This window comes from Spermophilus citellus, assembly GCF_964194105.1.
Source record: "Spermophilus citellus genome assembly, chromosome: 7".
NCBI lineage: Eukaryota > Metazoa > Chordata > Mammalia > Rodentia > Sciuridae > Spermophilus > Spermophilus citellus.
The window spans coordinates 162,961,948-163,081,666 of NC_138188.1; the positions used below are offsets into that span (position 1 = coordinate 162,961,948).

At 55.5% G+C, this 119,719-nt stretch overlaps 1 protein-coding gene across 7 annotated transcripts; it reads left to right on the plus strand.

Moving 5' to 3' along the window:
* The first annotated feature begins 1,598 nt into the window (after window positions 1–1,598).
* Window positions 1,599–85,643, plus strand: PDE9A (phosphodiesterase 9A). Of its 7 annotated transcripts, none has more exons than XM_081302665.1 (19): window positions 1,599–1,823; window positions 27,292–27,362; window positions 29,049–29,126; window positions 34,510–34,553; window positions 58,794–58,848; window positions 59,605–59,675; window positions 65,179–65,263; window positions 69,632–69,713; window positions 71,180–71,254; window positions 74,929–75,015; window positions 75,653–75,757; window positions 76,062–76,144; window positions 77,084–77,240; window positions 79,898–80,011; window positions 80,721–80,825; window positions 81,337–81,465; window positions 82,385–82,480; window positions 83,997–84,078; window positions 85,261–85,643. In XM_081302665.1, the coding sequence occupies exons 1-19, from the start codon at window positions 1,755–1,757 to the stop codon at window positions 85,272–85,274; spliced, it is 1,602 nt and encodes a 533-aa protein (XP_081158791.1). In that variant the 5' UTR covers window positions 1,599–1,754; the 3' UTR covers window positions 85,275–85,643. The 7 variants fall into 7 exon arrangements, with proteins under 7 accessions (XP_081158791.1, XP_081158792.1, XP_081158793.1 ...); XM_081302666.1 differs by having other exon boundaries at window positions 85,264–85,643; XM_081302667.1 differs by having other exon boundaries at window positions 84,003–84,078.
* The last annotated feature ends 34,076 nt before the right edge of the window (window positions 85,644–119,719 follow it).

A 119,719-nucleotide genomic window follows, 5' to 3' on the forward strand; every position in this document is an offset into this window, starting at 1 on the left:
AGGGCCTCTGGGCTGTCCCCTAGGCTCCCCCAAAGCACTCGTGAAGCTAACCTCTGGGATCAAACCCCCAGGAGGTGTGGGCAGGAGCTGCAGAACCAGTAAGGGCCAAAACCATCACCCTTCTCTGAGAGCCCCAGTCCCCAGGAGAGCAGGGAGGGGCACATGAAGTGATCAGAGGGCTAGACTGTCCAGGACTGAGGTGACCACTCCTTCACCTCAGGGGAGGAAGAGTCCCTGAGCTCCTGCTGATGTTCTCTCCTCCCCCGGCCAGTTCTCCAGATGGCCCTGGAACCTGGAAGAGTCTGTAAAGTTGGTGACTGTCCACCAGGTGGAGACCAGGATGGCCAAGGAAGGGCATTGCTGGCCTGGCTCCCCACAGGCCTGAGGGCAAGGAGGGCCTTGCATGCACTGGGTGCTCTCAGCAAGCGTACAGCCCAGTCAACAGATGGAAGCCGATGCTGGGAATCCACTTAGAAGAAACAATAAGCCATTCTCTGCCTCTCCTTCCAAAAGCAACACACCCTGGGAGCCACCAGCAGCCTGCTAGCCACTCCCCCAGCCCATTCTGGCTGGGAAAACCCCAGAGAATTGTGATCTGCAGGCCAAGGAGCTGCCCCCAATCCCTCTTTCTTCCCTCCTGTTTTTCCCACACTCCCTGCACAATTAACACAGAGTGGGGGACCAGCACAGCCTGGACCCAGCAGGCTACGCACGGCAATTTTGTTTCTGTCCTTTAAGCAGTCCTCCGGCTGAAACAAAATTGCATTTCAGCTCCAGGTGCAGCAGGGAAGAGGCTGGCCCTCCCCCAAGTGCCCACAACTTGGGAAAGGATGCAGATGAATGAAAAGGAACTTTTCCCACTTCCTATTCAAATTAAGTGAGGGTGGCAAGCTTGCCAGAGGGGGGAGCCTGGGGGAATTTTCTAAGTGGGCTGGGTTTGGGTAAAAACCCAGCCACGCTCAGGGCCTTGCTCACTGATTACTGAAGACTGAATGACCCCTGGGAGGCAAGGAGTGACATTTGCACAGAGGACAGGTAGACACCGGGATGTCAACTTGGCCCAGTCTCCAAGGTGGCTGGGATCAAAAGGAAGAGGGGGTGCCTTAATGTTGGGAGGGAGGTGAAGAGGATGAGGGGGGAGAGGAGAAAGGGGAAGAGAGTGGGATGAGACTGGAGAGAGGAGAGGGGGTGAGACGGGGAGAGGGCAGGGGGAGGAGAGGAGACTGGGGTGAGCAGCAGAAGCGGGGAGAGAGGGGAGAGGGAGGGACAGCAGGGTTGAGAGAGGGACCTGGAGAAAGGGAGGGGGCAGAGCGGGAGGAGGACGGAGAGATAAGGTGAGATGGGGGGGCAGGAGAGAAGGTGGGGAAGGGGGGCGTGGGGAGGGGGAGGAGCCAGGAGAGGAAGAAAGGGAGGCAGGAGGGAGGGAGAAAGTGGGGAGGGAGAGTGAGGGAGCAGCCTGCGCTGGAGCGGGGAGTGGAGAGGAAGGGAGGGGACGGGGTGACGGAGGAGAGGGGGAGAGAGAAGGGGCAGCGGGAGAGGGAGAGAGGGAGGGGGAGAGGGAGACGGAGGGGGAGACGGAGGGGGAGGGGCGGGCCGGGGCGGGCCGGGGGCGGAGCCGGCGGCGGCGGCTGGGCGGCGGGCGCTCGGGTTGGCTGCTCGCCCCCGGCCCGCCCCCGCCCCTCCCCCGCCCTCCCCGCGCGGCGGCCGCGTCGGGAAAGTACAGTAAAAAGTCCAAGTGCAGCGGCGGGCGCAGGATGGGGTCCGGCTCCTCCAGCTACCGGCCCAAGGCCATCTACCTGGACATCGATGGACGCATCCAGAAGGTAGGCCCCCTCCGCGCCCCCCGGCCCCGCGCCGCTGCGGCCTCGGTGTGCCGCTCCGCGGGGGCGGCGGGCGCAGGTGTCCCCGCGCGCTGGCTCCCGGGAGGGGGCCACTCTCGAGGGGGCATTTTTGCATCTCGTGGCTCTGGTCCCTTTTGAAAAATCGGATCGGGCAGAGCCCTGGCGTTCCCAGGCGGTGCGTGGAGCCCGCGGTTTCCGGCGGAACGGCCCGAGGGGCGCTCGAGCGGCGGTGACCTGCCGGCCGCGGGCGCGGAGCTCGGCAGTGTCCAGCTCTCCCGCCGCCTCCGGTCGCGCCGAGCAGGTGCGGGCCGGGCCGGTGGGGTGGGTGGGGTCCGCGGCCCCGCAGGTGGGCAGCTCTGACGGCCGAGGGGACTCCGGGCGGCTGTGTCTCCTGGGCCCTCGCTGGGGGTCGGGGCGGCCCGCGGTTAGCTCTGCGGTGCATCTGCCAATCCCTTGGTGGGAAGGACTCCTCCAGATGTCCATGGTTCCTTATCCACAGGAGTCACGTAAGAGAGGGGTTCGCCAAGGACCCCCTTTGTTCGTAGCCTCTCCCCTTCTAAGCCCCCTCCAGCGTCCAGGCCTCACAGACCCAGGACCTCTGCTTCTGATTGGAAGACAGGGACAATGGCGAGCTGGCTGGGGTGGGGGCGCTCTCGTGAGCTCCCCCTAAAGTCCCTGAGGAAAACACATTATGAGGAAATTGCTCCCAGATTTCGGCTGGACATCTCAGGGTGCCAGGGCAGCTGCCACCTTTCTGTTCAAGGAAACCCCACAGAGGAGCCAGGAGGCGATGCCCAGCAGGGTGTGGACCTCTGGGTTCTCAGACTGCCCTCAGCTAGCTTAGTCAGTAGAGTGTGGTCAACAAGTCACCTCACTCTCAGCTAACTGGGAGTGGGAGGCATCATCAAGGACAGGTGGTCAGCCCCTTACTTCATCCTTGTGGACAGTTGGTCAAGGGCAGAGGGACCAGGTCCTCTGACTTCCATGAATGGTGCCTGTGGACACACAGGGAAATAACAGCCTCCTTCATCCCAAAGGAAAGAAGGGCCCTGCCCAAAGGCTTCCCCAGGTGCATGTACACAGCTCACACACATGCATGTGTGTGGACGTGCAGACATGCCCACGGGCAGGTGTGTGCGCATTTTCCCTTCAAGTGAGGATTTATTGAGATCTGCCTCTTTCTGAAGTGCTGATGAGATGCTGTGAGCAGGTCAGCATGGCAGTCCTTCCTAAGAACTCCCCAGAGGTCCTAGAGCAGTAGGTGGGAAGTGGAGGAAGGCTCAGGAGGGATACAGGTGAGCCCTGGGGCGGCCAGGCTAGATGGGCACTGTGGGCAGGTAAGTTGTCCGAAGTGGACACATCTAAGGTGGGTGACTTCTAGGAAAGCTGCCCACAGGCCACCTCTGAGGGACAACCAGGCAGTAGGTGGAGAGGTGGTGGCCAGGGAGGGGACAGAGCTGTGATGGACAGCGAGTGCCTTGGCTCCTCTGGGTGGGCATCCTGGTCTGTGGTTTCCGCTTCGTACAGTGCAAGGAGAAGTAGGTGAGGGAATGTAAACAGTGCCTGGAACACTGCAGAACGGATCTGTCTGCCCCACAAACACCCTTCACCCTGCGTGGGGAGGACACTGGCCATGCTCTTTAAATCTGGTCATCCCTGTGGCCCTGCCAGTCAGTCACTGTTCTTGACCCTTCTCACCGTCCTCTGCTTTCTGTCATCTGCGTTGTCAGACACTTAGAGCTGGATCTGTGGCCTCGGCTGGGAGCCAGGCCACCCCTGGTTTCTGAGCCAGTACCAGCAAGTGAAGCCCGCTCACCCACCTTGCAGGCTGCACACCCAGCAGCACCCACGGGACCCTACCTGCTCACCTGAGAGCACTTCCTGTGATGCCTTTTCTTAGAGTCCCAGGTACTGGATGCTCCTGAAACTTCCCAGCATGCTCTCACTTCAGCCTGACCCACTCTGCCTCCCCTCCACAGGAAGTCCTGGAGCACGCCCATGTGGCTTCCAAGGAGAGGGCATGGGTGGGCAGAGAGGAGGGTCTGTGTTGTTTTCTGCCACAGTGGTCACCAGCCTGGTGACAGGGAAGCACAGCATGCCTGCATTCTCTCTGCTCTTTGTCCCTCTCGTCATCAATGCCACCCATTTCAGCCTTCCCTAGACAGTGCCGAGATGGAAGACGGGGAAGTCGTTCCAACACTGGCTTCGTGGGTACCGCCTGGCAAAGCTCAGGGTAGAGAGCCAAAGCTGTCTGGAGCAGGGTGCCCTCCCTGTGGAGGTCTTGCTGTGAGCATAATCCTGCTGGCATTCCCAGGACTCGGAGACTCGTGCAGCTATTGGCAGCTCCTCAGTGCTCTCTTTAATAGACGAAGAAAATTCCAGACACACGCAGGTGTCTTCCGCCCAGGCTTATCTGGCAGGGATCAGCAACAAGGCTGGAGGGACTCTGTGCTCCATCCCCAGGGACTTTCCCTTGAGAAGCTGGTTAATGCTCTCAAGCCCCTTTCGAAGGCTGTAGGGCCCCGGAGGACGCACTCCTGCCCTGGGCTCTTGTTGGCAGCACCTCCACTTACCCTCTCTGTGGTTAGGTTTTCTCAACAGTGAAATGGGGTAAGAGTGAGCTGCCATTGAAGGGATTAAATGGGACAGGGCAGATCACCTGGTCGATGAGCCACCTGTCTTTATTGACCATCTGTGTGCTGAGTGCAGGGTTCCATGTGACCATGATGGCACGGGGTTTGGTTAGCTCTGCTGGGTGACTGCCACCTTAGGACAGGCCCTTCTGACCTGAGCAAGGCGCTGGGCTTGGTTCCTTGGAGAGTACAAACAGTAAACAGTGGCAGCTGCTTCGGGTTCTCAGAAGGACACAGCAGAGCGCGTGGTGGGCAGAGCCCATGGCAGTACACGCATGTGGGCCTGATGGATTGCTTTCCTTTCTCTGTGAAGGTCTTCTTGGTGGGGAAGGAACCCTCCCAGAAGACCAGGCAGCCATTGGGATGTCCTGGGTTAGGACTGCCCAGTGGCCAGGGGCAGCCTCCCGTGGCCAGCATCACGTGCACACACCTGTCCCTGTCAACCAGTGTTCAGCTTGCTAGGGTGCACAGGTGGGCAGCAGGCAAGGCCTCCTCCCACCCCTGCATCCAGTCCCCAGGTGGGCTGTTGAAGGAGGGAGGCAGGAGCCCCAGGCCCAGAGTCAGGGGACTTTGGAGTCTGCCCTCTGGAAGCCCAAGCTCTGCGCATTTGCCAGGAGGTCTTGGATTTCTTTTCTCAGCTTCCCTCGCCCAGGCCCCCAGCCTTGGTATCTGCCCTTTTTTTCCTCATTTGTGGAGGAAGGCTCAGCCAACATACCGGGATGACAGGATAAAGTGGGTTTGTTGAGAGGTCACATCTGGGCAAGGCTGAGCCCCTGCAGCTTCCTTGCTGTGGTGACCCTGTTCTGGTGGCCCTCGGGGAAGATCCCCACTTTGGGTGTCCCAGCCCCACCCACCACTCTGAGCGGCTGTGGTTTTGCCCCAGCCTGCTCTGCAGCAGGAACCCGGGTCTCGAAGGGTGAAGAGTACTTGGTTTTGTAGGCTGTTGCTGCTCTGAAGCACAGAACCAAAGGACAGAAGCCAGAGACAGAGCAGGCTGGGAATCGGGTTGGGTACCCGAGGACTGTCCCCAGCTTCTGTAGCTGCCCCTGCCCCTGCCAGAGCCCAGGGCTCCCTCCACACTGGTTTTCCACCCAGCGTGGTCCAGGGGCCTTTGTGAGCCTGCCAGGCCTGGCCTGCCGTCTTCCCCCAGGGGTGTTCATCCTTTGCTCAGAACCCTGCCTGGGGAGCCCACAGACTCTGCCTGCCCTGCTGGGTGGTCTCTGGTCCTAGCCCAACCCAATCTGGCTCCTTGCTGCCTGCTTCTCCAGTGTTCCCTCCCTCTCATGCTCCATTTGGTCATCCTCACCATTCCCAGCACAGTCATTGTCCTCCTGTGACACGTTTGTAACTGTTGACAGGTGAGGAAATGGTAACCTAGCCCATCGAGCCCAGGGAGCTAGGCAAGGGGTCAGCCGCATCCCTTGGGTGTCCCAGCCTGAGGATGGAGGTGGGAGTGTGGGGTACGGAGCATTTGGATGTCCAGCCCTGTTTCCATCCTGACCCCTGGGATGACCCCTCTGTCTCCGCTGCAGTAAGAGCTGGGCTCTGAATCCTGCAGGAACATCTTGGCTTTGTTCCCCTTTCAAGAAGCCACCTGCGGCCAAGCGCCTGCCGGCCAGGGTGATCCCCCAGGTGCTGGGAGATGTGCCGTCCGTGTTCTCAGTGGGGCACTGTGCAGTCAGGGAGCACTGGATGCTTGTTATGGTCGGATCTGGAATGTCCCCAGAGGCTCGTGTGTTGAAGGCTTGGTCCCCATGCAGAGTGTCCAGAGGGGGGTTCTGGGGAAGTGAGTGGATGATCTTTGGAGGGATTCATAGCTGAATGGACTCCTGGGAGTGTAGAATGGGGGGCCTGGTTGGAGGGGGACGTTTCTTAGGAGTGTGCCTTTGGGGACTATGTCTTGTCCATGGCCTTTCCTCCCCAGCCCCTTTGTAGCTGCCAAGAGCTGAGCAGCTTTCCTCTGCCTGCCGTGTCCTTCCACCCTGTGCTGCCTCACCTCAGGCCCAGAGCAGTGGTGCCCACTAACCACGGATTGAAGCCTTTGAAACCTTGAGCCAGAATAAATCTTTCCTCTATTCAGTTGGTTTTTGTGGGTATGTTGTCACAGTGATGGAAGCTACTCAGAAACCCTCCTCCACCACAGCTGTGGGCTGAGGGCCTCTTAAGTCAGAAGCCTGGGAAGGGACGCCAAAGACCTGAATGGACATGATGGCAACGCGGATGACCGTTAGTGACCTGGGGGTCTCTCAGGCCATGTGCAATGCCACCCTGATGCACAGAAGGGCTGTTCTGCTCCTGGTGGTCATGAGAAGGGTGGGAGATGGGACAGGCTGCCTTGCTGGGTCTGGTTTTGCTCTTTGCCGGTAGAAGTGACCTCTCTGGTCACTTTCTCCTGAGGAAAGTGGACTGTGGTGACGTCCCTTTAGAGTGATCAAGCAGATGATGGTGAATCATGTCAAGTGTTTGGGTGGCATGGGCACCAGGGGAGGCCCAGGCAGCTCAGCACCTGATGCTTCTCAGAGACCCTGGAAGAAGCCATGGCAGGGCCCTTCTTGTCACCTTGTGACTCTCCCAATGCCACTGCAAGTCTGAACCAAAGGCAGCCACAGAGAGACAGTGCCCAGGGCCCCCAGACGCTGGGCCCCGCTGCCCAGGACCCTTCACCTCTAAGCTGGAGGTCTCCTGTTGGAGGTGGAACTGTTGTGTGCCGGGAGCCGAGGAGGCTGCCGGTCTCATGAGAGCACGTTGTGGTGAGGGAGTCTGAGCCCGAGCTGGCTCCCCAGGCCTGTCGGCAGTGAGGCTCCTGCTTTTCATCCTGCATCTGCACAGCCATGTTCTGAATCTGGGGACAGTGTTGTTGGAGCACACAGCTGGCCCTCGTCTGTGGCAGTGTGCAGACCGTGTGTGTCCACACTCCACAGAGTCCCTCTGCAGGCCACTGTGCCATGTCCTCAGCTGCCACATTGGTGGTGCCCTGCTGTCCATCTGGAGGAGGCTTCCCCATCGAGGGTGCAGTGTGCTGCCTTGTGGCCCCACCCTGTCTGCTGTCCCCTGCCCCCGCCACACAGTCCCAAAGCCGGCCACACAGCAGGCTCACAGAACCCTAGAAACTGGGTCTACAAACAGTTCAAAGAAGCACCAGAGTGCTTTACTCTTTTTGCTTTAGATTCTCTAATTCATTTCTTAAATCGTGATGAACTACACATGACAGAAAAATGTATGACTTTCACCATTTTTAAGTGCACCATTCAGGGACATTAAGCACATCTGCGTGTTTGTGTGGCCATCACCAATGTCTGTCTCCAGAGCCCTCTCCCGGCGGAAGCTCTGCCCAGCTCCTTTGCAGAGCTGGCCCACAGGGTGCTTCCCAGGCACAGTGGAGGGATCCTGGGTCTGCCGAAGCTTTGTGGACCTCGGTCGCCCCCACTCTTGTCTCCTGGGCTTGCAAGGGGCCAGCCAAGAGCAGTGAGTCCACGCAGGTAGAGTGGTGCCCCTCCTGGGGTGAGGATGGGGCCGCCAAGCGGGGGGCAGGTGCTTTCCAGAGGCAGCCCCACTGAGCCTCTGCTGCTTCTGTGACCTCACAGCTGGCGCACAGACCCTGGCAAGGCCCTCTGCCACCGAACCTGGTAGCTGTGTGGCATCTGCTGCTCCGCTTGCTCTCCGTGCCTCAGAACCTCCATCTGTGGGTGGAGGTCAGGGCCTGCCTGCTTCACAGGGTTTGGGAGATTGGGTGCTTTCATGTGTCCAAGTGCACGGACCCTTGGTGATTGTATAGACAGCATTATTTGTGTTACTTACTGGACTTATTGATCCATGTCATGGATTCAGGGCAGCCCGATCCCTATGCCTGGTTGGGAGAGATCCTCTGGCTCCAGGTTACAGAGTGGCCTCTGGCGCCCTACATCCCGCCAGCACTGCTGTGTGCTGGTATGCTTTGGAAACAAGGCCTGACCGAGAGCGTTCAGCTCAGGGACGCCTTTCCCAGGTCAGCTTCAGGCCCACCCTCCTTCCGCTGGTTCTCCTCACCGAAAAACATCCCTGGTGCCTCTCTTTGCTCCTCCCGATGTTTTGGAGGGAGGTGCTGCGGAGAGCCCAGGAGGCAGGGAGGGTGGACGGGGCACCATGGATCCATTTCTCTGGCAGTGGGCAGAGCTGGCAGCTGCAGGCTGAACAGCAGCTGTGCAGGCGAGATCACCTGGCCGTGGAAGGGACTGTATGCAAAGCGTCCGTTCCAGCCCTGGGCACTCGGCCTCCATTGCCACTTAGCTGCCCACCCACCACGTGCAGCCTCCGGAGCTGCCCATCCCCTGTGGGCCTCTGGGAACAGTCCAAACCCACACATGGAGTGGCTGGGGCTGGTGGGTCTGCCTGACTGCCCTGTCAGTGGACAGGGCGCCATGCGGAGAAGCTGCTCCTCCCTGCACGTGGCGGGCTCGGGGTGCCCAGGACAGGGTCTGAGTGGGACAGGGCCCTTCGCCCGCCGTGTTGAGTTATTTTTTGTAGGCAGACCAGTTAATGGAGCCTGGTGATTCAGACTGTCTCTCGCCTCATGGCTTCTCCTCTGCAGAATTTTTTTTTTTCAACTTTTATAGCCTTACAAATAACAGGAAAAGAGGCAGCACAGTTGACATTGTCATCAAGCCATCTTCAGTAATCTCTCCACCTGGAACTTATATTTGCAGGGACGGCTCCCGCCGGGCTCTGCGGCTGGGCAGGCTGTCTCCAGCACAGTGCCAGGGTGGCTGGCAGGCACGCAACGTCCAGAGCACTGGGGGACAGCCCTGGGGTGCCTCCTCAGGGCCGTGTCACAGAGGTCCCATGGGCAGGGAGGCTTTGGATGGCCATGTGTGGTCTGGAGTCTCGAGGCAGCTCCCTGGCAGGCCTGGTACTGCTCAGGCACCAACAGGAAAGCCAGAGCCCAGGACCTGCTCAGGCTCTGGTGCCACAGCTGGGGGCAGCCAAGTGCTGTTGGGGTCTTGGAGACCTACAGTGCCCACCTGGGCCCACAGGGTGCAGGGCCGTGGCCTGAGGCCTATTTCAGTGCTGTCTCGTGCCCATGTGAGGGTGGAGCCCACGCAGCAGGGGTGGGAGGCATGGAGCACCCTCTTGGCAAGAGCAGACTGTGGTGTTACAGGAGGCAGGTCCAAAGCAGAGGAGTGTGGCCCCAAGGCAGGGGCACAGGGCAGGGCTGCCTCCACCCTGCCAGAGGGCCAGCAGCATGGCCTGCTGAGCAGGGACTGTCCTGACAGGACAAGCACACCACCCAGCACACACATCACACCAGTGCACACATGAACACACACCTCACACCACACATGACATCAGTTCATACCACACACCTCACACCACACTTCACATCAGTACACACCACACACACTGCATCAACACACCACACGGCACACTCACGCCTCCTAGCACAAGACACACACTACAGACACACCACGTGCACTCACACAAACACACAAGCTGTTGACTGTGATGGGGTGGCGCAGAGCTGGCCACGCCGTGGGGGTTGCAGAGCGGAGGTGAAGGGCGTCTGCAGGGCACGGAGGCAGGCGCCCCTCCCCGCTCAGGGTCAGGCTGGGCCTCCTGGTGCCTAAGGGTTCATCCCTCTTCCTGTCGCTCCATGTGATGTCCCCGGCTCCTGGGATCAGGGGCTGTGGGCTGAGCCCAAGGCAGATGCAGGCTGATGTGTTCAACAGCTGTGGCGGCGCCCGCTCCCCCCTGCCCTGCGTGGTGAGGCGGGCCAGGCCCTCACCTGCTTGTCCCAGCACATCTCTGCCCAGCTCCCAGGTGGCTCGCTGAGGCAGGGCCTCCCCAGGCCTCTGCAGGCAGCTCCACTTGCATCTGCTCTCCTGCCCCCATATCCGTGGTCCCTGGGTGCCAGATTGTCCACGCCAGAGCCTTGGCTCCTTGGCGGCCGCTTGTCCCCAGTGTCATTACATGCAGCCACCAAGTCCCCAGCCAGTTTCTGATTCAGAGAAACTATGCCCGTGATGAGCCCCTGTGTCTCAGCTGGAGGGTCAGGGACCCTAGGAGGACACCTATGCCAGGGTTACCAGCACCCCGTGAGAGCGGATTCCTACTCTGAGACGATCGGTAAGGAACAGAAGACAAAGACAGAAGTTAGATTAAAAGGGGGGCAACTGATGGTCTCCCAGCCCTGAGAGGAGCTGGAACTGGACACCTGAACAAGGCCGCAGTCCTTTATCTAAGGAAGTACATCAGCTTTCAGTGTGGCGGGGACCTTGTGGTGGCAGGTGACGCCCATCTTGGCGGTGGTGTTTGATCCTGGGGCTGTGAGCTGAGGCAGGGCCAGCGTGACCTGGGCTTTCTCCAACCAGGAATCTCACCCAGGAGTTCCCAGAAAAGCAGCTCCCTGCCTTCATGGCTCAAGCAAGCCCATAATTTATACATGGCTCCCAACAGACACCTGGAGCCCAGGGGGTCCAGACACCAAGGGCCCCCTCAAGGAGACCCCAGCTCCCACCTGCCCACTGAGGGCCAGGAGTGGCTTCTGGAAGAAGCAGCCAGGGGTTTAGCGACTCCAGCCAGGGGCTCCAGCCCCAGGCATCAACTAAAAATAGTCCAGGAGGAATCCTTTTGCAGAGGGCAATGGGCCATGTTGCCCACGATTGCCACATTACAGGTGCCGTCTGACGTGGGCACATCAGTGGTATTGTGCCGTTCTCAGTGTGGCACGGGGATGTGCTGCCTGCAGGTGACAGCACGTCATGGGTGACTCCACCCCAAAAGTGCATCAGCACCAAGTGGAAGGCTGGACAAGCTCGGGCTGGGCAGGTGGTGGCAGGGCCATGCAGGAGGCCCCAGCCCTGCCGCCTGGGCAGCAGTCATCTGGCACAGGTCATGGGGAAAACCGCTTCCTTTTTCTGTGCAGCTTCACACAGAACAAACAAGGGGAGGAAGAAGGGGGGGGGATAGCTCTCTTCCAAATTCCCATGGAATGAAGCTTCCTCAGGGCTCCTGGGGCTGCACCCAGGGGCCCTGGAGCCCCCTGTCTCTTCCTCACAGCCCCACAGCCCCCATCTCCAGGTTCCCACATGGCCTGCCCACATTGTCCCCACATCCTGCCACTGACCTCTGTCCATCCCATCCCCATTGAATTGTGTCACCTGAGAAGCAGGTTGTGTGATCCTTGTCCTAGCTCCCCCTGTGAGTGCGAACCCTGGGGAAAGAGGTCTTTGCAGACATAGTCACCTGAGGACGAGGCCATCCTGAAGTAGGGTGGCCTTCCTCCTGTCCACTAGTGTCCCAGGAAGAGGGCAGCTGGCACAGGACCCAAGACAGACCAGAAAGAGGCTGTGTGAAGATGGAGGCAGGGGTGTGGGTAAGCCCCGGGGTGCCCTCAGCACCAGCAGCTGGGAAGAAGGGCGCTTCCCTGCAGCCTCAGAACCCACTGCCCAGCCTCCACTGAGCTCCCTGCAGCCCCTGGCCACTGCTGCCCAGGGTTCCCACAGGCCTAGGCAGGCTCTGACTGGCAGCTGGCCCTGCCTGCCCAGCTCTGCACCTGCCAGCTTTGTGCCCTAACACCCAAGCTATCCTTTGCCATCGGTTCCCTGTATCTGCTTCCCTGAGCCATGGCACCTACTCAAATGTCCACTCCCAGGAAGCCCCGTGTATGGACAGACCTGTCATTTCCTGCCACTCTGGCTTTGTCCACTGGCCCTGGAGCTGGGTCATGTCTCACCTCAGCCCTGCACCTGCCATGGGCAGTGGATGGATGGATTCTTAGCTCACCTCTGGGAAAGGGGTTCTCAGCCAGCGGGAGGAATTCTGCAGGGTGCATTTTCTGCTTATCCTGGGACAGGAGGCATGAGGGCTCCTACCTGGGACTGCACGTGGCCCCAGAGAGGAGCATACTGGGGACTCAGGCTCCGAGAGCTAGAGATGACTTTTCCAAAGAAGGGAGTGAGTCCAAGGTGGTGCCCTTCCTACCCAGGAGGGTCCCAGGACAGACAGAGTGTCTCCTTGGCCCCTTCCCAGGGTGAGGAATAGGGGACCAGCGGCTGGCCTCTGCCTGAACCCACCTCTGATATTCTGAGGAGGGGGCCATGGGGTTCAGTGGCCCAGAGTGTAGAGCAGGTTCCGGAAAGTGCCAAGGACTGACTGGAATTCAATGGTCTCAGCCTTCTGAGGACTTATTCACCTGGTGCCGGTCAGCCTGGGCTGCAGGAACAGGATCCACAGACCTAGGCCTTCACAAGAGACTTGGGGAACATTCCAAACCACAGCACATGCCAAGATGTTCACACCCTGGGCCCCAGGTGGGAGGAGGGTCTGCCCTCCCCACCTCCCAGGCTGGAGCCTCCCCTCCTCACCCCAGCCCACCTGTACCATTCCCATGTGCCACCTTGAAGCCTGGCTTGCAGGGGCTGCTGTCCAGGGCCCCAGAACCTCCCCTGTCCTCGACCCTGGCCAGATGCCAAGGAGCCCGGAAAGGCGCTGATTAAGTTAAGCCAAAGAGCAGGGAGGAGAGAGGGAAGCCGCCTCCTGGCTGGAGAGGCGGAAGGTAAAGTGGGTTGCACCAGACAAGGCTCCAGAAGTGCCCCCGGGGAGTGTTCCTTTGGGTTCTCACTCTGCAGTTTCCGTCCCCTGTGACCCTGCATTTATAACAATGGAGGTTGGCCTCAGCCATCAGGAGGGAAACTGCAGGAGCGAAGCAGCCAGAGAGTGACCAGTGAGGAGTGGATTGACCATGATGAATGAACGGGCTCCTGCAGCAGAGGCCTGGCGCGCAGGCGCGGACGGGAAATGGGCCCTGAAGTTGCACAGAGTCGGGCGGCCCTAACAGAGCCCTGGGGGTTGGACAGTCTGATAGCTGTCCTTGTCACTGGGGGAGGACGTGCCCACAAGTGCCAGAACCCTCCGCCCCGTCCTGCCCTGACCCAGGCTCACCACAGCTCTCAGGGAAGGGCTGTGACAGTCTCCCTATAGCCCATCAGGGACCCGCCACCTCAGAAAAGATTCCCATCTGCTTAGAATGGAGGCTCCAGCTCTAGCCAGGTCCCTGTGGCTCCTGTAACATGGTCAGAGCAACACGGCTTAAAACAACAGACGTCTGGGCTGGGCTGTGGCTCGGTGGTACAGCATTGCCGAGCACGTGCGAGGCCCTGGGTTGGATCCTCACACCACATAATAATAAGTAAAGGTATCGTGTCCATCTACAACTAAAAATATTTTTAAAAGAAAGAAAGAAACAGAAGTTGATTCTGGGTGTCCCTGGGCCCACGTGGAGGCACAGCAGGGCTGCGCCCAGGACCTCCCCGCCCCTCCCAGCTCTGCGGCTGTGCCCCTCCAGCATCGCAGGCCAGCCCTCTCAGCGGTCTGCTCCGGCTGCACCTCTCCTTCTCTCCTTTATCCAATCTCCCTCCTCCTCCCTTGTAAAGGACACTTGTGATTGCATTTAGGGCTCACCTAAATAATCCAGGATTATCTCCTTTCAAAATCCTTCGTTTAGTTCCATCTGCAGAGACTTGAGCACATAGGGCACTGTCCACGGGGTGCAGGGTGGCCACGGGGATATCTTCAGGGGTGGGAGGTCTTTCAGCTGCTGCAGGCCGTTGGCCAGGTAGGTGTAAATCCCCTCCTGGCCCGGCTTCCACCTGGCTACCACCCGAGGCTGCAGCCTCACATGCTGCAGGCCCCTTGGGCTGCAGGGCAGAGCAGGCCTGAGGAGACCGGGCTGTGCTTTCTCCTCCAGCTTGCTTCCACCCTGTCCCTGTGTTCTGACCTCCTCGGGGCCTGCCTCTTCTGCACGTCCACCCCATTCCTGTGTGTATGGCTGGCACCACTGCCCTCCCTCACTGCCTCCTGTTAACCCTGCCGGGTTTCACTGAACTCACTCACGATGTGCTAAGCAAACCTGCCTCTTGATTTACACCACTGGGCGTGGACCTGGAGGGAGGTGTTGGGACTCCAGCCCCTTCCTCTCTCCCCTTCACATCCAGCCAGGAGGTGAGCAGCCTGCTCCACCCACACTCCACCAAGGCGTGCTGCCTCGGGGCCACTGACTGTGGACGACACCAGGAGCCAGCCTTCTTGTTCCTAGGTCCCTCATCTCAGGTGTGGGCAAGGTGGCTTGTTCAGTGGGTCATCTCATGGTGACCATCGAGCTCTGCCAGGGCAGCAAGGGTGGGACTCAGGGGCCTCCGTTAGATCTGCCTCAGACCGCCTCTCCCGTGACGCCAGGAGCTCTGGACACCTGCACTCTGGACACTCTGGACACTCTGGACACTGCACTCTGGACACTCTGGACCTGCACTCTGGACACTCTGGACACTCTGCCCACCTGCACTCTGCCCACCATCCATGCCTTCCCCTGGCCACCTCACGGTGGTTTGTCCCTGCAGGTGGCGTGCTCTTCAGCCTTTGCAATGAGTCAGCCCTCTGAGGACACGGGCATCGGCCCTCCCTCCCCTGTCGTGAGGCCTTACCAACTCTGTGAGTCTCACTACCTGCAAAGCCCCAGCATCGTAGATGTCCACCTTGAAGGGCGACTTTAGGGACCAAAGGAAGTGTGTTTCAACAAATAAATGGCAAGAAAAGGAAAGAGGACCCCATCTGTTCAGCCAGGACCCTAACAAGGCCCACGCGTCGCCCTGGGTGGGTGCTTCATTTCGTTTTGGGGGGTGTCTCCTGATCTTTCATCCCCTTTTCATACCATTGGCTTATGAAGAGCACGTGTGATTTTTGATCTCAAAGCACGGCTCCAAGGTGTGCGTGTAGACAGGTACATGTCACCCAACCTGAGACGTGAGGAGGGACGGTGGCTTCCTTCCTGGGTTCTGATCACATTGTGGGTATCTTAGACCAGGGGAGGAATGCTGGGATACACATGGTATAACATGCCGTCCAGAGTGAGCTTAAAAATCTCCCCTGGGGAGCACCAGACGGGAGCAAGAGGGGAAGGGTAGAGCTGAGCCGCGGGATCGGGCCAGGTTGTGCCACACCGTCCTTGTAATGTGGGTGTCTGAGTGCTTCCCAGAGGACCAGGACTGTCTTTTAAAGAAAGGGTCATGGACGCTTAGTAATAAGTGGAAAATTTCATAATTATTTTTATATTCTTTTTCAAACACGATGACCTGAAAAATATTTCCTACTTTGGAAATGAATGTGAGGCCTAATACAGATTTTATTTTACCAACCAAGAAAGTGTGATTGCCTGTGTTCAGTGTTAGCCCATTCTGAATGGGACGGTATCGTAAGTATTCTGGAAGCAAGAGGCAGAATCATGTATCATTACATGTAATTCATAATTAGTGGTAAGTTGGAGAATACATAGACGGATATGTCAGTGCAGATAGGCGAGATCGACGAGGGACGCATAGGTACCAGGAAGATGGATGGTAGCTGTGAACCTTTCTTAAGTGAACATGTACGTTTGTGGGGAAGGAATAAGAAAAACAGTAGGATGTACAATTTTGGTCCTAATCTCTTTTGAGCTTATTTTTTGTATTAAATGGTTTTAATTCTCAGATGCTGAAAAGAAAATGGAAAATTTGCCTTTAACCCCTCCAAAAATGGAAAATTTGAACCCTGGGTTGGAGTTTGGTGGTCCCTGAGGGTGGATCTGGCCAGTCCTCACTCCAGGCCTCCGTGTGGATCCAGGAGTCAGTCTGAACTGTGTGACTGCTCTGGGGACGGAGGAAACCTCACAGAAGTCCCCGGCAGCTTATGTAAAAACTTAGTAGCTCATAAAAGATATAAGAGATGAATCACAGCCTACGACAGGCAAACTAAAAGGAACTTGAGTTGGTTTCGTTTCCTTGAGGGGAGGAGGAACTAAATCAATATTCATTCTGAGTGCAGTCAAGAATATCCTAATCTGAGAACATGGAAATTCTCAAACAGAGGGTGCATATTCTGCTTCTGGGGAGGGACAATAGCAGAGGCCAGGAGGCCATTGCTGCTCCATCCAGACTGGTGCAGAGTCTGATCTCAGGTGCCAGGGTGTCCTACGCCTTGGGCTCAGAACCAGGTGAGTCCGGGTTTGCATCAGGATCCAGTGCCCAGGCCAGGCTGGGTTCTTCAGTCTCTCCAGTGCCCTTCGCTGTTAAGATGATGATATCCTTGAGCTGCTGGGTCCCCATGAGGACTTCTGAGGTGCGTGGCTTTGCTTCTGGCCTGATGGTGAGTCAGCCCTGGTTGTTTGGTGGCAGTGGTGGTAAGGGTAGCGTTGGCACAGTTGTCACAGGGCATAAACCACAGACCGCAAAACCCACCCTCACCGAATGCTCACAGGAGGACACTCTAGCACCCGCTCTCCCCGCTCACCACGATGGGAGCTGTGCTTTGAGATCAAAGATCACACGTGCTCTTCATAAGCCAATGGTATGAAAAGGGGATGAAAGATCAGGAGACACCCCCCAAAATGAAATGAAGCACCCACCCAGGGCGACGCGTGGGCCTTGTTAGGGTCCTGGCTGAACAGATGGGGGTCCTCTTTCCTTTTCTTGCCATTTATTTGTTGAAACACACTTCCTTTGGTCCCTAAAGTAGCAGAGGGGCTGGCCTGGGTCTGGTAACAGGACCTTCTCTCCCCAAGACTCCTGCCCTAAGGAAGAAGAGACCAGCACTAATGGGGTGAGGTCACAGATCAGGCTTTGGGTTTAGCTACTCCTGCGTGGCTGATCCTAGGGACCAGAGGCCTAGAGGCCAGCTAGAACAATCAGCCTCTTCCTGCAGCATTCCCAGTCGAGGTGGCCTCAATGCCCATGCCAAGAAGAAAACCCAGAAGAGCTGACCAGTCGAGGCTAGGCCTCCTCCCTGCCCTTGCTGGTGAGGTGGCCTCTGCAGGAGGAAGCGGGAGGAAGGTGACCCGCAAGTTTGCTGCCACTTTGCTGAGAACTTCCCATGTACCAGGCCCTCCATCTGCCAGGGTGGATCCTCCCAGCACTTCCGTAGGCCAGGTGGGATGACCCCACTTCACAGCTGAAGATTCAGAGCCTCAGAAAGGTTGAGAACTCTCCCCTGGGTCAGGCTGGCAAGGGGAGGGGCTGCAGCTCACGCCTGACCCCTCTTTACCTGCTCCTCTGCCCTCCCTGCACCTGGATCAGTGCACAGCCCAGGGCCATCCTGGAGGTGTGAGACAGCCAGAACAAGGATCTGGCCAGCCCTGGACCACTCAGTTGGGACAGCCAGCCAAGTACCCCCTGCGCAAGGTCAGAGGAAGATGCCCCTGGGCTGCTGTGCAAGTGCAGCAAGGCCCGAGTGCTGGCAGTGCGGCCCCTGACTCACTCAGTGGTAGGACGCTCGGGTCTCAGACCCGTCTGGGCCTTCCCACCCTGCAGACGGTGCTCAGTTGAGGTTCTGAGAGGCAGAAGTGCACTCAGAGAGAATGAACGAGCCTGAATTCCAAGCCCTGGCCCAGAGCCGCAGGGGCCAGCAGGAGCCCCTGCCTACCTAGAAAAGGCCTTGTCCTCCTGCTGGACTGGAGAGAGTGGAGCCACGCCCAGGCTCTCTGCAGCCCCCTCGGAGCCCTCAGGCACCACACCCTTCCTCATTCCAGGTATACGTGGGCTCAGTGGTCCCAGGATGGCTGTCGCTTTAGGAATGGAGGGTTCTGTGGAGTCCTGGCCCCTAGGCAGAGAGGCCTGGCTGCAGGGCTTTGGCTCAGGATTCAGTGCAACTGTTGGGAAGGAAGACTGATGGGGCAGCTTCTCTCGCTCTTCCTGCATGCCCTTGGGGTCATCAGGCACATGGGCCTCTCAAGCCCTTGGTTTTTGTGAAATCGCTCCACCTATACTCCTGACCAGGGCACAACCTCGGAACTTCTCCTCCCCATCCCAGGAGCCCGGCCTCCTCCTCTGATCGGATTCTTGTTCCTCCACCCTCGGCCCCTCTGCGTCTTCCCACCTCTCTGATTTTCCCCTGGCGCCTCCCTCTCACACCAGTCCCCCCGCACTCCCAGCTCTATGCTATTTAAGTTCTGATTCCCATCCTCTGGCTAACGGTCGTTTAATTTTCTCATGTGTTTGGCTTAATGCCGAAGAGTATTCTTTCCCAATAAAAACGGTAAAGACCTTTCATTTTCTCAGGAGGATCTTATGTAAATGCAGCAGTGCATTTCATAAGCTGGTTCTGTTTCCTGCGGCTCCCTTGGCTTGGGGAGCTCTGTGACTTTTTCCTTGGTTATAAAAGTCCTACATATTCATCATAGGAAATGAGAAAAATGGAGACTGATATCAGGAAGAGATTACAACATTACCCCAGCACCCGGAGGAAGCTGATGCTGCGGTCTCAGGACCGGGCCTGCTGGTGTTTCTCGTGCAGGTGTGCATGCATCTGTGCGTCTGTGCATGTGTGCACGTGTGTGTGTGTGACCTGCTCTTATTTGGCCTTATGTTGGAGCAGCTCCCAAAGCAGCATTGAACGGTCTTAAGAACATGATTCCACAGCCTCCATAATCTCGTGGAGACGTCCTAAACCATCACTGTCTCCTGCGTATGAAGACAGTGTCCCCCATTTCCCTGCGGTAGGCCAGGCACCATGCGCGGGGGCGGCCCTCGCTGTGCCTCTGCTGGTGCAGCGGCCGCACCCTGCAGGGTTCGGGCAGGAGCCTGACGTGACCTGCTTGCTGTGAAAACTAGAGCCGATTCCGAGGAGGCACCAGGCAGCACCTGGCACCTCACGGACACTCGTGCCACCACTCTGGTTCTTGCTGCTTCCCTAAGAGCAGTTCTGGAGATGGGGCTGCCGCCCCCAGGGTGCACATGTCACCCCCCGCCCTTCTCAGGGTCGTGTGGAGGCCCATTCCCAGTGTCCTCTTCACCACCAGGCGGCCGAGCTGTCCCTTGTTCACATAAACTTGTGGGCACACTGGGGCAGTAGGGAGAACGGGGAGCCCAGGGTGCCCGTGCTCCCGGGGAGTGTTGTAGGATGCAGGTCCAGAGCCCTCTTGTTGCCCTCCTTGGTTCTACACATGGTGACACCTGTGCGGGTTCTTCTCTTCACCTGCATAGTCACTAGACCTGTCCATCGCTCTGGGGGTCCCTTTTCCACCCACTCCCGCCAGACTCCTGGAGGACGTTCATCTCTGTGGCTGAGTTTTGGTCATTTCAAAACTGTTATACACATGGAATTTGCAGAATGTGACCTGTGGGGATGGGCGTAGTTCACTTAGCATCGTTCTCTCAAGACCCATGCACCTTTCCACGTGTCAGTGGCCCCATTTCCTTGCTAGGTAGTGTTCTGGGGCATGGAGGTGGCCGTTGGCCTAACGTTTCCCCACAGTAGGGTGCTGGGCCATTTCCAGTATTTGCTGCCCATGGCCAGCCCCCAGTATTTGCCTTCAGCTTCTCGGAGGCCGTGTGGCTGTTTTGGAATCAGTTCCCTTATTCTGGTTGGGTGGAAAACCTCTAGTGTCAACTTGACATTTATAATTAACCAGCACCCTCCAGGTACTCAGTGAATCCAAACGTGAGATTCCCAAAGGGCTGAGATCAATGGCCACTTCAAATCCAGCCAGAGAGCGGGCAGTGAAGGAAGGTGGCAGGATGGGGTGTCCAGCCAGCCTCACAGGGCCCGGTCCCTGTGAGGGACCTCTCCTGCCTTGGGCAGGGCTTTGAGGAGGAGGGATCCCTTCTTCCCTCTACCCTCCAGGAGCTCGGCATCAGATACCCCAGGCCCTGGCCCTCATCTGCAACAGCGGCCATTTAAAATCCTCGGAGGAGAGACCACAGAAGAATTGAAACGAGGGAATTTTGCTGGAGATTGGTTACTCCAAGTTCACAGAAGCTCCCTGAAAACTGTTGCTAAGGCAGTTGAATAAAAAACTGCACAGTTGGAGTAAGCAATAACCACGAGATGGTGAACGTAATTGTGTGTTTTACAACAGCCAACTCCAAAGCGTGACTTGCCCGACATGTTTTTAATGATTTGAGAGGTGACACGAGTTTTCAGGGATGTGGAAAGAAAACTCATACTGTCTGGTTCCCCAGCCTTGCAGGACCATCTCCTTGGTGAAGATGTGACAGTCCTCCCAGAGCACCCTGGCCATGGCTGCTCCCGCAGGGCTGGGTTGGGTGTTCTCACCCTTCCAGCCTGCCAGGCTGAACCCAAACCCTAACTGCCACATGCTGGTGTATCTGTCCAGGATTTGGAGCGTTTCCTCACGTAGAATCACCGGTGCCTGTGTAGGAAGCCACGGTTCCTGGTCGTCCTTGACTTTGTGCCAATCCAAACCTGACAGAGCAGCAAGAAATTCCCGAGGCAGCTGCAGGACTGTGCCTCCAACAGAACTAGGAAATGGAACTCCCTCCCGGGACAGGAGATGATCAGCTCAGAGCATGGAGAGCCAGGGGCTTGGCTGCCTCCATCTGCTCTGTGATTTCCAGCCCTTCTGCCCAGCTCCTAACTGCCCAGAAGAGGGAACAGTCTCCTGGCAGCCATTACCAACCCCATTTGCATTGAATAGAAGCCGCAGTGTCTAGGGTGAATAGGGCAGAGACAACAGAGTCCTTCTTATATCTCACACCCACATCCAAGGGCACTGTGCCAGGCGTCCTCAGCGTCCTGCCTGCCCCTGCACCCAGCATGAATGCCTACCTGAGCTGCCCTTCCTGGGAAGCAGGCTGGGCCCGCAGATGGCCTCCAAGGGTCCTGGGTCAGCCACCTTGAGAAAGGAACAGGGAGAAGCAGAAGGAAAGCGGCGGTGGAATTAAACCAGCTCTCCACAAATTTTTTTTAAAACCTTCCCACGTGTGTGAATATTCATGCAAATTTTACGTAGTAGGCGTAGGGGGCGGGCATCCTTGAACGCACACCTCCGAATTTCCGAACTGAGCTGGACAAATGGAACAGGACTCCTGATGTACAACCAGTGTCTCCCAGGAGCCATACCCGGCCTCCGTGTCTAGACACAGATGTGGCTGCCAGGACCACGTGGCAAGGGCCACACGAGCCCGGCAGGTGCTGGGCCTGCTACAGACCCAGATGCAGATGAGGTGCTGGAGCAAGGTCCAGAGATGGGGAGCGTTAAAAAGGTGGTGTGCACCAGCCCCTCTCCCGAGTGCCGGGCTCAGAGCCTGATGTGTGCTCCTCAAAACCTGGGCCTGTCACTGTCCTGCCAGCCCCGCTGCTGGGTCTGCTCCTGGGCTGAAGGACTGTAGCAGAGGAACCTCGCTGGGCTGGCCCACTCCAAGCCCCCAAAAGGCAGCTCAGCCTTAACTGCACCCTTCACATCCCTAAAACCAAGCTGAGCCATGAAGCTTAGGTCACCTGTGATCTTAGAGACCCCAACCAGCAGGAGGTTCAACCCTGGTAGTGGTGTGGACCCTAGGGTGCACCCTGGCCTCTTCCCGAGGTCCTCCCTGCAGGTGCACAGGGCTCTCATCTGCGCGGCTGCGTCTCGTCTGTCCTGTTTGCCATTCCGGGCATGTCATTCAGCCTCAATTGCACTCCACCACCAGCGCCTCCTTACTCTGTCTCCTCTACCCTCACGGCGCCCTTCCCAGTCCTTGCCGCACTGCATACTGAGATCACAGCTGCATTTACAGGGTGGGAGGCTGGCAAGAAGCCTTCGGAGGAACGCGGGAACCCTTTGTTCTGTGCTCTGGTTTTACAGTAAGACCGGAGCACCCGGAGCTGGAGTGTAGCCAGGATCCACCTCCCTTAGCTGCACGGATGGGAAACCTGGCCATCTGGGGCTTCTGCTTTGGGAGTGCAGATGCACCTAGTGGGCCTCGGAATGGGAACCCGAGAGGTCCCTTACTGTGTCCCCTTGCTCAGTCTTTGGATGGGGTGTGCAGAGACCAAAGGGAGCCCCAAACCACTCAGCATTCTGTCAGCAGAATGGCGTCCCCAGAAGAGGCCTCTGGACCCAGCCTCAAAGCCAGTTCAGTATCTCATTCCTTCTTCCTGTGACTCCGGCCAGAGGCCACCTGGAGGTCACTGCCCTGCTCAGGGTTCTGGTTGAGACACTCTGAATTGCAGGCAGCATCTCTCCTGTGCCAGTTGCAGGTGGCCTGAGCTCAGGTGCAGTGAGGTGGGCGCGGGTCATGGATGATCAGTTTCCCATGGCGGCCAGCCATCCACTTCCCTTCCTCTGCAGCCTCCCCGGCCCTCTGTGCCCTCGGCTCCTGCCCTGTCCCTCCCTGGGGGCTGCTCCTTCCTACTCTTCCCTCAGGTGGTCCCTTGTGAACATCCCAGCAAGGAGGCCCTGTGACACTGAGCTCGCCAGCTCCAACTCTCAGTAAGTCTCTTGGGGGAAGTGAGATTGGTCACCAGCTGGGTAGTGGTAGGTCAAGGGGACAGGGCAGGATCACCAGGAGCCACGGTGTCCTGTCCAGGGCTCTGGGGAGCAGGCTGGATGCCACTCAGTGAGACTCCATGTGCCATGGTGGTGCAGGCTGCCCACTGCAGTCCCCTGGCTCTTGCTCCTAAGTCTGCACTTGAAAGGAGAAACTCAGGGGATGCTTGTCACATAGGTCCCCCGTCCAGCCAACCTGACAGGGCCATGCCATGATAACCCACCCAGGGACTGGGCAGAGATGTAGTCCTGGGTCCCCCTTTGCCTTCCTGGCTCACAGGAGCCCTGCACACCCAAGAAACCCTGAGTTGGCCCAGAGCGCCCAGGTGCGCTCAGCCACAGCCACTCCTCTTGCCCTGGACTGACTGCCACAGGACCCTGGCTGCGAGCATGCCCCTGGGGGCCTCTCCTGCCTTCCCAAGGGCAAGGGGGCAACTTCTCCTGGACAAGCGCTGGGAACAGAGGAGCTGAGCCACACACCATTGCTCCCCAGCGCAGGAGATCAGCAGGTGGGAGTGGCCTCCCACTAAAATAGTCAGGTGGTGAAAGATCACCGTGGGCATTTGGCCACTTGGAGACTGCAAGACTTCGAGAGTCTTGCACCACTATCAGAGACTCCAGAGCCACCTGGGCAGTCAACATTCATGAAGTTGAATTTTGTATTCAACCCGGTGGGTTTTGAGTCACTTTTTTCTTTTGTCCTAGGGATTGAACCCAGGGGTGCTCTACCACCAAGCTGCATCCCGAGCCCTTAGTATTTTTTAATTTTGAGATAGGGTCTAAGTTGCTGAGGCTGGCCTTGAACTTGTGGTCCTCCTGCCTTGGCCTCCGAGTAGCTGGGATCGGAGGTGTGCACCACCCTGTCTGGCTGAGTAATTCTCTCACATGCCCCCTGCACTCTTGCTCCCCGCCCTGAGAGGCAGGTGATGCTAATACTGCAGTTGTTTACAGATTGGTGAACTGAGGCTCCTTGCCCCTAGGTGCAGGAGGAGACAGCAGGTGAAGGGGTGATGTTAAGGGCAGAACTTCAACCCCAAATCCACCACCTGACTCGGTTCCAGAGGGAGGCTGGGCTGAGTGAAGAGCATCCTCAGGCAGCCCCTGGGGCTCGGCAGACACCCTGCTGGGGGTGTGCCAGCTCCAGCCCTGGCCTGGGAAGCCATCCTCACCCACCCCTAGCTGGCTGGGCCTGGGCAGCTCTTGCATCTCTGTGTGCCTCAGTTTCCTGTGTCCCCACTTTCAAGTGGCGCTTGGCTTGTGGTTAATGCCCGGCGAGTACAGGATCCTCCCCTGCGGCATCCCAAGGCTCCCAGACACGGCAGTTCCCCGACTCACAGAGGGCTCAGCTGAACATGGAGAAGGATCAATATCCGGCCGAGAGCAGGGCTCTGTCTTCTCATTTATCTCCCCTCTCGTTCTAGCATCACAGCATGCCAATCAAACCACATGGAAGGTTCGGGGTGACTTGCCACGCTTGCTTATGACCTCCAGCACTGATATGCCCCCAAGCTGGATGGCTACACCAAATTCTTGGTGCCTCCACGTCTCCTCCTTACATTTCAGCTCATTAGCTCTGTGTGTGTGTGTGTGTGTGTGTGTGTGTGTGTGTGTGTGTGTGCTCTGTTTCTGGATGAAGGACAGAAGGTTTACAGAGCTGTTCAGCATGTGGCTGTGCATCCCTGTGCCTCCTGACACGCGGCCCTGGGGCCTTCTGGGGCCATGAGCGGTGGCGGGCAGGGGTCCCAGTTGGTAACAGCTGGTCGAGGCTGGGTGCTTCCCTGACACAGCCCCATCCTCCTCGGGGCTCCTGTGAGCTTCCTGCTCAGTCTCCCTTGGCCCTGCTGCAGGCTAATTCACAAGGACAAAAGATATGTAATGACCCCACGTCACAGATCTTCCCTTGGCTCCTTAATTGAATGAGGGGACTGGTAAGATGTCACGACCAGTTCCAGAGAGCCATGGAAACCAAACCCGTCCTGGAGTAGAGGAGGAGGAGGAGGGAGGTACCAGAGACAGGGATCCTTCTCCCCGGAGGCCGCCAGTGAAATCTTTCTTGCTTATTCCAAATTTCCTTGCAACCTCCCGCCTTTTGTCCAGAAGAGCCTCAAAGAAGCACCATTCTCAGTAACAGTGAGGCTGGGCTGGCGAGGTGGCGGGAGTATTGTGCAGAGGTGGCGGGCGTGTTGGGTGCCCCAGGGACGTCTTTTGAGTTTGGTTTGCTGGGAGACTTCATGATTAGACTTTTAAAAGCCTCCATTATACGCTGTCCTAGGCCAGGAAGCCAAGCTCAGAAAAATCAAGCCTCTTCCTTTGGATTTCACTTGTAGTCCTTTATCATAAATCTGTGTGGTTCCTGGGGCCCCACCTGGACCCGCTGTGTGGGAATCCCAGAGCTGGGCTCACCCAGAGCAGCAACACTGTTCTGAGTAATGGTAGACCCTATCCTATTGGGAGATGGTATTAAAACCATATCAATCCTTAAAATAGGCCGAGCGTAGCCAGCCCTCAGCAGCTGTTGACTGGACACCCTCTGAGTTGGCCTTGCTCTGCAGGACCGGTCTCCCTTCTCCAGAAGTCTTAGGCAAATATTCAAAAACAGAGGCTTCCTGCCCTCCTCTTCTGCAGTTTCCAGACTGGAGTCTGAGAGCCCACAAAGTAAATCGGCCCCAGGAGAACAAGCTGCTCAGAGAACCAAATGGGAAAACTAGAACCTGGCCCATCTTGGTGGGTAAGCAGCCAGGACTCCAAACTCAGCCCTGCTGGGCTCTGGCAGAAAGGCTGGGCGTGAATTGAGCCCATGCTGCAGACGGGCACGGTGGAACGAGGCCGGGTTTGGGGGCCGGTAAAGGCAGGCCTCCTCTGACAGTGAGGTTGGGGCACCTGCCGCTCATGAGGAGAAGGCAGGACCAAGAGCCAGGGGTTGGGGGACAGGGAGGGCTTAGCCAGGACACGGGCTACAGGGAACACACCCTAGAACCTCCCGTACCCTATGGGCATGAGGAGCCAGCACAGGCCTGGCAAGGCAAAGTGGCCATCAGGGGAGGGGACAGAGTTGAGGCCAGAGGACCAGGGTGACCAGGGCTGAGCTGGGCCAGCAGCCAGATTGGGCACCAGGGCTGACCAGCAGTACTGGTGGTGCAGCTCTGAGGGTGGACACAGGTGTGAGCAGATGTGCTCTTTGCCTTATTGCTGCTGGACTAGTGGCACTCAGGAAGTGTCACTGGCCATAGGAAGGCTGTTTAGGGAGGAAAGTCTGTTTTCCATCTCTCTCTGTTTCCAAGAAAAGGAAAAGCAAACTAAGCTAAATAATAATAATAATAATAATAATAATAATAATAATAATAATGTGACAGGCACCAAAAAATAACCATCTTCTCAGGCTTGCTCCTCACCCACCCCCAGGGGCTCATGCTGTTTAGCAAAAGACCAGGGACAGCAGTAGCCAGGGAACATGTTGAAGGAACACAGCCATTATGAGGAAATGGGGCCTGGTGTGGACTGTCCCTGGAGGAGTCACTCCCAGTACCCCCAGTGGATGCCAAGAGCTGGAGGGGTCACCTGTAGATACCTTTTTTTTCTGTACACACATATATAACTATGATAAAGTTTAATTTATAAATTAGGCACAGACAGATTAGCAACTAAAAAACACAGCAATTACTGCATCACATAAAACAAGGGTCACTTGCACACAAACACCGTGATGCCTCCATAGTCAGCCTGATAAGCAAGACAGCCAGGTGATAGCAGGCAGGTAGTGCATACTGTGTGGATACTCTGGACAGAGAGATGATACCTGTTGTAGGCAGGATGGAGCATGTAATCTAAAACTTATGAACTATTTATTCCTGGAATTTTCCATTTAATAATTGCAGACCCTGGTTGACCTCAGGTAACTGGAAGGTGACATCATGGATAAGGGAGGGCACTGTTGTACTTGAAATCCCCCCTCCCCAAGAGGGCTGCGCAGGACCAAAACTCAGTCTGGACCTGCTGGACAAGAAATACCAATGTACACTGGGGTTTTCTCCTCCCAGCCTAGCACAGGCGGTGTGTGCTGTAATCTTACATGCAATTCATGCTTTACACCAACTATTCCCAGCTGCTTTGTTGAGATTCTGATCCCCCCTCTTTGATTTAGTCATTCAGTCTCAGTCCCTTGGTTCCCCAGATCTGAAAAGGCAATCTTTTTAAAGTTAATGAGCTTAAATTTGCTTTTTTAATGTCAGAGACCCATGAGATAATTGGAGACTCGCTGGGATGCAGCAGCTCTAAGCCTCGCGGACACTGATTCTGTACCAGGCGAGGTCACTGGCCGCAGGCAGGGTCCCTTATCTTTCACACCCCAACAAAAGAACGAAGTTTCCACAACCTGTATGAATCACCCAAGTGAGGAGACATGCGTGGGACATCCCAGAGCCCAGCATCCAGGTTTTTCTTTTTAAAATAAGCCTCAGGTCAGAACAGAGAGGAAGCCCAGGGAATCTGACGTCGCCATGGAAACGGGCTGCCCGCCGTGCCTCACCACCCGGGCCTCTCTGTTTTGTAGGTGGTTTTCAGCAAGTACTGCAGCTCGAGCGACATCATGGACCTGTTCTGCATCGCCACAGGCCTGCCGCGGTGAGTGCTGCCAGGGGGCTGGGACGGGCAGCCCCCGCATGGCCGCTCCTCCAAGTCAGCCCACCAAGCCCCACAGAGGCCGGGCACCCCTCCGCCACCGCCCCAGCAGGTGCTGGCTGTGTCCACGTGGAGAGGAGTGCCACCGGACCAGATGAGGCACCAGTGCCCTCCCCAGGCTGGTTCCCCTTCCGGGAGAAGGAGGGCGGAGTGTGGGGGGTGTTCCCAGCCCCTTATCCTCCCAGGTGGCCTTTCTGTCCCAGGGGCCAACATTCAGCACAATGCTCCTCTTGAGGGGGAAAGAAGGTTCCTGCAAGAGAACAACCCTCCTCCTTCCTAGTCCCGCCCACACCCCCATCCCTGCGTGGAATTCAGACTTTCCTGCAGCAGTGGATTAAAAAGAGAACACAGGTCTGTGGTTGTCTAAATTGACCGTTGCAGGAAAGTCTGAATTCAGAACCGGTTCAGAAGGGTAAGCGGCAGCTCATCTCACTCCTGACAGTCCACACCACGTGGAGGGACATAGAGTCCTTGGGATTCCCTAGGAGTTATTTTCCTCAATCAAGTTCATACAACAAGCTAGTGAATTTCTAATTATGGGTTGACCATCTCTAATCCCAAAATCTGAAATCCTAATTCTCCAAAACCTAAACTGCTTTGAGTGCCACTGTGAGGCCACAGTGACACACAGGGACACTAGAAACACTGTACCGCAGTGTCTTCAGGCTGCCTATGGGGAAGCCCGTGTTCCTATTGAGACTTGGGTCCTGTCCCCAGCATAGCGCATTACGTAGACACAAGCTTCACGAAATCCGACCAAGTCCAAAATCCAAAATGCTGTGGTCTCCCGCGTTTAGTAAGAGATGCTCGGCCTGCACCCCACCTTTCTGATCATAAAGGGCCATCAGGAGTGGTGCTGGCATAGTAACCCTCCAGTTAGGGTCAGGGTCAAAGAAGAGGGGTCAGGAGGACAGTGGAAGCTTTCCGCAGACAGGTAAGGAGAGGGAGACTCGATGAGGTCATGGGCCTGAAATTGTGGCAGATGACCGTTCCTGGGAGCAAAAACAGCTCACCATTGGGGGTATCTTGGGGTACCGTGTACTAAGCACTGTGCTGAGAAATGTGTGCACGTCAGCATTCATCACAACTCTGGTATTCACGGCACCTCTGGCACCTTCATTGCCTGGGATTTTAAAATTCACAACTGGAGCAGAGAGCCTCAGTAACTTGGTGGTGGTAACACAGCTCTAAGAGGCCTCCAAAGATGGGAGGCTGGAGGAGACTCCCCGTAGCCATATTAGACTGGTGGGCGAGCTCTGTGCAGTTCAGATGGACCTGGAGTAGGAGGGTGAGCCCAAGCCCTCCTCTGCGGACCCGCAGGTCCGTGCAGACCACATGTCAGATCTTCGACCCGTGGTTTTCCAGTCCCTGTCTCTGTAAGTTAGAGGCACTCCCGTTCCTGTTCTCAATTATGTAGGACTCTCCGGCCCTCAGGTTGCACTCAGCCACCAGCTTCATCCGGGGTGGGTCAACGTGTCGAGGACCACCTGCAGCTCCTTGGCCCTCACCAGCTGCCCTTGGGTCGCCTGCCCCTCCTCTCCTTGTGTCCTGGTTCTTTCTGCATCTGTCCGTGGGGGCAGCGGGCAGGTGCGTGACTCTGGGGGAAAGGCTGACGTGGGTGTCTTTCAGGAACACCACCATCTCCCTCCTGACCACAGACGACGCCATGGTCTCCATCGACCCCACCATGCCGGCAAATTCAGAACGGTAAGGGGCGGCTCGGCTGGTCTGCAGCTCACTCCTGACCCGGCCGCACCACGTGAGCCGCGGTTTTAACTGACTGCCGCGGGGAAGCCTGAACTCTCTGCAGGGTGGGAGGGTGTGAGGGAGCAGGACGGGGGCGGGGTGGGGGGATTCTCTTGTTTTCTTGCATGAATCCGTGTTTCCTCCCCGACCGGAGCCTGTGAGGAGGTGTGTGCAGATCGGAAATGGCGGCTCATGTCAGCACTAAGTGGCAGTGACAGGCCCTGGGGTCCCTGCACTAACTCAGGAATGGCTCTAGGAAAGTCCTCAAGACCCTGAGCACTGACCTACTCGGGGCAATGCTGCAACGTTCTGGGCACAGAAGGGAGAGGTGGCTGGGGCCTAGAAAGTGAGGAACAGTCGCCTACCGTGCCTCTGTGAAAATCTGCAGAACGTGGCCCAAGGAGGACTCGGAGCAGGAACCCTCAAGCCAGTGACAGTTCCCTTCTCCAGGTAGCCTGGAAGTCCCCAGTCATCTGCACCTCATTTGCCACTGAGCAAGGCAAAGTCCACACCCTGCTCTCTCCAGGGGTGGGGTGAGTTGGTGAGTCGTTGGTGCAGGCTGCCCCCCAGGGCCGGCTCTGGGTCCCCTGCTCCTCACTGAGCAGCCTCCAAGGACTCATTACAGGTTACGGAGCCTGTTGGTCTGGTCATCAGCGTCTAGCCCAGTTGTCCATGGGCAGCTCTGAGCCCACACAGGAAGCACACACCAGGCAGGCCCTTGCACATCATAACAATGTCAAGACACTCAGGCTCCAGTGACAGGGTGGGCTGAGCTCTCCATCCGGGCCTCACTGGCCCCCGCAGGCACGTGGACCTGAGTGTCTGGCACCTGGTCAGCAAGGTCTCAGTGGACATGGCAGCACTGTCCCCGTCACCTCAAGGCCCCAGCCAGGCCTCCTCCGTCCAGCCATGCCCATCAGCTCTCCTGTCTGGAGGACAGTCTCTGGTCACTCCTCTTGCTTTGACTCTCAGCTTCAAGACTCCCCAGAGCCACCCACTAACGGACTCCCCAAAGACCCCAGCCGGGCACACACATCTGCGCTCCAGCCCACCTGCCCAGATCCCCTCCCAGGGGAGGGCTGCCGAGCGACCCATGACCCCGACACCCTGACCCCCTCAGGCCTGAAGTCACCTCAGTGGCAGGGGTCTCGCAGTGCAAGCCGACTGCAAACTGCTCTTTTCTCCTGCACTAAGTTCAAGCAGGTGTCTGCAGAGGCAGGTGGACTGCACAGGACATAGGGGCAGCACAACTGGGCCAGCCTGCCACCCTGGCCCTGGGGCCTCCTGAACCAGGAAAGCATCAGACACACCAGAAAAAAGCCCTCCAGAGCCTACACTCTGAACAAGTGCTCAGCTCGGCTCTGCTCATGGGATCTGGATAAATGCCTTTCTAATGCAGATGGAGACAGATGCTGCGGTGTGAGGACCCTGCCGTCACCTGGACACAGTCTCCTCCTGGTCTCCGCAGCCTCGGGCTGAGGCACCACCTCTGGCAGGGAGTCTGCTCAGGTGCCTGGTGTCCACACACCTGGATTCTTTGAGCTGCATGTTCACGGGGGCTTTTCACGAGATCTTCTCCAGATCCCCAGAGCTCCTGACCGACCTCCATCCCCATCAGGGGGGTGGTCCCGCTGCACTGTCCCTGCAGCTGAATGCCCCTTGGCCCTCTCTGTCTCCGTCCCCACCCCTAGACCGTGGTCTTCTGGTCCGCCCATCAGAGCACGCCCCTCCCCGAGGCCTTCCCCCAGAGTGTGTGGCCAGCTCCCAGCTCAGACCCCGGGTCTCATGGAGGGAGTGTCCTCTGCTCCCCATCAAGGACCCCCACTCCAGTCCTGCTTTCCAGAAAACTCAGCCCTCACCTGCTTGCTCCCAGCACAGAGTTCTTGGAGACCTGTGGAGTGCTGTCCAGACCTTGCATTGGGAACACTGGCCCCAGTCCACCTTCATGTCCTTGTCCCCAGCCCAGCGGGCCCCTCCCCTCTGCATACATCCCTGCACTTCCCCACCCTGTGCTCCCTCTGGGTTCCTCCCCCTCTGCCAGTCCAGAGCCCACCCTTCCTGTGGCTGGGAATCCAGCTGCTGGGATGTTGGGTTCACCCAGGGAGCCTGCGGAGCAGCGTGTGCCATCACCCCGCAGCCACAGGCCGGCTGCAGGACCCCAGGATGATTGCCTCCTGCTCTTGTTTGGAGCTGGCAAGAAAGCAGACTGATTCCCGAGCCACCCTGGATTCCTAACGACCAACAGAAACATAAAGACACATCCTTACTCCAGTTGGACAACCCCAGAGCTCTCCCCCCAGGGAGGGGCCCTGCGCCATCGGAGGAGTGCTCCCCCCCCAGCAGGAGCACCCTGGGTGCAGTGCTGTCCAGCTCACCCAGGGGTCCTCTTCCTCTCAGCCCCGCTCTGTTTCTGTCACTGCGGCCTCCGGCCCCTTGGCGAAGGAGAACAGACGCTGGCATCGCGTGCAGAGACATCAGGATGGGTGAGAGCTCATGGAGAGGGAGGGCAGAGCAGCCCACACAGAGAGAATGCAGGAGCTCCTGCTGGCTCTGGGGTCAGCCACCTGTGAGCAACATAGCTGTCTGCCACACACATGCAGGGTGGCCCAGTGGCCCTCCCACGGCTGGGGTAAATGCCTCTGGGTTCTGGGCTGGCTCCAGGCCTCCTCCTCCAGCTCACACACCACAGAAGCTCAAGGCCAGCTTATCCTCCAAAGAGGGAGTGGCTTCCCCTGTTGCTGGGGAAGGATGAGGATGAGACTTGACCCAGAACCAGGAGCTTCTCCAGCCCAGAGGCGCTGCAGCCGGCTCAAAGCATCTGTGAGAGGATCAGGGAACCAGCAGTCAAGATAATCCCCAGTGGCAAGAAACGCAGCCCTGGGAGCCTGGCCCCAGCGCCTGGGAGGTCCACAGCTGCCCGGAGTCTCCATGTCCAGGTCCACACCCACCTTCGCCTCTGCGACTGGCCCAAGCTGGTGGGGTGCTTGAGGAGGTCACATGGCCTTGGGCCAGAAGCCCCAGGGCACTGCAGCCACAGAGGGTCTGGACAAGCCTGCCGCACATCAGGGCCACGGGGCATCCTCAGCATCCTGCCCAGAGATGCCCCCTTCTGCTCTGTCCCAGCCCCACCAAAGTGCAATCACCCACCTCAGGCCCTGGGCTCTTCTCTCCTGGTCCGAGTCACTACCCCTGCCACCTCCAGCATTGATTTTAGGGGCCAAGAAGAAGGACAAGGAGGAAGGAAAAGCCTTTGCCCCCTCTCAGGGAGGGCAGAGGAAGCCCTTCCTGTATCCACTAGGACCCAGGCTCCCCTGACCACGTTGCCCATGCTGAGTGCCACTTATAGCAGAGAGCTGCAGGAGCAGAAAACGGGGAAGGGGAGAGGGGAGCAGAGGCTGCCACCCCTCTCCTCACGGCCCCTTCACTCCCATCCTCCAGCCCTGGGGCAGCCTCTCTCCTGCCTGAGCAGTACTGACCCAGGGACTCCACATGGGCCGGCCCTGGCCCCCAACTTGTCCCATGTGGCTATCAGTGAGGTCCCTAACCTCCCCAGGCTTCAAGCTCCGCCTGCCACTTGGACCTCTCTTCAAGCCCATGTGGGTTCTGCAAACCCTGCTTATCTGACCTGGGCCAGATAGCATTTAGGACACAGTCTCTGCCAAGGAAGGAGCCCCGCCTTTGGAGAGGCCTCCTGAGGCTGGGAGATGTGCAGGTGTGGACTCACCTCTGGAAGGGGACCCGCTCCTGAGAGGGCCGAGCTCTTGTGCCCACGCAGAGTGCTAGTACTTCAGGCTCCACGGGTGCTGAGACTGAAGGCTCGACACGCCACACAGGCATCAGGCCAGGTGCTGCTCACGCTGCAGTTTGGAGCCGTGACCCTCGTTTTCTGTGCTGTCCTCTTCCAGAAGTGAGGTGGCTCTATGTGACAGTGACCTGATGGACCCCTGCAGTCAATAACAGCTGCACGAGACGTCGAGTGTCACTGTGACACAGACCAGACGTGCAGCTCAGGCAATAGGCAGGGAGCCGAGATCGGGGTCCCTGGGAGGGCCTCCTGCTCACCGGACAGCAGCCTTCTTGTTTTCTGCTCCTCACATGGCACAGAGAGGGACTTCAGTTCCCTTTGTCTACTTAGGAGGACGGAAATGCCATCCATGGGGCTCCTTCCTCATGACCTCCCAGAGTCCCCACCTCCTGTCACTGTCACCTTGGGGTGAGGACTTCAACGTGGCCTGGGGGCTGGGTTGCCTGTGTTCAGACTGCTGGACGTGCGTGTGTCATCCTCCCCTGGTGGCAGGGTACTCGAAGCTCTGAGCCCTGCGTGGTAGCACCTGCCTATCAGCCTAGTCTGACGTGCAGTGTCAGTGCCTGGGGGGGGGGGGAGCCTCTAGGTCCCTGACGTCACCAGCACTGACTGCGTGGGCCCCACAGAGCAGGAAACGAATGAACAAGCAAGTGAGTGACGTGGCAGATGACACCTGCCAGTCCCGGGTCTGACGTTTCATCTAGACCCGTGGTGCCTCAGCTCTCTTGCCAGGCGAGGATTGCATAGTCTGATCTGTGCCGCTGGGCTGCTTGTCAAGGTCACGCCATCACATCCACCCGCTGTTCCCAGGCCCTTTCAGCCTCCTGCCATCAGGTTTAAATGCTGCTAAACAGCTGGGTAAAAATGGCCTCTCCCGGGGCTGGCTCCTTAGTGTGCTTTTCCAGTCCCTCCTGGCTGGAGTCTATTCTTTGCCTAGTGTCCACTGGCTCCAGGTCCTTTCCCAGCCCTTGGCTAAATGTCCCTGCAACGGTGACAGTACACTGTCATCTGTCACATGTACTGCCGATGTCATCTGCCCAGCCTCTCTGGGTCTCGTGATCACTGGGGTGACATCACCATGGAGCTGGTACGTTCACTCTTGTCCACGTGGGGTACCGTTGCTCAGAGATCCCGCTGTGCAGACAGGAGGGAGCCTGCCTGCCTCGACCAGGCGCTGGGGGGTTCAGGCAATGGCGTCCCAACTTGGAACTGCATCCCCCATCAGTAGTGGTTGCGATGTCCACGTCTGTTTCAATGACCAAAAATGAACATTATAAAGAAAGTTGATCACCTGAATATATACTTAAAATGTTCAGAATTTATCTGTATGTGGTGGTTGGAACAGCCAAAGAACCTAATTTTAAAAAACAGCGATGGGTCTGGGATGTAGCTCAGCGGTGGAGCACAAGGCCCTGGGTTCCTTTTTGAGCACACACAAAGCCCTAATCTACGGATCCCATGCTCTAGCGTGCTTATCTCTCATAGCAGATGAGCAGCGCCCTGGACGGCTTCTCAGTGTAACTGTCATCTCTTTTGCAGAACTCCCTACAAAGTGAGACCAGTGGCTGTCAAGCAACTGTCTGGTAAGGCCCTGCTATCATTTTTTAAATCAAAAGGAAAAAGAAAGTTGGAGATAAACTACTTAATTGTGTGCATGTGCCGTCTGATGCTGTCACAGAATCTGAGACCCTCTACTGCTGTGGAGACGGCCCATCCAAGTCCCTACCCTGACCCTGAGGACTCAGCAGGTGCCAAGTGACATTCCCCTGTATCTCCAGGAGCCTGGTGCCTGTCCCCCATTGTCCATGGGCAGCAAAGGCAGGCTTCCAACCCACAGGGCTTCTCAGGGTGCCTCAGCCAGTCAGCCGTTGGTATTTCGTCACAACTCCATTTCCTTTTAGGTTTTTAAATCACTTTTATTTATGTACTGGTGATGCGTAATAAAATGGCCCCATTTAAGTGCATAGTTTGATGAGTTTTTAAAACTTTGTATGTCCATGTCTCCCGTCACCAAAATCAGGCTGCAGAATGTGGACACCACCTGGAAAGGTTCTCTGTGCCCTGCCCCGATCATCTCAGTCGCCACCTGGCCTGTGTTTGGATGCCATCGTTAGGTTGGTCTTGGGAGCTTCAGATAAGAGGCACTTCTAAGAATCTGCCCTCTTTTTGGACTCCGCGTAGTTTTGAGACCCCTCCTGACTACAGTGTGCACAGACGCTTTTTTTGTTGCTGAGTAGTTTTCCATGCTGTGGGATGCGCCAAGCGTGTTTTCCCTTCGTTCGCGGATGGACGTTCACACTACTTCCTCCTGGGGGCTTTGGGAACAAAGCTGCCCTGGGCGCTCCAGGCAAGCCTTCCTGGGGCACTTGGTAAATGCCCACAAGCAGGCTTGCTGGGGTACGTGGAGCGGTGCCCTCTCCGTGAGCACCATCCACAGGGTCTTTCATAGTGTGGGGCCACTGCACGTCCTCCCAGTGCTGGGTGTCCCCAGGCTGTTTCTGTTCAGCTGCCTCAGAATTTATTGGCAGATGAAGGTTGAAATATGACCTTGTCGTCCTTCTCCTGTCTGTAGGTTTTAGTGAAATCCCCCCTCATCCGGACATCAGTGCCGTCATTAGTCGCCTGACCTGGGGGACATCCTGAGAAATGTGACATTGGGTGATTCTGTGGTACAAACACCGGAGCAAGCTCATTAAGATGCTGCAGCATGCCGGCCGTGGTGGCATGTGATCCCAGTGGCTCCCGTGGCTAAGGCAGGCGTTCAAAGCCAGCCTCAGCAAAAGCAAGGCACTAAGTAACTCAATTTAGAGACCCTGTCTCTAAATAAAATACAGAATAGGGCTGGGATGGGGCTTGGTGGTCGAGTGCCCCTGGGTTCAATCCCCGGTACCAAAAAAAAAAAAAAAAAAAGTGCCACAGCGTCATCAGGCCATGCAAGGCCTTGGGCCACCCTCGTACATGCAGCCACCTTGACCCAAACACTGCTGTGTGATGCAGGAATGTCATTTGTATCGTCTTCCTTTAAAAATTAATCTGTGTGACTAGCTATGATTTTATTGGCTTGTGGTTTCCAAGAGCCGGCTTTGGGTTGCTTTGGTCATCTCCATTTCTGTTGTATCGATCCTTCTCTTTCTTATTTACTTCCTTCTACGCTCTCCAGGTATTTTTCCCCCTAGCTTCTAAAGGTAGAAGCTCTATTGATTTTAGAACTATGTGATGAGAATGGCGGAAAGCTGAGGATTTCCCCGTGAGCAGGATCTCATAAACGTTCTGGTGTGGCGTCTCATTTTCAGTTTACCTGTGGTTTCTCCTCTGACCCACTGGTATTTAGAGGTGTATTGTTTGAACTTGGGGTACTTGAGTACTACCCAGGATCTTCCTATCGTGGATGTCCAAGTGAATCCCACTGTGGTAAGCGAACGCACTGCCCTGGTCCCGAGGTCATGCAGCTGTGGCCTGCCCTGGCGGCTCCTCCCTGAGCGCCTGGAGGAAGGCCCGCTCCACTGCTGGGCAGGACGTCCTGCGGGTCTGTGGGGCAGGTCGATGGAGGGATCCAGGTCCTCTGGGTCTCTGCTACCTTGGGGCAGACGGTCTGCGAGCACCAAGAGCAGATTCTGGGAATGCCCGACCCGGGCTGTGGAATCCTCTCCCTGTCCCCAGCACCTTCGGGTCTCTGCTCCGGGAGAGGAAGGGTCAGCCTCTGTATTCCAGTGGCCTTGCCCTTTGTCCCTGGTGCTCTCAGGCTGTGTGCTTTGCCACCTGTCCTGTGTCTCTGTGTGTAGGTTTGGAGTGACCTCCATGGGCAGCATCTTCCGTTCTGCATCTCAGCCTTGACCTTGACCTTGACCTTGACACCTCTAGACCCTTCACACTCAGTGTATCTTCGGGTATTTAAATCTACTATCTTGCTGCCTGTTTTCTGATTGTCCCATTCATTCTTCTCATGCTCTCCTCTTCTCCTGCTCCTCTGTGAGAGTGAGCAGGTTGAATCGAGGCCCCGCCCCTGGCCTGGAGCCGTTCTCGTGTTCTTCTTCACGTGGACTGCGCTCCCCGGCAGTGAGCTCACCACCAACTCTGCTTTCAGGTGTTCGGGTCTGCGTCCTCTCTTGGTGTGGATGCAGGTTTGTATGTGAGCCGTCCTCCTCCTCCTCCTGCACTCTGGGCTCCGGGCTCGGCCTCCTCGGGACACATGCCCAGCTCTCGCCGTCTGAGAAGCTGGGGTTTGGAGGTATCCCTGCCACACGAGGTTTTGTACCACAGCCTTGTCCTGTGACTGGCTGGCTTCTCGAGAGAGCGCTGGGGCCAGAGTCTCCACCTCGTGGTGCTTAACGTTTTCCCTGTCACTGGCGTCTGGGACTTTATTTGGATGGCTTTCATGTGGCTTTCTCTGGGTTTGCCCCCTAGGGTCACTGAAGAGTCTTGGGTTCACGGTTTTCATCAAGTGTGTGTTCTGCTCACTTCCTGCCTTCTCTGCTGGGACCCTCGTCCCCTGAGCAGGGGGCGGCCTGCCTGGCCCCACCTCAGGATGGTGCACCTTGTTCCAGGCTTTTTTCTGTTTGTTTTAATTTTCTCAGAATTTTTTTGTTTTGTCTTCAATCTCACTGATCCCCCTCTGGGGCATCTAATCCACTGCCAATCTGGGCTTTTCCTGCCCAGGACTTTGGTTGCTACTCCGTGGATTCTGACTTGAGGTCTTCCCTGTTCCTTGTCACACCCTCGTGTCTTTTAGATCTTCCACTGGGGTATGATTCTGTGTTAGTGTCATTGCTGGGCTCGCCCTCTGTCTACCTGAGGCTCCTTCCCTGGACTGACTCTCCTCCTGGGAACAGGACATAGTTTTCTGATTCTTGAGAACCCGGTGAATCCTGCTTGTGGTGAAAGCTGGGCTGTCTACCGTCTGGATTTTGTTTTCCCCCATTGAAGCCTGTTGGGCCGACAAGAGCTGGGGGATTGCCATCTATCTGCTGATGCCTTCGAGGCCTGTTTTTGAGCTTTGGGATGGCTCCAGGGGCTGTGCCTTTGTTCCCACTCCAGCTCTTTGGAGCATGGCCATTTAGGTGTGGTGGAGAAATGCCAGGGGCAGCTCATGTTGTCCTCAAAGGTCATTGTAAGGACTTACGCCCTCTATGAGTGACGCTATGAGAAGGTTTTGAGCCAAGAAATTACGTAACCAGATCTATATGCACTTAACAGACTTGACCTTCACATTATTTATCCACAGCGAGCACGTAGCACCGAAATTACAGTGTATAGGACAGGCCTTCCCCTGGGGAGCAGCAGTGTAGGGCATCTGTGTCCCGGACTCTCAGAGTGCTTGATGTGACCAGGCCACTCTGCGAGGACACCACCCTGCAGCCCCACGCTGCGTCTGTGGGACGGCACGTCTCCCTTTGGCCAGCTGAGTGCTGAGGTGCCAGCTCTCTTTACCTCCCGTCTCGAGGCCCCATGTGCACCTGTGTGGAGGCAGAAGCCCTCCCAGACTCCGCGTCTCAGGCAGGAGCCCCAGCGTCGCATCTCCTCGCCATGTTTGTTCTCGGGGTTTTGTTGCCCTTTGGTTTGAACCCAGGGGCACCTACCACTGAGCTCCATCCCAGCCCTTTATTTATTTATCCAGGGGTGCTAGGGACCCAGCCCTTTTACTTTGAGCCAGGGTCCTGCCGGCCTGCCCAGGCTGGCCTGGGACATCCTGCTGCCTTGGCTTCCCAGGGGCGGGGATCACTGGCGTGGGCATGTCCTGGCGTGTGCCATGTCCTGGCGTGTGCCTCGTCCTGGCATGTGCATGTCTGCCGTGCTCACTGAGGAGAAGGGAGGCAGGCAGCAGAGGGGGCAGCAGAGTGACCCTGAGGCCTAGGAGGCCTCTCCGTCAGTCCTATGGGAGGAGCAGGCCTGGGCTGGCTGGACAGCAGGCTCTGGGGTGCTCTGAGGAAGGGCAGAGTGCTTCCTGACTAGTGGAGGAGCATCTGAGTCCACCCCAAGCCCCGAAAGCCTCCACCTGAGGTGGAGCAGGCCCAGGGAGGAGGAAGCCCACCTGGGAATCCGCAGGGCTGCTGGACATGGTGCAGGCGAGGAGCACACGAGAGGGAGCCTGGTGCTGCCTTTCAGCTGGCATGTGGTGCTGGCAGCTGGCAGCTTGGGGACAGACAGGAAGAGAGCCAGAACTGCCAGGAGGCAGCAGCCAGAGAGGAGGGCCGGGTTGAGACACCAGACAGGAGTCGCCTGAGAAGCTTCTGACGCCAGGATCCGTCTGGTCCAGAGCAGAGGGACGGACAGCAAAGCCCAGCAGAATGAAGAAACGAGACAGGCCAGCCCGAGCGCGGAGGGAGACCAGGGGAGGTGGCAGCAGTGTTCAGATATTTACAAGAAAGGGGGAATTTTGAGTAGCTTTAGGGCAACCTGGTCCAACGGAAGACGGTGGGCTCTTCAAGGAAAAGGACTTATCGAAGCTGGAGCCCATCGTAAAAAGGACCAGCAGCCTGAGGGCTGAGCACCCCCACGGAGGTTCTGCCAAAGGCCTGGTGGCCATGTGCCTGTGAGTCACCTGTGCCTGCAGCAGCCCCCGAGAAGTTTGGGGAACACACTGAAGTATAAAGCACAAGGGCTGTGTTGACATCTGAGTGTCATGGTGTCTGCAGAGAAGGGACGTCTCTTCCAAACATGCCAAGAGGAGACGAAAAGCAGAAAACTCCTGTGGCGTCTCCAGGATTGCACTCTGCAAAGAGCGGGAGGGGGCCGCTCTTGAGGCCTCTGTCCAGGGCCTCCTTGAGAGTTCCCAGGCCCTCACAGGCTGAGCGGACGCTGAGTGGCCTGGGGGGCAGCATGCACTGCGGCCTTCAAGAAGCCAGGGGCTGCGTGAATTCCTGCAGGACAGCACAGGACTTTGCTCTCCAGAGATAAGCAGCCCTGGGGGAGCCCGTGCTGGCCCTGGGTCCGCCGTGTCCCTCGGGCCCAGCTCAGAGCTGGTACCACATTACTCGGCCCGAGAAGCCTCCCAGCCTCCAAAGGCGCCCTGCTTCCCCGGCACGGCCAACACCTCCCTTGGGGTCCGCACCCTTTCCTTGCTCACATTCCTGGTCAGACTGACACTCTCAGTTCTGGGGGTCCGGGGCCCCTTCTCTTCCTCTGTGTCCATATTCCAGGTTTTCTTAGGGGGACATGTGGACCCCCATGGCCTGGGCTTTCCTGAGACCAGCCAGGAAAGGGCACATGACGGGTACATTTGGAAAACACCTTTTCCTTTTGGAGCTCATTCTTGGTCATGACCTTCCACCTCCCTTCCATCTGGCCTTGCTTCCTGGAGCTTTGTGCCTTTGCCCAAGGTCCTGGCCACGCAGGCCTGAGTTGGGCCTGAGCAACCCCCTTTGTCCTTGAACCAAAAAGCCGCATTTACAGTGGCAATAAAGAGAGCCCCAGGAGAGGAAGCAGGGTTCTGGTTCTGGACTGGCCTGGCTGCCGAGGCCCAGCTCCACGCCGCCTGCACCAGCCCTCCCTGCAGTTCTGTCCTCAGCAGATCTGAGGGCCCTTCAGCGAGAGCCCCGGCTGGCCCTGCAGGGCTGTGCCAGGCAGAGATGCCCAGTGCTTGGCTGTTTTGCCACTAGGTTTTCAGGAATCAGTTAAGAGGAGAGCATCTCAGGAGCAGGCCTTTTAAGAGAAAAGGAGGGGCCAGCGCTGAGTCAGGCCCACCACAGGCCACAGAGGCTCTCAGGGGCCACAGCAGCCCCCTGTCTCCAGCCGAGAACAAACATGAGGACCTCCGTAAACACGACCCTTCTGTCTGCCAAGTGCGTCTTCTAGAGAAATGTCCTTTTACAGCAGCAGACACTCGCTATCCCAGCTGCTCGGGAGGCTGAGGCAGAGCCCCCTGAGTCCATGCGCTGGGGGCAGCCTGGGCAACAGTGATACTTTGTCTAAAACATGAAATAAAATTAGGAAAAATATTCCGCTTGTCTTGTCCTGGAAAATAATCCTGTGGCCAGACTACTTTTCCCTTTTGTGAATGAAATAAAATTCACAGAAACTACAAAACCACAGGGCACACTTCTATGCATCTTTTTACAGCAGGGCTCCTGATTCTTTTGAAAGCCTTTGAATCATCATTTTTATCTGATTTAAGCAGTTCAAACTCCAGTAGGGATGGGACTACAGCTGCGGCCTGTTGCCGTGTGCCTGCTGCTTGCCCTCAGCCTGCCCAGGGCTCTCGGGACAGATGCCCGACACAGGAACAATCACCGGCTGATTAACCGCCAGGACCTCAGCCCCTGCAGGAGGGGTCCACCCTGCCTGAAGCCCCTGAGCACCAGGCAGGCGATGCCAGCCCCGCAGTGTCCACCGTCTCACTGAGCCAAGGCCCTGCTCCTGCACTTGACCAGGGCGTGCCTGCTGGATGACAAGGCATGCTCCGCTTTCGAAAGCCACAGAGCTCGCCATGCCTCTGTGTTCCTTGGGAAGGCCAGTGCACTAACGGTGCTCTCGGGGAGCTGTAGCTGTCAGCCATTGAGTCATGCCCAACCTGGGGACAGAGCCTTCAGCTTCAGAGCCAGACACAGGCCTGTGGTGGGATGTGGGCTCTGTTTGTCCTCCATTTCCGTGACTGCCATCGACTCAGGACAAGGCCTCTTGTCACAACACCCTGCCCAGCCACCCGTCTCCAGACCCTGCATCTGGCCCAGTCAGTGGGGAGACCCCATGGAGCCCCCGAGGGCAGGGCAGGTGACCTCCAGACTCACATGTTCTGTTGTCACTGCTTTCAAAGGACAATGAAAGGCAAGCCACCAAGACACATCAAGATGCAGATGCCGACAGAGTACATGCCAGTACTCCTGTAAGTCACAGGTGACGGGCAGCCAGTGGGGAGGGACAGCTGGCAGGCTCCACATTGGATACTGCTCAGAATCCCAGCAGGGCTGGGCAGCCTGCCCCCAGCCACACACCTGTGCCTCTTCCTCAGGGAGAGGGCTCCTGCTGCTCTGCAGATGCCCGGATTTTAAGGTGGTCAAGACCCGGCAAAGGCATGCCAGGGGACCCATCTGATCTTACTGTGTGTGCTGCTGGCACCATTGGGCAGCGAGACTCACCAAGGCCTGCTCCCAACAGCTCAGGAAACAGACCTGGCTGTGGATGCCCAAAGGGAGGCTCGAGACCTCTGGGGCTCAAAACACTGTATGTGAAGGGGTCTGGGGGGCAGCAATGGAAGGCCAGAGCTGCCCCGCCTGGGCATTCGGCCAGGAGGGCCCCACAGGCTCTGCCACGGTCCATGTGAAGATCTCTGAGTGTAGAACACACCGAGCTTTGAAGACTTAGCATAAAAAAAGGGTAGAGATACGCCATGATTGTTGACTCTGGTTTCTTATTTCTTAGACAGGATCTGCATAACAGAGAAGCCACCTTTGCACATATTGAGTAGTTTTTAGTATATTCACTTTTTTCCATCACCTCTGAAAGAAGCCCTCCACCCATTAACAGTGATGCCCGTCACCTTAGCCCCAGCTCCCCCGCCCCCACTGCCGTCTCTGGATTTCCTCTTGTGCACATTCCGTCCAGCGCAAGCTGCAAGCTGGGCCCTCTGTGGCAGCTCCTCCCACGCCTGGTGTTTTCAAGGCTCATCGAGTAGTGCCTGCAGCGTCTTCCCTTCCCGTTTATGGCTGATGGATGCTTCGTAGCGGCTGTGTCACTTGGTCCTGGTCACTCTTCAGCTGATGGGCATTTGGGCTGTTTCCATTGGGAGCCATTGTGAACGACGCTGCTGTGGACATCAGTGAGCAGATCTTTGTGCGAACAGTACACGCTGAAAATGAAATGCTTTGAGATGTATCGGGTTAAGTAAGATATCAATTTTTTTCAAGTCTAGCCACAGAGAAGGGAAGGGCTGGAGGCTCACAGCTGGCATTCAAGAGGCTGTTGGTCCCATCCTGAGGTCCCTGAGCTGGGGAGACAGTCCCCATATCCCCCTGTGGCTCCCTCCTCCACCCGCGTCTCCTGCTGAGGACTTCCTCAGGACAAACCAGAAGTCTGGGCAGTGACTGCCCCCACACAGGTGTCCCCAGGGGGAGGAGCTGATGGACAAACACTTGGTCTCCCATCCCGAGGGGTACGGTTCTCTGATGTCATCTGTGCAGGTGCTCAGAGGAACCCTGGAGCCACGGGCTGTCACCTGTGCGTTCACTGCCTCCTGAGTCCCTTCCCTCCTGTCCCAGTGCCCACCCCTGCCAGGGCTTCCTGGGGGTGCCTCCAGATACACTCACTTCCCAGCTCCCTGTCTCCAGGTCGGCTTTTGAGGAAGCCAAAGTAGAGCTTAGACTTGGAAAGGGGATGGAAGAGCAAAGGGTGCCCCCAGAGGCTCGTTCATTCATCAGCTGGGTGGAACGGCCTCGGGAAAGCTACTTCACTGCTCGGAGCTTCAATCTCCCTTGCAAAATAGGAATCATAATACATTCCCTGTGTGTTCTTAAGAGGACAAATGAAGTAATTTATGCAAAATGCTTAGCAAGGGCCTGCCACTTGGTGAGTGCTAATAAGTGGTAGCTGTCATTTCAGGTGACCCAGGGGGCATTATTGAATGGCTAAAATCATGTCTCTCTGGAATTGCAGGATTTTAATAGGGAGGCGCTTGCTAGGGTCTCGACCAACACGTGCAGGGTGGGCTGTTTTCGCTTGAAAGTCAAGTTAAGGCTTGGATTTGAGCACAGATGTGTTGTTTATGAGAAATAATAATGTTTCTTCATAATGTTTTCTATATTTAGACCAATGTCGTTCCAAAGCTTTGAAGCCCGGAAGCTTTATAAGCATATACTTAGTCATCCATGCTTGCATGATTTTTAAAACAAATGGGGTGCAGTACACACAATGGAAACAGCCATTTCTGGAATTGTGTGTTTTCACTTCCCTTAGGGTGGTCTAGCCAGCAAAGACAGCACTCTCAGCACACTGCTGCCAAGATGTGGGTGGCACCCAGCAGCCAGGGTTCCTGGAATTGGTGTCTCAGTCTGGTGACAACGATGACATCCGAACTTCAAGCCACCCACAGTCCAGCTGTTCTCTCTGCCCCTGGTCATTCTTGAGGTCCAGGTGGGATGCCCACACGTGCATCCTATCCAGCTGAAGTGACATGCCCAGGTCCCAGGGTGATGCACGTAGCCACCACCCCAGACAAGACAGCACAACGCATCACCCTAGAAAGCTTCCCCGAACCTCCCCGAGTCAGCCCACATCACCCCAGACAGGTGGTTCTGCTGCTCTTGAACTTGCTCTTGAACCCTCCCATGGGTGCACTCTGGCGTTGGGGTCTGGAGTCTTTGCCTAGCATCATGGTGTTAATTCATCCATTCGAATTGCTCATTCTTGTGTGGATGGACCTTCCGGTCATGTCCATTTGAGTTCTACTGCCAGACTCACTTTACAAGCCTCACTGTGGATGCCCTTGAACTTGGGTGCTACCTAGGAGTGAGATTGCGGGTGCACAGGGCAAGGATGTGTCTAACCTCATAAGAAACTGCCAGACTGTTTCCCAAATGGCTGTACCACTTTATGTCCCACCAGCAGTAACTGAGTGAGGATGCTGTTCTGCAACCCCCAACACAGGATATCTCGGTTTTTTTAATTTAAAACTTCCAGTAGGGGGCTGGGCTGTAGCTCATTGGGAGCACTTGCCTAGCATGTGTGAGGCACTGGGTTCAATTCTCAGCACCACATATAAATAAATAGATAAAGTCCTATCGATGACTAATATATATATTAGCTGGGGACAGTTTGGCACATGCCTGTAATCCCAGTGGCTCTGAAGGCTGAGGCAGGAGGATCGCGAGTTCAAATCCAGCCTCAGCAACAGTGAGGTGCTAAGCAACTCAGTGAGAGCCTGTCTCTAAAATACAAAATAGGGCTGGGGATGTGGCTTAGTAGTCAAGTGCCCCTGAGTTCAATCCCCCATACCAAAAAAAAAAAAAAAAAAAAGCAACAATCTTTCAGTAGGTGCAAGATTAATACCTTGTTGCATTTTAATTTGCTTTCCCCAAATGACTTAATGATTTTGAGCATGATTTTTTAGGGTTATTGGCCATTCGGAGGTCTTATTTGTGAAGTGTCTGTTGTAAATACTTGGCTCCTTTTTTGTAACACTTTTCATCACTGGTTTGTGGAAGCTCTGGTTAGATTCGTTTGTCAGACATACATAAATAGCACCTATTTTTCCTAGTTTCTGACTTGCCTTTTCTGTGTTCTTAATGAGGTCACTGGATAAGCAGAGGATTTTAATTGGTTGATGTCTATCATGTTTTTCTTTTATGCTTAGAAGCTGCAACTTCTCTCAAACCACTTTTTCTACCCCAAGAACATTTTTAGAAGACTTAGAGTTATAGGCTGTTGTATTTTACTCCGTAATCACTTCAAGTCACTTGAATGTGTTGTGAATAAGGGTCTCATTCCTTCTCCCCCGGGTATATCCCGTGTTAGCACACCACTTGCTAAGAGATTTCCCTGTCCTGTTGAATACCTCCGGCACCTTTGTGAAAAATGGTGGTCTCTCCTGGGTGGGTCTCTTTGGGGACCCTGTGTCCCGTCTCCTCCATCCACCAGTTCCACGTTGGCTCCATCTCTGGGCTGCTGTAAGTCTAGTACATTTGTCTCTCTTTTCTGTTGCTTTTGGTTAAATGGACCCTTTTCTGTTCACTCTGAAGTCAGAACACTCTCATCGACTTCTGGGGGAGTGAGGGCGCTCTGTGGCTTTGCCACCCATGGCCTGCAGCGTGCCTGGGTTTGGGGTGACAGCATCCTAGAGACCCCCAGTTCATGAACACAGTACCACCTCCCTCGTCTGGTCTTATTTCGCTTCTCCCAGCTTTCTGATTTTAGAATAGTTGTCTTGTATATCCTTCGTTAAAGTTATTCCCAAGAATTATCTGCTTTCTGGTTTTATTGTAGGTGGGATCTTGTCAATTTTCCACTATTGCTGCCAGATTATGAAAGTAGAATAGATGTGCATATTCACATAGTCTGTGATCTCTGCCTGATTTCTGTGAGCTTTAGTGGTGTTCTAGAGATTCCTGGGTTTCCCATGGAGACAACCTTATCTTCTGGAAACAAGGCAGTTGTAATCATTGCATTCCAATCTTCGTGGTGTGTGTTTCTTGTTTGACTGTGGCTCCTGCCCCAACGCCAGTGACTCGGGGCCGTGGGAGCAGACACCTGCCTACTGCCTTCCTGGGGCTGCACTTGTCCTCCACCCTGACGGACAGCGTTGACCTCCGGTTCTCTCGACGACGGAGAGTGTTCCTCGACTCCGGTTCTCTGCACGTGCTCAGATGCTGAGGACGTGTCCTTCCGCCCTGGTTGACTAGTGGTCTTTGTCATTGCAGGTGTTGGACTCTGCTGTACGTTCTTTCTGCGTCCACTGGGATGGTCACTGGTTTTCTCCTTCATTCTATTGATGCAGTGAGTTGATCATATGGTTTGATTTTCAGATATTAAAACCCTCCGCTTTCCCGGGGTACACACACCTATATTGGCAGGAACTACCCCAGGGAAACCCTGGGGGGGGTGCAGCCCTCTTCCCCTTGGTCCACGCTTGCTTACCCTGCCTGCCTCATCTCTTGGGGATTTGGCCATGTCTGTGTTTAAGGGGGTATGGGTTTGTAACCCCATTTCGATATTGGAGATATGGGGCCTCATAAGACGCTGGCGTGGTGTCCTTCTCTACTTCCTAAAAGAGCTCATGGAATCCTGGTACTGCTTCTCCCGCGTCCCTTGGCAGGTCGTCAGGGCTACTGTGTCCTTAGGCGTTTTTGTCCCCCTCAGGTGTCACCCTTTGGCTGTGCCTGGGCTGTCCCGGGTGTTGATGAGCAGTTTTCCGTATTCCATTCCCTTCCTTGGGTTGGCTTTCCGGCCACACCTTCTAGCTCTGATTTTAGTTGCTCGTTCCAGCACTAAAATGCACATCTGTGAATTTATGTAAATTGATAGACTTCATTTTTTAGATTTACAGTGAGAGTTCAGGGCGTTCCCACAGTTTGCCTCCCCACAGGGGACTCAGTGCCGGGCACCAGTATCTGCAGTTGAGCGACATAGGTCACAGTCACTGGGCAGCAATGATACCCTGGCCCACAGAGTCCACAGTCCATGAAGGGCTCACATTGTATGTCCTCTGGGCTTGGGCAAATGCCCAGCACCACGTGTCCTTCGCAGCATCAGAGAGAAAGCCGTGCTGCCGGGAACTGCCCCGTGCTGCCCAGAACTGACCCGTGCTGCCCTGTGCCCCCTTCCTCCGGCCTCCCTGCTGCCTCCAAGTGCAGCCTTCTCCAGATCATCACGCAGTCGGAACCACACGGGATGCAGCCTTTGGTGGGCTTTCCCCCTTCCTGCTATGCGCTTAAGGACTTTCTAGGCTTTTTTGTGGCTTTTTGGTGTCAAGTAGCATCCCACTGTCTGTGTGTGTCACAGGTTATCTGGTCACCTCGTGCAGGGCGTCTCGGTGCTCCCAGGTTTTGTCCCTTTAAGAATCAAGCCGCTGTTCACATTTGGGTGACCTTTTTCAGTTCCTTGAACCCCAGCGGGCATCAGTGCTGGAGCCTGTGGCCAGGGCAGGGCTTTTGGCTTCATAGGACGCTGCCAGACTGACTTCCAAAGGGGCCGCCAGGCGCTGGCTTCCACACAAGGAGCCAGAGTCCCCGAGGCTGCACACCGACCCCTGATGTGCCTCAGTGGTCTGGGTTTTGGCCGTTCTAACAGGTGCCAGGTAAAATCGCCTGTGGTTTCCATTTGCCACCTCTGGATTCTCTTCGTTGGCGGTGTCTGTTCAGACCCGTCGCCCACTTGAGCCGGCGACTGGAGTTCATGTTGTGCCATCTCACATAATACGGACATGGCAGAGGGGGTCCCGCGCCCTCTCCCCCCAGTCGCTGACCCCATAGTCTGAGTCCACCCACACCTAAGTCCCGGAGGACGTATCACAAGTCTGCTTTAGTCTTTTGAATAAGTCATGGAAAGAGATACTTTTTAACCCCTCCCTGTGAGTTCGCCATTTCCGGTGCTTTATTTCTTCCTGTCCGTCTGGCTCCCAGGCGCAAGGCCGGCCCCCCAGCGTCGCCCGTTCCTTTTCTCCCAGCATTTCTCAACGATCTGCTGTGACAGGGCCGCAGTGTCGGCTCTGCCTTGCTCTGCAGGACTGCTTCCCGGTGTCTGGCTTCCTGATGTGTGCAGTCGGTGCCTTTCTTGGCCTCCTTGTCCCTGGGGAGCGGGCAGCTGTCCCTGTCCCTGTTCCCATCAGGGCGGGTCTCTTCCCACGGGTCTGCCTTCTCCCACTTACCTCGGGGCCCCAGCTGGTCAACTGTGCTGTCCTGCACCTGGTCCCTCTCCCTTCCCTCTGGGTGTTTGCCGAGTGGCCGTGGTCTACAAATCTGTGTTTTCCCAAACTTGTGAATTTCCTGGCTTGTTTATTTGACATGTCCGGCAGCCTTCCCTCTGCCCTTTCCCTCTGCGGCTCCACCACAGGCACTTAGAAGTCTGCTGTCACCACTGTCACTGTGGCTCTGTCACTGTGGCTCTGTCACTGTGGCTCTGGTTTTGTGGGGGGTTTTGTTTTGTTTTTATTAACTTTTTTCCTCTCTGCTCTTCGGATTTGGCGATTTCCACTGCTCTGTCCTCTACTTCTCCGATTCCTCTGCTGACTCCAAACTGCTGTCAGCACATCTGTGGATTTTTCATTTCAGATATTCTGTTTTAAAATCCTAAAACATTTTGCCGGATTCTTATTCATAGGTTTCTCTCGGTAACGTCATCTGTTTAGTTTATTACATCTTCTGTCTGGGTCTGTGGGCACATTTATAACTGCTGCATTAAACTCTCTGCCTGCTAATTTCAACCTCGGGGTCGTCTGGAGTTTCTGTCGGGTGACTTTCTGGTGACCGCGGGTCACGTTTTCCATTTCTTTGCGTGTTTGTTGTGTTGTACACCAACGTTATGAGTAGCCCTAGAGAGACGAGATTTTGTCCTCTTTCTCTGAAGGATGTTGGTTTTGTTCGAGGCTCATTAATTTTTTGACTGCTCATCTTGAGCTTGTGGGGGCTGGTCTTATCCTCTTTGGGGGAGATCTCTAAAATGACACTTCTGGGGTTCCACTAGTTGAGCCCCTCTAACAGGACTGCACTAACTGTGATTTTTGTCACCATACAGTGGCAGCAGCTGAAATCTCTGAGCTCCTTGCCTGGGCAGCTCAGGGTTTGGCCCTCCCAGCTTCCTCCTTTGGAGATTCCCCCCTCGGACAACCTACAACTCCCCTCCGACTCCTCAGCCCACCAGCCTGCAGCTTCCTGCTTGAGTTCCACGGCTGACAGGCCGCCCTTGGCTGCCGCGCCAGGCTTCACCTGTGCACGTGCAGTTGCTTGTGCGCTTAGTGGGTGGCCAGCTGCCTCCGTCATTGTTATGCCAGTGATCAGTGGCTACTTTTTAGAATTTCTCATGCTGTAGATGTCACAACCGTGTGCAGTCTGTTCAGGGGCACAGGTGTCGAGTGGCCTCTGGTTTGCATGGCAGACTCAGTCCTTCGTACGTTTTGGGAAACGGCCTGTCATTTGCACGGCAATTGATTCATTTATTGGGTTAGTTATCCCGACAGAATGCTTCCTGAACTAGTCCTGTAGGGTCATCTGACAGGAGGTCAAAGCCCCAGACGCAGGAGGTGAGCTGAGTTGATTCCTTTGGCCTCACAGCAATTAAACTTTCCCACAGTGTGACAGCTGATAGTGGCACACGTGGGCCCTCGTCAGGGGCAGAGTCCCACCTGCATGGATGGCCGGCTGCTGGGCACCAAAGTCAGAGTCCTCTGGAAAAGGCTCCAGGGCATGTTAGACCCACATCTTCTGCCTCAGAAGGTCATCGCACTGTGGGCCACAGAGAAAGGGGCCCTGTGTCCCCTGAAGAGGAGGACGGTGCACAGATAGAGCCCTGGCCCAGCTCTGCAGCCCAGAGGGGAGCAGGACAGTTGTGACTTGGCCTTCTCTGAATGTCCTGCAGCCACTGCAGGGGACGAGAACGTCTAACTGAGTCAACACACACAGACCACCTAAAACGGCCATTGGTACAGAGGGCTGGGCAGAGAGCTCAGGCTGCAGTGGGTAAGTCAGTGACGGGGAATTCGTGCTGGCTCTACCCAGCCCCTGAGCTGCCTGGGACTGCCCCTCAGAAGTGGAGGGGGCTTGGGAGAAACTGCCCCCACGCAGCCTGAAATCAGACGAGGCTGTGCAGAACACGAAAGTCCCCTCTCCAAGAACACAAGGAGACACTGGCCCAGCGCTGGCCTGAGGCCAGGGAGTCTGAACAACAGGCAGCTGCAGGTGAATCTCACGGGAATCTCACGGGAACCTCATGGAGGGGCGTCCTGGCCGAGGGGCCTTCTGCCTGCCTCCTTGTCTCTGTGTGGCTGCAATATGGACCACCTGAGGTCGTCCTTGGGCTGCTGACCAACCTGGTGACTTCTCAGCAGGACAGACCGGACGGAGGCCTGTGCCTTTAAGAAGCAGGCAAGGTCACTGTTGATCGTATAACTTTATTGTGCTCCCGGGCTGTAAAGGAAGCGTCCTCCTCCTCGCTCTGAATGTCCATTTTATGACACCCATAAACAGTGAGCTGCCCATGACTGTCCCCGCACTCCAACGTCCTCGCCCCGCTGGCTCGAGGGCAGCTGCAGGGCCGGGAGAGAGCAGTCGTGGACGGGAGGTGAGTCCAGCCCCTCTTGGCTCCCAGGAAGAGGGTGACACCCCCAGCCCCACCCGCGGGAGGCCACCAGCCATCCTTGGTAGTGCCCTGGTTCTTGGGCTGGACAAGAGCGGAAATAGGTGACCCCTCTGCAGGGACTCTGAAGAGCTAGTCTCTTTGGGGCCAGGTACATGGGGTTTTTCCCTAATGCAAATTGTAGGACACCCTTTCTGAAGGGGCCGTGGGTTTTCTGCATCACTCCTGTCTTTTTGCTGCTGTGGGAAGCATGTTGAGCTTGGATCACGAGGGGCATGTTGGTGTCCACTCTGCTGCTCCAGGTGGAGACAGCGGGTGAAGCCTGGTGCCTGTGTCATCTCCGCAGCGTGTAGACTTGAGCCCGGTGGGTCAAGCCACGGTCGCCAGCCGCCTGAAGACGGGCATGGGCGTGCAGGGCGCCGGGCAGCAGCCACAGGCCGTGGAGTGCTGTTCTCGCCCTGCTGCGGGGCCAAAGGCTCGCAGGTGGTGCCCACGCTGGCGTCCCAGGTCTCCAGCCCTCAGGCCCAGGCTGGGGTCAGTGCATCCCCAGAGCCGGGTTTGCTTCCGCTTGTCCAGGGCAGGAGGTAAATGTCCAAACAGCTTGGGCGAGCAGAGCACAGAACAACTGAGGTGGCTGTCCCTGTCCTCAGTGGCACAGGACAGAAAGGTGAGCCACCGTCAGCTGGCCGGCCCACCAGGGAGCACCTCCGGCCACGGTCTCTGGTGGGAAGGGCGGGCTTTCCCGTTGATCCCTCAGAGCAGACCCGTGGGTCATTCTGCGCTGGGCAGACTCAGGATGGCAAACAATTCCTGGAAGAAGTGGGTGAGGCAGGGCAGGTTCCTTGAAACCCAGGAGGCCAAGGCGGAGTCAGACACTCCGTGGGCATTGCAGGGGGCAGGGCAGATTCTGCCAGTCACGCCACTGGGGAAGCGCCGTGGGCAGAGTGCCCTTCCCGCCACCCCCACAGGTTGAATCCTGTCCAGGAACCTCAGCTGACAGCCCCAAGAGACCCCTCCTCAGAGTGGCCAGGGACTCAGGTGGCTCCACCTGCCTTGGTCCTTTTCTGTGCCCAGGTGCTGGGCTGAGTGGCAGCGTCCTCAAGCCAGGACACCAACTCGCCATCCCCAAGGTTGCCCTGAACTAACTCAGCTCTCCTGTAGCACGGGGAGCCCTGCTGCCACTGCCCTCCCGGGGGGCACTCCTCACAGGAGGGGACAGGTGGGCTCAGACATAAGCAGAAGGGAGGCCAGACTCGTGAGGCTGTGCACGAGCCTCCCTCAGCCTGTGCCGTGATGGATCGTCTGGAAGGTCACATCTCACCCTTGTTACAGTCACTGGTGCCTAGAGGTCCATCCTGGAAGTCCAAGGACACCCCGACTCCAGGGCACATTCAGACTATACGCTACCTGATCTCCTGGGAAGGTTTCCTTTGGAAGCATGAGTCACCAAGAGCATCAGCTTGCTCTTCCTTGGTGTTTATCTGCCTGACCAGTGCCAGATAAGGCTGACTCCCTGACCCCAGGCTCTTTTTTCTTCTCTCCCCATTTACTTAAAATCCTTGAGATTGAGGGGCTGGGGATGTGGCTCAAGCGGTAGCGTGATCGCCTGGCGTGCGTGCGGCCCGGGTTTGATCCTCAGCACCACATACCAACAAAGATGTTGTGTCCGCCGAGAACTAAAAAATAAATATTAAAAATTCTCTCTCTCTCTCTCTCTCTCTCTCTCCCTCTCTCCCTCTCTCTTAAAAAAAAAAAAAATCCTTGAGATTGAGAGGAACTCCAAAGACCAGTCTTTCCTAGCTGCGAATTACCAAAATCTCTGGCTTTTGCTGATTATTCTGAAACCTGCTAAGAAATTCTCAAAGCCAAGTCACTTGAATATGCTTTGATTTAAAAAAAAGGAAAAATCAGTACACATCATGCAGCATTTAGGAAACAGCACTAGGTATCATACACAATAGCAAATTTTGCTGGCAGGGTGTAGTTTTGCCAAGAAGGTAGCAAATGACTAACAATTGCAATTGAAAACTGCTGCCCCCATCTTCAGGGGTTTCGGGCTCCTGAGGGTTCCCAGGTGCTAGAGAGGGAAAGAGCACTTTCAGGACATTGCAGGCAGGATCTGGGCCTCTCAGCCCCCCACCCCCATCATCCCAAGGACCACAGCACACCAGGGTGGGTGGCACAAGCAAGAGGGGATGTGGTGGAGAACTGTGACTGTCAGCAAGCCTTAGAGAGACGGCCGTCAGGACGGCACGGCGGGGAAGGTCACGTTGCTTCCCGTGGACCAGGGCCTGTCCTGAGCACGTCACACGCGTCCAGTCACAGCTCATTTGTAAGTTCTGAAATCCACCGGGAGGAAATAGTGGCCACTGCAGGAATTCCAGCGACTGGGGGAGGGAGGCACCCACTTCCGGACCAGGCTCTGTTTATGGATGTGTGGGTGGTTGGTCTTTGTGCACACCAGCATTTTCCCCCTCCTTTCTCCTGGAAAAAGATGCAGATTTTGCAGTCTGGAAAGAGCCCAGGGAGCTCATTGTGCTGAGCTGCGGTGGCCTCTGGGGGGTGTTCCCACTGGCTTTATTTCTGGGCCCTTGCAGAGAACCAGAACATTAACACTTCCCCCAGCGCTGAGCTGGGGAGGAAGGCGCCAGAGGAAGGGCACGATGCATGATGACACTTGAGCTGGAAGTTGGAATCGGGCATCAGAAAGATGGAACACGGAAGGTCCCACCTCCAGAGTCCTAGGGGAAGCCCCTTCTATTCTGAGGCCTTGTGTGGAGGTAGTTGCAGGTTTGCATGTGGCCAGGAGAACAAATGTGGAGACAGCCCATCTGTCTTTGCCCAGTTTCCTCTGGGGTAACATCGGGCACAGCTGTGGCTCGGTGACACCAACTCTGGACACTGACAGTTCAGACATAGGTGGCTCCCTCCTCTCAGGACCCCTCCGGCTTCACACTGAGGCCACACCACTTCCTTTCTATGCCCCACCTGCTCCTTAACCCCGGCAGCCACTGATCACGGATCCTGATTGTGTCATTCCAAGAATGCCCTGTGAGTCCAGTCCTGCGGGGGATCTCTGGGGACGGGCTGGGTCCCCCACCATGATCCTCACGGGCATGCCAGCCGCTATTTCTGTATTGATAGTTCATTTCTTTTTATGGCTGAGCCGTGTTCTATGGGTGGACCACAGTTCACTTAGCCTTTCACCCTTGAAGAGCCTCTGGCTTCTGTCCAGTTGGGGCTATTATAAATCTAGCTGCTGGGAACGTTGTGTCCAGGTGTTAATGTGAACATAAATTTTTATCTCTGCAACCGCAGGAGTGAATTGTGAGGTCATAGGGTGGTTGCCTGCTTGGCTTTTTAAGAAGCTACCCAACTTTTCTGGGGCAGCCGCAGCACGCTCCTGCCCAGCAGCAGAGCATGAGTGGCCCCCGCCCTCTGGGTCTTCCTCGCCTCGGGGGCTGGTGCTGGTTTTGTCTTACCATTTTGATGAGCCTGCTGTGGCAGCGCGCTGCAGTTTCAGTGTGCATTTCCTCGTGGCGCAGGACGCTCGGCATCTTCTCACGCTCCTGTCTTCCATCCGTCGACACTGACACACTCGCTGCCTCTTGCCCGTTTGCAAATTGAGTTGTTTTGTTTTCCACTGTTGAGTTTGACAGTGGACGTGTTTCTGTAGTCAGGTCTTCTTGTCAGGTGTGTGGGTGTTAGTAACTTTTCATCATCTGACAAACACCTGGAAACAGCTGAAGGAGGAAAGGTTGGCTTTGGTTCGTGGTTTCAGGGTCCGTGGTTGGCCGGCTCCCTTGGTGCCTGGCACACCCCATCATGGTGGAAGGAGGGCGGGTGGAGGGCAGAGCCACTCGCCCCGTGATGCTGGGAGCAGCTCTCAGTCAGCTATGGATCCTTCCGGAGCTAATGAATGAGGCCAAGCCTTCAGGAGCCACTCACTCCAAGCCCCGCCTCCAAACCCAGCTTCACTGGGGACCAAGGCTTCGACCTGTCTTGGGGGGTCACTTCACATCCAGACCGTAACAGGTGCTTTGAAATGTTTCCTTCCATATCCATAGCAGACTGTAGCTTGCCTTTTCATCCTCTTAACCACCTGTCTCAGAATGAAAATCCGTGTTCTGATGAAGTCCAGTTTATCAACGTTTCCTTTTATGGCTGGTGCTTTTGGTATCACACCTAGGAACCTGCCTCTCGCAATATTGTAAAGATTTTCTCCTGTGGATGTCCCTGAACGTTTTATCATGGTTTTCTATTTTGCAGCCCTGGTCCATTCGCACTGATTTTTATGTAAAACTGTGAAGTTTCTGCCTGCGGATGTCCGTTCCTCCAGCCCCTTTGGTTTGCACGGCTGTCCCTCCTTCCTGGGAGTGCCTGTCACCTTACTAACCAGTCACTCCTGTGTGATGCCATTGAGGGCTCTCTGCTGTCTTCTGTTCTCCTTGTGTCTGTCTGTCCGCCTCCTTCCTCCACGACTGCAGTCTTGACTACTTTAGCTTAACGAAGTCTTGAAATCAAATAGACTGATGCCCCCCCCCTTATCTTCTCTTTCACAATTGCTCCAGTTCTTCTGTCTTTCTATGTAAATGTTGGAACAATCTTGTCTATTTCTGCAAAAAGAATCTTGCCGAGATCTTGGTCGGAATCTTGTTAAAGCTGTATTGAGTCGGCATCTGTGCCGTGGGGTCTCCCAGCCGTTAACGGACCAGGCCTTGTGTGTTGGTGACTTCTTTGATTTCTTCTCTTGTGCTTTGTTGGATTCACACCTCAGCCATGTCTTCCTTTGGGGGGATGATAAATGGTATTGCGTGTTTTTCCTCAGGGTCTGCATGGTCCTTGTAGTGTGTAAGTAGAGTGGGACTTGTGTACCTTTGATCCTGGGACCTGGCTGACTTCACTTGCTGGTCCTCAGAGGGTCTGGCAGAGATTCCTTGGCATGTGCCGTATAGACGGTCATGTGCTTGTCACGCAGGGGCAGCGTTTCTTCTCTCTGGTTCATGAGTTTTGTTTTCGAGTCTTGCCTGATGGCTCTGGTGGACCCTCCAGCGCTGTGTGGAACAACGGTGGGGTGAGCCCTGGGCCCTGCCACCCTCAGAGGCAGGCCACCTGCCCCACCCCACGTCACGCCAGCTGAGTAGGGTGTGGTTGAGGCCTCTTTACCAACTTAAGGAAGTCCCTCTCCGACCCTAGTTCTCTGAGAGTCATAACCATGGGTGGAACATGGTGGAAGACGGTTTATGAGTTAACTGGTGTCCCTGTGCCATCTTTCCCCTCCAGCCTTTCTGTGGTGACACACTCACTGGTGTTCCAACGCTGAGCCAGGCTTGCACACCTGCGCTGATTGCCCCTGAGCCCTTTTGTAGTGCTGAGTCACGTTTTCTAAAATGTCACCATTTTTGTCGTTTTGTCCTTATGTCCTTGTGTCCGTGTGTCCACGAGGAATTGGTTTGAAGTTGTCTTTTGGCTGTTGTCGGTCTTTGTGGATTTGGAATCAGGCTAATACTAGCTTCATAAGATGAATCTGGAAGTGTTCCCTCCTCTTTTTTTTTTTTTCCTGGAACAGATTGTTTAGAATTGTGTTAATTCTTTAAACATTTGGTAGAATTCACCAGTGAAATCTCTGGGCCTGGAAATTTCTTTTTTAGGAGCTTTTTAATTATGAATCCGATTCCATTAATAGTTGCAGGCTGCTCAGATTACCTTTCCTCTTGGCTGAGTTGTACTGGTGCCTTTTGGGGAGCCGGCCCACTCTGTCTGTGGGGGTTTGTGGGGCTCCCCTACAGTCCTCGCCGTGTCGGGGCCGGTCGTAAGGCCCCTCTGTCCCTCGCTGTCCGACTTGTGAGGATTTTGCCCATTTGTTGATCTTCCGGGTGAACCCAGGCTCTGGCTCATGGCCGTGAGCTTCACTTGCTCTTCTCTCTGTGGGATCTCAGGGGTCTTGGATACCGGGTGGAGGCTTCCCGGGCTCTCAGGTCCCCTCCCCGCACTGCCCCGGTGTGTCCCACGGCAAAGGCTTGATGGTTGTGTTTTGTTTTCGTCGAGTTCCCCTGAGACTTCCTCTTTGACCCACGGATCAGTTAGAGTGTGTTTAGTTTCTGTTTGGAGATTGTCCTCTTATCTTGATGCTCCTGGGGTCAGAGAGTCCACTCTGAACAGTTTCGGTTCTCTTAAATTTGTGGAGCTTGTCCTCACGGCCTGGATCCTGGCCCACCCTGGCATGTGCCCTGCCGACACCTGACAAGAACGGTGGCTGGGGAGGGTCCATGAGTGCCCGTCGTTGGATGGACTTCCTAATCTATCTTGACTTGGACATGGTTGATCTTAACGGCTGTGACCTGTTGCTGTTCCTGTCATAAGTGATACAGATCCATGCTCAGCTCACCCCGGGGGCGGTGGATCTCTGTGTGATCCTTGCTGAGGGCGCTACTCTTCTTCCCTGGCAGGTGTGGGACTTTTTGAAGGCCAAGTCCTTGGACCGGCCAGCAGCCCAACCTGTGGCTCTAGAAGTGATTCCTGGATGGGGTTTTTAACTCTTGTAATTTCAAGACACTTTTTCCTCTTCTCTTTTAGTCATGGAATGCTAAATCTGGAGAGACCCGGGCTATCTCACCCACCCACGTATGGGCACCCATTCTGGGGTTGGGAGACACAGATGGAAGTAAAGATCTTGATACCGAGAGGTCTGGGATGCCCAGAGGGCACAACCATGCAGGCCAGGGAGCATGTGGAGAGAGGGCCAGCAGCTTCACTGGGTCCTGGCACTATCCAAACAGGTTTCCTGAGGAGCATTTGCACTGTGAGTGTAAACTCCGTGCCAGAAGGTCACACTGTAACTGAGAGACAGTTATTGTGACATAGGTCTGCACAGTCCTCTCAGGGTGTGGGATCATAAAATTGAGAGTCTACTGCAGGCAGGTGAAGCAATGGAGTCTCAAGAGGTGAATTTAAGTTGATCGGTTTTAATTTTTTTCTTTTTGTGAAATTAACATGTTCATTATACAAAATGTAAAAGATATAGGGAAGCAAAAATAAGAATGAACTTTGTAACAACTCCTACAACCGAAGGGTAACCACTGTTGTTACTTTGGAATGTATCCTCCCCAGTATATTTTGAAAAATAGGATCATTCTGTATTACCACGGTAATTTTTAAGACTCCAATAATAGGAACATTTTCCAAGATCTTCCCTTCCATTCATGTCATGATTACAGAATCCCATTTGATGGACATATAAGTCCTTCTGGTTTTCACTGTTTAAATAACACTGGGATGTGTACACTCATGATTACTTCCTACATATGAGACGCTGGGTCACAGCACAGGAACCCCATTGCCAAATTGGGGTATTAAGTCTTGTTCGTTTGGAGCGGTTTTGTTTTCTCTTGTTTACACGGAGAGTTAAGCATCAAGCCAACATAGGAGTCTACCTGGACTCAGGACTGAGCCCCGGAGGCTGTTAGTGCTCAGGGGACACGGGAATGGCACACTTGGACCAGGAAGAGACCTCTCCCCGCCCGAGAACCCAGAGTTGCTGAAAAGAACAGTCCTGTGGGCACCTAGTCCTGGCCGTGCGTCTGCAGCATGGCACTGGTCAGGAAACAGGAAAAGAGGCAGGTTACAGGCATCCCGGGACCTGAGCCCTGTAAACCGGCCACCCGGCCCAGTTTTACAGACCAGGCGGCCGGGGGACAAGTCACTCCACCCTGCTGCTTCCTCTCTGCAGGCCGGCCGGGAGAACACCACGCTTTACACTTGAGCTTGCATTTGAACTTGCTTCGTCAGAGTAATTGCCCTCATAAATGGGCCTGGGCACTCAGGGAAAGCCTCCCATCAGAGAGCCCCATGGTGCCTGCCTCTGTAGCTGGTGCTGACACCTGGAGACAGCCTGGGCTCCACCGAGGACCAGTGGGAGCAGGCTGGGCCTGGGGCAGTCCAGGAGGAAGGGGATCCCCAGGCCCAGAGAGGCCTGCCCGGGTTGCTGGCCGGGAGGCCCCGCGTCTCAGCAGCTCACCCGGCAGCCCCTGGCCACCATGCCGGGCCTGGCCCGTGGTGACTTCGAGCCCCCTGTGCCCGTGCTCCATCTGCCTTTCTTCTTTGGTTTTCAGAGAGAGAAGAGCTGACCCAGAGCGTGCTGGCCCAGGTGGCAGAGCAGTTCTCCAGGTGCACAGCCCTCCACGCGCGCTGTCCTGACAGGCCGTCTGCTTCCGTGGTACAGGAGGCCCTTGTCTGAGGCTGGCCTAGGCCAGCAGGGCTCCCCCTGTGACTTCTGTCCCTAAGCAGCTTGGCACACCCCGGGAATGCTCACCTTATCCCCAAGACCAGGTCCCACGGTCACTTCTAGAATGTGAGCTCCAACTGCAGAGAATGTTCTCGGCTGGTTCTTCTGGACTAGAAGACAGTCTGTACTTTTTTTTTAAAGCACCATTTTAAAAATGAGCTTCCTCCCTGAGGTCCTCCCAGAGGGGGCTTCATCTCCTTCCCGAGCTGCCCACTAATTCTAAGTGGGCGTTCAGTTTCTCAGACTGATTTTTCTGCAGTGTCTTACTGTCCCAGGGTGATTAAAATGGGGGAAAGGACAGACGGGCGGTGTATTTTAAAGCCCATGAATTATTGAACTGACTGGTCAGGGCCTCCAGAGGTGACACCAGTCCCCTGAAGGTGACTGTTCCCAGGGGTGGGGTGCTTGGTGACCTGAGGACCTTGTAAACTTCTGTCCACTGCCCAGGTCAGAGGAAGTCAGTCCACCACCTGGGGACACTGAGTTCCTTAAAAGCATCTCTGAGTGTCTTGGTCTCCACCCCACACCAGCCACCTGGAGGCCTCGGCCCTGACAGGGATCCTAGAGTTTGCTGGGCCACGTTTAGCTTTGAGGATTTTATGAGTTACGCTTTGTATTTTTTTCCATTTTATTTCTAGAGCATTTAAGATCAATGAACTGAAAGCTGAAGTTGCGGACCACCTGGCAGTGCTGGAGAAACGCGTGGAATGTGAGTGGGGTTGTTGGCTTTCTGCTTCTGTCTTCTAACCACCTTAGAGCTAACCACTTGGACGGGGTGAGGTTAGTGCGGCTGTTTTCCTTATGAAATGCTTGGGGCTCCTGTGACCTCACCAGGGCTGGAAGGGTAAGCCATCTGAGCATGTCACCCCTGCTTTAAAGCACCCCAGCACAGGACACAGGCCTTCTGCTCACAGAGCAGAGGGAAGACTCGGGCGCCTCACACTCGGCCTGGCCCCAGAGCCTCCGTTTCAGGCCTCGCCTGTGGCTTCTGCAGAATGAGGACATTCTCGGCACACCCACCGCACGCTGTGGTTTTTTGGAATATGTCTACAAAGTTGTTATCTCTTGGTTTCCAATTATCACAAAAGCAAAGCAGAAAAGCAAAGTGAGCAAAGGAGAGTCGATTCCAGTCTTGATTCAGTTACCGGAACTCCACATTCTGGGAGGAAGACAGCTTCGAGTCGCCCACGTCTCGCACCCTGGCACTAATGGCAGGATCGGGGCTTGACTTCCACCCGCCTGACGTTCCGCATCCGGCTCGCAGCCCAGCACGGGAGGTGCTTTGTCAGTGTCCCGGCGGAGGTTAATGGTTAATGGGCACCTTATTTATTAACAGGATTAAGCAAACAATATCCAAACAAGAGGCCATTAGGGGCCTGGCTTGCTCCCCAAAACACCTGGCAGATCTGTGCTTGTAAGATTGACAGAATGTCACTGTTACCGCTGTTGACCAGTGACGAGTCCTTGCTTCCCCGATGTTGAAGAATAACACCAAAGAAGCACGCCGAGGCAAGGTCAGAGTAGAAATTAGAAGTTTATTAGAGGACAGAGGAAAAGACTTCTCCCGGAGGAAGAAGGGGACCCAAGAGGTGGAATCCAGTTGGCGGGCAAATGTGTTCCCCTTTTTATAGGTTTGGTGATGGAATGTAGGTGGGAGGGGTTGGGACACAGGTGGGCCAAAGAAGTCATCTGGGCAGGAAGGACTTCATTATCATTTCTTTGGGATGGGGTATCTTTAAGTTTGTTGGGGGCTGTTCATTAACACTTCTTTGAGGTGGACTTTGGCCTAGGGCCTTTTCAGGACTTCATTAACATTCCATTGTCCTGTGTTTTCCCTGAGTCATTCCCAGCATGGCCTCCATTTTAGATTTCACTCGGTATTAGACCCGATTTACCTAACTACACTGACTACCTAACTTTAAATCTGGCTTCATTAAGCAAACAATATCCAAACAAGAGGCCATTAGGGGCCTGGCTTGCTCCCCAAAACACCTGGCAGATCTGTGCTTGTAAGATTGACAGAATGTCACTTTTCCTATCGTGTTTGAATTGCTTATAATTTAAAAAAAATGGAAAAATCAGCACTACACCAGGACTGATTCATCTAAACAAGTTGAATCATGAGCTCCATGGACATGGGCAAACTTTTCAAAGTGTGTTGGCGTTTTAAAACTCACCTGCTCACTGGACCTTCGGTTTTCTTTAACCCGTGGAGGATGAGGATGCCATAAGGGTTAGGTGCGGATCAACAGGACTGGGACCAGGGCAGGGAGTCCCGGCCAGGCTGCTCTCAACTCCTGCCCCTGCCTGATGGGGCGAATCACAGCGGCACAGCTGAAGAGGAACAGCCCCACGAGGGTTCCCATACCCAGGGCAGAGACACGACTCTTCCGGAAGAACTCCGGGTAGTGCCTGCTGGCCTGGAGGCTGGGCACAGGGCTGCAGGCTGCGCTGTGGAACAGCACTGATACTCTCGGTGCTGGCGCTGCCATTCCCGAGCCCAGGCACTGCCACAGCTCTCCCGGCACCCTCGCCCTGGACCCTGGGTCCCAACGGCCTCCCCTGCAGACATCAGGTTGCTTCTTCACATCATCAAGCACAGACTCAGAGCCTGCAGAGCTGGACCCTGTGCCCACCTCAACTGCAGGGGAAGCCAAGGAACCACTGTGTTCACGTCCTGGGGCCACCTGACAAAGTTCCACAAAGTAGGGGCTGAACAACAGAAATGCCTTCTCTCACGATGCTGCGGGCTCCAAGTTCAAAGTCAAGGTGTCAACAGGGTGGGCTCCTCAGGGCCCCTGAGGGAGACTGTGTCCCCGGCCTCTCCCTGGCATTCCCTGGCTGGGATGCTCGTCACTGCCATTGGCCTCTGTCTTCACCTGACATCCTCCCTGTGTCCCGAATCTCCCTCAGACACTGGAACTCTGGATCCACAATGGTCTCACCTCAGTATCTGGTTACTTCTGTCCAGGACCTTTGCCCAAACAAGGTCATGTTCGCAGGTTCCAGGGGCCTGGTGCCACCTCCGCAGTGAGCCTCGGGCATGTCCAGCTTCAAAGCGCGAGGCTGGCTCAGCCTCCCACCAGCCCCATGGAGCAGAGACTCTCGGGAAGGGCTTTCAGCCCAGAGCACAGGGAAGGTTTGCCACCGAGTCGCCACCCACACCTGCAGGTGCACAGAGCCAGTCTCGGCTCGGCCTGTACAGGCCCCACAGCGGGCGCCCTACCTCTCTGCTCCTCGGCACCATCGCCCCTTCCCCGCCTCCTCTCTCCCCCACCCCACGTGGAAGCTCCAGCTCCTGCTCCCACTCCTCCTGGCATCCCCCCATCCTCCTGGCTCCTCGCCCTCCTCCGCCATGCAGGAGAACCCCTGGAACAGCCCTGATCACGCAGGTTCTCCACCCAGAGGACCCCACCTGGCTCTGGGCTCACCTCCTGGTGCCTCTGGCTGGCCAGTCCCAGTCTCTTGGCCTGTCCTCCAGTGGGTGTGGCCAGGGATGCCCACTGGTGCTGAGCCCTGGGGAGTGTGAGCTCCAGAGAGAAGGCCCAGAGACACAGGCCTGAACCCAGAGATGAGCATAGGCCCATCAGGAAGGGAGAGGGTGGTCCTCTGGAGAAGGGGCCTGCAGCTGACCTCCCATGCTGGCCACGAGGGAACTGCTCCATCCAGTGAGTCCTGACCCTGCACAGCTGCTGGGAGCCAGCTGGCCTGAGCTGCTGGACCAGGAAGGCCACTGGCATGCGGCTCCATGTAGACCCTCTCATGTGACTCTCACACACACACACACACACACACACACACACACACACACGCTCGCACTCAAGTGTGCTATGCACACGGCTTTGTCAGCCTGCAGGGCGGCCCTCTGCTTCTCAGTCAGGGGCATCTGCTGGAGTCCACTGCCCAGGACCTGTTCTAGTGGAATCTCCTGCTTACTCTTCGACCTTCTTGAACACATAATCTTCTGAATCAAATAACAATTTCTCCTAATTGACTTTACAGCTTTTCTCCTTTTGTGTGTGAACGTCTAGGCTTCTTCAGGGAGTCAGGGCTTCTCTGAGATCAATGATGAATTCATAAACAAGCACTCGCAGGCTGTGGTGCGCTGGGCTCAGCATGGCCCGCCCTGCCCATCCTACCTACTGGTGCCCTGGGCTTGAACCAAAACCTAAACCTAGCTTGTGCCACTGTCGGAGCTGATCCATGCAGATCACCCAGAAGACTCCTGCTTTTCTCTGTCATGCGGGAAGTACTTCAGGCAGATCTGGGGACAGTGCTGATGGGCTCTGCTCAAACCCTTTCTCGCACAGCCCATTAGCTCTGCGTCCGCCAGGCCCCCACCAGCCTCTCGCCAAGAGCCAGGGGGAGAAGGAAGAGCCTCACTGCCTGCTCAGCCCTTGTGTGCACCAAACCCTTCCCCGAGGCAGCGTCTCTCTTAGGATACATCTAAGAAGAGCAGATAATTTAAAAAAAAAAAACAACAACGGTACTAATGATTAAAACTAAAATTTCTTTGGGAGGCAGGGACTTGCAGAAGGCCCCAGAAACCCTTCTGAAGTCTGAGGAGACAGCCCAAGGTTCCAGACCTGCCAGGCCAGCCAGGGGACATGATGGGCCAGTTCTGGGCTGGACTCCAGGGCCCTGTGAGTGCTGGGAGGGGAGCTCCTACTCTGGGGTCCTTGGCCTCTGCAGTTTGAGGGTGGACGAGGAACTGATGGACAGTATTTGTGTCTGGCCTCGACTCCAGTGTCCTCCTGCCACTGCCTGTGCATCCCCTTAGGAGAGGCCGCCCCAGCCCTGCTCCTGCAGCTGAAATGAGCCACAGAGGGGAGCTGCGGACTCCCCCGAAGGGAGCCTGGCGTTTGGACGATGGTATTTAATCTGAGCAACCTGGACTCCTGGGCCAGACACGTGATGAATTCATAAACAAGCGCTCGCGGGCTGTGGTGCGCTGGGCTACCCTGTTTGGCTGCATCAGGCCTGTCTCTCCCCTAGATCTACTAACTTTCCGGAACTTTCTGCCTTTCAAGTGTTGGCAAGATGGAGCTGCTGCTTGCTGCCAATGCTGATCTACTGCTGGCTCCTGTCAGTGTCCTCATGGCAAGCCCACAGGCGGGCGGGGGGACACTGAAGTCTGGGAGGCTACCTCATCTCAGCAGAGGACCGTGACATTCAGCAACTTCTTAAGGGGCCCACAATGCAGAAAGCAGAAGGAATCCCTCCAAAGGGTGGTGTGGCTGTCCAGCCTCTAGTGCCCCTGTGGCCACCTCCCTGGCTCCATGCATGACCTCAACCTGAGTGTCTGTCCCCAGTCTGCCCACCGTGGTGGTATAGAGGGGGACAGAAGCTTCCCTGGCCCGGGAACCCGTCACCAGGACCAGAGCTGAGCTCGCCCCTTTGGGCAGAAGAATCAGGTTCCTAACTGAGTGCGGCCAGGCTGCCACTGGACCCAGGTGGCCCTGGTGGGAGGGTCATCAGGAAGCCCCTCCCTTTGCTTTTCCTTCAGAAACTGTTCCTGTTTTACCTTTAGCCGTTATTCAGGGCCGAGCTTGATGAGGAGCAGGATAGCCTGCTGAGGTGGGATTACAAAGTGACAAAGCTGACCTCTCCTTCCTCCAGGCCCACTCTGCCCTGGAAGCCTCCTGCAGGCCACGCGGGGAGGATGGGGGGCAGTGGGCTGGGAGCGCCCAGACCCAGCTCTGCTAACCCTTAGCTGGGCCTCTTGATTGCTGTCTGGGTGAGGTCAAGGTTTTCTCCTGGTTAACTGCTCTGGGAGCTTAAAGAGAAGCTTTTATCTTAATGAGGTTTCAGTGCTTGCCGAGGAAGCGTGGCCTTGCTGCATTTCAGTGCCCAGGGCCACATGTTCCCCTTCCTTCTTTGGGGGATAAAAGACTCTCATATCCTCAGCTGGCACTGGGCAGTGAAGAGGAGCGGACGTGGGCGAGGGTGGGGACGTGGGGTCGGGGTGGGGCTGCCACGCTGTAGATACAGCACAGACAGACGTGGCTCGAGCTTTGGCTCGAGCTTGCCGGGAACATGCCTGGGGTGACAGAGTCCCTGTGGCCCAGCCGGGCAGGTGGGGCCATCCTACTGTCAGCAGAGTGTGCCAGAGCGGGAGCCTCTGCCAAGGGCCCGTCCTCCCCCGGGCCCCTGGTTACCAGGTCCTCCCAGTCTCTCCGCGGTAACCCCCTGCTGTGTCTCTTTGTCACTAGTGGAAGGACTCAAAGTGTTGGAGATTGAGAAATGCAAGAGTGACATTAAAAAGATGAGGGAAGAACTGGCGGCCAGAAATAGCAGGTAAGATCTGCGCTGGGGGCACTGCTGGCCGCCGGCCTGGGCCTGGGCAGAGCCTGTCTGGGGCGGTGGACTTGGTGTCCACAGAAGAAGGGCTCGTGTGACTCGCTCCAGCTTCGGCTTTGGCCACACGGGCTGGAGGGAGCCCCACTCTCCTGGGACCTACTGTTGGAGCCCGAGGCTTCCCTACCATAAAGGGTGTTCATGGCTGATAGAGGCGGGAAGGTGACCTCGCGTGAGGGGACCCTCCTGCAGACCCAGTGTGCATAGGAGTCCACTTGGCTTGAAAGGTGTGGACGCCAATTTTTAAAGAAAAAGAACAATAAGAATGCACAGGTATTTGGCTTACCCGGCACAAACATCTAGGTGCCCCCATCCTCATCCCTAGGCCAGGGGACATCCCCACAACACAGGCATCAGGGAACAATATGGTGAGAGCACCAGCCATCATGGACAGAGGGACACCGGGGGACCAGTGAACCGTAGTTCAGACAAAACATGCCTGAGGTTCATCAGTGCCTCCTCAAAAGTCTATCAGAAGGACCCTCCTCCAAAGCTGTGGTCACTGTAAGCATGGGCCAGCCACGCACAGCCTGAGGACAGAGCCACACGGTAACAACGTGGCCATGACGGGCAAACACGTGCCTGAGCCCACACAGCACTAAGGCTCTGGCTGATCCACTGAGGGGCCCCTTCAGTGGATGTCAGCCCAGCCCAGGGCCCAGGTTTTGCTTATGGGGACACAGAGGGGAGAACAAGGGCACCAGGAGGGGTAGAGCCCAACCCGACGCCCACAGGGTGGCAGATGCGCCTGACAGGCTGACCTACGCTCACCCACACACAAGCACCTCCCACGAGGCTCCGAGCCTGGAGCCTGGAGCCAGAGCAGAGCCCGCCCCGGGACAGTGGGGCTGCATGGTCCGCCAGCACCCCTGAGCAGGCTGCCCACGCTGAGCTCCCTGGGTTTCTCGAGGTCGTTTCAAGAGGACAGAGGTTCAGAAGGTTCTCTGGCTGCAGCTGCCCTGGCTCCAACACTGCTCAGGCAGAGAGCCGGCGGGAGCTGGCCGGAGACCTGGGATCTCCACTTTCACTCCAAAACCCAGGCCTTGACCACTGGACTGAGCCCCAGGGGAGGGGAGGATGGGACGGCAGGGAAATGAAAGCAGATAAGCTCCAAGTGGAATGAAATGGAAAGGCACCCTGCCAGCTGCCCCACATGTTCCCGTGGCAACGGGGCTCAAAGAGGGCTGCTGGCCTGGATCGGCTGGCACCCAGCAGTCTCTCTACTCCCACGGCTGCGGTTGCCAGGAGGGAGCCAGGTTCTGGCAGTCAAGCCATCCTGCCTGCTGGGGGCCTGCAGGACCCTCCTGGGGACGCAAGATCTTGAGGAAGCATGGGTTAGAAAGGCAAAAAGGGGCAGCAGTGCACCCCGGTTTTCCCACTGCACAGGTCAGTCTCCCCTGCTCAGAACGAGTGAGTAGGTTTCCTGTGTACAGGGCAACGTGGAAACGCTTTGATTGGCACATTTGGTCCTTTGGTTATTGTTTTGCTAGGTCCGGATTAGAATCCGCTCTGTACATCAACGTGCTGTAGCAGCTCTGATGATTTGTCAAGTGTGGACTCTGAGCGAGGCCCAGCAGCTAGTCAAGACAATAACATAGACAGCTCTGTTTCACAGATGAAGAGGTTTGTTATTCTGAGCTTGAAAATAGCTTAGGCTCTTGGCAAAGCCCCAGACTACCCGGACGGGGACTCTGGTGGTCACCAGTAGCCACAGCAGCCAGCAAATGCCCCCAGCAGCCAGCAAACGCCCCCAGCAGCCAGCAAACGCCCCCTGCTTAAATCTGGATGTAAGCTTCCCAGGAGTTTCCATGTGTATTTATCCAGTTTTGAAAAACAACTAAAATGTACTGTTTCGTGACATTTTTTCACTCATTATGAACGATTAATGGAATAATTTTATCCAACATGCAGCTCATGGATGTTTCTAGAAGGCCATGACCCAGCACTTTGTTAACCACCAAACGTGCCCTGCCCTGGCCTCCCTACTTTCCCCTCACCTGAACCTCCCTTGCTTCATATCATAGCCACAATCACCTTGATAATGATGTAGCCATCCTCCATGTGGATGAGCCAAAGTGGCTTGAATCATTTCCCACCGGAGGCCTTGAGGTGGCCCCTGGGGTGTTCTGCGTTGTAACAGCAGACAAGGCTGCATGAATCTCTTTGTGCACGGAGCTATTTACTCGTGTCTAATTCTTTCCTCTTAAGATCAATCTCCCTAAGCAGAAGTACAGACTTAAAGGCTGTGCATTCCTCTGTAGCTCTTACTGCACAGGACAAATGGCTTTTCCAGAAGTAGAGCTTTGTTTACTGATGTACTGGCCCCTGCACACCACAGGGTGACTCCAGGCTGCCCAGGGGTCCCACCTCTGCAGCCCTCCTATGGACGAGTGGGGAGCATGCTCACTTCTAAGCTGGTTGAGTTCCAACCCTGATTCCTGGTCTGCCCTGGCCAGGGAAGCCAGAGCTCCTGGGGCCACCTCTACAGGCAGCCCCAGGGACAGCCCTGCAGGCCAGCACACTCCAAAACATACGTAGCTCATTTCCTTCTCATGTTGAGTGGGGAAGAAAAACTAAGAAATTTCAGCCTTCAACATTGTATGCAGGGAAACTGCAAACACCTGAAGGCCCAGCTCTGGGGCCTGGACTGCAGCAGGTGCTGCAGACACACTTGGAGGACTGCACAAGTGCTTCTCATCCACTGGAAAATGAGTCCAGCTTGTGAAGCCACAGGGACTAAGCGCCTGGCGTTAGGTGGAAGTAGCAAGTTGCCGCACAGTGAATTTGGTCCAGTTCCTTCTTTGTTCAGAAGTACAAGTGGCTCTCCATGGGGTCCATGCCCAGGTGTGCTCTGCAAGGACACACCAAACTGCTCACAGAAGGGACCCCCCCCGGAGTGGACGCAGGGGAAGGAGCGAGTCCTTGAAGACGTGGGGGTGTTTCCTCTGCACTCCTGCGTGTCTGGACTTGTTAAAATAAGAAAGTTCTGCCTATATCATTAAAATGAAGAAGAACTTTTAGGGCTGAGGAGGGAGCCCAGTGGTAGAGGAGCTGCCTCACATGTGTGAGGCCCTGGGTTTGATCCCCAGCACTGTGGGGCAGAGGAGTGTCACCGTGGACAGAAGGTGTGACTTATGCAGTTGAGGGGAGAGATAAAGAATGTCCATGCACTTCTGCCCTTGTCGATGCTCTATTCACTTAAATCACTTAATACAATTTCACTCTATAGGTTCTTATGGAATGACAATCCTTAACTCTGGGTACTGCAATAGACATAATCAATTCACAGCAAACAATTCTGGATTAATTCTAAGCACTGCAAACACACTCAATCACGACAGGCTCATGACAGACATTCCCTGTGCATGCAAAGCTCAAGTGTCAGATCAGAAGTCTCAAGTCTTAGGCTGCAAGTCCAGCAGATGCACACTCACTCAGACCACGGTGATCAGGTCAGGAACCAAGGTAGGCTTTTCCTGGGTGGAAGTGATGGCTGGCTGAGGAGAGGGTCTTAGGGAGAAGTTGCAGCTCTCACAGGGCCAAATGTGGCTGTAGAGTTTGAGGGTGGTGAGAACAATGCAGAGGATCAGGCACATGGGAAGAGTTGGGATGTCAGTCCAGGTCCTCATCAAGCTCTCAGGGTTGTCTACGTCAGCGTCAGCTGGCTGAATGTCTGCTCATTTGCTCCAATATTTATACTAAATTTTGGGGCTTCTGACCCCCTTTCAATCCCTATCAGCTGCTACCACCAGGTTTCTCAGTGAGGTCATTTGCCCTGGGTTAAAGCATCTGGTCTGGTGGTTCCCACCCTGATTTTCTTGCCTTTCCCCTTTATCGAGGTGAGGAAAACGTAACAGAGACTTCACTCTGAGCTTGTCAGGGTGGGGGAAGTGACCTATTGGTGCCTGAGGGCCACACTGGAGGGCTCTGTGGGTGTGCCTGGTGAGACTGCAGGTTTCAAACTGGAGTTTTAACATGGAGTTGCTTGGGCTCAGGCCTCAGGCCATCCTTACAAGGGGGTGGGTGGAGGAGGAGATTTAGAAGCTTGTCTAAAGCTGGAAAGAGAGTCCTCACCTGATTCTGGTGTTTTCCAAGAGCCCGTATGACAGCCCAGGTCCAGCCAGGGTCCACCAGCCCCGTGCCGCTGCCTTCAGGACTCCACTGCAATGAGACCAAGTAGTGTCTGGGGCCCGGGGGTTGGCTTTGGGGTTTCGTTCGCTCTTGCTCTGATGGGGTGCCGGTGCCCTGCACAGGTGAGCCCCAGGCCTGAGGGCTGTGCTGCCACTGATGTCCACCTTTTCTCCTCAGGACAAGCTGTCCCTGTAAGTATAGCTTTTTGGATAACAACAAGAAGTTGGCTCCTCGAAGAGATGTCCCCACCTATCCCAAGGTGAGCTGGAAGTCCAGCCTGGGGAAGGCAGCAGCTCTGTGTGCAAACCCCCCGGCCCAGGAGCCCCACGGACATTGATAAAAACAGGTCCCTGGCTGCTCAAGGGTGGGTCACTCTCTTGCAAAGGTTTTTCTCTCTGATGTCTGTTTGGCAGAAGTGAAGGCAGACCTCCTGACCACTGGCCGAGTCTCTCAGCACACTGGGCTGACTCTGTCAGAGGTGTTTGCATTCAAGAGAGGTTGAACTTGAGGGCTGGGCTGTGGCTCGGTGGCAGAGCACTTGCCTGGCATGTGTAAAGCACTGGGTTCGATTCTCAGCACTGCATATCAATCAGTAAAGTAAAGGTCCATTGACAACTAAATTATTTAAAAAAAAAAAAAGTAGGTTGACCTTGAATGTTTGAATTTTCTAAAATGCACTTGGTTGGATCTCCTGTCCCTGAACAATCCCACAGTTTTAATGGAGAGTCTCCTCAGGTTATCAAAGCAGCCAGGCCCTTGGTTCAGTAGCCCTGCGCTGGGACTGAGCTATTAAGGAAGTGGGCTGTTAAGGAAGGTCGCCTTCACAGCTGTGGCCTCGGGTGACGAGCCAGCAAACTCCTGGCTCCTACTCTTAGCTGAGACTGAGGCACTGGGCCCCTCAGACAGGTCCTCCCACTGCCCACAGTCCGAGTGGCGGCCAAGGCCTCCAGGAGCCTCCACGTGGGCCTGGGGGTCGGTGAGTGGTTTTCTGGCGAGGTTTGAGCCATGCGCGGAAGGTGATTGGAGACTCTCCTCTGGAGACCAGTGTCTCTCTGCAGGAAACAGGACCCACATCCCTAGTGACCCTGTCCCAGGACTCACCACGCCCGGCCCAGGCCAGTCCTCCATGCCAGCCCCTTCTTAAGAAAACCAACAAAAGACCTGGGAGAAGGCCACAGCAGATGCCACAGGCCGTGTCTTCCTATGTGTAAAAGACAATTCACCCTGAACGTGGGGTGTGCCGCGGAGCCGGCCTTAGGCTCAGCCCCATCAGCAAGTGTGTGGCTTAGCCCACAGCTGAACCCGGGTGGATCCAGCCTCTGAGGCACGTCTGCCCGTGTGCTGAGGGCCCTTTCCCCCTGGGCTTCTCTTTCCTGTGTTTTTATTGTTGGTGTGTGACACCTGATTGACGATGGGTACAGCTCGTCTTCTCTAGATGCAGAGCGCTGTGAATTTTGACAGACGTCTACACACACCAGACCTCTTGCCACGGTCAAGATAGGGAACACTTCCATTGCCCAGGATCCCAGGCCCTCGTCCTCCTCTGGCCACCATGATGCAAGTCCATTCAGTTGTTTGCCCTCTCCAGAGGAAGGCACCATGGGTCTGTGCACAGTATCTGTGAAGGGGATCAAGGAGCACATGCCACCATCGGCCTCAGAGGCCACTGGCCTCTGTCTGCACACGCCTCAGGGCCTGGTTAACTTGGAACTCCTGTCCTCCTAGTACCTGCTCTCTCCAGAGACCATCGAAGCCCTGCGGAAGCCCACCTTTGACGTCTGGCTGTGGGAGCCCAATGAGGTAGGTGAGGGCACCATGGGTGCCAGGGTCACGGGGGGGGGGGGGGCTGCTCAGGACCGTGGACCCTCACCGGGAATGTCACAACTGCTTGTCCTCCTCTGTGCTTTCTCTTGTCTGCTCTGGGTCTCCAGGTTTTAGTTCAAACTAGTACTTCATAGGCTCAGGAGGGCCCAGGAGATGGGACGGCAGTAGGGTGGGGAGCTTCCACACCTGGAGTCCTGACACAGGCAGCTGCACGGCCACCAGACACATGGACACGTGGGATTGGGGAAAGAAGAGTCACTTCTGGCACCCAGCTGTTTCTTCAAAACTTCCCATTACCTGAGGAGCACAAAAAAGGAGCCTTTTTTTTTTCATTTGAGTCTATTTCTCTAATAATATCAGACATGCCCTTCTCTGTCCACACCCCAAGAAAAGAAAAAGTCCCCTCATCTTGGATGGACATCAGACCCAGCTATTTTCAACCCACCAAAATCTGAGGACTCTGTGGCTTTTCAGCAACACAGAAGCATGGGGACCCAGCCCGAGTGTGCTCACCTGCAGCCACAGAGGCTCCCGCAGTGAGACTTGGCACCGTTAGGATTCATGACTCAAGGTTACCAATACCAGGCTACCAGAATCTCCGAGGCTCATGCTCCACATATGTGGTCTCCCAGTGCACCCTGGCCAGCAGAGCCAAGACCCAGCCTCTGCTCCCCACGCCAGTTCACCCAGGAGAGCAGCCCACAGATGCTGCAGAGCATCAGCAGCCCACAGTCTGCACCCAGCACCCGGGCTGCAGGACTGGAGCAGAAATCACAGGAGCAGGATGGGTTGTAAGTGGGCAGCCCTCCTAGCCCTGAGTGTGGAGGCCCAGGGAGCGGAGGCAGAGCCTGAGGAGAGGTGGCACGCAGCTCCCCTGAGGCTGGGCACAGCAAGTCCAAGGCAAGTCAGCCCACAACAGAGCGCCTAGAGCGCCAGGACTCCTGCTCCCGCAGGGGCCAGCATGGCTCTGGCTCTTCCTCTAGGAAAGCCACAATCATGTGAGTTCAGCCCACTGCAGTGCCGCAGAGCCAGGGCGAGGGATGGATAGCCTCACCGTCCCTTCAGCCACCTTCCTCCTCATGGAGCATCTGAGCATAGAGCTGCCCGTGGTTGGAGTGGTGGAAGCTTCGCCCCATGAGTTGAAGGGTTCATGCACCCATGAGAAAGCCCACTTGTCTTTGTCCTCCAATTTGCAGAGTGTTTACAGCCGTTCTCAGGGCTGCCAGGTGGCCAGTTCCTGCAGCTTGACCAACCCCTGTGTGGTGTCTCCCACTGCCCATGGCTTTGGCCAGGAAAACTGGCAAGGTAGTTCCAGAAGTATCCAGCTGCCTGCTGTGACAAACCAGGGGTTCCCAAAGCCTGGGGCCTTGGCCTCTGGTGAATTGGGCGATGCCGGGAATTTGTGAATAGGAAGAATGACAACTGGCGGGACAGACCGAGAGCCCGTGAAACTGCCTCTACCATCAGTAAGCCTCACTCCCTTCCAGTGGGGCAGTCCTGCCACCCAGCAGCCGGGCACAGTGTCCCACCCATCCCAAACAGGCAGAACAGGACCTCAGGCTGCCCTGGTGCCTCTGATCTGTCAGGGCTTCCTCCTGGGCTGGGACAGCAAGCATGGTGGCTCTGTCATGTTGCTGGGGCCCCCTTATAATTCTGCCCCTCACAGTCACGCAGCCCACTCAGCCCAGCACCACCACAGCGTCTGGGAGCTGCGCTCGCTCGGGGACATGGTTCAGGCCTGCAAGCAGGGAGCAGATGGGCTGTCCCTGCACCATGTTGGCACCAGATGGTCTGTCTGCCAGCTGCCTTTGTCTCCAGACTCTGATTTCACAGCAAACACTTCAGTTCTTCAGGGCCGATTTGAGCAGGGTCTGGGCTAGTGGGGCGGGAGCAAGGGGTCTGCAGGCCCCGTGGTCCTGGGGCTGACATCCAGGACGGTGGGAACATCAGCAGCTCTGGACAGCGAGGCCCCCGGCTGGGTGACCTGGGCAGCTGCTGTGCAGCAACCTGGACCCAGCCCTCTAATCCTCATCCAGGCCCAGATGCCAGCCCTCTGTAAGGGACTCCTTAGGGGCCACCATCTCCCAAACCTGGCCCCCTTCCCATTAACCACGCCTGTACAGTCCTATCAGGGAAGATGAGCCTGCGGATAGCTCGCTTCAAGGACGTCCCAGGTGTGACATCTCAAGCCGCCACATGTGGCCCGTGATAGTGTCCAGCCTTCCAAATGCACTGACTCTCCGTGATGCCACGGAATTTGCTCCCTATCCTGAAGGCACTAAGAGATCAGTGTTACGCGAATCTGTCTTCCCTGCCGCGCCCGCTTCTCCTGCACTGCTTACCATGCAAGAGTGCGTGTCAGTGGACCCCTGCCGTCCTTCGCTCAGGTGGCCGAGGCCAAGTGCACACACTGGACAGCTTACACTATGGGAACTTACTGTCTCACATTCTGGAGGCTGAAGTTGGCCGAGGTCAAGGTGCCTCCAGGCGGATTCCTCCTGTGGCTCATAGATGGCATCTTCCTGCAGGGCGGTCCGCGGTGTGTGTCTGCATCCCGATTTCACAAGGACGGGTCGTGGTGGATCAGGGCCACCCCAGTGACCTGTTGCCCTCCCACCTCTGTAAAGGCCCTGTCTCCTCATGTGGTCAGGCCGGCTGTCAGCTTTGACATGCCTGGTGGACACAATTCAGCCCCGGATGTGACCTTCCCACATGGTACACCCAGGGGAGTAGCCTGCTGGACTCCGGCAGGGACAGCCACTGCCACGTGCAAGCACCAAGCCATGAGTGGACAGACGGAGGCAGGCGCCATCACTGGGTCCTGCCACACGCCCTCGGGAGCTGCCTTGGTATCCCCATTCTGCAGATCTCCATCTCCCTGGGCTCTGCGTCCGAGACCTGCTTTCCCCAGGAAACAGCCGGCGCTTGTGGAGCTCCCTGATTTAGAATCACCTGTCTCTTCCTCCCTGGCTTAATGAACTCCAGGACAACAGGGCTAAACAAACCGTTTCACCTCGAACAGGGGTCTGTAGACAGCAGAGTTCCCTGAAATCACCTTTAGGAGGAGCCCTGGCCCCAGCGGGGCCCACACTGCAGACTCTGTGATTAGGACATTAGAAAAACGTCCCTGGTCCCATTATGCTCCCCAGAGGAGCATAATTTAGCACTTTTTATATGTAAACCGTCAAACTCCTTTGATCCCTCAGCCACAGTCAAGTGACGGGCTTCCGCTCTAGGAGGTGCCCGTCCCCAGGTGTGCGCTGGGTGAACTGCACCCTAGGACTCTAAACTCTGCTATTGACCTGCGTGCTTTCCAGGGTAGATGTTAATAAAGTGATTTCTGTAGTCGTTGGGAGTGGGGGACCCCACCCAGCCGCTCTTCCTTCTTGTGTGAACCTCAGTAGCTTCTGAACTCGCTTCCCCAATCCAGGAGACCGGTCTGTGCTCCCAGACCCACACCCCACTTGGGTGATCCTGGAGGCACACCCACTGATCAGGACCCACTCTGAGGATAAGAGCTCACCCTCCCTGGGACAGGCCTGGTCACACCACTGGGTCACCCTGGTGGCATTTCCCAGGACAGTGCAGGGAGCTGGAGTGGGCAGCTGGCCTCCCTTCTCCCAGTGCCGACCACGGCCCTTTGCCCACAGATGCTGAGCTGCTTGGAGCACATGTACCATGATCTCGGCCTGGTGAGGGACTTCAGCATCAACCCCATCACGCTCAGGCGGTGGCTGGTAAGTGTCCCGTCCACTCTGTCCTCGGGCAGACCCTCCAGCCACACTGGAGTGGGGGCTGCACACCTCCTGGGGAACTGCTACCAAGGGAGGCGTCATTTCTGTGCAAGTTCTGCAAGGACTTTAGGGCATTGGGCCCATCTCTGTCCTCCCACCTGCCCTTGGCCCCCTAAGCTCCCACTTGGAGGAGCAAAGAAATAGCTGAAATCAGAGTGAGAGAGGCAAGTGAGGTGGAATGGGCTCCGGCAGAGCGTGTGTGTGTGTGTGTGTGTGTGTGTGTGTGTGTGTGTGTAAAAAGTTAGACAATTGCTCAGAACTGAGCATTAAAGACCTGTGGGACGGTGAGGGGACCTAGTGCCCCTCATGTACTGTCCCCTGCCTGCACCCAACTTTGTTTCCCAGCAAGGCTTATCACACACCCCTGTGGACACTTCAGTCCATGCCCCAGTGACCAGGGCAGGGCCCATGGACGTTCTCAGGCTCCAAGGGCCCCTGGTTTCTACAGCAGCAAATGCAGGGACGCTCTGGCCTCGGTTCGGGTGGAGCACCCCTGATCCTCCTTGGGGCCATCTGGGGGCAGGGTGGGCAGGGTGGGCAGGCCAGGCACAGGGCGGCTCTGACTCTCTGGCCTCCACAGCTCTGCGTGCACGACAACTACAGAAACAACCCGTTCCATAACTTCCGGCACTGCTTCTGCGTGACCCAGATGATGTACAGCATGATCTGGCTCTGTGGGCTCCAGGTGCGTCCCCCCACGGCCACCCAGCTGTCTCCCAGCAGGGGAGCAGCAGCACCATCCCCAGAGATAGCCACAGGCCTGGGGTCCAGCTGTTCCACCTGTGTGAGGCCACTCCCAGGATGGAAAGTCGCTGGGTCCCACCTCCCCACCCCAGCCAGGCTCTGGTTCCTCCCTCCCCCGCCTAGGGGCTCATGTTGGCTGGAGGGCAGTGTGTCCTGCCTGTCACTGTCTCCCGCCACCCCACCCCTCCTCGGCCAGCCCTGCTCCCTGTGAAAAGGGCAGAACCTGAACGCTGTCCCTCATCCAGGAAAAGTTTTCCCAAATGGATATCATGGTCCTGATGACAGCGGCCGTCTGCCACGACCTGGATCACCCGGGGTACAACAACACGTGGGTACATGTTTCTTTCTCCTTTTTTCTTAAACATGCCCCTGGCTATCAGGGAACCCTCCGGCCTGACCCCCAGACGGTTCCCATCCAGGGATGTGGGGGAAGGCCCCCCAGCTCTGCCCCTGCAGGACACAGCTCCCAGCCTCCCCACCTTGTCCAGGGCCTGGGCCTCCCCTGAGGGGGGCCTTCAGGGTAACCAGCAGAGGAGGGTGGCTGCCCCCAGATCCCTGCAGGCAGGCCCCTCACCTCCCCCTTCAGGAGCACAGGAGCAGGCCAAGGGCAGGGTCAGAAGGGAGCCCGAGAAGGGCTGGGAAGGGGGGGCAGAGGTGGCCCATGGTGGGGCTGTGGGGCCAGGAGGAAGGGCAGAGCCCTGAGCCCCTCCTGCTGTGGGGCAGAGTGCTGCCCACCCAGCCAGCAGGGCCCAGCACGTGGCAGGGGCCTGCGTTCACAGTGACATGTGGGTCCTTCCTCATGAACCTGTGTGTCTGTGCCATGACATAAGTGTCCTGAGAGCCATGCCGTCGTCCGCCAGGACCACAGTGGATTCCAGGGTGTGGCCATCTTGCTCCTCAAAGGAGGTGGGCCTCCAGGCAGCCACCGGTTCCCTTCCTGCTGGCACAGGCCGGCGGGGAGGGCCGACCCTCCGCCTCTGACCCAGAACGCAGCTGGTCCCTCTCCCACACCCGCCTTCGCACAGGCTGACGACTGACCGTTTTGCCACGATGCTTGAGGCTCTCTGCCAGGGAGAAGCCCGAGCTCGTGGGTGGGACCTGGCCGGTGGGGTTTTTAAAACGTGGGATACCCAGTTAGGGAGCAGCTGGGAGCCAGGGGCGCTGACAGAGAGGCTCCTGGCAAGGCAGACGGCACCCCCTCTGGGTCGTGGCGCTTCCCTGCAGGCCACCGGCACCTGAGCTCCTCCGCTCTGCCCTTGCACCCCAGGTACCAGATCAATGCCCGCACAGAGCTGGCCGTCCGCTACAACGACATCTCGCCCCTGGAGAACCACCACTGTGCCGTGGCCTTCCAGATCCTGGCCCAGCCCGAGTGCAACATTTTCTCCAACGTGCCTGCAGACGGGTTCAAGCAGATCAGACAGGTGCGTGGGCCAGGGTCCCCTGCGTGCAGGGAGGCTGTGTGGACAGCAGAACCCTACTGTCCATGGCTGGAGGCCCCAGAGAGTCCTGGTCACAGCAAAGCCACCAGGGACTCTGGGAACCTGCCCTCCTTCCCTGCCTTCTCCAGGACGCCGAATGGAGAGGGGACCCATGCTGTGGGCACCTGATGTCCACTGGCCTGCCTATCACAGCCACTCAATTCAACCCCTACCAGCTCATTGAGATGAGCCCTGTGTCCATCTTGTAGTTCAGGACACTGAGGCTTAGACAGCTTGGATACCTTGCCCCAGGGGGTGCACTCCACGGACAGGCACGTCTGCTCCAACCTGCTGAGCTGACCCCTGCGCCCATAGCTCCAGCTGGGTCACCTGACCATGGCATGGTCAGCCCCACTGCCACTGGCACAAGAAGACCATCCCACCCAGCAGCCCCTGCCCGGGCACCCAGAGAGATGGCCTCCTCCCACAGGTCCCCATGGAGCTCTACCTGCTGACACTGCAGGGGAGGGACAATCCCAAAGTGAACCAGGGAGGGCTGGGAGGGCCCCATGGCAGCCGGCCCAGAACGTGTGCCTGTGACTTTATCTGGAAAAAGGTCTTTGCAGAAGTACTTCAGTTCGTTTCCAGATGCCAGGGTAGATGCCCAGCTGGACCTGAACCAACAAGTGTCCTCCTCAGGGACAGAGGAGGACAGGGCACACACAGGAGGCAGAGACCAGAGTGATGTGGACACAAGCCAGGGAAGGCCTAGGCCCACCAGCAGCTGGACAGGCAGGAGGAACCCTTCCAGATTCTGGGAGACCCTGTGGACAGCACTCTGGACTCCGGCCTCCAGGACGGAGGGAACACATTTCAGCAGTCGTGTCTGCCCCGTGGGGGCTCTGCAGGCAGGCCAGGACACAGGCTCGGAGGAGCAGCTGCTGCCCTCCATCCCACGGGACTTACCCTCTGTCTCAGGCCCCTCACCCCGCAGCCAGCACAGTGGGGTAAGCACAGCCCCCTCACTCCAGCAGAGAGCCGTGGCCTGCGCGCCACCAGGCCCCTCTGTCCACAGCTGAAGTGCAGAGCTGGCCCTGGGCTTGGTCAGGTCCCTGCTGCACCACGACCCCTGGCCCCACATTCCCGTAGGCTGTCTGCCCTCTCCTCCGTGTTCTTGGACCAGCGGCAAGCTCGTGTCATGGTGGTGATGGCGGGCTCTGGCCAGCCTCCCCCTGAAGGGGCTAGCTGTGAGAGGACGCCCACCGTATGGCGGCTGCTGCCTGGGCCTGCCCAGCAGGGCTTCTCCAGTAAGAGGGCCTGGTGTCTGGCTGGGGGGCCTGCTAGGCAGCATGCAGAGATGGCTCGCCTGACCGCACACAGGCTCTTCCCCATGGTGGCCACCCAGGGACCTACAAGGACTGTCCTGCTTCAAAACCTTACTGGGGTGCAGACTTTCTCTAGGAGTAAAATCCAGTTGTTCCAATTTAAAAAAAAAATCTTATCATTGAAGATTCTGAGGATAAGTGGACAAATCCTTTAGAATAACAGATTTTTACATCAGTATTACATAATTCAAAATGCAGGTGATGCCCACCCCAAAAGAATGTATATGTGGTGTTCCCTATATTAATTATATTTAATTATATTTGATGCTGGTGGTTTTATTTTCTTGGAAAAGTAGAACACCCCACCTGGCAGAGAGGCTCTGTAAATGTCTATGGGAGGGATGGAAGGATGGATAGATGATAGTGATTTTGACTTGTGTGACTTTTCCTGAGCCAATATTTGGTTAACAAAGTAGTCATTTTAGTACATTTTCTGTTGCTGTAACAAAATACCAGAGGTTAGGTGATTTATCAGGGAAGAAGTTTCTTTCTGCTTACAGTTCTGGAGGCTGAAAGTCCAAGAGTGTGGCTCCTGCCTCTGCTCAGCTTCTGGTGGGGGCTGCTCAGCTGAGTGCTTCACCAGGACATGACAGGAGCTTAAAGGGCAAGTGAGTGTGAGAACTCACCCACTCCTTGGACAGTTATCGCAGTCCCCAGAGGGTGGAGTCCTGGGACCCAAACTCTCCTCAAAGGCCCCAGCACCTCTCACACAGTTACCCTGGGGACCCCATTTCAACATGAGGTTTGGAGGGGCCAACCACGTTCAAACCACAGCAGTAATGAAAACATGGAAGTTAAAAAACTCACTGCCTCCTCATTTACAAATTGGTTAAAAGGTTATTAAATATATTTTTATAATTTCCAAATAATATGTACACACATAGACGGTAGAAAGCATACCCTTAGAAAATCAGTTCTCGACTTCAACAAGGTCTGGAAGGAACAGACCTGTCTAGACGGCCAAACGCGGGGGCAAGGTCCTTGGTGGAAACTGCTAGATCTCACAAGTCCACCTGTGAGCCTGAGTCAGCCAGTGTCCCTCGGGCCTGCCCCGTGGTGCCTGGGCCAGCCCTCGCAGCAGAAGCCATGCCAACCTGAGTGGGGCCCCAGGCCTCCCCCCAGCTGTGGCCTGGGCGAGTCCCTCTGCTCGTGACATCGCCGTCTCCGTGTCTGTAGAGTGAGGACAGCGGTTCTTAGACCGCAGGGAACCACGTCGGGGGCTCAGTGACCGTCCAGGTGGTGCCCCTGCTGACACTTTCTTCTCTCGCGACTCAGGGGATGATCACGCTGATCTTGGCCACTGACATGGCGCGGCACGCAGAGATTATGGATTCTTTCAAAGAAAAAATGGAGAACTTTGACTACAGCAACGAGGAGCACATGACCCTGGTGCGTGGTCTTGCGCAGCCCCCGGGGACTGCCGCCCGGGGTCACAGCAGCCAGCACAGGCGGGAGACCCGGGGTCACGACTTACAAGGCCAGCTGTGGCAGGGCTGCCTCCCCAAAGGGCCCTCCTGCATGGCTAGGACATGTTTCCCCAGGGACCAGCAGGGCTGGGCTGGGTTCCCAGAGTTCCGGGGCACCCCGCCCTCAGTGCTTCAAATGGGGGTTTCCTTCCCCGCCCTTTCTTGAAAGACACCTCCTCATTCTCACACTCCCAGCCTCGGGTCTCTTCTTGGCACCCTGTCCATCGTAGCCTCCTGACAGGGCCTCCACTCTTAGCCTCCTGGCAGGGCCTCCTCTCTTAGCCTCCTGACAGGGCCTCCCCTCTTAGCCTCCTGACAGGGCCTCCCCTCTTAGCCTCCTGACAGGGCCTCCCCTCTTAGCCTCCTGACAGGGCCTCCTCTCTTTCTCCTGCCTTGACAACCAGGAAATGATGTTTGAACTTGCGGTTTATAGTTGGTATTACAAGTGTCAGTGTCTGATGCCTTGGGGTGGCTGGCGCTCCCAGTCTCCTGGTGGGGGAAGCCTGTCCCTCCAGGTGGCACACTGCTTCCCCTTACCTGGCCTCGGGGCCAGTTCCCGCCTGGGAGGTCACCCTCCCCATGCCGCAGCAGTGGTCTACACTCTGATCTGCGTCACCTCCATCCTCTTTCAGCTGAAGATGATCTTGATCAAGTGCTGCGACATCTCTAACGAGGTGCGGCCCACGGAGGTGGCGGAGCCCTGGGTGGACTGTTTGTTAGAAGAGTATTTTATGCAGGTAAGAAACTCGCGAGGCTGAGGGCTCTTAGCGGCCTGCGACATGGGGTCGGGGTGTGCTGGCGTGCCCAGCCCCCACCCCCTGCCTGCAGAACGCCTTCCCAGCAGCAGCCGAATCAGGGTCTCAGACTCGAGGTGCCTGAGGAGCCCAGGGGCTGAGGCCCACCTGTCACCACCGTGGAGCTGCCTTTAGGGGCAGCTCCTCAAGTGGACTGCAGAAAAGTGGAGAAGCGAGAGCCAGAGAGGCAGGGGAGCCCAGGGAAGGCGAGCCTGGGCAGGTCAGCTCATGAGGACAGCACAGGGAGCCGGGACGGATGCCGGCACAGCCCTGCGACGCCCTGGCGAGGGTGGCCTCGGGCCAGGGCTCCACTGCCCGGCTCCGCACACCTGCGGAGGCGCCTCCCGCTCCCAGCACAGTGTTGGCCCCGCAGCTGCTTCCGTTCTTCCTGTGAGGACAGTGACGCTCAGGGTTCCCAGGTCCCATGGCGCCTCTGTCTGCCACACTCCCACAGAGCGACCGTGAGAAGTCAGAAGGCCTCCCTGTGGCCCCGTTCATGGACCGAGACAAAGTGACCAAAGCTACAGCCCAAATTGGGTTCATCAAGTTTGTCCTGATCCCGATGTTCGAAACGGTGACCAAGGTGAGTGGCCGTCACCACAGACCGATGGTGCACCAGTGAGAAATGCACACGTCTGTGCACATGAGCACACAAACACCTGCAAACGGGCATTCACACGTTCACGCACGCACATCCGTACACACACACGTGTCAGTACCTGTACACACCTGCACACACACGTGCACGTGGCCACAGAGCACAGGCGCCTCACCGTCTTGCTGTCATGGAGACAGCTGCTGGGGAGCCACTGCACCCTGCGGGGCCCAGCCGCCTTCCGGCTCTCTGGGTGCTGGGCTCCCCTGCACGGTGGGGGTCCCACCTGCCGCCCGTCACCACCGGCCCAAGACCCAGCCTGCAGTTCTGGCGCCTGGCTCCTGACCCCCCAGGCCTCACCCCTAAGGAACCAACCAGAATTGGTGCCTATGGCCACTGCCCGAGGCCTCCACCTAGAGTCTTCCATTCCAAGACAGAGTCCTCTTCCCCACCCCGTCACCCACCCCCTGTTCTGCCAACCCTCTGGGCGGGGTGTGTCTCAGGGCTGCCCTTCCTCTTCCAGGACCACCAGCCAGGGGGCTTTTGGCAGCCGTCACCTGTGTGTGTCAGCACAGGAACTTCCCGGCCCGTTCCCCACCTGTGACTCCTGGGGGCAGGGGAAGGGAGGGGGCAGGGGAAGGGAGAGGGCTTGGGGGTCCCCCAAGGAGCAGCGGGAGGGGATGGCGCTGGAGCCTGGTAATAGCCCCAGGTACTGGGCTGACCACAAGGCTTCCCACCACTGTCACCTAGATCTCCCTGAAGGCCCCCACCCAGGAGGGCCAGGAGGGCCACCTGGGGGAAGTGGCTCCTGAGGGATCTGGGAAACCGCAGGCCTGACCGCTCTCTTCCTGAGCGTGCGCCATTGCCCAAGAGCGGTGGACAGACACAGGGCCGTCTCTCTCCGTAGCTGTTCCCCGTGGTGAAGGAGATCATGCTGCAGCCCCTCTGGGAATCCAGAGACCACTACGAGGAGCTGAAACAGCTGGACGACGCCATGCAGGAGGTGAAGGCCACGCGAGGGCTCAGGCAGGCCACGTGGAGGGCTAAGGCAGGCCACGTGAGGGGTCAGGCAGGCCACACGGAGGGGTTGGGCAGGCCACACGGAGGGCTCAGGCAGGCCATGTGAGGGGTCAGGCAGGCCACGTGAGGGGTCAGGCAGGCCACACGGAGGGCTCAGGCAGGCCACGTGAGGGGTCAGGCAGGCCACACGGAGGGCTCGGGCAGGCCACGTGGAGGAGTTAAGCTCTGCTGTCACCCAGCCCAAGCCCTGTATGTGCTGGACAGGCAGCACCCAGGCTACCAAGCCACGGGGAGGCCGGGTGTCTGGACGCTCTGGGACACCTGGCCTGTACACGCAGGCCCCGAGGAGCGCTGGGGTGACCTGGCTCCTCTGAAGGGTTGGCCGCCATGCCTCATCGAGAACCTGGGGGGGTGGTCGCACAGCCTTAGAGCACCGGTCCCTGTCGGGGGCTCTGGCCTGGGGAGGTCTCTTACTTCCTGACCCCAGCTGTCCATGCAGGGCAGCAGAGAGACCAGGACAGAGTGACCATCACACTGGGCTCCCAGCACAGAGCACACACCGGGCAGCCCAGCTCCTCTGCGGGCAGGGAGCCTGTCTAGCTTCAGACTGCACTGGCTGATGCTGGCTCTCAGGAAAGGTCAAGGTCACAGGTTCAGGGAAGGTCGGGAGCTGGCACGGTTGCCTCAGTACTCCCTGGTGCACGTGTCCCCCAAAGCCCTTGCTGCTCGGGACCCACAGGGTCCCCAGCCTGACACCAGCTTCCTACGAGGCCTCTCTCTGTCCCTCCTCCTGCTCAGGGCCCAGGACATCTAGAGCGGTCTCAGGCCCCTCACGCTCCTCCCAGACCTGGCCTCGGCCACCACTGCCCCCTCCCTTCCTGGCCCCTGCTTACCTCAGCCAGGGCTCCCCATGACGGTGCGCCAAGCCCCACCCACCGGGTGCCAAGCGTCCTCCAGGGCATCACCCACCTGCGGGCAGAGCTGGGCACACGGGGCTCGGCCAACGCTGACGAGGCAGCCGAGAAGCCAGACCTGCCGTCCTGGTTCTGCTAGTTGGTCCTTCACCACAAAGTCGGGGGGGCTCTGAAGTCCTGAGGGGACACGATGTCCACAGAGGGGTCAGGCGGGCCACACAGAGGGGTCAGCTTCTGCCTCTCTGCAGGGCCATCCCACGGGCTGCTGCTGGGAAGGTCTTGAGCCTCAAGTCCTTTGCCCTGCTGCCCAGTGGGGACCAGGACTCCCCACAGTACCATCATGTCCCCAAAAAGGAGACACCAGAGCAGTGACAGGGCCAGGCCTGAGCCACAGACCCTGCACCCACTGCCAGCCCCCAGCTGTGGGATGCAGCCGGCCCAGCTCCTGTCCAGGTGCTGGTCATGGTCTGCCAGGCGAGGCACAGGGCAGGGCAGTGCACTCTGGCACGAGGAAGCCGCGGACAGCAGGCTTACGGTTCAGCCCTCGCCCTGGCCCTGACTCTGGCCTGCTCTGCTCTGTCCCAGTTACAGAAGACGACGGAGCGCCTGGCACCCGGGAGCACGGAGAGGTGTGGCGGGAAGAGCAGAGATGGGCAGGAAAGTGCAGGTAGCGCTCCCGGGGAGGGGGGGGCGGCTCCCTGCGCGGGCCACTTAGAGTGGGAGGGGGTTGGGACCCCTTTGTGTGCATGTGTGTGCCTGTGTGCACGTACGCATTTGTGTGCTGGTCTCTCCCTGTTCTTGTAAGGCGCAACCTCGGGACTCCGCCCCACCGACTGTGTAATCCCTGACTTCCCACAGGCCCCACCCAAACACCTCCTCAGGCCTCACGATGGGGTTTAAAGGTCACCTCATGAACCCTTGAGGGTCACTCAAGCCATGGTGTACAGCGTGTTTAATTCCTTGAATGTAGTAATTAGAATTGGGCTCTGAGAAAAGGAGAGCACATTTCAGTTAGTAGTAAAGATCCAAAATTCGGATATATATAGGGCGTTGATCCACGAGGGGCAGGCACAGGGCCTGGGCAGGGTGGTGAGGCGGCGCAGGCTGTGTGGGAGCACCACAGAGGCAGGTGCACACCTTGGGAGCCAAGTCTGGCTCTCACTCTCAGGGAGCTGGGGAGGGGTCTCCATCACAGCAGGAAAGATCCCCTTTCCATGGTGCCTGTTTTGGGGACAGGCGTTAGAGGCATTCTGAGTAGCCCTGTGCCCATCCAGAAAAAAAAAAAAATATTTTTAAAGTGAAATTGAAGTACTTAAAACTTTTCCAAAATAAAGCATTTGTGTATTTCCCCTAGGCATTTTCCCCTGCACCTGCTGACTGGTCATTCACTTAATCCGCGTAGTGGCAGAAGTGGTCCATGCAGCCACCCCGCAATAAGGTCACACCAGTCACGTGTCTGTCGGGTGACTTGAGAGCTCCTCAGGGCCTCAGAACTGGGGCTGGGCCTGCCAGAGGGCCAGCGACACCCGCACGCCCTAGCCTCCCTGCACACAGGCCGAGTGTCTCCACCTCAGACCTCTAAGCCGGGGTAGCACCCGCGTCACTGTGGCTTTAGCCATTAAATGAGCAGTGCCCTGGTGCTCGCCAGGTGCCCAGCCAACTGCAGCATCCATCTTCTTTGATGGCTTTGGGTTCTTCCATGGCTCAGAAGAGGGATGGTGCTTTCTTTGCCCACGTGTGTTCAACAGGACGTCCCGTGACCTCAATCTTTTAAACAGTCCTGTGGTCCTGCGCTCGCGACCTGCCCGCCAGGCCCCACGGCTCACCAGGAGCCCTTTCCTTTTCCCAGCAGACTGTTCCTGAAGGAAGCGGGAGAGCTGCGGTACTGTCCAGGGCGGTGGAGCTCCACAGGATGCCTGGGCGGGGTCGCGCCCTGCGCCGGGCACCTCCAGACCACGTTTTCTAAGAACCATTTTGTTCACTGATCAAAAAAAAAAGGAATTCATGATGCTGTACAGAATTTTTATTTTTAAACTGTCTTTTAAATAATATATTCTTATACAGAAATGGGTACTGTACTTTTTCTTTGGTAGAGTTGTGTGTCCGGGCTGCTTCCCAAGTGTTCACGTGGAGACAAAGGACACTGCTTTTTCAACAGATGTATCTCAGACCCATTGACCAGTGTGATGTAATGCAAACGTCCGTGTAAATTCTGCATTAAATGTCAGAATGGTGCCAGAGTGCGGGGCCGTGCACATTCCTGTGTTCACGAGCAGAAGGGCGTTGATCCACGAGGGGCAGGCACAGGGCCTGGGCAGGGTGGTGAGGCGGCACAGGCTGGGTGGGAGCACCCCGGAGGCAGGTACACACCTCAGGAGCCAAGTCTGGCTCTCACTCACAGGGAGCTGGGGAGGGGTCTCCATCACAGCAGGAAAGATTCCCTTTCCATGGTGCCTGTTTTGGGGACAGGCGTTAGAGGCATTCCGAGTAGCCCTGTGCCCATCCAGGACGGCCAACCCTCTGGGACGGTGGCACACAGGGCGACCTTGCTCAGACTCACTACCCCCATGTGACTCACCACAGACTCACCAGTCCATGCCTGGACTCCTGGACTCTGTGAAAAGCCAACAGAGGTTTCTAACCCCCACCCCTGGGGCTGTGTGCACAGCTCTGCTCCCCTGGAGGAGGGACAAAATCACCCCAAGAGCCTCCATTCTAAAGAACTGATCTTAAAAGGCCACTTGCATAAGCCGAGCTTTGGGAACCCCTAGATGGCTAGTAACACCTGACACATGGCGAATGCCACATTTGTGGAGGAAGGGAAAATGTACGTAGTCAGTACAGATGTGAGTTTTTTCTAAATGTTTCTTTTTTTAATATTTATTTTTTAGCTTTAGGTGGACACAATATCTTTATTTTTATGTGGAGCTGAGGATCGAACCCAGTGCCTCATGCATGCCAGGCAAGCTCGAAACTTGAGCCATATCCCCAGCCCCAATAAGTTTCTTTTAATCCATTCATTCATTTTTTTGTGGTGCTAAGGATCAAACCCAGGGCCCTGCACGTGCTAGGCGAGCGCTGTACCGCTGAGCCACAACCCCAGCGCCTCCCAAATGTATTTTATACAAGAATACGGATGCTGTTGATGCAGAGGGCAGGATGCACACCATCACGTGTGCACATGTGCGTCCACACAGGCAATGCGTGTGCACTCCCAGACAAGCCACACGTGAGCTCCAAGGAGCTGCCCCTGCAGGGCCGCCCACTTCCTCTGGGCTCAGCCTCTACCACGTCCCAGAACACAAAACCCGCAGACGACAAGTTGGCAGGGAGAGGAGCTCTTGGCAGAGTCTGCAGAGGGTCAGGTTCTTGGTTGACAGCGTGGCCTTAGGAACCGGCACGGGGGCATCGGGCTCCCCACGAGAGCTCCCCCCAGTCCTCTGCTTCAAGTGTTTACACGCGGGGCAGTTCCTGCTCCATCAGCTGAGCCTGTGGGGACAAGGAGCCTGAGTCACTGCTCCCAGGGACAGGTCCCCAACCTTCACGTTGCAGAGAAAGCCCACCGGGAACAATCCATGGCAGAGCATCCCCACAATCCCCAAGGACAGAGGCCCACCCTCCCTGGTCGTCTGCACACCCAGAGACCCAGAGCCTGGCCCCCCAGATACCCACACGTGCAGGGGAGGGAGTCCACGGCCACACTCGGCAGTAGAGGCGAGGGAACTCTTGGTACAGCAGAGGAGGTGCACAGGTCAGGGCAGCCCCCAGCCCCGGGGACAGGTCCAGCAGGAGGAGCCAGTGTGAAGACAGGCAGGCTCAGGGAAGACTCCTGGAGGGCCCGTTCCCAGGAAGCACCGCCCACTAAACAAGCTGCTCCTGAGTGGCCGGCGCCAACCTGCCTGCACGGTGGACTTCCTGCCCCACATTGGCATTCAGCCAGCACAAGGGGACAGGTGCCAGACCAAGGTGCACATCAGGGCACGAGCAGCAAAGCAGCCAGAAGACCACTGCTGCAGGGCTGCTGTCCGGCCACTGCCTGTCACAGCCAGACTCTGGCCCTGCAGGAGCTTGTCGCCTGTGCTGGCGTGGCCACCACACCTTCATGGCCTTGGTCCCTGCAAGCAACAGGGAGACGCTGTTTCCAATGCTTTGCCCCCAGAGACTCGGGGAATGCTGCGCATGTCCAAGACTGAACCTGACCAATCCCAACGAATCTGCCTCTGCAGCGTCACCCTCCGAGTTGGGCCCTGCCACGTGCTGCCCTGGGAAGGCAGGGCCCAACTGCAGCCTCATCCCGGGGCCATCATCCAGTGACCAGTGCCCCGCCCTGCTCCTATACTCACCCTGCCCAGCTCCCTTCACTTGTGAGAGCTGAGCCCGGGTCCTCTTCACTTGCTGTCACTGGCCACCACGTCACATGGGAAACACGACACAGAAACAGTCCCCTGAGGTCGGGCGCACACCGGACACACAGAACACCCACTCCAGGTAAATGTGGGTCGGTGGGACCTGCTCCAGGTTGCCCTGGTACAGGACAGCAGCTGCTTCGTGTGGCCAGCCACCCAGCTGCCCGCCTGGCCCACCGCCACAGGAGACCCGTAAGACTGGAACCAGTCTGTCTAGGGAGAGATGGAGCCACGGCTCAGATGGCGAGGGCTGCTGCCCATGAGGAGCCGAGCGGTGGGCAAGGGCGCTGGGGCCAGCGTCCCCCTGGTCCTCGGCAGGTGTTCCAGAGTCCACTGTGGGAGCCCCAGTCCTTCCAAGGGGAGGTAGAGAGTGAGCAGCAGCAGGTCCCACAGACCCCTGGAGCCGGGGGGCAGAAGCTCTCCTCCGCCTTTGGCAGAACTCCTCGTGGTGAGAACACACAATGCAGGAGTTCGCCTGGGACAGAGCCCGGCCCTGAGCGGAGGAGCCCCTTGTCACGGGCTGCACTGTCCCCCTCAAAGTTCCCTTGGTACTGCACAGTGAACCCACGGTCACTTTTAAAATTTTGACACAGAGCCTCCTAAGTTGGCCAGGCCACTTTCAAACTTAGGATCCTCCTGCCTCAGCCTCTGGAGTCACTGGGGTCACAGTGTGCATCAGCCCACCCACCCCCAAAATTCATACGTGAAAGTCAACCCGTAGTCCCTCAGAATGTGACTGGACTTGGAGTCAGGGTCTTTAAAGAGGTGACTGAGGTAAAATGGGGTCCTTGGGACAGCCCTGAGCCAATGCGACTGTGTCCTCCCAGGAAGGGGATTGGGACACACACACACACACACACACACACACACACACACACACAGGATGGCCCTGTGAGGACACAGGTGGAGCACGCCAACTGCCAGCCACAGAGAGGGGCCCCAGGAGGAACCAGCGTGGACACACCTTGACCTGGGTCTCCAGCCTCCTGGAGGGTAAGAAAGGCGTGTCTGCTGCTTAGTCCTGGCCGGGGTACTTGGTTATGGCCACCCAAGCAGACTGATCACAAACTGCTGCCTACTGGGCACCAAGATGCCCGCCGGCCTCCAGGGCTGTCCTCTCTCTGGGACTTGCCTGCCATGGGGAGATGGCCTCATTCTGGGGAGCCCTTGAAGGTCTTAGGCAAGGGCACCATGACACCCTAACCCCCAGGCAGCCCCCAGTCACTCCTCCATCTCAAGGGCCGGGAGGCCAGGAGGGGAACCCAGGAAACGCCCAGGGCTTCACCCTCCTCCCCAAGGGCAGGCCCGGGGCTTCCTCCCCGGCAGACACCAGCAGCAAGTGGCAGTGGACTGAGAAGCCCTCAGAGACAGAGGCCCTCGGAAACAGAAGTCATGACCGTGAGCTCTGGTCACCCGAGGACCCTGACTTGGCCGGCCCAGCACATGAGGTCGGGTCACTAAGCCAAGCTCTGGGCCCTCTGAGCCCAGGTCCTCAGCTCTGCGGTCAAGCTGGGTCTGAAACACCACTAGGGAGTATCACTGTCCCCTTCTCCTCTCGTGTCTAAATCTCCTAAGATTTTCCTTTAATGAGTAAGCAAATGTTATTTTATTGTGAAGATGGGCATGAGCCTGGCAGGGCTTTCAGTCCACAGGAGAAGGCTGTGGAAGGTGGGGGCAGAGACGAGTCCAGATACACACCATCAGAGGCTGAGGGTCACTGACGTCCACCGGCCACTCATCGGATACCACACGCTGTGCGGCTCACAAGCAACAGCAAGTGTGGCTCACAGTTGTGGAGGCTGGACGTCCAAACCCCAGGTGCCCACAGGCTCAGTGTCTGGTGAGGCTGCTTCCTGGTCCGTGGTGCAGAGCGAGCCCGCCTCCGGGACCTCCTTCAGAAGGACACCATCCTCACCACGAAGCCTCCACCCTCATGACCTGGTCCCCTCCCACAGGCTCACCTCCTAAAACTGTCACTCCAGGGTGGATTTCAATGCGTGAATGAGGGCAGGGGTCACAGACATCCGGACTGTAGCTGCGGGTGACCCCTGGAACCTGGGAGAGGAGGGAAGGGTCCTTCCCTGAAGCCTCAGAAGCAGCAGCCCTCCCGTGTGACACCCTGATCCCAGACTTGTACCTCCAGGAGGACAGGGAACCCCTCCCCTCTGCACCAGAAAGACAGGGGACCTCCTCCCCCACACCAGGAGGACAGGGACAGGGAGGCTTACTTGGGGTCACTAATGGAACCACAGATGCCAGTTTTTGTCCAGCAGTGCTGTTTTGGCCTTAGGGATGCTTTAAATCATCAAATGAACAATTCACAGCTGTGACAACCGTCCTGCCACAACCAGGCTGACCCCACTGACTTAGTTACTGCCCCTACCCTCCCACCATCCCTCAGCTCTCAGATCTGCCCATGGCTCTCCACCTAGCATGGGACTTCCACTCCGCCAGGCTGTGAGGACTGGCACCACGTGCCGCCCTTCCACCACTGCTACCAGCCGGCCCACAGCTCAGCGTCCCCCGGGCCTCTGCGATGGTCAGTTTGCATTGTGTTGCTGCCCGGGAGGACAGCTGTCCTGTGAATGCCTGACGGCCCTTTAGCTCCCCTGTTCTGAAGCTCCGGCCTCTGCTCACTTTCCTCCTGGAAGCCTGTCTTCTCTGCTGACCCCGGAGCTCCTTCCGTGCTGACCCTGAGCTCTGTGCTGCTGGCTCCCAGCTGGTCCCCTGGGATGCTGCTGTGACAGAATGTGTCTCCCACGAGGTGAGGCCCTGGAGGGGCTTCGCCTCGGGGATGGCATCAGTGCCAGGGAGCTGCCTCGGCCTCTGCTACCAGGAGGACACAGAGGGAGGAAGGCAGCTTGGAAAGGGAGGTCCACCCGCAGCCAGAGCCGCTGGCCATCTCCAGCTGCAGCCTCTAGAGCCGCGAGAGGCACACGCTGTGGCCTGGGGTCCCCGAGCTGTGCTCTGTGACAGCCCACACCCACGCGGCCAGTGACTCCCTCACCCTGCCCACATCCCCACGCTGGCTGCCCACAGTGGACTCTCCTACAGATGTGGGCTCAGAATTCCAGGTGCCACTCGGCTGGGCTGGGTCCTTTATGGAGGCAGCAGAGGAAGTTCATGTCCGAGCCCTTGTCTGCGTCCAGAGGCCACCCACGTTCCCTGGCTCGCGGCCTCTCTCCCCATTCCAAGCACACCACTCCAACCTCTGCTTGTGGCCTTCCATCTCCTCCTTCTCCCGGGCCCCCGTCTGTCTTCCCACCCCACCTCCTCTGCGTCCCCTGCACAGGGGCCCTGCCCACACACTGGACCCTCATGGGCAATGGGGTACAACCCCCGTCTCAGGGTCCTGAAGTGACACCTGGCAAAGCCCTCTGCTGTACACGCTCACGGCCAAGCTTCCAGGGGAGGACGTGGTCATCTCACTGCGTCCCACACGCGGCTCAAGTGCTGGGTTGTGGGCGGGGCCTTTCCTTACCCCATCGGCACTGCAGGACCAGCGCCCCTGAGGCCGCTCCCCTTCTGGGTTTTAGCTTCCTCCTCACACTCTAAGGAAAGTGGCCAACCCCTAGCCCAAGGCCAAGGAGGTAGCCCTGTCCAGGGCTTTTACTACCAGAACTGGGAGCGTTGCCCACCAGCCAGCTGGCCACCCTACACTGGCTTTCCTGCTGTTGAGGTCCCTCCAGCTGTCGGTCTCCCCTGCTCCTGCTGTGCCCTCCAAGGGCCGCCCTTGGTGCCCTCGCCGGTGTGCACACTGGTGGGTGTGTGGGCACTGGTGGGTGTGTGGGCACGTGGACACATGGGTACATTTACATGCACACCTTACTCCCTGAGCCCTGCTCCCAGTGGAAAGAAAGGAAACCAAAAATATCAAAGTATGGCGAGGGTCCATCCTTGGCACGGTGAGCAGTGAGAACAAGGGCCGCCCGTGGACAGCCGAGGGCCGCGTCTGACTCAGCCTGTCCACGCCCTGCTGCAGGCCCTACCCAGCCAGGCTGCTCACTCCTGGGCAGGAAACCCGCGTGGGGCTCTCCTGGCTTCCAGCTCTGCAGAGTTCTAGCCTCCAGCCCAGCCCCTGCACCACGGGGTCGGCCAGACTCCCAGGAGCTCCTGGACGTGGGTCCCCACATGGCTACAGAGCACACAGCAGCTTTATTCCATGGAATCACAGCTCAAGGTGCCACCAGAACAGTGCACTGGGTGACCTGGGGAGGCTCAAATCCTTTATGCAGATAGGCATCCGAACATCATTTCTGGGGACCCTGAGCACCCTCGGAGAAACCTTGGTGTACTGTCCCCAGCCCAGTCGCGCAGGGCCTCAGGACAGGTTACTGAGAGATCAAGGAAGACACCGAAGGCAGGATGTGAGCCACCACAGGAAGGCCCGTGGCCACAGGTGGGACAGGGCACCTGCTTCACACTGCGCCTCTGGCACCTGGCTAGCAAACAGCACCTCAGCCCTCCCTCTGACGCTCTGTGCAGGGGACAAGCACAGCCCTCTCCACCAGGCTGTTTTGCTGTCACCACAGGGTGGAGTTTGCATTAGGTTGCTAGATTAGAGAGCAGCGAGGTGTTCACTTAGCTCCTCTTGCCCCACTGTGTGACCCGTGTCACAAGGCACTTGGCGGGTGCACACCACAGCTCTCTGCGGACAGCATAACCTGCCCCAATTCCCAGCATGTGAGAGGAAGCCAGCATCCTTCAGAACGTGCTCAGCTGGATGTTCCAGCCTAGGCTCGCTCTCACTGTTGCCTCACTTGGCCAGGTTCTTGGGAACAGAGAGGGAGTCTCAGGGACGTGGAGTTTCACTGTCCTCTCCAAACTCAGTAGCTGCGACATTCTAGTAGTTCAACACTGGCTGGGTGAACCAATGAATCTGAGTGTGGGACTGCCAACCTGAAGAATCACGTAACAGAAAAAATTCACGGTGCCAATTGAATGGCTTGTGAGAAAGTGGGTACCCTCGCAGGTGTGCGCACTGGTGGGTGTGTGGGCACGTGGGCACGTGGGCACATTTACATGCACACATCACTCCCTCAGCCCTGCTCCCAGTGGAGAGAAAGGAAACCAAAAAGATAAAAGTATGGTGAGTGTTCATCCTTGGCACGGTGAGCAGTGAAAACAAGGAACATCTGGGCTTCGTTTAAGAGCAAAGGCACCGGTGCCCAGGGAGACGGGGTGGGCAGGCAGTTGGGTGGTTTGTGGAGCAGTGAGACCAGGCAACCAGGCCTGGCGCAAGCTCTGAGGATGGGCTGGAGCATCGTGATTTCTGGACTTTCTGTTGTTTTTATTAAAACTAATTTTTTTCCTCCGCCCCCAATCCAAGTGCATTGGCTCTGCCAGCTGCCAGGTGACACAACAAAAGGCCCAGCAACTGGACCACTGCCCACACCTGCTCTAACTGCTGCTGCAGGTGGGCGCCCCGACCTAGCCCACGTGCCCCTCCTGCACCAAAGCCAGGCCCACAGCCCCTGACACACACTGTCTGGGGCTCCACGGGCTCCATCTCTGCAGGCCACGCTGTTGCGGGAGTGACAGAGGCAGCATTCCGAGCACTTGAAATGTGCGGAGCCTTCCTCCGTTCACACTCCACCTGCTGCCCCCGGACAGGCCCTGCCAGCCTCGGTGTAAGCACTGGGAAGCTTTCGGGGCCCGAGCCAGCCTCCCCGACTTCCCCAGCCACTCTCCTCCGACTTCCAGGCCACACTCATCATTTGTGTGCTGGGTCAGCTTGGCCTTCAGGACAGAGGGTCACCCAGAAGCCACCTGTCCTGCAACAGCCCGGCATGTTGAGCTTGAATCCTCACGGGTTTCTCATGACTCATGTGGCCCGTGCACCTCCCGTGTTGGCATCCAGGGCTGCCAGGGCCAAGGCCGCAAGCTCAGAGGCTGGACACAGCATCTTCTCCAACAGGAGTCCAGGATCAAGGGACCGCAGGCCCACACTCCCTCTGCAGGCCCACACTCCCTCTGCAGGCCCACACTCCCTCTGCAGGCCCACACTCTTCTAGCTCCCAAGAAGTTCCCAGCAATCTCGGGGCGCCCCTCGGCAAAGGCAGCACCACTCCAGTCTCTGCCTGCCACTCCAGGGCCTTTTGACTGTGTGTCTGTCCAACTTTCCTCTTAGAAGGACGCTAGCCCTGCTCCAGGCTGACTCGCCTCAACTTGGCTCCATTTGCAAAGACCCTCTTCCCAGAGGAGGTCCCTTCCTTGGGTCTGACAGTTGACAGGCCTCAGGTCCGTTCCCTACACTCTCTAGGTCTTAGCCTCCCACACCAGCTTCCACCTCTTCAAGTTTTGTAAACTAAAATCACATCTGCCATGATCTCCACGTAGGTCTGCAGCTAGCTCTCCCTCCTGGTCAGGCTTCCCCAAACAAGCAGGATGCACCTGTGACAAAGCATGAGTGACAGGGCCAGGGAAAATCAGCAGGTGCAGGGAGCAGCCACAAATTCTGTCTGATAGGACCAGGGTAGCTGCAGCCTTCTGGGCACCTTGTGACTGGGAGAAAGGGGCAAGAAGGAAAAGATCAACCGGGAGATGGAATCCAAGGGAAAAAACCATGACCTCACATAATCTGCTTAGTCAAATTCAGACCTGAAATTCTGCCATGGACAGATTGGATATGAGTGGAGGGTGTATCTGTCAGCCACTGCTGCGTCACGGGCATCCCAAACTCTACAGCTTCTCAGTGCCGTGTGTGCCTCTCACTGAAGGGAGGCTGGAGAGGGGAGAAGGGGTGCCTGGGGCAGCTCCCAGGCAATCTGGACTCTTCATTCTGCTGGGATTGCACAAAAGCCCCGGGAAAGGCAGGAGCTGATCTGCTGTGACAGCCGCTGCCCACCGCTTTAACTAGATAGATAGATTTTGTCCTTGGTTGTGGACTCTGCCAGGCCCAGCTCAGCTGCAGTGGGTTGTCTGGACGGTCTCACCCCAGGCCTGGCACTAGCTTCATGTCAGCTCAGTGTCAGCCATGTATGTGGCCCTCCTGTGGCAGCCTTGTGCCCATTCACAGTGGTAATGGGCTCTCAGCAGCCAGAGAGCATAAGCCCCCGTGCCCAAGTGCTGGTCCAGTCCCACACACGCCATGCTTCTTACCTGGCCGGAGTAAGCAGTCATACGTTCAAGCCCAGATTTAAGAGATGTGCAACCAGATTCACGATAGAAGGAGCGACGGCTTAGTCAGAGCCCCGCCAGCCATAACTGGAGTGAGGAAGACCGTGGCTGGTGCCGTGGTCAGCCATCTGTCACAGAGCCTGCCTAACCTTCTCTGCCACCACCCCAGCCGCGTCTCCTACCGCCTCCCAGTGACTTCATTCCAGGGGTCAGGACATGCCGTAAGCCACACAGAGCTGCCAGGGTTGGCGTATGTCGCAGCGCTGTTCCCCAGAGTCTCACTAAAGGGTCCCAACCTCTGGGACTGGGAGATGACCAGAGGCCTGCTTTTGCCACCAGCACTGCCAGTCTGGTGCCACCAGCACGTCACCTGCCAAGACCCAAGAGCAGGCAAACAGTGGGCGTCTCCCAGCTGGTGCATTTTCTCAGCAGCTCCCCGGCAGCAAGCACCTGAGCCACACCTGATAAACCAGCAAGCCTCTGAACGCCGGCCTCGCCGCAGGAGCTGGGGTATTTGTCAACGTGAGTTCGAGGCCTTCTGGGAGCCCAACGGTCTGCCAGGTCCAAGTTCAAAGGCGTGGCGCTCCTGGAAGGCGGGCTGATACGAGCATCTCATGAGTGAGAACAGCACGTTCACAGGATGGCTACGGCCCTCAGAGAGCACATTCCGTTTTATTCATTTAGATGAACAACGTGGATGCAAACTGCAGTCTGACCCTGATTTTGCTGAGGGAAAATATCGGCGACAGGACGTCCCTGTGGGCCATTTCCCTCCGGCCCAGCTTCCTCACCCTCCGCGGTGCAGACGCATCCCTTACTTCCTGTTCACTTACTTACTCACTCGTTCATGTTCAGATGCTCAGGGGCAACCTGGGGCCTTCTGCAGGGAGGTGAGCAGCCCCCCACCAAGCTACACCCAGCCCCTTCTCACAGGAGGCAGTGTGAAGGACACACCGAAGGCAGAGACCTGCAGGTTAGAGCAGGTCCCCCATGAGAGTTGCCAGTGTCCACCTACGGGCTGTCCACGGGCCTGAGCCAGCAGAGCAAGACACGTCTCCGAGCCTGACCTTAATTTTCTTTATATTCATTGTCAGAGAAATGCCCCCTTCCCAATGGCAGGGGCAGCACACTCAGGTCATCCAGTAGCCAGCCTCGTGCTGAGGACTCCAGATGCTCTGAGTTCCTCCAAGAGAAACCAGGCCCTGGGAGTGGGGCACAGAAGTGAGCGCATCTGCAGCCGGGTGCCTACGGAGGTGTCCAGTGCGACAGAGTTAACCACAACTGGAACAGCAGACGTGAGCATGGGGGGACAAGCGTGCAGACCAGCCTGCTCTCAAGCAACCAGCTGCCTCATCTTCCCCTGGTTAGGCACCTTTGGTCCACTCACCAGGAGCTCGGGAGCCTCTCACGGTCCCCGGCATGAGCCATTGTATGGACCACAGGCCCCCAGGTGCCTCTGCACCGGGTCATCGTCATTGCCATGAACGAGAGTGAACAAATGAACAGCCAAGAAATGGCAACACAGCAGTCTTCATTGAAAAAAAAATTAAGTCCAGTAAGGACGGGGTGTGGCTCAGCAGTGGGGCGCTTGCCTGGCACGTGCAGGGCCCTGGGTTCGATCCTCAGCACCACATACAAATAAATAAAATAAAGGTATTATGTCCAACTACAACTAAAAAATAAAGATATATTAAAAAGCCCAATAAGGACAGGAAGCTTTTAAAAAAAGCACCTATTGTTAGCCTGGTGAGCCCGTCTCCTTGGGTCTCCTGAAGAAGGCTGCGAGCTGGGGGCACAATGCTACTTATCAACCGTCCTGCTGAAAAGGCTGCATCTTCTGCCCACGCTCCCAGACGGAGGGGTCGCCAGCATCTCGTGAAACTGACTGAAGGGAGACTGGAGGGAGAAGGGGTGCCGGGCAGCTCCCAGGCAATCTGCACTCTTCGTTTCTGCTGGGATTGCACAAAAACCTGGGAAAGGCAGGAGCTGATGTGCTGCGGCGGCCGCTGCCCACCACTTTAACTAGACAGATGCTGTCCTTAGGAAAAATACATCTGCCTTCGACAGGAAGGAAAGGCCACAGAGAGGGGGAGGACGCTGGTGTGACTACAGAACGGGGGCGGGCTGTGCTCTCCTCCTTGGACCAGGTCAACAGTAAACCCAGCTCTCTCACAGCCATAGGTCATGTGATCCAACTATGTGGGACAAACAACAGGACTTACACAGAGGACCTGGAAGTGACCTTGGTTTCTTGATTCCAGCCACCTGAGCCTCCCTGGAGGGTGCAGCAGCCCCCACAGGATATAAGGCCTGCGGCTCAAATCTTGCCTGTTCTGCAGATCATGAGGGCTTGGCCCAAACGGCCCTGGGGAGATGCCTGGACCGCGCATCCTCATCTGTCAGTCTGGGATTTCTGCTGAGCACAGCCCCAGGGCGATGGCCACCCACAGGGGACAGAATGGGCTCCTCACTCTCCACTACTGCTGACCACTGCCAACAAGCATGGGCTCCCTCCCTGGGGAGGCAGAAAGAGCCCGGATGCAGAGCAGAGAGACAGGGTCAGGTCCCGCCTGGATCATGGGGCACTGTGAGCAACCTGCCACAGCCTCCTACGGCATCCAGGGTGGGCTGGGATCTCCAAGGTCCCCAACTCTGCTGCAGGAGAGCCTCAACATCACAGCCGAGGGTACCATGACAACCTGCATTCAGGCTGTGTCCAGCACCCAGGATACCTGCAGCCCACACTGTCCCCACCACCCCAGGACACCTCCAGCCCTGACTGCCCCACCAACCTATGGTGACCTCTTATACAACATACACAGCACAACGTCACAACCACTAATATGACACAGCTCTCGTCCCTGCAGGATCCCCTCTGCCCTCCACAGCCTCACCTCTTCATACCCTTCCCACCCCAGCAACTGACCTGCTCTCCCTCTCTAACTTTGTTGTTCTGGGACTGTGACATAAGTGCGGCCACAGCATTCAGAACGTCTGGCCTGGCCGTCCCGCAGCATAGTTCCCTGCAGGCTCACCCAGGTCACTGTGAACATCTATCCCTTCCTCCTGCTGGGCACGAGTCACGGTGGATTGACAGTCTGTGTGATCACTCACTAGCTCAGGGACATCTGGGCTAACTCCAGTCTGGGGCTATGATGAACACAGCTGCTTTAAATGTTCACCCACTGGGTTTGTGCAAATATGAGTCGGTGTTTCTCTGCAATGAATACCCAGGAAAGGGAAAACTGCAGCGCTTCAAAATGGAGCACTGGTGTCCAACCCTGACACAGAGAGTGGGAGACCATGAGGGACGGCACACCCACGAGGCCAGAACCTCGCCCTTGCACAAACAGTACACGGACAGCACTTCTGCAAGGACGTCTGCCCATCCGCCGCTCGGGCCACCCTTGCTGTTGGCCCTGTAGCCAGGGGGCACTCACTCCAGCAACCCCCGTCCCTTTGCCTTTACAGACTCCCCCTGGCTTCAACCTGCTGCATGCACACATAGCTACCATGGTGCCTGTCTCACACTGCAATGGTAAGCTCACTGTCTTCAGGAATCTGGGTCACCTGTTTTGACATCAGCAGTCCTTAGATCACACTGTAGTTGATGTTTCATTTCCTAAGATGCTGCCCAACTGTGGTCCAGAGTGGCTGCCCCCCTCACATTCCTGCCAGCCACGCACGAGGATCTTCACATTTGCATCAGTGTTTGGTTTTGCCCCACCACGTCTTAGCCAACCTGCTGGCTGCCCAGCACTGCGGCTGTGATCTGCCTGTTGTGGTGGCTGAGTGGGCGAGCACCTGGGCGGCTTCTCTAAGCTCCCCCTGCATTCATGTGCTTGGTCTTTTGCTCAATTTTTATTGACTGTTTAATCCATCATCTTTCCTGTTGAGTTTCTAAAGCTCTCTGTGTGACATTCTGTGTCCTGGACCTCTGCTGGATAAGGGGTTTGCAAACCCCTTCTCCCGGGCCGAAGCTTGGCTTTCCGTCCTCTAGTGTGTGTGCTGCTCGGGGTGGACCTAGGGTGCTGTCCAACACCTGTGTCTTCCACTGAGTGGCACCTCTTCTCAACCTCCAAACAGTATCTTCCAAGCAGCAAACATTTTTTATTTTTGATGAAGTTCAATTTGCTTTTTCTTTTACCAATCTTGCCATTGTTGTCAAGTCTAAAAATGCTCTGCCTAACCCTAAATTATGATGATTATTTTTCCTCAGATTTTTATAGTTCTGCATTTCACCCACAGTCCCTTCAGGATGATCGGTTTGTGAATGCAGTCTGAGGTTAAGGTTCAAGTTAAATTTTTGCCTCCACATCTCCAATGACTCCAGCACCTATTTTTGAAAACCCGTTTTTTTCTCTACTGATTGCTTTTATGCCTTTCTCAAAATCAGCTGGGCGTATTTGTTGGGGTCTACTTTTGAATTTTCTTTTCTATTCCATTGATCTCTGTATCTATTTCTCCTCTAATCATTATAATGATTATAAATCTTAAAATTGGGTAGCCTAATTCCTCCCACTTTCTCTTTTAGCTATTCTAGCTTCTTTACTTTTCCATATAAGTTTACAATTATCTTGCCTGTATTTATAAAAATTTGATTTTCACGTGTATTAAATTAAATGCATATTTCGTTTTGTGGAGAATTGACATCTTTACTATATTGAATCTTCCAATCCATGAACATGGTATGTCTCTTCATTTATTTAAACATTTTTAAATTTCTTTCATCGGCATTTTCTACTTTCTGGCATACACGTCTTGTTTTGTTAATTATACCCAAGTATGTCTGCTTTCTTTTGAGTGATCTTAAATGTTACTAGACTTTGCATTTTAGTGTCCACAAGTTCATTGCTAGTCTATAGTAATTCTATTGGTCTTTGTGTATTTCTTATATCCTATGACCTTGCTGAACTCACTTATGTTCTGGGATTTGTTTTTGTTTGGGGGTTTCTGTACATTCTTTGGGATTCTTGAGTAGACAATCACATCATTGGAAAATAAGGATAGATTTATTTTTTCCTTTCTGACTTGTGTGTGTTTTGTAACAGGTTAAGGAAGAAAAAAAAATCACATGGTCATGTTGATCAAAGCAGATCAACTTTTTTTTTTTTTCGCCTTCTTGTACAGGCTAGAACTCCCAGCACTATGTTGAATAAAAGTAGGCAGAGGGCTGGGGATGTGGCTCAAGCGAGCGCGCTCGCCTGGCATGCGTGCGACCCGGGTTCGATCCTCAGCACCACATACAGACAGAGATGTAGTGTCCGCCAAAAACTAAAAAATAAACATTAAAAAATAATTCTCTCTCTCACTCTCTCTTAAAAAAAAAAAAGTGGGCAGAGCAGTTACTTGCTCTGTTTCTGATCTTTGGGGGAGAGTATTCAGTCTTTTAAACATTTAACTTTTGTTTTGTATCTGTAGATGTTCTTCATCAACTTAAGGAAGTTCCCTCTATCCCCACTTTTCTGAGAGTTTTTACTATGAATGGGTGTTGTATTTTGTCAGATGCTTTTGCTACTTTGATCAACATGACCATGTGATTTTTTTTCTTCTTTAACCTGTTACAAAAGCGATGGTTTACACTGATTAGGTTTTGACTATTTAACCAGTCATGCATACCCAAAATATTCTCCTCCTTGTCATAATGATTCATTCTTCTTATATTTGTTGAATTCCATTTGGGAAAATTTCATCAAGGATTTTTCTTCTATATTAATATTGATCTTTAGTTTTCTTTTTGTACCATCTGGCTGGTTTAAGTATCAGGGTAATACTAGTTTCATAAAATTGAGAAGTGGTCCTCCCTCTTCTATTATCTGCAAAAGATTGTGTAGAAATGACACTAATTCCTCATTAAATGCCTAAAATAATTCTCCAATGAAAACTCAGGCATAGGAATTTCTTTTGAATCATTAATTCAATTTCCTTACTAGCTATGGAGCTATTCAAATGGTCTATCTCATAATGGGTGAATTTTCTATCTTGTTGTTTCAAAGAACTTGGCCTTTTCATGTAAGTTGCCAAATTTATGTGTGTAGAATTATTTCTAGTGATCTCCTACTACCCTTTGATGCCTGCAGGGTCTGTAGTGATACTCCCTTTCATTCCTGATATTAGTCACTTGTCTGTTCCTTTGTCAGTCTTGCTAGAGGTTTATTGATCTTTTCAAAGAACCAACCCTTTGTCTGATTTTCTGCATTGTTTTTCTGTTTCAATTTCATGATTTCTTATCTTTGTTATTTCTTTCCTTTGGCTTTCGCCTTTTAGTTAGATTATTGATTTGAGCTTACTTCCTCTCTTCTAACATAAGCATTTAGTGCTATAAATTTCCTTCTTGACCCTGCCATAGCTGTGCCCCACAGCTAAATTTCATATGTTGTCTTTTCAATTTCATTCAGTTCAATGTTTTTTTTCACATTTCCCTAGACAATTCCTCCTTGGCCCATGGATCATTTAAAACAGGGTTACTTAGGCCCCAACTGCTGGAAGATTTTCCTGCCATCTTTCTGTTACTGATATCTAATTTGATTGCACTGTGGTCAAAGAACACACTCTGGGGCTATAGACAGAGCACTGGCCAAGCCAAGCAAGGCCCAGATTCAGTCCTCAGACCTGGGCGGAGCGGGGCACACACTCCACGTGCTTTCAGTTTGTTGAGGTCTGTTTTCTGCTTTCTTTTTTTTTTTTTTTTTTTTTTTTTGTTGTTGTTGCACATGGACACAATGCCTTTATTTTGTTTATTTATTTTTATGTGGTGCTTAGGTTTGAACCCAGTGCCTCACACATGCTAGGCAACTGCTCTACCACTGAGCCATAACCCCAGCCCTGTTTTCTGCTTTCTGATGCAATCTTCCTTGGTATGTGTGACATAATGTGTTTCATGCTGAGGTTTGGATGGTACGTTCTATGAACATGGAGCAGATGGTGCTGGTGGATAGTTTTGTTGAATTCTTCTACATCCTGGCTTGTTTTATGTCTGGCCACAAATTGGCTGTGGTCATTTATTAAGGGTCACCGCTATTTTTTATCCATACTATCTAAAAAAAGCCCACCTTAAATACTCAGATACTGATAGATTAAGAAGAAAAGGGTGGTAGAGGCTGAGAGCACAGCGCAGCACCACGTGTGTGCTCAGCATGCACCAGTTCAGTCCCGGGTGGAATTCAAGAAAGCAAGGTTCCCTGCAGGCCCTCTGTTCAGTCAGCTTGTTCTGCCATTGTGCAGGGTGCAGAGATGGGCAGTCCTCCCCTCAGCCTCCCGAGCCTACTGAGACCCTCCCAATCAAGGAAAGCCCCTTTCTCAAGGAAACTGGAAGGATGACTTCCCTCCCCTGTTTACCTGGACTTTGGTCCTAACTCACTTCTTCCTCTGGCCAGTTGTTAAATGCTAGTTCTCTGCAGAGCTAATTTACCAAATGACCAATTCCCCAATTTTTTATTGTTTCCTAGAACTTGATACTTTACTGTTACTGATACTTTACACTGATACTTCACTGCTCTGGATTCCAGTAAGTTTCCTCTCTTGCTCTTTCAGACCTCAGAGAAGCAAAACCTACCTGTTTCACTTGCCTTGCAACACTGGGTTCTCTGAGCTCTGACCACTTCTTAGTAAATGGTCTCATTACTAAACTTTTCTCAGTGACCTAGTTTTCTGTGCCATCTGTTTCCCACTGTGGTCTTATCAAACAACGTACAGCCCAGGGAGCTACTGCTATTACCCAGGACCCCCACAGAGGAAATGAGCCCCAGAGGGAATCTGTCGGGCTCTTTCTGCAATAAAATGCAGATACAGACTTCTGTCTCCTCTTAAACACAGAATGCTGCAGAGAACATAGCTCCCCACTAATAGTGAAAAAAGACAGATGACCCTCAAAACCATCAGAGGTGAGTCATAGGGAACAAAGCAAACCGGATTCTGAAAAGGAATGGGCCCATCAATAAGGGAGAGCAAACACCAGGTGCTTCATTTTGACAGGTGTTACAGTGATTCAGCGATGCTTGTCAAAGCAGAGAAAGGAAGAGCTCATTCAGCACCACTGGACAGATGTAAGGCCCAGGCAGAGGGGCTCTGCAGTGGAGAGGGACTGGGCTCTACTCCAAATACAGTGCCAGCAATGGGGGCCGGTTGCTAAGGACAAGAGGGGCCAGTGGGTGGAAAGCCACAAGAGATTCCAAGGTGAAGCAGGCCCTGGCTAAATCAACTTAATAGGGTTCTTGCTGAAGGCAGGCCAGGTGACCAGACGTACCCTGGGAGGCGGGAGGGTGGGGAGCAGGCAGGTATCAGTGATATTGAGGGTAGGCTGGTTGCCTCAGCAGGTTTCTTGTCAAGACTGAATTTTACAAGCACACCGAGGACCCTAGGAGAAGGTGAGAAGACTGGCAGAAGGTGGGTTGAACAGAGACTCTTTGCCACAGGGCACAGAAGAAAGAGGTGGCTGCCACACAGACGGCAAGAATGATCTGGCTAAATGCTAAGCGATTCCTACAGGTCAGTTAGGTGGCAAATGGGAAGAGAGCCCATTCACAACAGGTGTGTCAAAGTGGTCAGCACACCCCAGGACAGGTACAAGCCCCACAAACTCTGGACTCTTCTACCAGCAAAAGACAAGCTGTCCAGGGAGGGGCGGTCAACCCTGGTCCTCAGGGCAAAAGCAAAGATCCACTGGTTCTCATAGAAGAAAGAACCAACCCCTAACCCCAAGGGGCAGAAAATGCCCTCCATCAGCATGGATAGAGATCCTCTGCCCTAAGGGAGGGAGGCCCTGGGTTGGAGTCTGCTGCCATAGAACAGAACCACTGGCCAGCTCCTGCCTGGGTCATCTCAGCTCCGTACCAGGGCTGAAGGTGGGCAGGCCCCTTCTGGGCCATCGTGCTACTTGATCCAGTAACTACTGAGACAGCAACGGAAGCCTGCAGCTGGGGTGTGACTCCACTTCACCTTCGGTTCTTTGTGTACCTTGAAGCAAGGTGTCAGGTGCACACATGTGGGACCGTCAAAAGACAGAATCACAGCAAATGTGAAGACCTAGTTGGCTTCTGTGCACGACTCCAGCATCAAGCAGCACTTCCTTCTGTATAAAATGAGTGTTCCAAAGAGCTGAGCACGTGGGGACCAGGAGCAGATGGCCCCCGAGGGTTAAAGTCACAAAGGTTAAAGCAGAGACCTCCTTACAGCACTGACGTGGCTGGGCCAGAATCTCCTGGCTTGTTGAAAACTGGTCTGTTTCAAAGTTGAGCCGGATGCTGTGGCACCTGACCCACACGACTCCACACCGGGCTGCCCGGGGCTGCTGGGCCCAGGCAGGAGACTTGTCCAAAACAATAGCCTCCCATCAACTGTGACAGGACTGTGCGACCTACTGACGAACGGGCCCCTCGTCTTTCTGTAATACCCTCTTTATTCCTTGTGTTGAAATCAGCTTCATGGGTATTATTACCAGGCAGGGGCCATCCAGGAAACTGAGGCAGTGTAAAGACCCACCTCCCCAAACAGTTCTTGTGACATGTCCATCTGAGTAACAGGCATGTGTACGGAAGGAGTAGGAAAAGGGAAAGAGGACAGTCCCAAGGGCGTGCCCCCACCGAGAGGAGAGGGACAGTGCTCCTCTCCCGACCTCCAGTTTTACTGGAGCCCCAGGGAAGTTTCCAGAGAGGCCTGCCTAGGTCCACCTCTTGACTTTTGACTGACAGCAGCATGACATCAGACTTCCAAGTCCCCACTGCCATGGCTACTCTAGATCACTCTGGCCCACGCTGACGGGTTCTAACTGGAGCCTGTTTTACAGAACTTATGGCTGGGGAGTTACCCTTATCTCCCCGATTCCAGGATCTAGTCTGCGTCAGGGTCACCAGGTCTCCCCTCAGGGTGCTTATCAGCACTCGGGGGCCTCCATTTCCCCTGCAGATGGCAGGTAGCTTTCTGGGGACTGTGACTTATCCTGTGGACTTAAGCCAGGCAGGGCTGCAGGAAAATTGCTTTTTAAAAGTGAAAGCACATGGATCAGCACAGTGAGCCGTTTATTTATTTATTTTTAGTTGCTGATGGATCTTTATTTACATGTGGTGCTGAGAACTGAACCTCACACATGCCAGGCAAGCACTCTATCACTGAGCCACAGCCACAGCCCAGGGGGCCCATTTTATAGAATTATTCCCTTAACCCTGTGTGTATTCCCACCACTCTCATCTGTCCATTCCCTACTGACATCACCACTTCACTCCAGCCGTTTTTATAATTTACATGTCTGGGGCACAGCTTTTCCGACCCTCTCTATCTATTTACTGGGGTGCTTGGGACTGAACTAGTGCATGCTCAGCACACACATGGCCCTGAGCTGCACTCCCAGCCTTTACCCACCTTTCCTTCTTAATCTATTAGTATCTGTGTATTTAAGGTGGGCTTACTTTAGATAGTATGGATAAGAAATAGCATTTATGAACCATGAAACAAGATATCATTTTTAAAAGAATTTTTAAGTGACTAGAAATGTGAGCTAGGTTTATTAGGATTCATTGACATAAGGATCATACAGCAGACCAGAAACAGCTGAAGAGGGAACTAATGAGCCGGAAGCTCCATCTGTAGCACAGGGAAATGAAACATAAGACAAGACAGAATAAGCAGCTCTCATGTCTGTCCTCTAAGAAAAGAAACACAAAGGGAAAGGACGACATTCAAAGAGAAAGTTCCAGGCTGCTTTCTTTGGGGAAAAAACCCTCAAAACTGTGCACTGGCTGGATGTCCTGTTTGGGTTCTGGCTACAGGAAAACCACACACGAGTGTCTCAACCCGACACAACTTGCATCTCCTCCTGTTGGCAGTGGGCATGACATGGGCAGCCAAACACCTGGCAGGCCTGCCTCAGGATCACCTCTGGGTGTCCTGGGAGGAGACAGGCCTCACCAGGGGGCCGCAGACTCCACGCTGCACGTCCTGGCCCAGCGTAAAGACATGGTGAGCTGAGCACACCTGACCCGGAACCTACCCAGACGCAGCTGTGGGTCCTGCCATCCTCGAAGTTCCTGGACAGGCTGTGACGTGTGCAGAGTTCTCAACAATGTTCATCTGATAATGTTTTCCTTCTCTCCTGACTTCGTGGCGAGGTTTTTCAGGCTGGGAAACTTTGTTTGATTCAATTTCTAGGGCAGTCTGGGCTAGGACGGCAGCTCCCTTCCACCTGCGATCGGAGTCCCCCGTTTCTGCTTCACATCAATAAGGAGCTCAGCAGCTTGCTCCGTGTCTGGCAGAGACTTGAGGCTGGGGGGCAGGGAGTTCCACAGTGGACACGGGAAGGCTCCAGGGCTTGGGCACGCATGGGCGGCCCTGGTAGGGTGCTGTGCACGTCTTCTGGGATTGGTGCAGACTGGGCTTTTTCTATATAGTACAAAATTGGAAGCAGGATCAAAAAGCAAGGAAGCGGACAGTTATCAATCAAGTCCTGGACGTTTTGAGCCAATTATGATGGGCTTATCATTCGATGGCTTCTTACTAGAAGTACCGGTTTGAATTCCTACAAATCTAAATTGTAAGTACCAAGCAAGCTTCCTGGGCTGTTGCTATGGATAATGAGTTGGTGATCGAGGCTGGCTGCTGCAGGCCGTGGGACCGAGTTCTTTGTATTATTTTATTTATTTGTTGGGATGGGTCTGTGTTGCCCAGGTTGACCTTGAACTTCTGGGCCAAAGTGGTCCTCCTGCGTCATCCTCCTAAGAAGCTGGGACTAGAGGCATGTGTCCCTGCACCTGGTCTGAGTTCTCTCTGTGGTCTGAACACTGTCCATTTACATATTCAGTCTCTGCATCAAGATCACCTCAAGATCCCAATATTGGTCCCATATGGTCCCAATATGCAGATCCCGCCATTGTGACCACACTCCAGACAGGTAGATAAGGAGCACGCTTTCTGAGTCTCTTTGCAAGACTTTCTAAACGAGGCATCATCCACATGCATTTACTGATAACTCCCCAGCCCTCTCAGCCTTCAGGGAGAGAGGAAGATGCGAAGAAAAGGAGGACTTCTTTCACAAGAAAAAAAGGAAGACCGAATGTGACATACACAGCCTGCTAATTTAAATTGGGTAAACAGTTGTTGAGGATTTGTTTTAATATGTGAATAAGGAGGTTAACAGATCTGTTTGTTTACTTTCACCTTTCCTTTTCATTATATTTAATAATTTTGTTCAGGATAATGTAAATTGTTCAGAAAATTGTTTTCTTAGTACCTGTCGGAATGTTACATAATTTTTTTTAGCATCATTGTCAGAATTCCTATCTTCATCCCAGTGCCGGTGAAGACAAAGATGAAACCAAACTACAGTTTCTTCGATAGCTATCACAGTAAACTGTATAAACTGATGCATCAATGAATAATAACTCAACAAGTGATGCTCAATCAAGGAGTCGATTTACTTTGGGAGGAAATGGACATATTGATAGATTCCTCTGCTTTGAACTACTTGCAGAACTTGCCTGGACTATGTATCACTTGTATGCATTGTGACCTATCTGTTGGTGCAGCAAATTGTGGTAGTGCTGGCATATCTTTGCTGTAGTGTCACCAGTGATGCAATTTTTCCAAAGGAGCCGTCAATTGGCTTGGTGTCGTGGCATTTCTGTATCCTCCTCCCTTCTACTAGTGATGGTCTAAATTTGGGGGCCAACAAAGGTGAGGCAAAGAACCTCACCCCCCCACACTGGCACCAAGGCCAAATTTGGGGGCCAACAGACGTGAGGCAATGAACCTCACCCCCCCCACTGGTGCATAGGCCTATCCACAAGTATGGCTGTATGCTGGACCGGTAGTCAGTGACGGGTATGATCCAATGCAGTGGTACCAACCTAAGACAAGAGGCTGACGCCCTGAGGTCAGCTCATCCGATGACGGGTAAGGACCATATGTAGTATTGGACAGCCTAACAGGCACGGTCCCTAAGCCACATGCTTGTTGCTTAATTAAACAGAAGGGGGAGATGCTGAGGGCCACAGCCGAGTAGTATGATGCATGGCGTTTTTGGTTGAAAGGTGACATGATCATGTTAAGATCTGCACTCAGATGGGTACCAGACCCCTGCTGTCCACCTCGGCCTGCCCTCTCCCGCCCTCTCCTGGAGAGTCCCGTTGGTCGGGGAAGTGCGGTAGGGGGAATTCCAGAGGGGGGTTTCCTGTTTTCCCGGGAGCACACAGGCATTGGCAGCAGTTTCAAGAATAAAGTCTGTTCCTGTTTGAGTGGCTCGTGATTTGTGCCCAGCCAGACTGCGGCAACCCTCAGATGGAGAAAGTAGAATGTATCATGAAGAATACATGGTAGAAATACAGCATTGTGGCTGGGGGAGGGGTAAGTTGCCCGGGTGTGAACCCAGGGCCCCCCACAAGCTCAGTGCAGGCTCCACCAGCAGGCTACATCTGCACCTGAACACGACCTGCATAGGAAACACCGTCTCATGACCACTGCTTTAATCGATGACCCGTGGGCTGAGTTCCAGTCAAGGTCATTGGCGTACAGCGTCCTCTCCTCCTGCCTTCCCAAATCCCCGGCATGACTCCCACCCCCGTCCTCAGGGTGCTGAGACAGATATAAAGTGACAGTCTGAACCTGCTGCTATAAACACAAATTGAAAACTGCCCAACTAAAACACAAGTTCTAGGAAACAATAAAAAACTGGGGAATTAGTCATTTGGTAAATCGGATCTTCATAGAACTAGCATTTAGCAACTGGCCCAGAGGAAAGAGTGAGTGAGAACTGAAGTCCAGGTAAAAAGGGAGGGAAGGCATCCTTCCAGTTCCTGGGGGGCTTTCCTTGAGTGGGAGGGTCGGGAGGACCACCCAGCTCTGCACCCTGCAGAATGGTGGAACAAGCTGACCACCCCTGGACTAGAGGATGTAGGGGACACAGGAGGTGCAGGGAATGCGGGGGACACAGGGAATGCAGAAGATGCAGGGGGTGCAGAGGACTTGGGGAATGCAGGGGTACGGGGGTGCAGGGGATGTGGGGGATGCGAGGGAGGCAGGGGGATGGGTCCTTTGCATATTCAAAATGTCTCAAGAAGGTGAAGCAGGGGCTGGGGTTGCCTAGCACGTGAGAGGCACTAGGTTTGATTCTCAGCACATGTAAATAAATGAATAAAATAAAGGTCCAGCAACATCTAAAAAATAATTTAAAAAATGGTGAAGCAGTAGTAGTATTGGAGGAAATGCTTTGATAGAGGGAAAGGGCCAGAACACAGGCCTTGAAAGCCACACGTGGGTGGTGGCATCTAATCCAGTGCTTCAAAAGGAACTGGGAACTGAGACACTCCAGTTTGCATGTTTCCTTCCCGGGGAAGAGTCCAGCACTCCCCTCTGTCCCTCTGCATCCTGAGTTTTGTCTTCTCTGCTGCTGGGAACGGGTCAGGCGTCCTCTGAGGATCTGCTCCACTCTCACCACGGCCTGGAGGATGTGTGCTGCCCTCCCTAAACCAGGTGGTGATCGATCGCACAACACTGCGAATGCCCTGAATGCCACAGTGGTCCCCCTCCAAATGGTCAGCTCCTGTGGACAGCAAAGCCCCATTCTTGGCTCTAGGCTTGCTTTAGTTTATGTGGCTGCAAAAACCAAGGGGGAGGCTGGGGCTGGGGCTGAGTGGTAGAACGCTCATCAGGCACGTGAGGCACTGGGTTTGATCCTCAGCACCACAGAAAAATAGAATAAAGGTAGGTATTGAGACCACCTACAATTAATAAATATATTTTTTAAAAAACGAGGGGAGGAACAATCTTCCAGCCCACTCGTGACCTAACCTTCCCATCTCGAGCACCAGACTCAGGGGGCAACACACCCTCACCCACTTCTTCCCGCGGTGGCTAAGCCGCCTGCCGCTTCCCTCGGGCCAGGCAAGGTTCCTTAGGGGCTTTCTGAAGGGGGGCTTGAGCATCTGGGAAACGTGTCCTTGCCATTCTGTCAGCCTGTCCCAAACCCCACAAGGCAAGCCATCTAGCCGGGAGCCCCAACTCTGCTTGAGGCTACAGGGACTCCGACCCAGTGACCAGAGGAGTGGTGAGAATCCAGTGAGACAATGTGCAGGAAGGGCCGGTCCACAGGAAACAGCCTACACCCAGCAAGAGGATCCCAATTCAGTGGGACAGAGGCCAGCAGCAGGACGCAGGCCTAAAGCACCTCCCTCTCCCAGGCACAGCGTGGAAGATCACATCCTCCATCAAGCACTGCCCCAGTGCTGTTTACAGGCTCACGCCAAGGGGGCCGTGTTCCCAGCAGCAGGGTCTGAGCGGCCCTCGGGCTGTCACTCAGCACCGTCTTCCCACCCACCCTCAGGTCGACTCCTTCAGCTGAGTGACGGTGAGCCTCGTGCTCCCTGAGCTCCGTCAGAACTGCACTTCCCAGAGTTACTTGCTGACATGGCAAAGATGCTTCTGACATCCTCACTTTTTTAAACTAATTAACAAAGTTCAAAGCTACTGTCTGGGGCTGAGAGTGCAGCTCAGTGGTAAAGCACTTGCCCAGCAGGCAGGCAGCCTGGCTCAGTTGGCAGCACTGCAAGGCACTCTACACCTATCCCACACGCACACACCTCAGGCCGTTCTAGCTCTGACTGCTCCCTTCTGGGTGCTGCTGTTGCTAAATGTTCTAGTCTACCTTGGTGTGTGGTCTATCATATATAGATATTTTTTTCCTTTTTCAGTAGTTGATGGACCTTTACTTATTTATTTATATGCGGTGCTGAGAACAGAACCCAGGGCCTCACACTTGCCATGTAAGTGCTCCACTCCTGAGCCCCATGCTCAGTCGCACCCAATCAGACCTCTCACTTGCTATGGAAGTGCTCTACCCCTGAGCCTCATCCTCAGTCCCACCCAATCAGACCCTGTAAGTGCTACTTTGCACATCCACTCTCCAGCTCCTCCTGCACCTCTGCTTCTGCATCTGGACGCCTGACTGAGCTTGCTCTTCTTGGTCCTGCTGTACTTCTGTCTTTATTCCACCCACCATGGTCTGGGTTCAGTTTGAGTGGGGCCCCAAGCTCAGTCCCCAAAGCAGCAATATGAAGGACCTTTAAGATGTGGAAGGAGCTAAGCCTGGTCTTGTAGAATGAAGGCACTCCCATGAAAGCGGCTGTTACAAACACATGCTTGGCCCCTTCTGCACAAGGCTAGTTCCCTTTCCATTTCTCTCTTATGTTCTGACACACCCAGGGGCCCTCACCAAAAGTCAAACAGATGACGCTGACATTGCACTTTCAGCCTCCAAACTGTTAGCGAAATAAACCTCTTTCCTTTATAAAGTACCCAGATTCCAGCAATTTATTATAGCAACAAAAAATGGACAATATACCATCTTAGTCCAAGAAAGGTAAGTTAGCCATGTTTGTGGTTCTAGTTTGGCAGTTATTTTTTTTTCTTTATATTCTGATTATTCTGTGACCTTATAGTTGCTTCACTGCCACTAGACATCAGCTATTAGTCCTAACTGCCATTTAGCTTCTCTTTCTCTATTTCTCTCGAAGGGATTATTTAAATCCAGGGCCTTGCGCACACTAGGCAAGTGTTCCACTAATAAGCTACATCCCCAACCCTCAGCTTTTCTCTTTGCTTGCTTTTAGGATTTTATTTTTGTGTCCCCACTAGTAAGTGTGAGATGTGTGAAGACACACACAGGGGACGGAGAGAGGCAGGCAAGAGAAGACCTGAGAGGAACTTATGTTCACAGCTGAAGATGCCCTGCAGCACAAAACAAAACCCAGAGGTGGTGGGGGAGCCGGGGAGGTGGCGAGCAGCTCCCCTGCCACGCTCCTCAATGTGGCCGGTGAGCCGTGGGCAGGGGCGGACTGGAGACCTCACCGGCTCATGTGGAGCTGAGGACAAAGAAGTTAATATTTCCCAAACACTTCACAAGGCCCAGCACCGTGCTTGCCGAGGACTGCCTTCCAGCTCTGTCAGTCTTGGAGCTGAGCCCTGTGGAGCATGGTGGCTGCTGGTGTGCTGGCCAGCATGGCTGCCGGACAGGGAGGAGAACAGGACATTTCCCTCACCTCTGGCCCAGCAGCCTGTGCCCAGCTGGCACTCGGGACTCCTCCCCAGGGGAGGTCAGTCTTCCTGCTAGCCGAGAACCATTTCCCCTCAACAACACCCCTGTTCATTTTGCTATGACCTTGACCCCAGGCCATTTGTTTCCAAGGAGACTGTGCCAATTATCAGGTCTGCTGTCCCATGGCCACATGCTCTCCAGGATGCCCCCAGGAGGCAGTTCCATGGAGCTGTTAGGGCAGCAGAGCAACACGTGCGGTCAGTCCTTGAGTGTGCACAGCTGGCAGGGCAGGTAGGGCGCTCGATGCTGAGCCCGGCCACCTGGCCATCTATCCACAGACTCAGGGCTCCTGTCTGACAGCAGCATGGCTGGCATCACGCCGTCTACTCATCACCAGGCAGTGGCAGTCACTCCATTGGGGCCGTACTTCTGTGACAAACGTCCTGTCCATCAGAGAAACAGAACACACAGCCTGCAAAATGGGGAGGCAGGGAAGGAGGAGGACCCAGCAGTAAGAGATGGATGCAGTGAAGACACAAGCTGGCGGAGCTGAGGCCAGACGAACCAGTAATCAGGTTTCACGTCCACACAGAGGCTTGTCAACTCAGATTTCTTAGCACAGAAGAAAAACAAGTCCCAGCCATCTGCTATTTACAGGAGACAACCTCAAATGCCTGCACAACAAAGCCAGAGCTGGGAAATGGCAGAAACATGGCCACCTCTGACATGGGGGGGGGGAGGGAGGGTGACTATAGGCCAGCGAATATGCAGGACACGTGCTCTGCGGGGGGGGGGGGGGGCTCCCAAGGAAAGGCAGTGAGCCACCAAGGGGCACTTCAGAGCACACAGGTCCAGGGAGAGCAAATTCGAGTGTTTCCTACTCGCTGCCTTCCTCCTGCCCTCCCGCCTCGCCCCCCCCCCCCCCCCCCCCCGTGATTCAGTCTAGAAGCCGCCAGCCAGAGTAGAGGTTGGAACCCGGAGGTGTGGGGCACACGCAGAGGTCGGCAGCATCACAGTGATGAGCTGGCAGTGTCCCCCAGGACTCAGTCGTTGGAGCTGCAACCCCCTTGTGGGCGCATCTTTACACAGGGTTTTTAGGAGGCCACTAAGTGAGGTGTAGGGCTGGGTCACTGTAGGACTGGAATGGCCACCTAACACAGTGAGACAGCTGCCATCTACCAGCCAGGGAGAGAGCCCTGACCAGGAACCCACGATGGCACCTGGGTCTCAGTGCCTCACCCTGGACAGGACAGTAAGTGCCTGGTGCTCAGGCCACGAGGTCTGTGGCCCTCCGTTTGTATGCAGTTAATCAACCTTTCATTATCTCTGGGTTTTGAGTCATAAAGACTTTTGTAAAGTGAGAAACTCCAACTTCCCTCCAGTCTTTATGTGGATTTTGCACTTCCTATTGCCCGTGGACCTCATCTTGTGCATGGGAAGAGATACAGACCTCATCTTCTCCACAGGCCATCCAGGGGTCCCTGCACTAGTCTGTAAAGACCCATCTTGCCTACTAGCAATTTGAGGTGCCACCTCTGTTGCATCCTAAGGTCCCACATTCACTGGGGCTATTCACGGTTCTCCTCTAGGCTGCTGGCCTACCTCAGTTCCAATCAAGGCGGCCTCACGGAGCACGTCGATGCTATCGGGGTTTTGTGTTCCTCCTTTGGCAGGAGCTGCCTTGGATGAACACGCCTTCAAGTCCTGATGCCCCTGGCTCTGACCGATTACTCCATTTCATAGTGACGTGGGCGTTGTCCCAGCGTGGACAGCAAGGGTGGCTCCAGGAGTAGGCATCACCCACAGGGGTTGAGCTACACTCACCTGTTCCTCTGTAATCCTACCCCTTGGCCCTTTTTGGGATGGCACGTCCACAGAACCTCCCCTTGTGCGTTCCCTATGTAAGAATAAAGACTCTGGTGGCTTTCTTTTTCCACAGACCCTTAAGGTCGCAGAGCTGTCTCGGATTACTGAAAAGGTGTTTCTGTGTGGTTGTATGCTTCCTTTGTCGTTTCCTTGAGTTACTGCAAGGGTCAGATTTTGTGAACCCAGCATTAGGTCACCAGCTAGGATAGATGGCGACACTCGTGGGTTTCCACTGTTGTTTCTGAGACATGGTCTGGCGGTGTTGCCAGGTTAGCCTTGAACTCCTGGGATCAGTGACCTCCCTCCTCAGCCTCCCAGGTGTCCGACTCTGGCAGCACCACAGTGCCTGGCTTCCTGGCTATTTTTGTATGTCCGTTTTTTCCACGTGAATTTCAGCATCCACTGGCCTCACACTGTAAGATAACTCACTAATATTTTTGAGACAGCTCTAAATTTATAAAGTGGCAGGCTTGTGTTTGCTCTCCAAGAGTAAGGCACATCTTCCATTGGTTCAACTCAATGTTCAAGACTGTTTAAAGTCCCCCTGTTGAGGTCTGCACCTTTCTCATTAGGTTTATTCCCAAGCAATCTATTCTGCTGCTCGGGCAAGTGGCTTCCCCTCTACCACAGCTTTTATCTCGTTTTGCATCCAGCGACTTTACGGAAGTTGGTCTGGCCACCGATTCTCCAGGGTGGTTCACAGATGCTGTGTCACCTGCAAGCAGATGCAGCCCTCCTTCCTCTCCAAGTGTTGCCTACGCCCCTGGCTCCTCATCTAACTGCACTGGCTACACCCCTGGCACAGTGGCAAGTGGCTGGTAAGCATTCTTGCTTGTCCATGGTCCTAAGGGAAATGGCATTGGTCTTTAAGAAGGAAGAACTGACTTTGGGGTATACGCAGTCTACTGCATGGAGAACGCAGCCAGCAAGTGCCTAATAGTGAAGAACGCAGCCAGCGAGTGCCTAATAGCAAGAGTGTCTCAAATTCGCTCTCTTATGTGATAATGGCTTTTCAAGATATTTTGAACTCTTTAAATTTTATTGAGGTTGGAAGGAAACTGCTGAGAGCCATAGCTGAGTCAGAATGACGCATGGCATTTTTGCCAGAACAGAGTGGTAGAGTGGTGATGCCAGAAGCCATTGAGATGATAATGGTTATGTTAAGCTGTGTATTCTTTTTTTTTTTTTAGAGAATTTTTTAATATTTATTTTTTAGTTCTCGGCAGACACAACATCTTTGTTGGTATGTGGTGCTGAGGATCGAACCCGGGCCGCACGCATGCCAGGCGAGCGCGCTACTGCTTGAGCCACATCCCCAGCCCCATTAAGCTGTGTATTCAATTGCATATTAGACCCCTGCTGTCCACCTTGGCCCACTACTTTGGAGGGGATTCCCGGAGAGTTCCCATTGGTTGGGGAAGTGCTGGAGGAGGGATTTTCCGGAGGAGGGATTTCCGGTTGGTGTGTGGAGTGTCCTGGGGGAAGGCCGCCTGCTTGGCGGGAGTGTGGAGAATAAAGGAGTTCCTGTTTTGAACCTACAAGGCTGTGTGGCGGCTCGGTTATTTTGTGCCCAGCCAGACTGCTGCAGGAAATGACATGCTCGGGGACAAGGTGGCTGCACAGGGGCCTTGACTATACAGTGCCACAGAGCTGGCTGGAGTGGAGTCAAGCTGGTGGCAGGCTAGTGCGTGGCCGCCTGCCATCTCCCCTCCTGGAGCCAGATTTGGTCTTAAGACAAAGCAAGGCCAGCCAGGTCTGTCATGGTACAACCCACTGTGACAACAGCACAAGACCTGGACAAGACAGCTGTAAACCCACTCCGTGGTCTTTGACTAGAGTGGTTCCTAAAAGGAGGCGGAGTCCTGAGCTCGGCTGCTGATGGCAGAGGTGCAGCTCCACCTGATCTGTCTGAGTGATGGTCCGGATGACTAGGCTGAACTCTCAGGCACTCTCAGCGGCTCTGTGGCCCTCCTGGCTCTCAGGACCTAGCCCATCGCCGGGGAACACGCCCCTGAGGGACCCACAGCTCTGCTGCCAGCTCTTCTGCCTCTCAACAATCCCTGTCCCCGTGTGGAGCCAGCAAAGAACAGCTCAGAGGAACCATGAAGACACCTTCATTATTTCAGTTCTTTCCTTTCTTTGCTATGAACTTGGAACCAGCAAAACTCAACACCAAATGTAGAGCTTGCAATTTTCTGTTTCAAAAACTGGCAAAGCTTACTGTGAATCCTCGACAGCCACTCTGCTTCCACAGCACAGGAAAGAAGGGCTTCAGAGAGACTGGGGGGCGGGGGAACCTCACTGGCTTCTGAGGTGGACTCGGTCTTCGCACTCCTCTTCCTGTCTGCCCTCAGCCCCATCAGGATCTTGTTCTGCCCTCAGCCCCACATTCCCGCCTCCTTCCAAACATGCCACTCTAAAGGCAGCTAAGAAAGCCCTTCTAAACACTCTGCGGAGAGATCATGAGGAGAAGTGCTGGCATGTGTGGCTGCGAGAAAGTCTGTATTAAAAAGAAAGTACTGTGGGAGTGCAGCTCAGCTCAAGAGCGCTTGCCCAGCATCTGCAAGGCCGCTCAAGCCCCAGGATCACCAAGAAACAAATAAATAAATGAGAATATTTACAAAGCCAAAAGTCAAACTGGGGAAAAAACTGCCAAGTCACAGAAAGGTCACCTTCGAATCAGTCCCCATGTCCCATAGGCTGTGCCAACTGGACAAAGATGTTCATAGATCCTTGAGAGAAACATGCTGCAGGGTGGGTAGACAGCCATACTATCTCAGGCACCTGGATCACCCTGCACAACCAACTGGACAACGGGCAGCACAGGCCTGTGGTCCCTGATGACAGGGAGCCACCTGGCTCCCAATCTGGTGCCCGGCAGCAGGGAGGGCCCGAACTGCACCATCCATCAAAGACAGAGACGGACTCTCCCAGGCGAGGCGGCCGAGGCTGGGCAGAGCACCTGAACAGAGGGATCAAGTGGTACAGGAGACGTGCTAGGGGTCTGCAGACCTTGGTGTGAATGCAACCTGCACACAAGGAACCTCCTCCCAGGCCAGAAAGAGCAACTTTAAAAAAAGAACAATTCCCAGGAGCTTAACAGTCAACTCCCAGAACTACACAGGCCAGGCAGACATCCCTGAGCACAGGGACATTCAGTGGGGAGCAGCAGGGCCACCCTTGAGAAGGGGACTGACTGTCCCCTGGGAAAGTCTACTCCAGTCAGCAGAAACTGACCTAGATACGACACAGACTACGAGTGAGCAGAAAAGGAGACAATTACCTTACACATGCTCCATGTGCTCAAGAATACGTGGAAGCATGGCTCCCAGGGAAACCCTCAGGCTGAAGATGCAGAAGCGGAATCCACCAAAATGAACACTTGCAGAAAAAAGCCTGAGGAACCTGAGAGAGCCCCTAACGAGGAAGTAGGTCAGATCAAGCCGTCTACACAGGGGCTGGAACTGTGGGAGTAGGGGGTGGGGGGGCACTAGCAGCCGAATCACTGGAAGTTTTCTAAGTTTCATAAAAATAATAAACTTAACAAATTTCACCAACCCCCAAGTAAGATACACACACCCTCAAGGCTTACAGATCAAACCACAGTTAGGCAGGGATGAAGAGAAAAAATCTTAAAAGTGGCCAGGATCAAAGACATGATGACAGAACAAAGAAGGTGTGGGCATCAGCAGGGACGAGTCTGGAGGAGGACTGTGCTGCACCTCTCTGTCAGGGTGGGTGGCGTGCTCACCTCGCTGTGCAGCCGTGCTCCCTGGAACCAGGCCCTCTTGCAGCTCCTCCAGCTCACTCTGGTGACAGACGTGGCAGTGCACCCACAGGCAAAGTGCACCAGGGCTGGCTCCAGGATACCAGAGCAGGGCAAAAAGGACGCACAGGAGCCGAGAGCAAGGCGCTGGCAGAGCAGAGGCTGCTGCAGACACTGAGCAGGGCAGAGGCAGGGGAGCAATGAAATGTCTTGCTGGTCCTGTCTGTCAGAGGACACACAGAGCCTCAGAACTTACACAAATCAACTCAGGACGGATGGGGGCTTACGTAAGAAATACAAAACATGAAACTTTAAGAAAAACTATAATAGAACTTCTGTAACAGAACTTCTGTGCCACATAGGGCTAGGAAGAGTCCTTACCCTTGACATCAAGAGCACAACTCATTAAAAGAAGAATTAATGAACTACTGAGTCAAAACTCACAATGCATGCTTGGCAAAGACCCTGGGTTAGAAGGGTTACGGAGCAAACTGTTTACTGGCAGAAAACATGTGCACACCAGAGGCCTGACAAAGGGCCTGAAGATGACCCCCGAAACCCAAGAGCAAGGTCCACTCCAGACAGAACACTGCACGACACGAGGAGGAAGACACATCAAGTGAGCTCCCGAGAAGACGGTCCCTGTCACGCCACCATGGAAACGAGAGTCACCACAGCCACAGGACTCGCGCATCAGAAGGGCCAAAGAAAAGGTGATGACCTCGGACCCTGGCAAGGACGCAGAGAAGCTGCGACGAGGGCAGGCCATGGGGTGGTGGAAAAGGGTGCAGCTGCTCAGGGCACAGAGTGCGCGCTCAGCACCCACCACCTGAGAGACGAGGACCAGCTCCCTCACACCCAACCAATGGGCACAGGGACGTCCTCAACTGCTCCACGAGCAGCAGCCAGACCCCCGACGCAGCTGGGCGCCACAGCTGCACTGGAACCAACGGAACCAAGTGCTGAGGCTGACCAACAGCACAGCACATCCTCACAGACCCCTGCACACCGCACAGGGCCACCCACAAGGCCACCCTGCAAGGCCCCACTCAGACAGCATCCCTACGGTCGGATCACAGAGAAGGAGAAAGACGCTGGCTGTGGGGGCAGGGCAGAGGGAGGGAAGCGTCCGCAGCCCTGTGGCAGAACCAGGGACCTGTGCATCTTGACCGCGGCAACACCTCACCACTCTACACCGTGAAAACAGCACACGGGACCAGAATCACACACAGGTGCAACCCCGAGAAGCAGGACGGCACAGCCACAATCACTCCCAAGGACACGGGCTCAGAGACACGGCCTTCCGTGCCGTTTCCTATAGCATGCAGAAGCACCAGCACCTCAATGGCTTTACCATCCTAGACAAAAGTATTTTTAGAAAGAAAAAAAAGTCAACAAGACTCCTAACAGCTGACCTGCACCACAACAGACACAAAACGCTCCCAGACAGGAGAGCCACCCGACAGGGAGACCCGGGTCCATGCAAGGGGAACGCAGGCGCTGGGAACGGCAATGTGAGGAGGTGTGAATTCTCCCCACTTTCCCCTTTTTAAAGGTCAAAGACTAAGACATGGCTGTCTAGCAGAACCTTCCGTGATGACCAAAATGTTCTCCATCCGACTTGGCAGCAGTCACCAGTGTGACACAGAAGCTGAATTTCAAACTCCATTTAAAGATTCTAACTTGGGCTGGGGTTGTAGCTCAGTGGTAGAGCGCTTGCCTTGCACACATGGGGCCCAGGGTTCGATCCTCAGCACCACATAAAGATAAATAAATAAAAATAAAGATACTGGGCTGGGGATGTGGCTCAAGCAGCAGCGTGCTCGCCTGGCATGCGTGCGGCCCGGGTTCGATCCTCAGCACCACATACAAACAAAGATGTTGTGTCTGCCGAAAAACTAAGAAATAAATATTCTCTCTCTCTCTCTCTCTCTCTAAAAAAATAAAAATAAAAAAAAATAAAGATACTGTGTCCATATACAACTAAAATTTTTTAAAAATAAATTTTTAAATGTAATCACTAAAAAAAAAGTGATTCTAACTTAAACGCCAGGTGTGGCAATGCCTGTGGTCTGGGATGGCACTGGAAACAAGAAACATAACGAGTCCTGAGTCCTAAACACCCAGAAAAGCA

Coding starts and splice junctions, on each gene's coding strand:
- PDE9A (XM_081302663.1), top strand. CDS start 1,755: ATGGGGTCCGGCTCCTCCAGCTACCGGCCCAAGGCCATCTACCTGGAC. Junction 71,255..74,928: donor GGCTGTGGGAGCCCAATGAG/GTAGGTGAGGGC, acceptor CTTTGCCCACAG/ATGCTGAGCTGCTTGGAGCA. Junction 80,826..81,336: donor TAGAAGAGTATTTTATGCAG/GTAAGAAACTCG, acceptor ACACTCCCACAG/AGCGACCGTGAGAAGTCAGA.